Source organism: Lissotriton helveticus, chromosome 1_1 (assembly GCF_964261635.1).
Source record: "Lissotriton helveticus chromosome 1_1, aLisHel1.1, whole genome shotgun sequence".
NCBI lineage: Eukaryota > Metazoa > Chordata > Amphibia > Caudata > Salamandridae > Lissotriton > Lissotriton helveticus.
Window position 1 is genome coordinate 1,455,762,132 of NC_136057.1, and position 144,179 is coordinate 1,455,906,310.

The window sequence follows — 144,179 nt, forward strand, 5'->3', positions numbered from 1 at the left end:
TGAGTCGTATGTATGTGGCAGGTCCTGCAAGATGGGTTGTGGAAAGAGGAATGTGTGAAGACACAATAGAAAGTGTGAAGATGATTCAGGCTGAAGCTACAGAGAAAGAAGTGAGTACGTGGAGAGAGAGTACGGGTATGTTGGATTCGACAGGTTGTTGGGTTGAGTTGTCAGAACACCAGCGATGGTTATTGCCTGATACTTATATGCTCCCAGTGGTTACGATGGCTCATGGAATGGCTCATATTAGTGTAAAAGGGATATGTAAGTTGTTGGCTCCAGTATGGCAGAATGCTGGAATTCCGAAATGTGCTGAGAACGTGGTGAAGCATTGCATGATTTGTTTGAAATATAATCCTGGCAAGGGAACTCCAACTCCAGCTGGTCATTTTGCTCCTCCGACGTATCCGTTTGAAGTGATACAGTTAGATTACATTCACATGTAGAGATGCAACAATTTGAAGTATGTCCTTGTGGTTGTTTGCGCCTTTTCCAGATGGATAGAGGCCTACCCTCAAAAGATAATACTGCCTTGTCTACAGCCAAGGTTTTGCTCAAAGAGTATTTCCCTAGGTATGGTTTGCCGAGAATTGTATGGTCGGACAATGGGAGTGAATTCGTGGGTCAAATCATGAAGAAAGTGTGTACTGGAATAGGGATAAGGCAGAAGTTTCATGCTGCGAATCACCCCCAGTCAGCTGGACTTGTTGAATGTTATAATGGCACACTAAAGCTGAAACTAGCTAAGATTCAAGCGAGCACTGGTCTTACATGGCCGGATGCTTTGCCGTTGGCTCTTTTGTCAACAAGGACGACTGTGCATTCTCGTGTGGGACTTAGCCCATACGAAATAGTGTTTGGTCGTCCAGCGAATGTTTGGGGAGTGCCTCGTCCAAAAGAATACAGCAGTATTGAGTACCCTATGTTGGTGGATTACTTACATGACTTGACTGCTAAATTACGTGTTCTCCACCAACAGGTCTATGACAGTTTGCCGACAGCTACTACAGATCCAGGTCACGTGATCCAGCCTGGCGACTCAGTACTCAAGTACTCTCAGCGAGCAAAAAATTTGGAGCCGAGATGGACTGGTCCTTATTTGGTTTTGTTAGTAACTCGGACTGCTGTTAGAGTAGCTGGTAAAAAGAATTGGGTGCATGCCACCCATATGAAAAAAGTTCCTTTGCCTTTACCGTATGACAAGTGGGTGAGGGATGGAATAGCTGACTCGAAATGCGAAAGGGTTCCCAGATTCGTGCCTTTTAGTGATGCACATTTGACATGGACTCAGTCAGAGCGCGAGGATGATGATGTTCTGCAAGCTGCTGTGCCTCCGTCCTTGAGAATAGACATGACGAATCCGGAACTCCTCTTCAAGGATCAGACTGTGCCTGGCAAAGAACGCTACGATTTGAGGCCAAGAAAGCCTATTGCTATGGACAATTAAAGATTGGAATACTTTTATGTATTGAAATACACCTTGTCAGATCAAGAGACTTTTTTTTTTTTTCTTTTTCGAGTCACCATCCGGACTCAGCTACAGGGTCACGGTATAAGTTCTTAAGGGGTGAGCCGCGTATTGACACAAGGTCTGCGGTTCAGGGTCGTTCGTGCGATCTTAGCGCACACTTAAGTGAAAAAGGTAACAGCCGTGAGCAGCACGTTAGAGGATGGAGTCTTTTGAGTCCAACAAGGGTGTTAAAAGAGTTGATTTTAGAGCAAAAATGTGTACATTGATTCGTAGCAAATGTTTTTTGATAATGTGTTTTCTAATGCTTTTGAACATTACTTTGGTTTGTGTGGGTTGGATTTTCTATGTCACACAACAGACGCTTGCATCTACCTCCCAACCTACTCTTTTTCCTACTGTTTCCCCACTTGAGTTTCATACGTTGCCTGAACATGAACAGACACGAAGATTGGAATTTGTGAACAATTCGTTTATACAGATGTTGCATCAGCTAGTTGTAAATACCACAAATTGTTGGGTTTGTGGTCTTATGCCGCATACGACTGATAAGGGAATGCCATATTTGGTTTTGTCTTTTTCGCCCAATGGGTCAGTATGGGCACTCCAATCAATGTTTATCTATGCGAATGAAGCATCTCTTGTACGTTCTGTCAAAGATAATGCGAATAATAATGCTTTGATACAGGGAATAGTAGATATGGTCAGATATTGATGCATATAATGCTATCCCTAAAGATGAGGTACGAGCATATGTTGGTTGGAACAAGACGAGATATAGCATTAGTCTTACAGAGAGACAGAAAAGGTCTCCTCCTATTTGGATCGTACCCCACCGAGGTCATCTTTGTCTACAAGGTAATGGTCAGAATCCAAGAGCTCAGTTTGGTAAGAGTGTGTGCGTTCACACCTATGTCTATACGTCCCAGAAATCTCCACCGTTCGTGCCAGCTAAAGGCACAAATTTTGTTTGTTATGACAGAGCACATACATGGTTGCCTTCTGATTTTTCAGGTACATGTTATGTGGCATTTTTGCTTCCCCCTACGTACACAGCTGCTTTCAACTACCATAAGACAAGATATGGTAGAGGTGTTATCGATGTGAAAGACACTGCCGCACAAGAAGTTGGAGACTTCTTTAAGGGTTTCCTACCCTTTTGGGGTCGTATGGCTAATGGTAGGACTATTCGTCAGCTCAGGAGAGTGGCCGAGGCCACTAAAAATGAGACTGCAGGTGCCCTTAGCAATATTACAGCTGAGCTTTAAGCGGATCGCCTTAGGACATTACAGAATCGCTTTGCATCAGATATTATACTTGCAGATAGAGGTGGAGTATGTAAATTGATCGGGTCTAGTTGCTGCGTTTTCATACCAGATAATGCCCAGACAGTGTACCAAGCCATCTTGAGGTTACATAAGTCTGCTGAGTCTATACATATAGACGAAGGGAACTGGTCGTTGATATGATGGTTTTGGGAACTGCTGTGCAAATGGGGATGGAAGATTCTAATGTTCCTTGGTATGGCTTTAGCAATCCTTTTCTCGTGTTGCTTATGAATCCAGTGTGGTCCCGCCATTTGTGGCCTTTGTGCTACGATCTGTGTGAGAAGACCCGTCCCGAGAGAAGTGAAGGAAAATAAGATGATGTTACAGCAACACCTTGATGACCTTGTGGAAAAGTAAATTTTGCCATGTTGTATGTGCCTACGTGTTCCCCATATTATGCTATATGTGCATGATCGATATGCATGTATATCCCCCTATGAGCGATTAAAGACGCAATTACAGTTGTGTCCATTTCTAGTATGCCAGTTTCCAGTTCTCGTGAAAGCAACGAATATTAGGCTTATGTAAACCTACGTTGCTACATTTTACAGTGTGCACGTTAACCCATTGAATTGTCCCCGTTTCTAGGCCTCAAAAGGGCCCGGACACCAGATTCAGCTCCTGTCTCCTGAACCCTCTCCGAGGAGCGATACAGCCCCCACCTGCATCCCTGACCCTTCGCTTACTTTCTGCCTCACAGTGCCCGGCTCGGCCTGGCTCTGCCTGCCAGTCTGCCAAGAATATGTTATGTTTCTAGTTATGAGTCCAGCCCTCCTTCTCTGCATTCCTAAGCTACTGCATCGCATCAATAGTTTCCGTCATGGTCTAGCCTTTATGTCTCCATGTAAGAGAAATACTGTATTAATATTCATAGAATATTCCTCGTACACGCAATACATGTAGAATTATGCACGCACCAGTCTTAGTGTCTAGTAGCCTTTGCCCTGATAACTTTTGGATTCTATCAATATGTACTCCAAACACCAGATACCAGATATGTCTTAGGTACATGTCGCTCTGACACTCCAGACTTTAGTCTCCTCTTCTAGCGCAGAAGTCATAGCCCCCAGTTCTCCCTGGTAACACGTCATTGCCCGTTTGCGCGCACCACTAGGTTAAAGGTCCCAGCTGCTCAGGTAGCCCCCTCCATGTTTCCGCCCCGTTTTTGACACTTCTGTTACGTTTACATCACATGTCTATGTATACGCCCTGTACACGCCTTCTTGTTACATCATTTTGCCCTTATCTTTCGCGACTGCTACAAGAAACGCCTACTGCTACGCCTACTGTATTGAATGTAATGCAATTGTTTTAATATATATACTGTGAACTGTTACTGAAAGTTGTCCAAGCCCCGATTTCCATTCCCCGGCAGCTGCCTTCATTCTATTCCCGTACAGGCTGTCATGTTCCTGTCCTTTATGCCTGATTAAAGCCTGTAGACTCAAGATACCTCGAATCCTGACTCTTATTTATTGAGCTATCTGTTTCATTCACTGTATTAAAAAATAGAACCGGTAATTAATTATTTATTTACCACATAATGGCGCCCGAATAGGGACTTGCCCTTTCCCCACGCGCCGGCGAAGCCACGCAGGCCCCCTGATCCTCTGCAGCCGTGACGGAACCATACCGTGCACGTGCAGATATTTCTGCTTCAAGTATCCCTCAGGCCCACGGAGGAGACGGAGGTTGCGGTCCAGCATCCAGACGAGGCGGTGAGGAACGCGGCGAGTCCCGACCAGAGCCCAAGCCGAGAGTCCAAGGTCCAAGGTATCCGGAGGCCCACCTGTAACTGAAGTCCGAAGTTCGTAGTCCGTCGTCGTAGCAGTCCAGTCCAGTCCGAGGCCTTCCGTTCTTGCTGCCCGGTGAGTACCGTTGCTGGGGTAGTATCTAGACAGGGTCAATTAATTTGTCTCTGGTCCGTGGGTTTGGGTACACAGATCCAACACGAAGTGTCCACCTAGGTGGATGCGGGTCCTGACGTGTCTCTTTATGGGACCGGTAAGTTTCGTACTGTTTAGCAGTGCATCTAGTAATTCTAGTAAGTTCCGTTCTCGAGAAATTCATGTGTTCTGTTCTCAGTATATCAGGTAATATTCTGTCCGAACTGTTATTTTAAATGTTGTTTAATGTGTTTTCAATGTCGTGGTATGAATGATTTGTTTTTCCAGTCATTATTGTGTTTATCGTGTATTGTATTGTGTCCAGATTCCAGCCTAGACAATGCCTCTATTCTCCAAGTTACGTCAGTTAAAAACCAGAAAAGGGTTATTAGAGGAAGCAGTTCCTGTCCCGCCTAGGGACAGTCCAGGTCATTTTATGTATCATAAGCATGGCTTAAGTGCCATATTATATCTAGACTTATGGGTGGACTACACCAAGGAATTAGAAGAGAAATATAGATGGCCCGTATCAGGTACGTGGGATGCCGAGTGCATCATGAGAGTAGAAGAAGCATTATGGAAAAAGAAATCCAGACAGTCCCAGAAAGATGCCATCGAGTTATGGCGCAAAGAATCTCATAGAAGAACCGAAAAAGAAATCAGAAAAACAGAATTAAGTAGGGAATCCTCAGAAAAAGCCCAAGAAAGGGAATTAATCGAAGTAGGTGAACGAGTTAAAGCAGAACAGTCAGACAGAGAGAAATGCCCTTATTAAGGGTATGTATCCTCTTCTAGCCGAGGGCTTGCCAAAAGCAACCCCGGAAGCACCATGTAATTTTTCGCCGCCCTTGGTTCCGATTAAGCTACGTCACAAACCGACCGCAGCTGATATTTTTCTCTCGTCCTATTTGGACGACACAGTCCCAGCGTATGCAAATCCTGTTCCGCCAGCTCCCGTAAATAATGTAATTCCTGTTCCTCCAGCCACCGGGGCACCCGTTGCAGCATCTGTTACAGCACCCCCGGTCCAGCCTACAGTACATGTACCCGCAACATCAGTCACTCTACCAGCACGTACAGTACACACCGACGATTCTAGTTTAGGAGCCACGGGGGGGAAGTCCTCCTGGAACCCCGCCTCAACACAGACGTATGACGATACTTGAGCTACATGAACGAGCGTTACAGCGTTCGCCAAAAATTCAGACATTTACAGATATCAAGCGAGCACTTACTGAATGCCGTTATGATCCAGTTTCAGGCGATGGTAATATGGTCATATATTCATTGCGTGTAAGACGGGTGACCGAATATTTGGACACCCTGCCCAATATGAAAGGTTATCTAGACAGAATATATCGTTTTATCCGTACAGGAGTAGATCCAGAAAGTGTTCGCGACGCCATGATTCAAAGAAAAGTCGAGATTCAGCTCATGCTTTTAAAGTTTCTAATAAATTGTTTAATAAGAGAACAAGATTATCCGGATAAAGATCCGGAAGAAATGAAAGTTCTGACCAGGTGGAGTGACCATATAGCCGAGGGAAGACACAAGACACAGAACTGTATAGAGAGTATGTACAAGAAAATCCGTAGGGAAATAATAAAGTTACACGAGAAACGAGAAGCAGCACAAGTAACCGAGAAAGAAGACAACTCTGATAATGAAGAGGTAGACGACGAGAATCCTTCCAGAATAGCGTATGTAGGTAGAACTAGACTTCCCGACCGACATTCACGCCTAGATCACAAGAAAGTTTTCCCTCCTCCAGCACCAGAACAAGGTTCTCTTGAGCAAGTATTCCAAGCTACCGATCACATTCTGAAATCACGAATAGGTTATAGTGAGCTTAGTACCATGCATGAACAAGAATTAGCCCGATCAGCAGTCCGGTGGACTACTGATTCTACCACTTTTCCAGACGAAATAGTGGCACAAATGTTTCTGAAACTGCCCCCAGCCGAGCAGCGACTGGTGGGTATGTATATGATCCAGCACCTCATTACACTGTATGAGGGACAGCATTCTGATCCAGGTCCGTTACATGATGTATTGAACGAGTTACTCCAGTATAGATGGAGAGGTTTAGGTACTGATTTAATTAGTATCATTCTAGAACAGCGCCACAAATATCGAACGTTTTTAAATCCACATTTTGTTCATGTTTCACCTCCAGAAAGTAAATCATTTTGCATAGATAGACAGCATCCGTTACGAGAAGTACACCCAGTTAGGACAGCGGGTGGTGAACTAGAACGAGTATTTGTTTACACCCCTATCACAAAGATGGAACTCTTAGAGATGAAAAAGTTAATTCCCTGTCACGATAAAGACCCAGCAGGGTTCCACCGTGAATTAAAAGACATGCTCCGTATGGGAGAATACACGTATCCTGATATTATTAAAATGTTAAAAGTTCTGTTGCCCGCAGGGGTATATGAAAAACTCAAGGAAAAAGAATGGGAGGTGGGAGAGAAAAAGATAGATTGGGCAGCTCTAGAAGCTGAAGAAAATTCACGAGTACCAGGTACCGGTCTTGGGGGTAAAGTTAAAGAATTACCCGAGTTATTGATACAAGTTTTGCCAAGATTACTAGCCACGAAAAAGGAAGACTGGGATGCAATCTCAGCCTGTAAACAGAAACAGGATGAAGACACTAGTGATTTTTATTCTAGATTCGAAAAATGTTTTATTATTAACAGTGGTCTGAAAACAAGTAGTGAATCGTACCCTCATCTTTTTGTTACCAAACTAGTCGAGAATTCGAGTCCACAAGTTAAAAATCGAGTATTGAAAGTCGAAAGTACCTGGCAAGCTAATACTCCGTCACAGATGCTTCAAATGCTCCAGTATCACCAGAACAGAATCAGGGAAGAGCAAGAACACGAAAGAAGACGTATGAAAGACACGAAAATGAAAGTATTAGTTGCACAATCTGTTCCACAAGACAGTCAGAAGAGGGGTCCGAATCAAGCCAGTCATCCTACAGCTCCCGTTAAAGGGACCTGCAATTACTGTAAACAGCCAGGTCATTTTATAAACGAGTGTGCAGTTCTGAAACACAACATAGCTACTGGTAAGACTAAAGAGAGACCACGTCCGCCTAGACAAGAACAAGTTTCACAGACTTCTCAGTCACCACAGAATGCACAACAGACAGTTACAGCACCGCAGCCTATAGCTGCCACACAGCACGTTACACAGCAGATGTACCAGTATGCTCAGACAGAGTATCCAGATTATCAGCCGTATTCATGAAACAGCCTAGAGAGGGAGGTAGGCTTGCCTCTCATCGAGATACCTGTAGATCAAGAGGGTCCCTATGTACACAGTCAAGTATTAGGGAAAGACAGAAAGTTTTTGATTGATACAGGGGCAAGTAGGACTACTATCAGTCATGACGAGGTTCCAGGGGCTCCGCTCTCAGGCTCTAAAAAGGTTTCCCTTGGATTTTCAGGAAAGCCAATTGTTAATGAAATTTCGAAACCAGTTACTCTAGACGTTGGTCCCTTGTCCCGAACCACTGATTTGTTACTCACGAAATCATGTCCAGAAAATTTGTTAGGCATCAAGACATTAAAAGAATTAGGAGCAGTTATTTGCTGTTCCCCAGAAGGGGTCCGTTTGTTTTTGAGAGACTTTAAAGGTCATTATGTATTGCGTGATTTTGATCCAAGATTATTGAATGTACCACAGCATTTATGGACGCAAGGTCCAACTGATGTAGGTTGTATGCATATCACACCCCATCGAGTGACTCTCAAGCAAGGTATAGTTTTGCCACGAATCAGACAGTACAGATTGCCACCTGAGGCTGTAGCAGCCTTATCCAGAATTATTGATGAACTTATTGCTCAAGGAGTGGTTGTAGAAACTGACTCCAATGTATGTAATTCTCCTATCATTCCAGTCCTGAAACGTACTGATCCAAATGCACCCCCAGTATATCGATTAGTGATTGACCTTCGAGAGCTTAATAAATGTATCATACCTCAGTATCCAGTAGTCCCAGATATTTCATCCCTTTTGACAGTCATTGATTCTGAAGCTACATTTTTCACAGTTATCGATCTCAAGAATGCATTTTTCAGTGTCCCCATTCATCCAGACAGCCAGTACCTTTTCGGTTTCTGTTTAAATGGAAGAAGCTATAAATTCACACGAGCTCCTCAAGGTTTTACAGAAAGTCCTAGTATTTACAGTCAAGCACTTAAGAGACAACTAGACAATATCCGCATGCCAACTGACACTGCCCTGCTCCAGTATGTCGATGATCTACTGATCACAGCCCGTTCTGAACGTGACTGCGAGCGTGCGTCACTTACAGTTCTGTATTTCCTGGCCGAGCAGGGGCACAAGGTGTCCCCTTCCAAATTACAATTCTGTGTCCAGCAAGTGGTATACTTGGGACACTTGCTGTCCAAGTGGGGTAGGCAGTTGACACCTGACCGTATCCAGTTAATAGCGAGTCTTCCACAGCCCAAGACACAGAAGGAGGTACGAGCTTTTATCGGCCTCACTTCTTACTGCAGACAATGGATTCCTCAGTATGCATTTCTAGCCAAGCCACTGATACAGTTAACGACACAGGAGGCAGCCGTATCGACTGTCCTCCCTTGGACCCAGGAACATACACTTGTTTTCAATGAATTAAAGAAAGCCTTATTTCAAGCACCTGTTCTAGCAACACCCAACTACAGTAAGCCTTTTACACTTTTTGTTACAGAACGTGATGGTACTGCATTATCTGTTCTCACACAAGATCAAGCAGGACAATACAAGCCCTGTGCTTATTTTTCGAGCACATTAGATCCAGTGGCCCAGGCTCTGCCTGCGTGCCTCAAGTCAGTTGCAGCCACAGCTCTAGCTATCAGACAAAGTGATTCCATAGTGTTAGGACATTCCCTGACAGTACAAGTTCCACACTCCGTGGAAGTTCTTCTAAACCGAACACAGACTCAGCACTTGACAATTGCACGTTTAACAGGTTATGAACTTACACTGTTCCAGCCACACATAGAAATCAGACGCTGCAACATTCTAAATCCTGCTACACTGTTACCGTCAGTTATTTCAAATCCTGCCACACATGACTGTGTGGAAGTTGTTAACACTATGACAAAGCCAAGACAAGACTTGACAGATATTGCATTACCTGATCCTGACCTGACACTTTATGTGGATGGTTCATGTATGAGAACGAGTACAGGAGAACTAGTAGCCGCGTATGCAGTGACTACTGACACCGAAGTTATAGAAACACATCGTATTGACACCCTGTCTGCTCAAGCAGCAGAGCTGGTAGCTCTGACCCAAGCCTGCATACGTGCCAAGAACCTGAAAGTAAACATATACACAGATTCACGTTATGCATTCGGAGTCGTACACGACTTTGGAGTGCTCTGGCAAGAACGAGGTTTTATGACTTCTCATGGAACCAAGATTCAGCATGGTCTCCTCATTCAAGCTCTGTTAGATGCAATACATTTACCGACAGCTATCGCTATCATGAAGTGCAAGGCACATACGAAAGTCACTGACATCATTTCCCAAGGTAACGATCTAGCAGATCGCACAGCCAAGCTTACAGCTCAGATTCCAGACATTCCAGTTAACACGACACAGACATTCACTCAAGATCAGACTACTTGTATGACAGTTAAGGACCCTACACAAGATGTCAGACATACAGTTACATGCTACTCCTGAAGAAATCAAGAAATGGTCCGAACAAGGAGGGGTCCAGACAGATCAAGGATGGTTGACGAAGGGAAAAGCCACATGGTTTCTCCCCGACTCTATGGTTCAAGTCATTATTAATACCGCACATAGTCCAGCACATCTAGGAGAAAAAGCTATGTTAGACAGTATTCAGAACCTTTGGTTCAACAAGCACTTACGAGCTGCAGCCAAGCAGAAAGTCCGTACCTGCATGATATGTTGTCAGTTCAACCCAGGTAAAAGTGTCCCGGTGGAACAAGGTGGATTCCAACCTCCTGACCACCCTTTTGAAGTCCTCCAGATGGATTATATTCAGATGGAGCGATGTCGAGGTTTCAAGTATGTCCTCGTAGTTGTATGTGCTTTGTCCAGGTGGACAGAAGCATATCCAGTTCCAGATTATACAGCCGCGACCACTGCCAGGCAGTTGGTTCGTGAGTTCTTTCCCCGCTATGGACTCCCTAGGGTCGTGTATTCAGATAACGGCCAGCCATTCTCATCCGAGCTCATGAAACATGTTTCCCTGTTGTTAGGGTACCAGTGGAAGTTCCATTGTGTGCGCCATCCTGAAGCAGCCGGTCTCGTAGAGAGACATAATCAAACTTTGAAAATACGTATAGCAAAAGTATGTAGAGAAAAAGGTGTAGACTGGCTAGTAGCTCTGCCAGTTGCTCTGTTCTATATGAGGATGGTTGCACATTCTAGATCAGGTCTGTCCCCGTATGAGGTCGTATTCGGCCGCCCCCCAAACATGTGGGGTACACCTAGACCCCGCAGTATTACAGATGTTTCCAGTAATATGCTGACAGATTACCTAGCTTCCTTGATGTCTGCCCTACACTCTTGTCGTTCACAGGTTGCCGCCGCATTTCCAGACCACACCGAGGTGAAACCGCATGAGGTCGTTCCCGGTGATCACGTATTCGTTCGAAATGTTGATCGTTCAAGTCCGCTGGAGCCCCGCTGGAAGGAGCCTCGCATGATCTTGCTAACAACAAGGACCGCTGTTAAACTTGAAGGCAGGAAGGGGTGGGTCCACCTGAGCCATATAAAGAAGTTCCATGGATTACGAGAAAAGACTTTTGCTAAGGACTGCCTTATTCCTAAAGACTGCCTAAAAACAGACTCTGAACTCAAGCCTCCCCTGTTAGAGAAAACTCCGCAGCAGGAGTATAAAGAGAAACTCCGGTCTAGTAAAATAAGTCAGCCAGTTTAATTGTCTAAGTCCCTCTCGGGTGAAACGGTTAGACAGGTTCCTGACATGTATGAGATAGACCCCCACAGTGAGAGAGTTAGTCGAAACTCTAAAAGATGTATTATTGTTCTATGTTTTCTATTTTTTTTTAGTCTTATGGTTACCTGCACAAGTTATGCATTACATTTAGGTTTCCCAATTTCAAATGTACATATGTTTTCTAATGCTACAGTAGAGCACACATTTAGTGATTTGCCTCCTCACGAGCTATCCTATCGTCTCGCTATGCGTAATAACACATTCATCCGAATGTTACATTATTCACACCAGACCAGCAATGCCACTAATTGTTGGGTGTGTGGTCGACTTCCCCCTTTCCAGACACCGAAGGGAGTTCTGCCACTCTTTCCTTATCCGTTTTCACATAATGGTTCGTGTGGAGCATGGTCCACGTTAACGTCATCCTCCAATGATATGTCCCTTCTGAATAGAACATGTTTTCCAGACAAGCAGGGTCTTTCCCATAGAACAGGGTTAGATCTAGAATATGAAGTGTATGATTTAGGTAATTATTCTTCGAATTTCATGGTCCTGAATGTTCAGTCCGATACTACTCCAGATTTGCCTGCTATTTCAGTACTACCAGTCAAAGGCGAATTATGTGTCAGAAAGAATGGTTCCGCACATGTAGGACATAGTGATTGTACTATTATTGTCGAGTATAGTGACAGTGGGAAATCTATCTTCAAAGCCTCACGTCATTCTTATTTTGTTTGTGGTCAGACCGCATATGTTCGTCTGCCCCTCGATTGGGATGGAACATGTTATATTGCCTTCCTACTGCCACCAGTTTTTCTAGCCCCATCCGATTATCACAGAAACACACATCTAGTGCACACCAGACATAGAAGGGAGATCGAGTCCCCGATTGTCGATCAAACTGAAACTACTCTAGAACAGTATCAAGACTTCAATAAAGGTTTCTTCTTTTTTATAGGACCTATCCAGAATAGTAAGTTAATACGTAGGTTAACCAGAACCCTTGAAGCTGTAGTAAATGAGACTACTTCTGCTCTAGGTAACTTAACTGAAGAGCAATCTGCTATGAGATTTGTCGTGCTCCAAAATCGTCTCGTTCTTGACGTCATACTGGCAGATAGAGGAGGAGCATGTAGAGTCATCGGATCTAGTTGCTGCATTTTCATTCCTAATAACGCGCCGTCTGTTTATTCAGCTATAACCAGACTTCATAAAATTGCCCATCAGTTACACCAGAATCCAGGCACCTGGACATGGTCCGGTTGGCTTTGGAGTATATCTGCCTGGGGATGGAAAGTATTGTCATTCCTAGGTATTGCAGTAATGATCATATTCAGTTGCTGCCTCTGTATACAATGTGGCCCTGCGATTTGCGGCATGTGTGCTACCTCTTGTATTCCTAGTCCTAAATCCCGTTCCAAGACAAATCGAGACGAGCAAATGATGCTATATGAAATGATAGATGGTATCATGAATATTGATGTTTCCTGATGGAAACGTAGGGCACAAGGAGGGAATGTGGAAAAGTAAATTTTGCCATGTTGTATGTGCCTACGTGTTCCCCATATTATGCTATATGTGCATGATCGATATGCATGTATATCCCCCTATGAGCGATTAAAGACGCAATTACAGTTGTGTCCATTTCTAGTATGCCAGTTTCCAGTTCTCGTGAAAGCAACGAATATTAGGCTTATGTAAACCTACGTTGCTACATTTTACAGTGTGCACGTTAACCCATTGAATTGTCCCCGTTTCTAGGCCTCAAAAGGGCCCGGACACCAGATTCAGCTCCTGTCTCCTGAACCCTCTGAGGAGCGATACAGCCCCCACCTGCATCCCTGACCCTTCGCTTACTTTCTGCCTCACAGTGCCCGGCTCGGCCTGGCTCTGCCTGCCAGTCTGCCAAGAATATGTTATGTTTCTAGTTATCAGTCCAGCCCTCCTTCTCTGCATTCCTAAGCTACTGCATCGCATCAATAGTTTCCGTCATGGTCTAGCCTTTATGTCTCCATGTAAGAGAAATACTGTATTAATATTCATAGAATATTCCTCGTACACGCAATACATGTAGAATTATGCAAGCACCAGTCTTAGTGTCTAGTAGCCTTTGCCCTGATAACTTTTGGATTCTATCAATATGTACTCCAAACACCAGATACCAGATATGTCTTAGGTACATGTCGCTCTGACACTCCAGACTTTAGTCTCCTCTTCTAGCGCAGAAGTCATAGCCCCCAGTTCTCCCTGGTAACACGTCATTGCCCGTTTGCGCGCACCACTAGGTTAAAGGTCCCAGCTGCTCAGGTAGCCCCCTCCATGTTTCCGCCCCGTTTTTGACACTTCTGTTACGTTTACATCACATGTCTATGTATACGCCCTGTACACGCCTTCTTGTTACATCATTTTGCCCTTATCTTTCGCGACTGCTACAAGAAACGCCTACTGCTACGCCTACTGTATTGAATGTAATGCAATTGTTTTAATATATATACTGTGAACTGTTACTGAAAGTTGTCCAAGCCCCGATTTCCATTCCCCGGCAGCTGCCTTCATTCTATTCCCGTACAGGCTGTCATGTTCCTGTCCTTTATGCCTGATTAAAGCCTGTAGACTCAAGATAGCTCAATAAATAAGAGTCAGGATTTGAGGTATCTGTTTCATTCACTGTATTAAAAAATAGAACCGGTAATTAATTATTTATTTACCACAACCTGATGAGAATAGATATAGACCTGGATTCAGATTGACATGGGTTTAGGTCATTGCCTACGTAATGCAAAAGGAGGGTCTGAGGTTCCGTGGTTTTCGGGACCGGACTCCATTTTGTTTGTGTCTGAAGACGCCATTTTATGTTGCCCTCACGTAGGCCTAGGTAGTAAACGAACGAAGTTGCATGGGCCTCGTTGTTCATGTACGCATTTAACAGGCCCTTTTCGATTTGCGAGTGAGCTGCAAAGATGCTGACCCCGTCACCTGAAACTGACCCTTTATGAAGCCAGTTCTCTCTAGCTGATCGTTGTCAGATCCCAATCAATGCTTAGGATATCGTTAGTTTTTAGTGTTCTTGCACATATCTTATCCTACTCAACATCTGAATTGTTTCTTTCCTTTACGACTTTTCATTACATGGGTAGTGCTTTCAATTATGGGTTTGTCCGGCTTGTGGTAATCGAATTTGGGACACTCCTAATAATTAACTTGTGGGTTGGTACAATGTAAAGTGAGCTTTTTGGAATGTAATAATGTATGTAAAATGTATTCTATTGGTCAGAATTTGTCGCAGTGGGTGTGCATTTGTAAGTGGTTGCAATTGCCAATATAAGGTGATGTCTTGCTCTATGAAAATTGAGCAGTTTCCAGAGTCGTACACTGTGTTGTATTGCTTGGTTTACTGTTACTAGCTGCAGCTAATAAATTGATCTCCGACGCCAACTAGAAGTATTCCGTGTCTCTGTAGTCTAAGACAGGTGGAAAACGAAGACTTCGGGTGTGTCCCTGGCACCGCTGGGTTCTAAGAAAACCCGGTTCTTCAGGGGGAACCAAACATAATTTGGGGTATATCACTGAGAACCAAGCCTATACAAGGTCATTGGTGTTCTAGTCAATGTGGACCTAGGAAGGGACTGGACACCACTTTAATGGAATAGCTGTCTAGGAATGGGTTGAAGTTTAACTTCTGCAGATGCAGGAAGGCTACCCCTGCAGTCAGGATCTTAGTAAAGACCAAAGGCATGGTGCTGAGTGAAAATGTAAGAGTCCTGTGTTTTTCCCACCATGAAACTGAGGTACTTCCCATGTTCCGTAAAACAGGCACATAAAAGTAAACACACTGAAGGTCCACTGAGCACAAAGTCATCATTCACCACATCTGCCAGTACTTGAGTCAGATTCTGCATTTTTAAAATTCTGCAGGACGTGGGCCTGGATTAGAAAGATCAAAGATGGGGCACAACCCCATTCCCTGAATCGCCTACTCCTTGTCTGTTGCTTCCCAGTTAAGAAGAAAATTCAGATTGGGTGTTGGGTCAAAAGGATTGCCTAGCTTGAAAGACTGAAGGCCTTTGCATGCATCTGGAAAAATGGAGTTTGGTTGGTACCGCTTGTAGCAGTTTAGACTATGGCTGTTATCGTCTTGTACTGTTGGAGTTTGCATCCATCGCAGGATCAAACCAGTACCTCCCATCAACAAATGTCATGGGTGTTCAGTTTAAAACATAGAAAAAGAGCTTCTCATTGCTAGACCTGAATCTGGCAAGCCTGTTGAATAGGTTTCTCGTCATAAGCAGTTTCAGCTCCACGCCTTACTTGCCAAGCGGAACAGGAACTTTTTGCTTTTTTAGGCAGTTGTCCAGGAGACAGTGAAGCAAACTTGTGCCAGAAGTAGCGACCTATAGCTGGCCATGAAGGCATTAGCACAAGGCTCCTACAGGTATACAAAACTAGATTGGTAAGCCTTCTTCTGTGCTCATTTCCTTTCCATGTGGAAAAACACTTCGCCATTACCAACACAGGTTGATCTGGAAGGGGGGTGGATTCCCAAACAAATTCTGGGCAATCCTTGGAAAGCCCACAACTTGGTATCCAATGACTTTGAAATTGCAGGCGCGAAGAAGGGCTCATTCAAAATCTCCGACCCTGCATGAGAAATTGGGTTTCTATGCCAGACCGGTGTGGTCTTGGTGGGAGTGTTGCTGTGTCCACCAAAGCATAAATTCTTTAACTTGACAGTAACCCCATTGTCTTGGTGATAACAGTATGAAAGGATCTAATTAGATGCAGGTTAGAGTGGTCACCAATACCGGATTCTTCATTTGTGTTTGCTTTGGCGTCTGGCTCTTCAATGTGTGCAGGATGAGATCTACCGAGGAATCAATAATCTATGAAGGGCCAACAACTGCAACCAAAACCAGGGATAATGGTGCTCGCCAAGTGGGTGTTTTATTTAGAAGAGGGGGGGGGGGCATAGGCTGATCCTCTTGTCCCTGGAGCTACACCAGAGACTCCTGGAGTTAGTGGGGTAGGCTAAAACTGCATGGGGACTTGGGGCACAAGTGCTGTGATGAACTGCTAATACCAGGACATACTCTTGGGATAGCAGCTGTGCTGAGGAAAAGAATGCCTTGGTACAGTGGCCGTGCACAGTTTGAGCAACCTTCAAACATGAATGGTGAAGTTAGATAACAAGAGGACCTAGTGCTACAAAGGCCAGTGCTTACGGGTGACAGCTTTTTTCATGCCTCTTTTGTGCTGTACATTTTTCATGCCTCTTTTGTGCTGTACAATGGTCTGTATGTGTCCAAACACTAGGAGAGGCCTGCCTACTTCGTTGTTCCTGTGTTTATGTTTTTCATTCACTGACACTCTGCTTCACAATAGCTACCAAACACAACTTGGGTGCTGGTTCAAACACCAGGTGGAAGAATGAAGAGGGGAGTCTACCCTACCAGGCGGACAATCCACAAAATGAGCTGCATTAGACCTCCCCATATTAATCTCCAAAAACTGGAGCAGGTGGAGACGGACTCCAGAGTACAGAAAGGGAGCGAGATGTACTAATTCTCTCTCAGCACTCCTGACCTGCAAAACCACTCTTAATATTAAGGGACCAGTGCTGTGCTGGCTTTGAGCCTCTACATCCAGAGAAGGAGCTAGGTTTGACTTCATTGTGCTACGGAATATCCCGAAAAATACTCTGCTCCTGTTCATTTAACTCCTTTCCTTTGGACCATGAAATCAAGGTCCAACTGGTTAAAGTCATCAGGCATCACTGGCAAGATAGGCTTTGGACCACGTTCTTTCACCTTGTCAAAGTTAAGTGTCACCACTTGGGTAGGGCTTAAGAGGAAGACCGGTACACTCAATCTTTACATGTAGGTCATCAGGTTCCAGAGAGACCTCTTAATGATAGCAGCAACACTGATCGTTGGCATATAATGTATTACTAACTGCTGAAGCAAAACACATTGTGGTTAGTGGGAGGGGTTTTGCAAATGTAAATGACATAAAATGCAATGCTTATTGCCAGACTGTTGCAGCTCAAATTATCTTGTCTGAAGTATGGCAATAGACAGGAAAAACAATAGTCCCAAAGGAATAGAGCTAGAATTTACTAAACATGAAAACCAAGTTCAGCACGTCCTGATCCACATTGTGTGCAAGAAAAAAGGGAACTGGTTGCGAGTTTACATATACACAAGAATGGCAGTGTCACATAGAATGTACGCTGAGCCGCAGAGTGCAAGTCCAAAGCTCTGTTTTAAAACAATAACTTTAGAAGCAGTTTTAAGTCCCTGCCAATAGTTTGAAGGAATACCAATAGGCTGAGAGATGGACTGCCTTCCTGTAAAAGTATTAATGTTCCCAACAAGGCCTGCACCTTTATGGATCTCGATTTCCCTTTTGGGTCATGCCTGTGCAGTCTCATAGGACACTGGCAGGAGGACTACATATTTTCAAAAAATTCCAGAACCCGTCTTACACCATATGGGATATCTCTTCAGATAAGTAAACTAAAGAAAGGAGGATTGAAAAAAATAGGGATATAAAAAAGTAGTTGCAGCTTCATGCTGGATTTTAGAAATGCATTTAGTTTAGATTGTGTTTAAATACATTTTATGCATCCATCCTGAAAATCTATTTTGGATCTGGCTCTTCTGGAACTACTCTGGCCAACCTTGAACAAAAACTCCCCGATGCTACAAAAACTTTGTAAGCCTCGTTTAGTGGAGTTTTAATACTTAAAAAGGCAGCAAATCTGAACCTCTTTGGAATTGCTTTCAGGCATTGGGAGACTTCTACTAGACCTCTGGCACTTGGAAGATGTGCTGTATTTTCCCACCTAGTCTCTAGTTACTGGTATGTACTGAAGTGATTTCAAAGCCTGGAGTGCAAGTATTATGGTTATTAAGTATACATTGTAGGACTCTTGAACCCCTAAATTCTGGAGGCCTGACAGTCACTGTTTTTCATGACGTGAATTTGTCGGCAAGATGCACAGATAATGATCAGGTCTTAAGGGAGTCCCGTCCAGGGTGGAGGCCACTACCAAGCAAAGGTATGCAAGGCATATTGTCTCTATAAGCGTATACTTTCTAAACAGGCCACCAATACCCTGCACTGGATACACATGCACAGCAGATGCCCTAAGATGGGGAGGGTGGACTTCGGGTTTGGCATCATCACTGCTTTTTCTGTTAGGAGCTTCACCGCTATAACTTGTATCGTTTTAAAACCCGATACTGTAGGCAAGTATCGAAGAGTTAGCTCTCGGGAAGTCCTAAAAGAAAGTGAACATGCATTTGAGGGTGTGCCAAATTCTCTTGAAGGACTCAACCACTGGAGGGTGGGTGAGAAATGGCCTCCCTAAGAGCCACGGTGTTCAAAATCATTAATATTTGTATCAAGCAGTGATACACAAAACTGGGTGGTTTACCACTTAGGCAGTGTCTACAACACTTAATCCTACCATAGATTTCAATGTGCCGAGTATGTACACGGCCAAGCATATACAATGTAATCTATCCCTATCCGGCAGTCAAATTACGACATGTGAAAAAGCTTCACATCTTGCAAGTTAACATCCATCTTTCCTTCGTGGTTTAGAAATTAGTACAGTAGAGGGTCAAAGAGACATTTCTTCATCAGCATGAATTGTGTATCAGCACAGACCTAGGACCAGGAGACAGACTGCTGCCACAGAGACAAAAGTACAGCCCTCAATAATCAGGGTGCCTGACAACAAACCCCCATCCATGCCAACAGTGGAGACTGTCTATCCCCATGGCATACACATTTTGGAAAAACCTAGAGCAATCACGATTGTTATAATGTTTGCCTTGGTGTCTACCGACTGACTTTGTAACGAGTGACAGCCTGATGCAACTATCACATGTCAACTTAGGGTGCGCAGGTTTCTAGTGTCCGGTTAAAAACGTGTACGTATGTGTGTGTACGTGTGTGTGGTGCAGCAGGCTTGCTAACCCAAACAGTGTGTATTGTGCAGTCATGAAATGAGAGGGAACTAGACCCCATTTACTCCTTCTATTCAAGTTATTTATTCCTGAAGAACAGGTAGATATTCCTGAAGAACAGGTAGAACCAACACGCACTTTAAGTTACTTACCTTCTGAGGGAATACTTTCGACAACCCAACAGGTGACACATACTGGCGACGCAACGCCAAAGGTTAATATTGCTATGTCTTCTGCACTAGGGGCGCCGGTTAGGCTGGTTAGCTGGAATGTGGCCAGGGTTGCTAGCAATTTGAGGGATCCTGAGTGGGCTAATTTTATAGAATCCTTCGATTTTTGCTTACTTCAGGAAACATGGGCAGTCGACACTCCACACAGGGTGGGCTACAAGACCTATGGTATTGGAGCAACCCCCTCTAGAAGTGGTAGGCCGTCCGGGGGTCTCTTGATCTGGGCTAAAATCAATCTAAAGGTTAACATTGAGGTGATACACAAATTCTGTAGATATCCTAGCATTAAAAATAATAACCTCCAATGGGAATAAATTATTCCTAATAAATATCTACAATAGGCCAACCCCCTCCTCAAAGGAATCTTCAACCGTCTTTAAGCTAGATTGCTTCCTGAGTGGGTTGGATCCTAGGGAGGATTTTGTCATCTTGGCTGGGGATCTGAATTGTAACTACGAACCTGTTTCGGGACTAAGTGAGATTTTTGAGGAAGAAGATCAGGCAAATAAAATCTCCTTCCTCGGGAACATCAAATCGGTTAAATGTTCCACACTGGCTCTTCAACTGATCAAATTATGCACAGAGCACCACCTTAGGGCTTGTAACGGTCGGTTACCATCTGACATCTCAAAAAAACCAACCTTTAGTAGGAATACCTATAAGAGCAACTTGGATTTTGTAATAGTTTCTATCCCCCTCTGGTCGTATCTTATTGATCTCGAAATAATGGAGAGGGCCGAAAGTGATCATTTTCCATTAAATCTGACACTAGACGCTGTACTATTTAGTGATCCTTTTTTACCACTCTCATCTGAGGAAGGTGTTGGTGATAGTAATGAGATCCACATTAGTAACAACAGGAGATCGCTAAAATGGCCATTTATTTTGGATCGTAATGATATTCTCAGCGAAATATACTCACTTTTTGCTGAGACCTTTGCTACATACTTAAGTTTAACCCCTGAAGAGGAAGCCAAAACTCCCTTTTTGACTATACACCAGGAGTTTTTTTGTAAATTAAAATTACTGGTAACAAAAATGCCTAAAAAAACCAGCAGAAGACACAGAATTTGTCTCATAGCAAGCCTTGGTATGACAGATCCTGTAGAGTTTCCAAGAGGGAATTGTTAATTGCGATTAAATCCAAATCGCAATTGGATGTACAAAAAGCTAGAAGCAACTACAAAACCGTCCAAAGGACTTCAAAAATTGCGTGGGAGGAAGAGAAATGGGCGGAATTGTTGTTAGCTGCAAGATCACATGACACTGTAGCTTTTTGGAGGTTGATAGCAAATGGGAATAAGGTAGGAAGGGTGGTTAAGGACACTTTTTTAGACGAGCAAACTTGGGTAACCCATTTTACCAATTTGTATAGAAAATATGACGATCCTCACATAGCATCCAACGCAGCAAGTTATGAAACTCCAGCAGATCCGCTTGTTTTTACCCTGGGGGAAACAGAGTTGGCTATAAGCCAAGTAAAAACTGGGAAAGCCCCAGGTTTGGACAAAATCCCCGGGGATCTCTACAAGCACGACTTGAAAATATGGGTACCATATATTAATTATCTGTGCAATAAACTATCATACAGCTTAGAATTCCCCGAAAGCTGGAAGGGAGCTGAAATTGTTTTATTATATAAAAAAGGAGACAGGAAGGATCCCGGTAAATATCGGCCAATAAGCTTAATGGACATCCTTCAGAAAATTTACTCACGTCATATCTTAGTACGAGTGAGTAACTGGTTGGACGAAAATTCATTTTTGACTAAATTCCAAGCCGGGTTTAGAACAAAAGTCAGCACTATTGATCAGTGCTTTAGATTTTGCTGCCTTTATTGGAAGTATGTAAAGATAAAAAAAGCCCACTTATATGTTGCCTTTGTTGATTTAAGGGCAGCATTCGATCTGGTGCCACGTGATCTACTGTGGAAAACGTTGAGCGCAGTGGGTATGCCAAACAATATAGTAGCTCAGATTATAAAATTACATGAAGGGAACTTCGCGAGAATCAGATGGGGTCAAAATGGCGAATTATCACGGAAAATTCCAATTGAACGTGGAGTTCGCCAAGGATGTGTTCTGGCCCCAACCCTTTTTTCAATTTTTGTGAATGATATTCCCTCTTACTTAGAAAGATGTAAAAATGATGCACCTAAATTGAATGGCGAAAGGGTAGCATCTCTATTATTTGCTGACGATACTATTTTGATATCCCAAACAAAAAATGGCTTGCAGAATTTATTGAATACTTTTAATGATTATTGGAGTCAAAAGGGGCTTGAGATCAATGTAAAGAAAACGAAATACATGGCCCTAAATCCAACCAAACCAGATAAGGGTTGCCTAACCTTAAAAGGATTAAAGTTGGAGTCAGTGCCTCACTTTTCATATTTAGGGGTGACACTGGATTCCAACTTTACTTGGAAAGCGCAATTGGAAAAAAGCAAATTGCTATTTGCTCAGAATGCCCAACCAATACTTAGAGAGCAAAGCTTAAGCACCAGTAAAGCGGTGCTTCCAGTAATGGAACTTTTTAGATCTAAAGTTCAATCATCAGTGCTTTACGGTGCCGAATTGTGGGGGCCAGGGTCCAAGGAGACCTTTAGTATCCAAGACAATAATTTCATGCGAAGCTTGGAAAGGGTCCCGAGAGGAACTCCATTAGTTCCTCTGCAATTGGACCTTAACTTTAAAAGAACAGATCACCACGTTCTTATTAGGCCGCTTATGCTCTGGGTAAGATTGTGGCATGTTCCCGAACTTCAGGCATATAGAGAAGGGCTGATAGAGATCATGGCGCTGGACAGCCAGAAAAAAATCCCATGGCTTAGGCATGTTAGCATTTGGTTTAACAATATAGGCCTGAAACATTTCTGGGAGCACCCTGAGCTGTTACCATCTAATCCTAAATTAGTCCTGAAAAAAGCTTTTTGGTCCTATGTAGCAAATGTGACTGTAAATACCATAACCAGTGGCTCATTAGTTTCAAAAATTTTAAATTTTAAGGATGAACCCTTATATGAGGCCTTTATGGATGAAATAGAGCCCCCACTTGCCAAAACATTGTTTTTAAAGTTTAGATATGGTAATCTTTTAATAAAAATCAACTTTGGCTCGTTGGGCAAGGAACCGTGATCCATCTTCCGAGGTATTGGACGAAGTTTGCTCACTTTGTGAAAACAACCAAAAAGAGAATGAGCAGCATATTCTTTTCTTCTGTCCTATCTACAGTCAAGAAAGGAAAAGATGGATTAAACCTATATGCCTATTACTAGGCTTGAGGTCCTGCCCTCAGGCTCTGAGAATTTTAACTACAAACACTTCGCAACAGATAATATTCAGTGTTAGTAGATTCTTACTTTCTATTTGCAAACGTAGGAAAAAAATGGGCTTTCAGCTGTGAACCAAGTCTCCTTAAACTATGGTCCTGAACTCTGGACTTGAACCTGTTTGCAATAGCACTCTTTAATTGAAACTGCTTTTAGAATAATTGAGGTGTCCTCCTGTCTCAAATGATTTTATTGTTATGCTCCGAGTGTTTTTCAACATATGTTGCACAGTTATATAGAATGTGTTTTACATTTCAATGGAATGTTATTAATGTTATTAATTTTAATTGTATTGTAATGTTTAATTTGTTCTTTTATGGCGTAATGCCGAAATAAAGATTTGAATGATGAATGAAGTTATTTAGAATGTAACTATCCCCATTCACTCAAACCAGAACGAGAGGTCAACGAGACTAGACAGCATCCCTGAGTGGAAGTTTTGAGTACGCATTGACTTGCCACAAAGCTATTTCAGAATGTACCTAGAGACCCTGAGCACAAGACAAATGGGGGGCCCATTTCTCAAGAAAGGACAAATGGAGCATATGCAGGTGTTGTATTGCATATAAAAGCAGCTTCAACCTATGGAATATGAATGGATGGACATGCCAAGCGATGCTTTTAAATTAGCCAGTGGAAGTAGACTGTGGCATGGGGAGAAATAAAAAATATCAAAGTACTCAGAGCAGAGGTGGATTTGAAAAACCTCCTTGTCCAGGCTTCAAATACGCTGGAGAGATCACAAGGTTTTAAAAGAACAACACTATGCAGCTAGAGAAAGGGTAGAAAATTAAACTGCTCAAGTGGGAACAGACCACATCTCTAGACCTCATTGTAAGACCATGTCATAAACTCCGCCTGCTTACCCACCCACGCCTGAAAAAGCTTTTCAGTGCCCAACACACCCGACCACCAGTTTGAATGGTACATAGGTAAGAGTTACTGCAAAGAAACATACACTGCCCCACACCCACCTCCTTCCAGGGTATCTATACAACATGGAATCTTACTGTAAGGTCAGGAAACACCCACTCACCGATCCATGCCCAATCACAAAGTGCCTCGCCATATGCATTATTGCGAACTCACATTTTTTTCCTCAGATTCCCCTTACCTAGCCCTATGGTGGTTCAATGTACTAATGCAGTAACTATGGCACGTACAACCATGCATGTGCACACACTCACAGTGGTCCCACTAACACTGTATGGAGGACAGAAGATCAAGTCTGGATATCGGTTTTATTTTTTATTTTTTTGTACAAATTAGGTCATTAGAATCTTATATACGTTTTTAATTAAAGTCCTCTGTCTTCACAGTATGAGCATTTTATCACACAATCGCTCCTGTAAAATGAAGTGCTTATTACTCAATTAAAACTGGTTAGACCACCTTCCATCCTCCTCTGGTTAATTCTTGGCACTGTGTCTGGAGCAAAGGGTGGGAGGGAAGGGATACAGGAGAGACACCTGAAAGAGGAGATTAGTAACACTTTAGCCTTCCTGGCAGTAGCCCATGTCCCTTCAAGGTACACCTGAATGGAGCAGACAACCCAATGCTTCTTGATAGTTGGGTAGACTTGCGTGTTCTGTATGGAGGGGAGTCTGCTCTCTGCACTCCTTGGCGCAGTCTTTCTTCAATCATATGTACAGCAGAAGCCAGAACTAGAGATGAGACGCAAGAACAAATCTATTTGAACTAAGGAGAGGGGCAGGGAGAGACAAACTGATGTAATACATTAGTAAGCCTGATCACTTCACGGAAGGTGCAATGGTTAAGACGGTATGTACAAATGTGAACTGCTCTTAGCCTACTGAGGGTCACCACCTGCAGAAAGTTAAAGGAATTTAACAGCAATCCCAGTTGGTGTGGCCACTTTTAGAAGAGGGCCTGCAACTAGCGACTGCCCTGTATGCACTGGAGGTTCAGCAACTGGTGGTAAACCACAGTAGTCTTATTATATTCTTCATTGCAAAGTATTTAGGAGCCCTTGAATGCAAAAGATGCAGAGAACCATTGAGCCACTGAGAGACAAAAATGGAGTTGTCTACAAGCAGAACCAGAAGGATATGACCTTCCTTTAAAATGTTGTGAATTACCCTTGACAGGTGAACCCCAGAAAAGGGGATATATCATTAACTAGGCTAAGCTGGAGGCAGGCACTTACTTCCTCCGTGTTGCAAGTGTCCTAAAAGTGTTGAGAAATGCAGCTAGAATGCATAAAGAAACATTACAAGGGAGCAGAAAATCATTAAGCTCCACTTGACCAGGCAAAATACTCAAAGGGCCATGAAAATATCTGCTCCAGACCCCGTTTACAGTCAGATTAACTCTGCATCCTTAGTGGCCGTCCAGCTCCTCTCCACACCATACTCCAGAAATATGGTGGGGATAGTAGATGGGATTCTGGGAGAAGCTGCTGAATAGTACCTCACACCTGAGCAGACATAGCACAGGTCAGTGTATGGTTTAAGTGCTTAGTGGGCAGCCATTACTGGCTCCAAAGCAAATAAAACCATTGAATAAGGAGGCAGCATTTATGGGAAAAGCAACATCCAAAGAAAGCTGAAGCAATGTATATGAGCAAAAGCTAAGACGCAGCTTATCCCGCTCAGGGCCAAAAAATACTCCAATGTATCCAGCTACGGGGGACTGTGAAGGATATTTGTATCTGCCAGCACCTAGATGTCATGACCAACGAGAGTTGCTGCCAGAAAGCTTTATCTTTTACAGTCTCCCTTGCACGGAAACACAAAGAGCGTGGTTCCTTAAGAAGTATAAATCACCTGGAACAGTGTGTAGCCAGGGTCTCCACGAAAGAGGGGCAGCCGAGGCCTTCTGCTCCACAGGGTGAAGAGATCAAAGCCTAGACCCTTGACAGTCCAAAGTCTCCTCTTACACTGCACAGTGGACTGCCATGTTATATTTGGAGGGTCTACGGAGACGGGGAATAATATGGAGTCAAAAGGTCAGGCCAGTGTCCGCTTCATTCGTTGCACATTGTGCAGAATTAGTAATGGACCAAACAATACTGGGTGGGGACACACAGGACAGGGTTGTGGTATGCATCTTATGGCATGGCAGCGGGAGAGGACTTACTTAAACTTTTTCCTTAAAACACCACACTTGCAACTTGAAGCCAAAATCTGGAAAGCTGCTAATCAGCTGATTCTTATTGAGAGCCAAGAAAAGGCAGAAAATCAGCACAGAAGCGCAAGAACGTTTTCAATGCTTTACATCACCAGCTAACAGGGGGAGGGCCCTGCCGCTGCCGCCACCGAGGAAAGGAGAACATAACAAAATCAAGGTAAAAACAGAAAGGTCCTGTGGAGGTCTGGCACCGGGACGCTTTACTTCTTTTCCCTCTTCTTTTCCTAAAAGAGAAAAACAAAGAGCACAGAGTCAGATCATAAACAGGCCAAAGCACACTGAATGGATAAGTAAATCAAAGTGAAAATAGTAAGCAAGCAGGCCTTAAATTACAATCCCGGCCATTGAAGACAGCACTCAATCCTCCTCCAGCTCAGTGACTCCGCTTTCCTGGAGCTTACGTCACATAGGGCCGTGTATTTTGTTATGGATGCTAATACGCCGACATCACAACACTTCATGAACTCCATCACAGAAACTAACCCGACTTGCAAGAGCTCTCCGTGTACTGATTGCACAAAAATGACTGTGCAACACGTTTTATGGCTAACTGTAGGGGTCGGTTTCTGGCTTATTTAAATATACAGCGAGGCTACTGAAAGCTGCACTTTTCTATTCATCGTGCTCAAATTCCCCTTCAGATATCAATGCTTCTAAAAGTATTGGGTTTGACTGGAGAGTAATTTATACAGGCACTGTGAACCAGTTATCCTTTGCCTACAAGCGAAAGGCCCAAAACTGCCAGTAAGGCTGAGCTGGGAACTCCAATGCCAATAAGAAAATTGTTTGATCTAAGAATTGGTGTTTGCAAATGGAGTCTTTATTGGTAAGTACAAGACACAAGGTAAGTGACTGATCAGACCCTCCTACCAAAATACATTAAAAAAAAGTCTGTTAAAGATGCCAAATATTGGAATGCCTGGGATCTATGACACGTAGTATTTTTCCAACTGGGATGGTGGAACTGCGCCATCTTTTCCTCTGTTAGCAAGACTCAATGCCCTGAACATCTGAGAATGAAGGAGAGGCAGTGCTGATCGGTGAACTACATACCCTAACATTCTGAAAAAAAATACATCAAGAATGCATCCCAGTTAAGCATATAATACCAGCATTGGCAAAGCCAATAGGTATTGCCTTTTTAAGCAAGATGCTTAGTTTAAAAAAAAAAGTCAAGAAATAAAGGACGTTATAACAGTGCACATCAGCGTCATTATGTCATGTCATCCTACAAATGCCTTTACCTACTGAATGACACTAGTGCCTTCAGCAAATGGGATCTGCCGGACCCACCAACAAAACAAAAAAATGAATATGCTACTTACCAGTATGCATCTGTTCTTGGCATGTAGGGCTGCTAACATTCATATCTTAGCATTAGATCGCCGCCTAGTGTTGGGTCCGGATGATCGCACATTGTTGTCCTGGAAGAGTCTTCGAAGTATCCTGAGATAGGTGGCTCCTCCCCTGGACTACAGTGCGCATGGGCATCGGCTCCATCCCCAGATTGTTTTTCGCCATTGTGGCAGGAGATGGAGTGAAAAGTGTAAAGGATGTCCATGCTAATGAATAAATACAATAGTATATCTGCAGCTGCGACAGGCACCGGGGAGGAGGGCGGGCGATATGAATGTTAGCAGCCCTACATGCCAAGAACAGATGCATACTGGTAAGTAGCATATTCAGTTCGAGGCATGTGGGCTGCTAAATTCATATCTTAGCATAGAATACATAGCAGTCCCTCTATCAGCGGCGGTTGCCCGTGCCAGCTGCAGAAACCTGAAAAAGTGTTTTGAGAACAGCCTGTCCTACAGCAGCTTGCTGCTTGGAATGCACATCAACACAGTAGTGTTTTGTAAAGGTGTGTGGTGTAACCCACGTGGCTGCTCTGCAAATATCCTCTAAAGGAATGTTCCCTAGGAAAGCCATGGATGCCCCCAGTTTGCGTGTGGAGTGCGCCCTTGGGGGTATTGTTAAAGTGCGCTTGGCCTTTTGATAACATATCTGGATGCACTTAACAATCCATCTGGCTATCCCTGCTTTGGAAATAGGGTTGCCTTTGTGTTGTGGTGCGAAGGCAACAAAAAGTTGTTTTGTCTTTCTAAAGGGTTGTGTTCTGTCTATGTAGTACATCAACGCCCTCCGTACATCTAAGGTATGGAGCATTCTTTCTGCCACCGTTTGCGGGTTTTGAAAGAATGCTGGCAAGTCAATAGTTTGGTTTAGATGAAACTGTGACACCACCTTCGGAAGGAATTTGGGGTTAGTGCGTAGCACTACCCTATTTGGATGAATCTGAATGAATGGCTCTTGGATTGTGAGCGCTTGCAGCTCACTGACACGCCTCAGAGACGTAATAGCTACCAGGAAAGCCACTTTCCACGTAAGGAACTGGAGTTCACACGAGTGCAGTGGCTCAAATGGCGGTCCCATCAGTCTGGTGAGAACGACATTGAGGTTCCACACCGGAGCTGGCGGTGTTCTTGGGGGAATGACTCGTTTCAGACCTTCAAGGAAGGCTTTAATGGCGGGCACTCTGAAGACAGAGAGGTGCTGCCTGTTTTGAAGATAAGCCGCTATGGCGGATAGATGTATCCGAATGGAAGTGTACGCTAGATTGCACTTGTAAAGATGCAACAGATAGCAAATGATGTTGGGGATAGATGCATCTAGCGGGTTGATGTCATTGGCTGTACAGTAAATGACAAAACGCTTCCATTTCGCAGCATAGCATGCTCTGGTAGTTGGCTTCCTTGCCTCCTTGATGATGTTCATGCATTCAGGAGGTAGGTTAAGGTATCCAAACTCTAGGACTTCAGGAGCCAGATCGCCAGGTTGAGCTGTTGCGGATCTGGATGCTGAATTTCTCCATGGTTCTGCGTCAAAAGACTGGGCGTGAGGCGCAGTCTTTGATGCGGCACCACTGAGAGTTCGAGGAACGTGGTGTACCAAGCCTGGCGCGCCCACGTTGGAGCAACTAGGATGAGAGTCATCGCGTGTTGCCTTAGCTTTCTTGCGACCAGCGGTATCAGAGGGGCTGGCGGAAAAGCGTACGCAAATTTGCCTGACCAGTTCATCCATATCGCATTCCCCTGCGACTGTGGGTGAGGGAACCTGGCGGCAAAGTGTTGGCATTTTGCGTTTTCTTTTGTGGCAAACAGGTCTATCTCCGGATGACCCCACTGCTGGAAGTACGGGTGGAGGACAGATGGGTGTATCTCCCACTCGTGCATTTGATGGCTGAACCTGCTGAGCAGATCCGCCATCTGGTTGTCCTTCCCTGGGAGGTGTTCTGCCATGAGGAAAATGTTCCTCTGAATGGCCCACTTCCACATGCTCTGAGCCAGATGAGACAGCTGTGGCGAGTGGGTGCCTCCCTGCTTTCGAATGTAGTACATCGCAGTCATGTTGTCCGTCCGGACTAACACTACCTTGTTGCCCAGATGTACAATGAAGGACTTGATCGCCATGAAGATTGCCATCAGTTCTAGATAGTTGATGTGCATCTTTTGCTGCCGCGTCGTCCATAGTCCCTGCACTGTGTAAGTGAGCAGATGAGCTCCCCATCCCTGGAGAGATGCGTCCGTTGTCAGGATAATCTGCGGCACAGGCTCTTGGAACAGTCGGCCCTTGCAAAGGTTGTGTGGAGTCCACCAATGCAGAGAGTCGTATGCCCGACTGGTAACCAACACTAGGTCTGTCAATTGCCCCTGAGCCTGTGTCCACTGATTTGCTAAGCACTCCTGGAGCGGGCGCATATGTAACCGTGCGTGAGGGACTATGAAGATGCAGGAGGCCATCATGCCTATCAACTGCATGAATACTCTCGCCGGAAGCGAGTGTTGTGGTCTGAACTTTTGGATCAGAGACTGCATGCTGTCTATCCTGACCTGGTTTGGCTGAGCCATGGCCGTCAGGGTGTTGATCGTCGCACCTAGGAACTGCCGGACATGTGCTGGTTGTAGATGCGACTTTGGGTAGTTCAGCGAGAAACCCAGATCGTGAAGAAGGTGAATTGTAGTTGACATGTCCGCGGCGCACTGTCGTTCCGACTTGGCTTGCACGAGCCAGTCGTCGAGGTAGGGGTAGACATGGATGTTCTGCCTCCTGAGGTGCGCTGCTACCGTCGCCAGACACTTGGTAAACACCCTTGGGGCTGTGGTGACTCCAAAGGGTAAGACCTTGAACTGGTAATGCTTGCCTTGAATAGTGAACCTGAGGTATTTCCTGTGGGACGGGTGTAGTGGAATGTGGAAATAAGCATCCTTGAGATCTAAGGTTGCTAAGAAGTCCCCTTGGTTTAGCAAGGGAAGAATCTGCTGCAGTGTGAGCATGTGGAAATGTTCTGACAGTATGTACAGGTTGAGGGGGCGTAGATCTAGAATGGGTCTGAGAGATCCGTCCTTTTTGGAATAAGGAAGTACAGGGAGTACACCCCTGTGCCTTCCTCTCTCACCGGCACGAGCTCGATTGCTCCTTTTTGCAGCATCACTACCACTTCCTGCTGCAATAAGAGCAAGTGCTCTGCGGACATAGGCCTTTGCCTTGGCGGGATGTTGGGTGGAGTGGATTTCAACTCTAGGCAATAACCATACTGGACTAGTTGTCGCACCCACCTGTCTGTGGTGATGTTTCTCCAGACGGGCAGGAACTGCTGCAGTCTCCCCCCGACAGGTGTTAAGTGGTCGGGGGGCAGTGACGGAGAGTCACTGTTTGCTTGGGGTAGAGGAGCGGGAGCTGTTGTTTCCTCTGCCGCGACCTCTGTTGCTGTTATTTCTGTAACCTCCCTTGTTCTGCTTTTGGAACGAGGATTGTGCTCCACCTTTTGAGAACTGAGACTGTTGACCCATCTGTCTTCTGGCGACTCCACGTGCACCTGAGCGACGAAAATTGTTGCCACGAAACTGTTGCGACTGGAGGGCCCCCATGGACTTAGCAGTGTCTGTGTCTTTTTTTATTTTTTCTAGGGTGGTGTCAACATCTGGACCAAACAGACTATCAGGATTGACTGGCTGATTGAGAATGGTTGTCTGTATATCTGGTTTAAACCCCGAGATGCGGAGCCACGCCTGTCGTCTCAGCATAACGCTAGTGTTGATAGCTCTAGCAGCTGTGTCTGCGGCGTCAAGTGCACACTTGATGGCTGCGTTTGAGATTAGCTTCCCTTCCTCAATAAGCAGTTTGGTGCCTTCTTGGAACTTTGGAGGCAGGTGTTGTATAACCTGTTCTAGGGTGTCGTAATGCGCCCTATCGTAACGTGCTAAGAGTGCCTGTGTATTGGCAATGCGCCAAAAGTTTGCGGCCTGCGCAGCTACTCTTTTGCCCCCTGCCTCTAGCACTTTGGACTCCTTATCCGGGGGAGGAGCTTCACCCGTCGTCTGGGAGTTGGCACGTTTCCTGGCATTGGCGACCACAAGAGAGTCCAGTGGCAACTGTCCCCGAATGTATGCGGGGTCTGCAGGTGCAGGTCTGTACTTCTTCTCAATGCGTGGATTGACCACTCGTGCCCTGGTAGGCTCCTTAAAGATATCCCCCGCATGCTTGAGGACTCCCTTAAGCATAGGCAGCGTTTTTACTGTCCTTTCAGAGACTGAGAATGTGTCGAAAAGGAAGTCTTCTTCTATCGGGTCAGCATGCATGTCCACATCATGATTGGCCGCTGCCCTCTCAAGTAGCGCATGAAAACCTGCTGAATCCTCAGTGGGGGATGCACGTGCATTAAAAAGCTGCGGGTCCTGCCCCACATTTTGGGTGCCCTGGTCACCAGTGTCATCATATGAATCCGGTTGTGCATCTGGTTCATTGATAGGGAAATTGTATTGTTCATCCTCATCATACCCCTCACCCGCAGAGTGTTCTGGTGAGGGAGTAGGGCTCCGTCTTGGAGGAGGCAGGATTGGTTCTGTGAGGCCTGAAGCATCAAGGGGCACCCTTTTCTTTTTCAGTGGGATGACATATGAGTCCACTGACTCTGAAGTTATTTTCCTCTTATAGAGGGTCAATTTGCCGGTGTCTGCGTCGATGAACTGCTCTGAATCATCCTCTGATTCGAGAACCCGACGTGGAAGTGGGCCAGCCGTTGAAGAAACCGTCTTCTTCGGTGCCGATTTGGTGGAAAAGGCTTTCGGCGCCTCCTTTGGCGGCAAAACAAAGAGAAGTTTACCAGAAGGCTTCGCTGGATTGTCTGTTTGTGCCTTCGGCGACGAAATCGGAGCCGACGGAGCAGAGGCCTTCTCCCTAATCCGCTGTAGTGATGCGGCGACGAGGGACGCCTCACTCTCAGTTGGTTTTGGAGCCGACGAGGATGTTTTGACCTTTCCTTCGGATCCGACGTCTTTGTGGGCCTTGTGGGCTTTCGACGCGGAACCCGCTGACACCGACCCCGAGTCCTGGGACCGGTGCGCAGACGTGCCAGTCTTTGTTTGCGTAGACTCCGTGGAGCCGGCCTTTGCGGGCTTGGACGGCGGCGCCGATGCTGATCCGTGCCGACCATCTTTTTTAGAGGACCCCTCCTCAGGCGTCGATTTCGAATGAGCAGCAGCGGAATCGACGGACTTCTTCGACTTCTGCGGACCGGAGGTCGACGGAGTCGATGGAGTAGCGGGGACAGTCGTTTTCGCTGGCACGGCAGCCATCTTAGGGACGCTCGAGTCCTTAAGTTTCGGTTTCGTTTTCGGGTCGGCCATTTTAGATGGAGTCGATCCCGATGCTTTCGGTTTCGGTACAGTCTGCTCAGCAAGTAAGTCCGTGGCCGGGCCAGAAGGCGGGGCTGTGGCTTGCGGCATGGGGTCGTGGGTAAGGCCTACAGGCGATCCCGTGACCCGGTCGGTATCCTCGAAACCTTCGGGGCAGAGCTCGTCCCCTGAGCTATCCGCCGCGGCCCCATAAATCTCTTCGTCGTCTCCTACCTCGTCGACGTATTCAAGGCCTTGACCCACGACACAGTCGTCGTCTACCGGATCCGCCTCGACCTCCGTCTCGGGTGGGGAGATCTGAAGATGATGACCCTGGTCCTCTTCATCTTGGTCGCCGAAGATGTTTTCCGGATCCGGGGCCGCTTGTCTAGCTTCCATGCGCACCGCGCGCCGAAGCTTGAGAGTCTTCTTAGACCGGAACTGTGCACAGGCCTTGCACTTGTCGTGGTCAGGCGAAAGGCATTTGTTACAAACGGGGTGTAGATCGATGTGTGGGTACTTGGACCCACAAAGCGGGCAGTATTTAAACGGGCTCCGCTCCATGTCTGAAAAGTTTTGCAGTCGAGTCGCGATGAGAAGGCCTCAAAGTTCGAAAAGCGAAACAAGACTCCGCTTATTCCGGCTCCAAGAGACGGAAGACTCGAGACCGTGCGCAGACAATACCGACGCGAAAAACGAGGCCTTTTGGCCGCTAAAAGATAGTTTTACTCGGTTTCGACAGAGAGACGTCGAGACCACATCCGAACCCAATGGCGGAAAAAAACAATCTGGGGATGGAGCCGATGCCCATGCGCACTGTAGTCCAGGGGAGGAGCCACCTATCTCAGGATACTTCGAAGACTCTTCCAGGACAACAATGTGCGATCATCCGGACCCAACACTAGGCGGCGATCTAATGCTAAGATATGAATTTAGCAGCCCACATGCCTCGAACATATATATTTTAAGAAACAAGAGTGGGGGCTAAGAAGCTGGTGACAGGAAGCAATGAAAGTGGACAGAGGGAGCAACAGGCTACCTTTAGGCATGGGATAGGGATTAAACAAACAAAAGCCATTATGGGTGAGGTGGGAGGAAGCAACACAACACATGGCGTGGGCAGCTTAGGATATCAAGCGGAAAAAGCAACACTGGAGGAAAAGAACAAATAGAGTTGCAGAAGCAACACAGCAGCAGGGCCAGGTATTGGGAGGGGGGCAGCAAACCAAGTATAAAGCTACAATACTCTTATGAAGTTCTTAAAGCAAAGTAGTTCCCCAAGTATGAGCAGTGCAGTAATACAATCCAGTTAAAAGAATGGTATAGAGGCTCTGTTAGGGGGTTGGGGTCGTCATCCCATAACCAAAATGTTCGAGATAGTGCGTGTAGGATAGGGTCATGTCAGGTAGAGGCCATTTGGGTTTCTCAACTTCTGTCAAGCTAGCAATGAGGCTATATCTGCTCACTGGGCACACGTCTGTGTGGGCGTACACATGAACGCATCCTTAGAAGGAAGAGGAGAGAATAATTACGAATGCCCCCTTTCGCTTTATCCAAGGTCTCACCTTTTCATTCATGGCCAGGATAATCATAAGTTTCCTGAAGATGGTTATGAAGTCCAGGAAGAGATCCACGCAATGCCTAAGGTAGACAGACAAGAAACGTGTTACTGTCTCCGAAGTTAACCGCCATCAAGGACCAACCAGAGTCCTACTTTGATCTCCACTCACCAGATATAGTCTTTGTCACCAAGCTCTGCCTTCTCAATGATGAGCTGAGTGTCGAAGAGGACAAAGCCACACATGACAAGAAGCCCCAGGTACAGATTGGCCTAAAACAGAGAGTAAGAGACAGATTATGCAGTGAGACCATGGTGCTGGAGGGTGAGAAGTCATGACAAGCAGAGGTGTGAAGTAATTCTCATGATACACGGCCATCTTGTTTTCTCACTGCACTATCAGTAGTGCTCCATTTATGCCATCCAGCACTTCCAATGCTTTTGTTGCTCATTCAAAACGTTCATGCAATGCTACAACTCCTACTTGAGAGGTATCAAACTCACTTTACAACCTGAACTGCCACACAAAAAAACAAAACCTGACGTGAATTTTCTTTTTACTTGCTTACGTTGCCGGGCGATTCTCCTGTTCTTAACTTGATATAGCTACCGAGGAGGTCAAAGGAGTTGCAAAATAGCCAATGAATTCATTTTTATCTATGTGGGTAGAATAGGCTGCCCAGGAATCAAAAGCACCTTGCAAGGCCTATAGGTTGACCCTCGGTGTGATAACAACCCTCACCACCACTGGGAGACATGGCACAATAAATAGGAAGGGCACAACAAACAGGAAAACCAAGAAAATAAAGTGGAGGCAAGTACCCAACATTTACTTTCAATTACAAAACCTTAGAGCACAATCCCAACCCATAACCCCCCCCCCCCCCCCCCCCCTTCTCCAGCTGACCATATTTCTACCTCCCATGGGTAATAACTGCTGCAGGGCAAGTGTGTGCCACGTCTCTAGACTGAGCAAAGCACTCCTCTTCAAAAAAAGTATACTGGTCATATCCCATCACGGACTATCAAACATAACATCAAACACCCGGTCCCAGTAGCAGACTCTCCCACCCCATATTGCACAAAAAAAACACATGGCAACCCCAAACAGCCCTTATTACCTTGAACATGAAAACAGATCCAATGAAGACGTTCACCAATGAGGCTATGAGCAGAAGACTCAATCCTGACATAAGGATACCTGACAAGAAGAGTCAAGGCACAGTAAGTTAAGGATAGCAGAATAAAGAGAAGGTAGGTGTACATGCCATATAAGCAAAGCCGTCAGACGCATGTAGGAAAACAAAGTCACGCATTTTAAGAAGGCAGTGTAAAGCGTTCAATGACAGCACACAGAGAGGAGCATTCAGGCATGGGAGCTCAGAGGATAAGCATGGACATTCTGGCATGAAACAGGGTAGAACCTCTCTATGGCCTGAAAAAGGGTGGAAAGTTTGGGGATTGTGTTTACGAATGATAGATAAGCTGGGTGCGGAGGCAAATGTAAATGTGGGATACTTGTAAAGCGCACTGTTACTCTACCAGAGTGTCCTGGCGCTGTAGACCGCTGGGGAACCCGTCCTGGTTTTCCCTGTGAGATGGTCCCTTTCTGGGTATCTCCAGGGTGAAACCAGGCATCCCCAGCGTCTGTGGGGGGCCGTTGTAGAGATGAGGCAAGCTTAATGCCCAGAGTTACCGAGTGTGTTCCCTGGTTAGAGTAGGCACTGAGGCGAGAATTATCGAGTCCGTTGACCCTGGTCCAAGACCCTGCCGCGTCGGGAATTGAACCCTGGTCCCGGGCCGTTCTCTGCTTACAGGTCTACCGCCTCTAACCAGTGAGCCACACCTCTCCTGGCAACACTTGTGTATGAGGTATGGAGAGAATTTTTGGATATTGAGCAGCGAGGTAATTGTAAAGCTACGGTTAGTACATATGCAGCCCACAGTTCATGAATGGGTCACAATTTTTACAGGCGGCAGGGCATGTCGGAAAAGGACAGAAGTATGTCAAAAGTCACAGGCAAGTGTGGTGAGGGTGCAGATTATAACAACAAAGTATATCAGAGGCTCTAGTAAACTAAAGTGTACGCACAGTGTGATCTAAAAAGGAAACAAAGTAACCTACATGTGTATGTATCTAAACAGGGTCCTCTCAAAGTGGTCAAGAAAGGATGCCCATCAGTCACCACACGGAACCGCCCTTCATCATTTGGGGTTCTATCAAGACCACCACTGGGAGAGCCATTAAACTTTCATGGCAGAGGGTCGAGATGTAAATAAAGGACTCCTCTGCCAAATCAGATAGGTCTTACTGTGGTCTTGCTACTCAATCTTGAGGATCTTTATACAGATGACATGAAGAGGGGGGACTGATGTTTGCAGTGCACAAAAAGTGTACATCTCGACCCTCTGCCATGAAAGTTTAATGGCTCTCCCAGTGGTGGTCTTGATAGAACCCCAAATGATGACGGGCGGCTCCGTGTAGTGACTGATGGGCATCCTTTCGTGACCACTTTGAGAGGACCCTGTTTAGATACATACACATGTAGGTTACTTTGTTTCCTTTTTAGATCACACTGTGCGTACACTTTAGTTTACTAGACCCTCTGATATACTTTGTTGTTATAAGTCTCTAGGGAACTTATTGGAGGTTGGTCTTTAAATTCCCTCTGGTCCCAACTATCGTTTTTTTATTATTGAGGGTGCAGATTACCCAAGGCAAGTTGAGCAGCATGTGATGGCATCTGGTAGTATGGGATAGGCACATGTATGTATGTATGTATGTATGTATGTATGAGACAGCAAGAAGGGGAAAGAGGTTAGGGTTGAATCTACAAGAATATAGAGAAAAGAATATGAATTGCCTACATAGGGTGAATGTTGGTGGAATGAGCAAACTACAGGCAGGGGTAAGGTTCCATTTGGAATACTGGTGGGGAACTCAGTGAGAGGGCGATCTAGTAGCGGGCATGGAGGAGGGTGGTGTTTGCGAAAACCAAATGCAGGGCAAAGAGCTTCAGTGGACCACCGACTGTGCTAATGATTAGGAGAGCAGAGAAAATCTGCATGTCACTAGTAGAACGAGCATAGTGGGCTTTGGACTAATATCAAAAGCGTAGAGAAGGAATGTGCATGTGGGCCACTCAATAAGTGGAATGGCCACAGTCCCATTCTTAAGGCTACCCAATTAGTAGCAGGATGGCAGGAAATCTACATAGAGGACACAGAGTTACTAACATTAGCAAGAAGTGGACAGCACTCACAGCCACAAGATCTGCAGGGACCAACAGGCCCACATGAAGCATAGGATGACTAGATGTTCCTACCTCCCAGGTACAGGAAGCTGCGGCGTTGGGCATAGAGAGCGCTGAGTGAGAAACATGTGAAGATGACGGCTGTACCAAGAAAAGCAGTGGGGATGATACTGCAAGAGAGAAAGCAACATTAGATGATTCCCAGCATACGAAAGAGCCTACAAATCAGGGCTCACACCAGTGCATGACAATACTGGACAAAAGCCCTCCCCAAAGGTTGAGATGACACCCAACAAGATTATTCGCGAGATATCGCAACCAGGTGTACTTCACTTATCTTCATTAATAACAAACAGGTGGAATATGCTCTGCCTTCTCACCCATTTCACATTACTCAACAAGGTGGTTTCAAAGGGATTCGGTGCAAAAACAATGTTAAAAAATGTAATCTACCAAACACAATTGGGCAGCCTAACAAGAGATATAGTAGAAGAGGAACCAGTAACACGTTTCACAAGTTAAAAATCAAAGAAGAGAAGGATTATTTTGAAAAAATACAATACATTTTATCACCAACCTAGTCCAAGTATTTTAAGTGCATTTTCAAATAAAGACTCTCCACTGGAGCGCACATTACCAGTACTCTCTGCGAGATGCATGCAGTTAACCTATGCGGCTCCCCAGCAGATTACATCTGATAGAGCAAGATTTTGCATATTACGCCACTTGCTTGAGTCATGAACCTCGAATCTGTCATAACCCGGTAATCCAATTTGTAGGTTTTACTAATTTCCTTTTACTTTTTGGATGTGCGTGTATCTTAGAGACGCTTGCTTATGTGTTTTACTAATACAAATAATCCTTGTCTTAATATGGCTGCCGCTTTGGAATTTGCTTCTGCGCATGCGTTAGTCACACTCACGTGACGTGGTTGCAGTTCTGGTGGGAAAAGGTGCGCATGCGTAATAAGCCTCAAGATGGCTGCTTATGTATTAAACGTGGTGAAGCTTGCGCAGATGCTCTCGTGATATTATCAGTTGCACTAATTTATAATTGCGTAGTATATTTTTATAGTAAGAAATATAAAGTAGCTACTCATGATATGTAGTAAAATCATTTATTTCTATGTTTTAATCTGTTTTCGCTTACTTTTCATGTACCACGGTATGGAGGGTTGATGGGATGTACAAGAGTCCATACTGGAGTACCGTACCACGCATGTCAGAAACCCAGCCAATGGCATTGAATGACTGCCAACCAGAAGTGGCAGCCAAGACGTGCCTGGGAAGATGCACCTTCACCCAGCCGGAGAAACTGACTTGTACTGCATTTGCAACAAAATGTTATATTCCCTATTGCATTCTGTCATTTCTACCGTGAGAACCCCAAAATCACTAGGCGGTCCCAGAAACCTATCCTACATGGGGACCAATCGAAATTGAGGATTCTGACACTTTGCAACATTGGGGGGTGGTACACTGACCCGAAAACAGTATATCTAGCCTAGGTTCAGCTAGACAATTTGTCCGACTTGTCTGAATAGCTGACCTGTCACTGACCCAACGCTCTCAATAGGTGACTGATACAGAGGTGCTGCGGAGCACTCTGTCCGAATTTGACCATAGACTGCTGGCGGAGCACTTTGCTGGGGAGTTCGCTGACCCAATCGGGGTTCTGACTGATAGCTGCAGAGAGGGTGGAGCGCAGGCGTTGCTTCCGAACTGCGGGTGCTGGTCGTGCCTTGGTGGTCCTGTCCTGATCCTAATCTGGTTTTCCTGTCCTGTGGTGTCGATTCTGCATCTGCTGTCCCATTGATGACTGTCCTTCCTTGGGGTTTATCCTGTCCTTAACTGACCCGTGGCCAGGGTTGGTTTTCACACCAGTCTAGGTAATTATCAAGTGCGAAAACTCTATGCTGCACTTTTCTATTTTTCTGTCTTTGCTTTAATAAAGACATACCTTTGCATACGTAATTTTCCATGCTTTCGCAAATCTTCTAAATGAAAAGTCTATGCCATAGCATGTTTCTATGTTTCCCTACCTTTTAAAATACATTCATTTCAGCTGTCTATGAACTATAGATGTGGTTTACAATTTTCCCTTGCAAACTGAGTGAAATACCATTGTTAGATTTATAGCATGTTCCTCTTTTCACCCTTCCTATAGAATATAGGATTCATCACTTTCCTCATTCTCATAAGTACGTCCCAATAAGTGTAATTCTAGTACGAGCATAAATTTGCCCGTTCATAAACGTTCATCTTTAGATCTGCTTAGTGTATTTCTCCCTGTTCTCATCTCATATTAGAATTCATAAATGGTTGCTTTGATTTATTTCCTATATGGTTATGTTCTTTTCGTTATCTTGATTATTGACTGCCTGTTACTGTAAACTTGATGATTTCCGAATCTGATTCCTAGATAAACTTTTAAAACTTCCCAGTAGTCTGTGATTATTTTATGAATATAAAAGAAATAAACGTTGGTGTTGTATTTTTCCTGCCTTTCATTTTACAGCTAGCTCCCTGATCCATTGTGGATCATAGGTACCCGTAACAGTGGATTGGTAAGTCGGGTACAAGAGAAACAAATAGGAAGGTACCAGGGTTACTGGTAGTAGAGAGTGAAAGGTCACCTGATTAATGTATATGGGTTTGATTGGAGGAAAATACATGGGCCTAGTACGTGTCTGGCGAAATTATTGGTCGGGTGACCCGCGATCTCTATCAGTAATTTTCTGGTAGCAGAGGAGATGGTTGTTGGGGACTAGTTAAAGTTAGGTAGGACTAATTAAGCTAGATAAGTTGGATGCTGCTAAAAGTTTTTTTTTTGTGTTTATGCTGTTACAAAGGAAAACAGTTCGCATGACCTGATCACTCACGTGAAATGTTTGCTTTGAAAAATTATGAAATGTTTTAAATTATTTTTCTTATTATTGTACTGATATATGTATTAACTCACTCGTTAGTAAAAGTTGTGTGTTTGTTGGGAATCCCCGGGGAATTGAATAGCGAGTGGTGAAGAGAATCCACTTGCTTTGAGGTCACTGGCTCTAGGAAAGTTGGTGCAGGTTAGGCAGAACTGGAAGCACTAACTAGGGTTTTCTGAATGCATGTTTGAATAAATGTTAGCAACGAGATCGCTGGCAAAAATTCTATTGTGATACAACCTATTAAGGGTCACATCGGAAGGAGTAGCAGGTTCATCGGAGCTTGGGTGATAGCAAAGGGGTTCGCGGGTGAAACTTTAGACTTAGAATATATCCCAGAAAGTGGATGAGTCTAAGGAAGTAACAGGTTCTCCAATGCTTGAGTGAAGGGTAGGCGGAAGAGATCTATCCGTAGTGTGTGAAAAGTAAATGGAAGAAGTTTACTTGCAGTGAAACAAATCTTTACTGTTTAGACACTTGAGTACAGTGGCGAATGTGTATTCGTTGTTAAATAACCAAATACTAGCACTCTAGAAAGAAAGTTTCCGTTACCTTGTAAAGGAGGGAGTCAGTTGCGAAGCTGCTCTGACGTCACTCTGTGCCGCGCTGGGATTGGTAGCAGCGGGTGTGTAGCGGAGCTGAAATTGTAAAGGAGGGGTGAGTGCCGAAGCGTGAGAACTGTCTCACGGAAAAAGGCCGCGCACCTATTGGTCGAGATTATTTGAATTCGTGCATTTCATTGGTCGCACGGAAAATAAGAAACGCGTTTGGATTGGAAGTAATCTGTAAACAGTCACTAGCAGAAATTATATGTTAGAAGGTACATTTAACGGCAGGATTCTATTTAATTTGAGAACCCGAATGAATGATTTACATCCCAGACCAAGATTAACGCAGTATGAAGCACTAGAGGAATGGGAAATCGAGGCTTTTGAAAGGGATAAGCCCCGAATGGATAAAGGGTTAACAAAATTTTATCCGAACATGAAACAGGAGACCCGAGACAAAAAGATGAAACAGTGGAGACAGAATATGATTGTAGAGGGACTGTTTCCAATGATGCCAATGGGTGGTCCTCCATGGGGAGAAGAAAACAGAAAAATTTAAACATTGGGTGCCCATTGGTGAGTCGGATGATGAATTATTAGATGACATGTTTACAAGAAGTCCACCACCTTATAATGAAGGACACAGACCTACTAGTGAAGGGGGTAATTCTCAAAGACCTCCTCCCCAGGATGAGGTCAGATCTGCAAGTGTAGGAGGGGGTTGTCAAAGACCTCCATATAGCGAGGGTTTGGGATCCGTAGGTACGAGAGATATTTTTCCAAGAATACCAGTTAGTGGGGAGGCAAGATACTCGCGAGAAAGGGGCTTTTGCTCTAGACTTCCCTACGAAGGTGAGGAAAGACCATCAAGTTTAGGAATGCCGTTCTTAAACCCTCAGTATGAGGAAGAACAAAGATCCCTAGGCACAGGAACTTCGTACCCAAAACCCAATTATGGTGAAGGACCAAGTGAGACACATCCCACTGCCCCGAGTTATGCTCCAACTTTGACCCCACAGGTATTACATGACAATTCGGTCGAAAGGATATTGGAGGACAGGGAACGAGAGGCTCTAGCCAAGCAGAGAGCAGAAATAATTCATAAAATCTCCCAGTTAAATACAAACCCTGAAGCATTGACAATCCCAGTAACTATTGGACCAGTGGTTCCATTGTATGGGGACCGACAAGGGAGTCCAAAAACTCCAGTTATTACCCCAGTTATAGCACAGTCGAGACCAGAACCCTTAATCGTAGATGATCAGACAAGTGAGTGCGAGTCTGAGGTCTCGCTAATGGATCTGCCCATTAGGGACACAGGGAGAAGGATGCAGAAAAGACAATCCTTTCAATACGAGGGAGATTCAAATGGAATCGACTTCGGGTACTAAGAGTGTCACTCTAGTGACTCCTGAAGAAATTGAAAGATGGAGTCGAGAATTAGAAAAACAAGTTCCTCAGTCGAAACCTTTAGATCTCTATAAACTGAGAGTAGAAATAGAAGAACTAATGGCAGGAAATGTAGGATTAGACAGACTAAATACCTACTCGGAAGACGAACTGCTGTTTATCTGCAAGAGCCTTACTCGAAATGTTAGAGTACTCCATGAAAAACTGACTGACACTGCCGCTAGTATGGGAATAGATATTTCAAAATCAAAACCTTTGCAAAAACCGTACAGAGCAGATTTCTCGGACAAGGATCTAGAAAACCTGAATGTGTCAGGGAAGAAGGCACAGGTCAAAGAATTATTAAATGTGTTGCAGAAATGGGGAGACGTAGAAAGATGGAAAGCCAGATGGGCCAAAAAGAAAGATGAGGCTAGATCCAAACAAGCGACTCCTGAATTCGTTTTAAAAGAAGCTGACAAACCAGAGCAGTTATATCCTATGCGCGAATTGCCAGGTGGAAAATACGTGCATGTCCCATGGTCCAGACAGGATATTGTGTCCTTTACAAATGATTTCCCAAAATTACGAGAGAAACCTGTGGACTGGTACAGGCAAGTGGAAAGGTTTGTAAAGGTACAGAAATGCCTGTGGAAAGACTTGGATGGGTTCTTTGATATAGTGGTTCCTGTAGATTTATGGACCGAGTGTAAGATCGCCATAGCTTGGCCTAGTGAGGAATACCCGAGGGATGCTAACACAGGAGCACCCTCTGATGAAGTAATGAAAAAATATGGTCAGGTAATTTTGCACCTGAAGCAAAAGGTGCCTGCAAAGGAAACTGATTGGACCAAGATAGATAGAACCACGCAGGAAAGGGATGAGACTGTACACTCCTCCTATGAAAGACTGTTGCAGGTGTTCAAAACGTACAGTGGTATAGATAACATCGAGATGAAGGACATGACCCACTTCATTTACAGGTTTGTAAACGGTTTAAGACCCGAAATTTGCCAGTGGATTAAAGACAATAAGATTTGTTGGCAGTCTAAGAAAATGGATGAGGTCCTACGGTATGCAAAGTACTGGGAGGACGAGATGGCAGATAAACGAAAGGCTTTAAAGGAGAAGGTCATGTGGGCACAAGTAAAGTTAGCAGAACAGCAGGAAAAGCAATTGAGTAAAATGAATAAGAATACCCAAATTCAAGGCTCTGGGGGTGGAGGGAAGCCCAAAGTAAAAAGGAGCAGAGAAGAAGCTAAAAAGAAATTTCCCTGTCACCAGTGCGGAGAAATCGGGCACTGGAGAGACGAGTGTCCATATTTACAGCATGATAATACCCAAACCCCTGATTTAATTCCACAGACGCAGAATGAAAAACCAAGAAAGACCCAGCATTAGGTAAAAGCAAGTCAATTGCCCCGAGCGCCAAAACAAAATTATAAAGGGACATCACCGCAGGGTGACGACATAGAAATCTGGGGAGGAAATGAGAATAGAAATGCAGCAACTTCGCAGTTTCTGTTGAATGACACTTTTCTCTGTGACGACCAGTACTGACGGGGCCTGAAAGGGGAGGACGAGGAGTGCGTACTTGACGCCTCCTTGCCGGTAGACCAGTCAGGGCCATACATTGAAGGAAAGGTTGATGGAAATGATGTCACCTTTCTATTGGACACTGGTGCTACCCGTTCTACTGTGAGACCAGCGGACGTTCCAAACCTACCCCTCTCGGGAGAAGCAATCCAAGTAGTGGGTGTATCTGATCAACTGATTAGTACCCCCGTTACCGAGCCCATGGAGATCACAATAGGGAATTTTAAAGAAATACACAGATTTGTCGTTTGTGATACCAGTCCTGTAAACTTACTGGGACGTGATTTGTTGTGCAAAATGAACTGCACCATCTTTTGCACACCAAAGGGCGTCGAAATTCAAACCCCAGATGAAGATGGTATCTACAAATTAATGTTAATCAGACCTGACTCAGAAATTAAACAAATGACTATACAAGACTTACCCGAAGAACTCCGAAAGACAGTGAAACCAGAAGTATGGGACTTTACTGGAAAGGATGTAGGATTAATGGCAAATGTAGACCCAATACAAATAGCCATGAAGGAAAATGCAGTTTACCCCAATACCAAGCCGTACAAAATGAGTGCAGAAGTGAGAGCAGGAGTTGCTATTGAGATACAAAAATTGTTAGAAGCAAACATCATACAAGAAGTAATGAGTAGCCCATGTAACTCACCCATAATTGGAATCAAGAAACCTAGTGGTAAGTACAGGGTAGTGCAGGACCTGAGAAAGGTAAACAAAATTGTGGTTCCTTGCTGTCCTATTGTCCCGAACCCAGCAGTGATCCTGTATCAGATTCCCTGGGATGCTGAGTGGTTCACTGTGATAGACCTATGTCACGCATTCTTTTCAATCCCCTTGCATCCAGATAGCAAATTTCTTTTCTCATTTGCTTTCGACAGTCACGTGTATGTTTGGAATCGTGTTCCCAAGGGGTACACAGAAAGCCCCTCTATCTTTAATCAGATTCTGAAAAAGTGCCTTGAATCCTTAGTCTTACCTGGAAAGTCTGTTTTGGTGCAATATATCGACGACCTCTTGGTGGCGTCTAAAAGTCATAGAGATTGTGTGATTGACACCATTGCCTTGCTGAATCACCTAGGTGAAAAGGGACATAAAGTGGCCCCTGAAAAATTGCAGTTCTGTTCAAAGTCAGTGAAATATCTGGGGCACCAGATAGAAAAAGGCATCAGAAAAGTCACTTCAGAGAGAGTCAGAATAATTCAAAAGATGCAGTTACCCCGTACTCAGAAAGAGATCAGAATGTTCCTTGGGGTTGTAGGTTATTGCAGGCAATGGATTGTGGGATTCGCAGTCCTGGCAAAGCCTTTGATAAATATGACGAAGAAAGGAGCAAAGGACCCAGTAGAATGGGATGATGAAAGCTTAACAGCATTCACTAAATTACGAGATTGTCTGTGTACAGCCCCTGCTTTGGGAATGCCTGACTATTCTAAAGAGTTTGCCCTGTTCTGTGACACACAAGACAATTGTGCACTATCAGTCTCAGGAGCATGGTTTGACTAGACGTCCAGTGGCATATTTTTCTGCCACTTTGGATCCAGTGGCTGCTGGATTACCCGGATGTCTGAAAGCAGTAGATGCAACTTGCACGAGTTTAGAACAGAGTGAATCCATTGTAATGGGACATCCTGTAACTGTGTATGTTCCTCATGCAGTTGTGATTTTGTTGACTCGAACTAAGACTCAGTATCTCACCCCTAGTCGGCTGACTAAATACGAGAGTATTCTCGTGGGTGCTGCAAATGTAGTCATTACTCGGTGTAATATCCTGAATCCAGCCACCCTACTCCCTGACTCAATGATTGTAGAAGCTGAGGGAGAGAACGAGCATGTCTGCATTGACCTGACAGAATTCAGTACTAAACCCCGCCCAGACATTAAAGAAATGCCTTTGCCTGTTAAAGATGAAGAGCTGTTTGTGGATGGCTCATGTATGAGACACGAATTAGTAGGCCTAAGTGCCGCTTATGCTGTAGTCACTATGGACAGCATTAAAGAAGCATCTTGTTTATTTGGAGTAAAGTCTGCACAAGTAGCCGAATTGAATGCATTGATAAGAGCCTGTAAAATTGGGAAAAACAAAAGAATAACAATATATACTGATAGTCAGTACTGTTATGGGGTTGTGCATGACTTTGGCCAATTGTGGCTACAAAAAGAGTTTCTGACTTCTTCAGGTACTCCCATTCGAAATGGAAGGGTTGTACAAGATTTACTGGAGGCAATCCAATTACCAAAGGAATTGGCAGTGGTCAAATGTGCTGCTCATAAAAAGGGCCTTGACCCTATAACTTTGGGAAATAATTTTGCTGATGAGGTGGCCAGACATTGTGCCAAAAATCGCATGTCTGTAAATGTTAAACTGGGGGGGACCTGGAAACAGCTGCTAACTTATGGTGTTTGAAGAGGTGCCTACCTGGGAGGAGGTGAGAGATTGGCAGCATGCTGTGCCATCGGAAGAGAAAGAAAAGTGGAGAAAACTTGGTTGTCGACCAAGAAGTGAGGATGGTGTCATTGTGGGCCCAAATGGTATGCCTGCGTTGCCTAGACATCTGCTTGCTTCCATGGCCAGACTGATGCATGGAAATTCACACACTGGTAGGGACGCCATGGTTCTGGTTTTCCAACAAACATGGTACAATCCGAAGGTCAGGAAGGTAGCAGAATCACTCTGCCAAAGGTGCTTGACATGTCAGCAGTTCAACGCTGGCAAAAGAACAGTAGTTGAACTGGGGAAGATTGGGAAATCAGGGGGTCCCTTTGTGAGAATACAGATTGACTTTATCACCATGCCTCGTTGTGAGGGAAAAGGATATGTCCTTGTCATCGTCTGCCTGTTTTCAAAATGGGTGGAAGCCTACCCTACCAAACAGAGTGACGCCATAACAGTAGCCAAATTGTTACTACGAGAATTGATACCTAGGTTCGGGGTTCCAGTCACTATTGAATCAGATAGAGGCAAACATTTTCAGAATGAGGTAATCGATCAGCTCTGTAAAGCATTCCGGATCACACAAAAACTGCACTGTGCATATCGTCCAGAAGCTTCTGGAGTAGTAGAGCAAATAAATGGCACTATAAAATCGAGATTGGCAAAAATGTGTGATTCTACTGGCATGAATTGGATAAATGCCTTGCCTCTTGTTCTGATGGGACTCCGAAGTATTCCAGACCGTAAAACAGGCCTGAGCCCTCATGAAATCCTGATGGGAAGAGTGATGAGACAAGCATGGGTACCAGGATACAAACTGTTAAACATTTCTGATGATTTGGTACTTGAATACTGCAAGCAACTAGGTGACCAAGTGCGTTCTCTCTCTCGCCAGATTGGAGAAGACGCCGTCGCCAATCCAACAACTCCAGTCCACAAATTGGTTCCTGGCGACTGGGTTAGAATCAAGAAACATACTCGCTTGAGTTGCCTTGCACCGAGGTGGGGAGAAAAACACCAAATAATACTGGTGACCACGACAGCGGTGAAGTGTGCAGGCGTTCCCAAGTGGATCCATGCCAGCCATACACAGAAGGTGATTCCAGACGAGAAAAAAGGCGCTGAAGGTTGTCCAGCTGAGGGGTCTGCAGACGTTGGTCCTGAAGTAGCTGATGACGAACAACCGAGCACCAGTCAAGATGATTGGATACCCATAATCGACCTAACTGAAGACACAATCAGAACAAGAGAGCGAACCTACGAAGATAGAGAGTGGAGTAGAGAGGAGGAGATAGGCACAGGCGAAGAGCCTCAGATTGAGATTCACGTCAAGTCTGAGGAAGGAGAAGGTCAGACAGGGACAGAACAGGTGATTGATACACCTCCACAAACTCCTGAAACTGAAAAGGGACAGACTAGAACTAGTCCAAAAGTTCGAGCGGAAGAAAATCAAGAGATTGAAGTGCTTGAACAGGATCAGATAGAAATAGAAGAACGGGTTCAGGACTCAGAAATAGAGACATTCGAAAGCCAAAACAAAAATTCTCCTGAACCAGGCCAGCTTAGTAACCAGGCAGAAGAGATAGATACAAGACCTGGAACTAGTCAGACAGGAAGGGAAGAAACAGAGATAGAAGTGCCAAACACATGAAAATAAAAGAGCATTAGAAGAAAACCAAATCACAGTGCCAGCTAAAAGACTCAAGAAAAAGAAAAATATCGAACCAGGATATATTAAAAGACTGAGACTAAGAATAAAAACGGTAGAAGAAAAGCTTGCAGAGAGAAGGAAAAGTTCCCGTATTACAGAACAAGCTGGAGAAAGCTCCAAAAGACTGAGTGATCGAATAAAAAGACTGAATGAGAAATACCAGGATCCTGAATGGACATACCTAATTCTGGAAGAGTTTGAGGATCTTGATATAACGGACGAAAATGACGAAGAACAGATTGCTGATCTGTCTGCCGAAGAAGACTAACTCACTTGAAGTTGCCCAGTGTAAGCAATCTGTGTAAAAGTTACAAAGAGGGGTTGAGAAACTTCTTCTGAACGAAAAATGTCTGATTCAAGTGTGAATGGAAGGCCTAAACGCAATTGTTGCAAAACATGCTGCAAAGTATGTATATGTAGTATAGCTATAGTGATAATAATTTGGATAGGACTAACAGTTTTAATTCCTTATATGGTGAGCAAAAATATATTGACCCTACACGGACTGTGACTACTGACACTGAAGAGTGGACAACACGAAGTGTAGAAAGACGTGAAAAAGCACTCAGACAAACAAAACTAGACTTAGAAGCATCAGATGAGGAAGGACTACATTATCACGGAGTTAAGAACCAGACTCATTGAAATGTTTTCGCAAACCTGTTAGTGCATTATGTAGAAACTATGGAAATAGAAGACTGTTATGTCTGCATGAAGCTACCTACTTCTGTAGCTGAAGGCGTGACTTATCATCACCTGCCCCTGACTTATGGAATTTCCTGTAGTATTTTAGCAAGTTTATTTTACAAAAGAGGACCGTTAAGGTACGACTACTCTAACGCTGACGTGATATTTTCTGAACTTCCTATACGTGGAAATTTGAATCCTGTACATACCAAAAGTGACGTTACACGTTATATGGGAGAATACTTTCTGACTATAGGTACCATAGACTTAAATGAAGCACACAGAGACAACTTGACCTGTTCATTACATGAAGAAAAAATATTTTAAAACATGGCAGAGAAAAGAAGGGAGAGTTTCCAAAGAAAGGCAAATGACAAAAAGACAGAAAACTCCTAAATGGGCTGAAAACATGGAAAGCACCTCAAATGGTGGGGCTGGTCCTGCTTTGTTGCTGGATTTCGAAAGGAAAGGGAAACTCCGTCTTCACCGCGAAAGGACTAGTTATTATAATAACATTTTCATTGGTTCCAGTCAATGTGAACACAATTACAAGGTAATTGGAGGTTGGGGTTTCAAAAATGGGTCAGAACCTGTGTTTCCCGGAATTTATTATATATGTGGAAACAAGGCTTATTTCAAATTGCCGGATCACTGGTATGGAAGCTGCTACTTTGGCATTGTCTTCCCGAGAATATACCATGTGAATGAAATTGCTGGAAGCAATGAAAACACTAATGGCTTAGTGCGTAGTAAAAGAGAAAGCGTAGGTGAAATAATGGGTAGTATTTTTAGTGCACTGATACCTGGAGTGGGAGTGGTTCTGAACACACACAGAATTTGCAAATTATCCACAATAGTGGATGTGCTGGCTACTGACACAGCTCATGATTTCTGTTGGTCAATACCGAAATGGTTGCGATCAGATCAATGGTTTTGCAGAACAGACTTGCTCTTGATACCTTATTAGCAAAAGAGGGTGGAGTCTGCCGGATGCTGAAAGCGCAACATTGTTGCACTTACATACCGGACAAAAGTGTACAGATCACAAAGTATGTGAAAAACATTACTAATTTGGAAAAAGAACTCAAACCACTGGAGGTTGACAGTGCCTGGAAGAGACTCGATGGTCTCTCCAATGTAGGTCATTGGTTTGTTAATTTAGGTAAAGGTTTATTGTTTAAGGTACTGATGCCAATTGGAGTGATAGGTTTCATCATTTTCCTCATATTTATCTGCTGCAAATGTCGCAAACACACAAAGAAATACACTATGAATAGAAGGTGTGAAACGGAGTGTGGATGAGCTTGAATTGGAAGACTTGAATAAGATTTACAAAAAGGTGAAAAACTCTCACCCTGATAAAGATGTGAAAGAGAAATTGAATCGAATGTTGGAAGAGATGGAGATGTACAAAGTGTGAGAAAAGTTGGCATCTGGTTCCATTAGTTTTTGTGATGATAGTAAATATCATCAAAGAGGGGATTGATAGAGCAAGATTTCGCATATTACGCGACTTGCTTGAGTCATGAACCTCGAATCCGTCATAACCCGGTAATCCAATTTGTATGTCTTACTAATTTCCTTTTATTTTTGGATGTGCGTGTATCTTAGAGACGCTTGCTTATGTGTTTTACTAATACAAATAATCCTTGTCTTAATATGGCTGCCGCTTTGGAATTTGCTTCTGCGCATGCGTTAGTCACATTCACGTCACGTGACGTGGTTGCAGTTCTGGTGGGAAAAGGTGCGCATGCGTAATAAGCCTCAAGATGGCTGCTTATGTATTAAACGTGGTGAAGCTTGCGCAGATGCGCTCGTGATATTATCAGTTGCACTAATTTATAATTGCGTAGTATATTTTTATAGTAAGAAATATAAAGTAGCTACTCATGATATGTAGTAAAATCATTCATTTCTATGTTTTAATCTGTTTTCGCTTACTTTTCATGTACCACGGTATGGAGGGTTGATGGGATGTACAAGAGTCCATACTGGAGTACCGTACCACGCATGTCAGAAACCCGGCCAATGGCATTGAATGACTGCCAACCAGAAGTGGCGGCCAAGACGTGCCTGGGAAGATGCACCTTCACCCAGCCGGAGAAACTGACTTGCACTGCATTTGCAACAAATGTTATATTCCCTATTGCATTCTGTCATTTCTACCGTGAGAACCCCAAAATCACTAGGCGGTCCCAGAAAATGGTAATCTAGGCTTGTAGAAGTTTGTTCTGATTGGTGTGTTAACCTATCCTACATGGGGACCAATCGAAATTGAGGATTCTGACACTTTGCAACATTGGGGGGTGGTACACTGACCCGAAAACAGTATATCTAGCCTAGGTTCAGCTAGAGAATTTGTCCGACTTGTCTGAATAGCTGACCTGTCACTGACCCAACGCTCTCAATAGGTGACTGATACAGAGGTGCTGCGGAGCACTCTGTCCGAATTGGACCATAGACTCAAAGGTTTTACTAAACCTCAAGTGCTGGCGGAGCACTTTGCTGGGGAGTTCGCTGACCCAATCGGGGTTCTGACTGATAGCTGCAGAGAGGGTGGAGCGCAGGCGTTGCTTCCGAACTGCGGGTGCTGGTCGTGCCTTGGTGGTCCTGTCCTGATCCTAATCTGGTTTTCCTGTCCTGTGGTGTCGATTCTGCATCTGCTGTCCCATTGATGACTGTCCTTCCTTGGGGTTTATCCTGTCCTTAACTGACCCGTGGCCAGGGTTGGTTTTCACACCAGTCTAGGTAATTATTAAGTGCGAAAACTCTATGCTGCACTTTTCTATTTTTCTGTCTTTGCTTTAATAAAGACATACCTTTGCATACGTAATTTTCCATGCTTTCGCAAATCTTCTAAATGAAAAGTCTATGCCATAGCATGTTTCTATGTTTCACTACCTTTTAAAATACATTCATTTCAGCTGTCTATGAACTATAGATATGGTTTACAATTTTCCCTTGCAAACTGAGTGAAATACCATTGTTAGATTTATAGCATGTTCCTCTTTTCACCCTTCCTATAGAATATAGGATTCATCACTTTCCTCATTCTCATAAGCACGTCCCAATAAGTGTAATTCTAGAACGAGCATAAATTTGTCCATTCATAAACATTCATCTTTAGATCTGCTTAGTGTATTTCCCTGTTCTCATCTCATATTAGAATTCATAAATGGTTGCTTTGATTTATTTCCTATATGGTTATGTTCTTTTCGTTATCTTGATTATTGACTGCCTGTTAACTGTAAACTTGATAACTTTTAAAACTTCCCAGTAGTCTGTGATTATTTTATGAATATAAAAGAAATAAACGTTGGTGTTGTATTTTTCCTGCCTTTCATTTTACAGCTAGCTCCCTGGTCCATTGTGGATCATAGGTACCCGTAACAGTGGATTGGTAAGTCGGGTACAAGAGAAACAAATAGGAAGGTACCAGGGTTACTGGTAGTAGAGAGTAAAAGGTCACCTGATTAATGTATATGGGTTTGATAGGAGGAAAATACATGGCCTAGTACGTGTCTGGTGAAATTATTGGTCGGGTGACCCGCGATCTCTATCACATCAAAGAAGAATTGTCTTTGAAAGGCAATCCCACTCTCTTTCTGCTAGCGTGGACACACATTCGGCACGGGAAAGCAGCATCCTTATAGCATTCAGATACAAGAAGCTACGCATAGACAGATGTCTGGAGTCCTCTTTCCAAAGACTTAACCCCTGTATGTAGCAAAAATGCTAACACAAGTTTGTATGGTATTTTGCCTATCACGGTAATCATTGAAACAGTATAACGTCCAGTTAGCCTTGAGAATAGGTTTACGGGATTCATGTGAATCATTGAGTAGGAAAGAAGGATATGTCGTTTACCTTGGATACTGTGCCCTTGCATAAAGAACATGTACATTTGGGAACCATAGCCGACTGACTATGTGAAGAGACAAAATAGGCAGTTGTCATATGTCACTGGTGAGAAAGACCTCAAATTCTTATGTCACAAAAGAACCGACAAGGAAGCTAATGAACTGCAGTGCCAACAAGAAGAGCTAGATTCCCAAACTGACATGTGACCACCTCGTTGTGCAGGGAAAGTGGCCAAGATTTTTGTAGGACTGCTGTAGCAAGAGAACGTTCAAAATTCTACTTGATTGCTCAAACTAGTCAGGTGGGAAAGCATATTTCAAATATTTTGAAAGGATATTCTAAGCAACAGCATAAACATAACCCCTTTCTCTCCAACTGAGCTGTTACGGGCAAACTAAGATTTCTTTTAATGATATCCAGACTGCCTTTGTCAAGTGGCCACATATTAAGGGTGCAGAAATCAGAAAGCAATGCTGAGACAGTGGGCTGGAGCAAATAACTTAACATCTCTCCCTGCAAGGATAACAGGAAGCTCCAAGCTGATCTATGGAAAAGTAAGTGTCACAACTGATAAAGGGTGCTACGAGGGTCATGGAGCACTCCAAGGGCGTCTTCAGATTTCATGCGACTTTGGGAGGAGGATGGAAGGCACAAAGGAGGAGTGATAGAGGTCACATCACGTGAAGCTCATTGTAACAGGCAGAGGAGTTAAACACTGAAGGCAGCAGCTAGTCCGAGGAAGGACCAAAGTAAATGAAGCCTAGAGGGCCAAGAGCTGGGAGATTATCCCTTAGGGTAGGCATAGCAATGTGGTGCAGATACCAAGAAGTGGCCATACTCTAATAGTTACCATTCAACACTGCAGCCCTGGGCTGTTCAAGAGACTGCACTACCATACTTATGGTCAAAACATCCCACACACTTGGTGTAAGGCGGATTTTTAAAAAAAAGGGAAAAAACAGTGCTTGTACAATCTTGTGTTTATCCTGCCTGACCACAGGACTGCTTTGGATACGAGACAGCAAAGTTAAGCAATATTGGTCATGGAGGGACGACTATATACTCCGACAAAATCAGTCTTTTTTGATGTAGCAATGTCTAATCGGAGGGGTTTGAGGAGCACAATCTGTAGGATGAACTTGAATACACCTGAATTATAGAATACTCTTAGTGTCTCTGAACTTAGTTCATCAATTTGACAATTAAGAAAAATAGGTAAGTAAAACAAAAGGTATATCTCATAGGTTAATAATGATCGTCTCCTAGGGATTTTTAAAACATTGCCCTATTAGTGAGTACAAATATTGCATTTCACAAATAAGGGACTGGAAAGTCCTTGAAATTCCCATTCTGTAAAAACTGAGACTCAGCGATCACCCCATTAATAAAAATAAAAGAAACTGGTTTCCTTAACTGGTAGATAAGGTATAGGACAGCAACCCATATGTCAGTCCCAGAGTCGCACCTGAAAACATCATAGCGAATTTGGTGACATATATTCATTTTGTTATGATGCAATAAGTAGGTTTTAGGCAATATGTTTATTTGAAAATATGTTTCCACTGCTATTATTTGCAATATCGAATTCAGGCGGTCGCCATGACTGGAAAAATCAGCTCCACTACCTCGCTAGGTTGTGGGGTATATTTTATTCAATGGAGTGTGCCTATGTTTCTGTTCTGAACAGCAGTTAAGCGTGTGGTGCAAAAAGTACTGCTTGTACAGATCCAGAGGCAGCATACAGGAGAGGTACTAGTATTACGTGCTAACTGATTATACACACTGTTTTCTGTTTACACTACAACTCACTTGTCCTCCAATGAAGAAAGGACTTTACATCAGAAAGTTATGCAACCTCCTGAATGCAGACTAAAATTCATGAAAGGAAAAGGGCACATATTCGGAGTGAAAAAGGAAGTTCAACAAGCAAGACGGCTCATGGCTCATCTTATTGCATAAGGAGGGAACCACCTTAATGCAGAAGGAAACGAATACTAAGGTGAGCTTGACCTACAAAACTGTGGTGTTGGGAAGTACACTAGAAGGAGAAGAATCGCCTCGGGTGTCCCAAACCTCATTCAGAGAAAGGTTTCCCCCTTATTGCCCTGTTCAGAAAGAGCCCAATAAGGAAAGAAAGGCTTTGGGACTGAACTAATAAACAAGGTAGCTGCTGGTCACTAACAAAATAAAAAGACTAAAGTTACCTGGTCCATAAATCTTGTAAAATCCTGTGGTGAGGGGCTCTGAACAAGCAGTCACTGATTCATGGGCATATCTAGAAATCTCAAATATGCACTCTATAACGCTTTGACTGTGGTTAGTAGATATACATCTGCATTAAGGCTCAGTTTCACTGTACTGCACTGACAGCAGCACACTCCTGACACAAACCACATGTTACTGTATAGCTGGAAGAGGAGAATATTAAATTGCGCAGTCAATTCAACAACAGTCCAACTTGCATATGCTGTGCAGAAATAATTAGTCCCCATCCTAAAAGATAGCTTTGGAAGGAAGAATCAAGCTCTTATGGAAGTGTGAAGCCCGTCAGGTTAATATTCCCAGTTTCATTTCCACTAAAAGTACCTGCTCAATGGAGCCAATTCCCATGCACTTTCAGACAAGAACAAAAGCTCCAGAGGGACTGACTGGAAGCTAGGTAAAAGGTGGAGTGGTATTATGGACGAGGAGGTGGAACACCACCAACTTACAGAACACACGTTTCCGCCCCACCCCTCCCTGAGATGAGTCTACCTATTGCCTTCACTGAAGAGTTATAAGATGGCTTTGGTAAAATGATAGCAATGTTAACACCATTGACAGTGTCCTACAGAGCCATAGGACATTGGCCCATAATGAACAAGGCAAACACAAGGAGATGATGGATGGAGCACTGAAACTTTTCAGACACTCACCCCCAGTCACAGATCTGGGTTGAATCAATCATCGTTCTTAAGCTCACTTCGTCACCTCAGTTGAGACCGAGCTATATGCAATCAGTCTTGACTTTGTGCCTCATGGTAACAGTCCAGCCGAACTGCCAACACTGAACCGGAAACAAGCATCCTTGGACCGGTTTCGGGGTAACACTCCTCTCAGCCAAGCTAGCTTGAATCCAGTGGCAAAGTGAGCAAGGGACCCACGTCTGGGAATACCCTGTCAACTTAGGGCAAACAAAGCAAACACAAGGAGATGATGGAAGGAGCACTGAAACTTTTCAGACACTCACCCCCAGTCACAGATCTGGGTTAAATCAATCATCGTTCATTAGCTCACTTCGCCAACTCAGTTCATAATGAGTAAGAACAAAGGTTTGCAAGAAATTGAAACATTCCACCCCGTTCCATACTTCTGCATGAAACAAGACTGACAACTACCTCCACAAGGCGAACGAACCCCCAGGATCCGACTCTCACAGAATTGACTATATGAGTTTGTGCTGCAGACACAAAGAAGGCGTCTGTCTTGTTCACCATCACCCACTCACAGGAAATCTCATATTTCTTAGGTGGGGTCTTCTTTTGCAGCAGTGATGCATCCAACGGAGCATGGATTACGTTTTTACCCTGGATTCCAGCATACTAAAAAAACAAAAAAAAATGCTTCCTTGGCTGGCAGCTTTTCAAAGGTTACGAAAGTCAACCTAAGCCCCATGCCCGGAGGTGCTTAGATGGGAACCAAAGCTTTAATTGTAGTCATCTGACTTATTTGCTAAAAAAACAAAAATTAAACCAAAAAAACCCCACACATGGGATGTTCACGTCTAATGAACAGCTGGGAGCTGTGATCTATCAGACAAGCAAAAGCACACAGCCATGTGTGGCAAAGAAGGGATCCATGGAATGATAACAAAAATGGGAAAGCGTCCTGGCCGCATAAATTACAACAGTGCCGAAGGAAATTAATGTCCCTGAACAATCCCCTGTGCTCCGACATTAGACCTACTGCATACAAAAGAGAAAAGGAATGGATTCTGGAGAAGCCAGGTGGTGTTGAGACAAAGCCAGGACCAAGCATTCACAAAGGCTTACTTTTATGCGGATGAGAAAGGGCTCTAGTCCAAACCCTCTTTTCTATGAGTAAGACTGTCTGAGACTATAGCAAACATTTCATAAAAGACCGCCACAAACCTCTCGTACACACCCTCGTGTGTATAGTTACGACATTGACACAGTGTTATATTTATAAGATCACAAAGAGATATATATTTTTTATGAATCTTTTATTATTATTTTATCACAGTAGTTGTCTGATTATTTTTGGTGTCCTATGTAGGCTCTTTAAATAGAAAATTATATTTATAAAGATTAATAATTCATTTGATAAAGATATATACAATTACAAAGGAAGCTTTTGAAAAACACATATCACAAAAACCAACAAAGACAAATCGGTCAGTAGTCTTATTGTAGTGGGCAAAAGCGGTGAATATTGACACTACGCGCGTTTCGGCATTCTGCCTTCATCAGGTGACCGTCTTTCACGTATAAACTGTACAGGACAACAAAAACTATGAAAAAATACAAAAACATACATATAATTATATTAGATAATTTAAAAAGTCGTAACATGCTAATATTTACATTTTGTAGATCGAGAGGTTATAGGTCACTATTTACACATACATATATACAATATTTACATACAGTAGCTCATGACATGATTGGAATTCACTCTTCTATATGTTCTAATACAAAACATTGTTGTGATCAATTTGAACATCTTATTCCAGTTGGGTCTGGTATATGTATATATCCCGTCAATTCTAAGGGGCCATATTCACATGGTAGGTATAACAAGATTTTATAGCGTAAATGGAAACCATCAGACTATTATTGTCCATTGATGAATTCAAATGTCCCTCCTATTTTTATTTCTCATGTTGTAAGCATAAATATATCCTATTTCATTTTTGAGGACGGTCACATAATGTCATAATCATCTCAATTTTGCATGCAGCTCAGATAGTATAATTATAAGGTACACATATGGGCAAGTTGTCATTAGCACATGAACATATTAATCTAAACCAAAAGAAATATCCCAGTATGTCTTGTGACTTAAACTATCTCTATTTTGGTTTCTAGCCACATTTCATATCCGACCATTGTGTAGGACAGAGCTGACAGACATATTTCCCTAAAGATGGCTGGATAGGATATCAATATGGTGGAAGATCCAAGATTCTCATATTAGATATATCTACTACTATACTAATAGTGTAGATAGAATCCTACAAGCAATGGCACAAATTTATATAGTATGATCACCAACCTTATTTTGGATAATACGATATCACTATGTAGATAGTAGTATGGTTCATATACCGATCCTCATGGGTTATTATGTCTAAATAGGGAGTAAATATGGCTATTAGTTATTGTTTCGGTACGAAGTGAAAATAACGTAGAATCTAGGTATATATTTACCGGTTTCAACGAATTTTGTTGTATTGAATAATGTATCATTTATCGAACAAAATTTGTGCTCGAGGTACTTGTTCCGATGTATTTTTCTCCTTTTTTTCTCTCTCTATTTTATTTCTCAAAGACCCAAACTCAAAGATCCCCGAGTTGGAACATTATCTGTATCAGTAAAGAATAGAGAAGCACAGATGTGATATTTATGTGGCATAAGACGATATAGGACTCTAGGTATTAAACATGTAACCCAAAACGCGGTACCTAATCATAGATGTGCTGAAAATCTTGAATCGTCATAATTGGGAGTCCGGCAAGTGTAGTTTATTCTCTCTCCTCTTGCTATAAAAATATAAGAAAAACGATATGTCTATGTATCTCATTGGGGCATCATGTAGATCGCTCGATACAAATGATAGAACGAGATGGCTAGAAGAGGATATCATGCTAAGGTATTACCTCATAAACGATGATAGTAGGATAATCTCGCCATGGGTTGAACTGAAGAGGACACAACTCATAGAAAAATGTGATGAGTTCCCCGTGCTAAAGAGAAAGGGAGTAAAGTAGCAAATTAGATACTAGCTCTACATGGGCCAAAGCGAGTCTGTCAAGCCTAATACTAATGCTAGTGGGGGCGGTAGCTGTAACTCACTAACCTTCGTGTTGCCTGGTGGTGTCTTCTGAGCCAGATCTCCCCTCGACGTGCCGGTGGTTCAAGAACGCCGGAGTATCTATGCCAGCAGTATTTATACATAAACGGCCCGCCAAAAAGACGGCGAAAATGATTACACCTGACATTGGTAATTGTCTGGCGCATATAGAATGACGCAGTAATGCTGCGTCTCGATGTAATAGACATAAACAACAGACTATCGTTCCCCTAACTAATAGCGAGTTTGAGATTCTTTACATATGGCAACTGCCTGTATGTTTAGTTTATTTTCAATGGCACATATTTAGAGCCATAGCTATCAGATGTTTGATATATAGAGAAAATAATATAAAAATTTAAAGAAAAAAATTTTTTTTAAAAGAAAAAACCAGACTTTCATCAGCCTATGAGCCTGCCTGATTTTATTATGGACAGCTATAAAAATGAACACAAACTCGAATATTAATAAAGAGATAGGTTGAGACAACCAAACATAAAGTGGCCTTCTCTGTTGGTATAGAGAGGTGTGACATGATGCAGATATATTGATTTTAGCCAGTATACTCAAGTCTATGTATCCTTTGCAATACTAGGTGTTTTTGGTTTTACAGAATTGCTTGTTCCCATGGAATATCCTGATTTAAACCTCGTGTAGATGTACTCAAAGAAAAAATCCAGTATACCTCTCGTTTTTTTCGGACTTTTTCCGGACATAAACCTTCACGTGTCTCAATGTGTTCAAGGATAATCCAACGTACATCCTCTGGTTTATGGTTCTGTTCAATGTAGTGGCTGACCATCGGTGCATTTAATTTATGAGTCCTAATAGCAGACTTATGTTCTGTAAGCCTCGTACATAGAGACCTGGAGGACTCACCGACATAGCCCAGCCCACAGGGGCATAGTAGCAGATACACAATATTCTTAGTTTTGCAATTCACCATAGTTGTGAATTGAATTTTTACTCCATTAAACTCCATTTCCTTAGTTTCAATCGCCTGGGGGCATACTTTACATGTTCCACATTTATAGTTTCCGATAACCGGATCCCAGTTTGTTAAACTTCTTTGGGTAGATTTTGCCAAATGTGGCATGCGTGACCTAACCACTATATCTTTCAGATTTTTATTTTTGCGATATGCAAAAAGTGGTTTTGGCAAATTTTCGTTGGAGTTGTTATTTGTATTTAGAATGTGCCAATTAGAGTAGATTATTTGGCGTACTTGGTTGTTAAGACAAGAGTGTCTTGAGACAAATACTAAGTTCGAAGTTTGTTTGGGTTTCGAACCTTGCAGAAGATGTTGCCGATCGTAAAATCGTGCCCTTTTGTACGATTCACGTACTAATCGGTGGGGATATCCTCGTTCCTCAAACTTTTTTCTCATACTGACTGCTCGTTCATCGAAATCTTTGAGTCTGGAACAGTTCCGTCTTAGCCTGAGGAATTGGCTAAATGGGATACTGTTTTTTTGGGTGGAGGGGTGGAAACTGTCATAATGGAGAATTGTGTTACGGGCAGTCGGTTTTACATAAAGGTCAGTATATAATTGACCTTGATCATGTTTTATAGTGACATCCAAAAATTCTATTTCTTGGTTGTTAATTTGTGCAGTAAACTTCAAATTTGAGTCACATGCATTTAACCAAAGAACAAATTCAGCTAGGGTGTCTTCATTGTCATCCCAAATAAAAATGATGTCGTCAATATATCGCGACCAATAAAACAAAGATTCGAAAAACGGAGCCATTTCGTTAAAAATATTCGTATTTTCAAAAAAGGCGACATAGATATTGGCAATTGTCGGTGCGCAGGCCGCGCCCATACTTACCCCCTTGGTCTGTTTATAGAGGGTGCCTCTGAATTCGAATACATTATCATTTAAGATAATGTTTAAACAGTCTAGGATGAATTCGGTATTACAAGTGATGTTGTATGTTTCAATGAACCATTTCGTAGCCTCAATGGCTCCTGTGCAGGGGATGTTGGAGTATAGACTCTCAACATCAAGAGTTACCATCCATTGTCTATGGGCGTTAAAAGCTGTTCCTTCTAATTGATTAATGATCTGTCGGGTATCTTGTATATATCCAGGTATTTTGGAAATGTGAGGACGCAGGATGGCATCAAGATATTTTGATAACGGTTCTGTTATGCTACCAATGGTGGTAACAATGGGTCTAAAGGGGGGGTCTAGTTCGTTTTTATGAACTTTGGGAGTACCGTACAGACTAGCCATTCTAGGATTGTCTATGTTTAGATATTCGTACTCCTTTCTGCAAATATCTCCATTTTGTAGAGCTTTGGTGGTCAATTTGTGGATTTTGTTTTTAATTTTTGGTGTAGGATCTCTCTGTATTTTACAGTAGAAATTGTTGTCGCTGAGCATCTCTTCGATTTTGTCTGTGTATTTTTGAGTATCAAGAATTGCAATACCGCCACCCTTATCGCAGCTCTTTATAGTGATTTCCGATGTATTTTTTAACTGTTGCAGCGCACTATATTCTTCTCTATTTATGTTGTAAGGAGTATTAGGTATGTATTTGGTTGCTATCTGTAATTTATGCATGACAACCTGTTCAAAAATTCGTATTTCAGGGGACACTTGGTCTAGTGTGGGTGTAAAAACTGACTTAGGGGCTAGACCTGACTTATTCTCTTCTGTTGTTATGTGTTCTATGCCTGAAAAATAGTTTTTTAGACGGATTTTACGAAAAAAACACATGACATCGTTAAAGAGCTCAAATTTATTGAGTCCAGAGTGAGGGACAAACGATAACCCTTTTGATAGAATCGCAATAGTCGCTGCATCTGCCTCAAATTTACTTAGATTGAATATTGGGATTGTTTTTATTCTCTCCAATATTTGGAGCTCCGTGTCTCCAGATATCGGTTGGGATTCTGAGGTTGATGGTCCTGATATTGTGGTTGGAATCCCAGTCCCGACCCTATCGACAATACCAACCCAATTTTCAACAGAGAGGGCACTTCCAACCACAATATCAGGACCATCAACCTCAGAATCCCAACCGATATCTGGAGACACGGAGCTCCAAATATTGGAGAGAATAAAAACAATCCCAATATTCAATCTAAGTAAATTTGAGGCAGATGCAGCGACTATTGCGATTCTATCAAAAGGGTTATCGTTTGTCCCTCACTCTGGACTCAATAAATTTGAGCTCTTTAACGATGTCATGTGTTTTTTTCGTAAAATCCGTCTAAAAAACTATTTTTCAGGCATAGAACACATAACAACAGAAGAGAATAAGTCAGGTCTAGCCCCTAAGTCAGTTTTTACACCCACACTAGACCAAGTGTCCCCTGAAATACGAATTTTTGAACAGGTTGTCATGCATAAATTACAGATAGCAACCAAATACATACCTAATACTCCTTACAACATAAATAGAGAAGAATATAGTGCGCTGCAACAGTTAAAAAATACATCGGAAATCACTATAAAGAGCTGCGATAAGGGTGGCGGTATTGCAATTCTTGATACTCAAAAATACACAGACAAAATCGAAGAGATGCTCAGCGACAACAATTTCTACTGTAAAATACAGAGAGATCCTACACCAAAAATTAAAAACAAAATCCACAAATTGACCACCAAAGCTCTACAAAATGGAGATATTTGCAGAAAGGAGTACGAATATCTAAACATAGACAATCCTAGAATGGCTAGTCTGTACGGTACTCCCAAAGTTCATAAAAACGAACTAGACCCCCCCTTTAGACCCATTGTTACCACCATTGGTAGCATAACAGAACCGTTATCAAAATATCTTGATGCCATCCTGCGTCCTCACATTTCCAAAATACCTGGATATATACAAGATACCCGACAGATCATTAATCAATTAGAAGGAACAGCTTTTAACGCCCACAGACAATGGATGGTAACTCTTGATGTTGAGAGTCTATACTCCAACATCCCCTGCACAGGAGCCATTGAGGCTACGAAATGGTTCATTGAAACATACAACATCACTTGTAATACCGAATTCATCCTAGACTGTTTAAACATTATCTTAAATGATAATGTATTCGAATTCAGAGGCACCCTCTATAAACAGACCAAGGGGGTAAGTATGGGCGCGGCCTGCGCACCGACAATTGCCAATATCTATGTCGCCTTTTTTGAAAATACGAATATTTTTAACGAAATGGCTCCGTTTTTCGAATCTTTGTTTTATTGGTCGCGATATATTGACGACATCATTTTTATTTGGGATGACAATGAAGACACCCTAGCTGAATTTGTTCTTTGGTTAAATGCATGTGACTCAAATTTGAAGTTTACTGCACAAATTAACAACCAAGAAATAGAATTTTTGGATGTCACTATAAAACATGATCAAGGTCAATTATATACTGACCTTTATGTAAAACCGACTGCCCGTAACACAATTCTCCATTATGACAGTTTCCACCCCTCCACCCAAAAAAACAGTATCCCATTTAGCCAATTCCTCAGGCTAAGACGGAACTGTTCCAGACTCAAAGATTTCGATGAACGAGCAGTCAGTATGAGAAAAAAGTTTGAGGAACGAGGATATCCCCACCGATTAGTACGTGAATCGTACAAAAGGGCACGATTTTACGATCGGCAACATCTTCTGCAAGGTTCGAAACCCAAACAAACTTCGAACTTAGTATTTGTCTCAAGACACTCTTGTCTTAACAACCAAGTACGCCAAATAATCTACTCTAATTGGCACATTCTAAATACAAATAACAACTCCAACGAAAATTTGCCAAAACCACTTTTTGCATATCGCAAAAATAAAAATCTGAAAGATATAGTGGTTAGGTCACGCATGCCACATTTGGCAAAATCTACCCAAAGAAGTTTAACAAACTGGGATCCGGTTATCGGAAACTATAAATGTGGAACATGTAAAGTATGCCCCCAGGCGATTGAAACTAAGGAAATGGAGTTTAATGGAGTAAAAATTCAATTCACAACTATGGTGAATTGCAAAACTAAGAATATTGTGTATCTGCTACTATGCCCCTGTGGGCTGGGCTATGTCGGTGAGTCCTCCAGGTCTCTATGTACGAGGCTTACAGAACATAAGTCTGCTATTAGGACTCATAAATTAAATGCACCGATGGTCAGCCACTACATTGAACAGAACCATAAACCAGAGGATGTACGTTGGATTATCCTTGAACACATTGAGACACGTGAAGGTTTATGTCCGGAAAAAGTCCGAAAAAAACGAGAGGTATACTGGATTTTTTCTTTGAGTACATCTACACGAGGTTTAAATCAGGATATTCCATGGGAACAAGCAATTCTGTAAAACCAAAAACACCTAGTATTGCAAAGGATACATAGACTTGAGTATACTGGCTAAAATCAATATATCTGCATCATGTCACACCTCTCTATACCAACAGAGAAGGCCACTTTATGTTTGGTTGTCTCAACCTATCTCTTTATTAATATTCGAGTTTGTGTTCATTTTTATAGCTGTCCATAATAAAATCAGGCAGGCTCATAGGCTGATGAAAGTCTGGTTTTTTCTTTTAAAAAAAATTTTTTTCTTTAAATTTTTATATTATTTTCTCTATATATCAAACATCTGATAGCTATGGCTCTAAATATGTGCCATTGAAAATAAACTAAACATACAGGCAGTTGCCATATGTAAAGAATCTCAAACTCGCTATTAGTTAGGGGAACGATAGTCTGTTGTTTATGTCTATTACATCGAGACGCAGCATTACTGCGTCATTCTATATGCGCCAGACAATTACCAATGTCAGGTGTAATCATTTTCGCCGTCTTTTTGGCGGGCCGTTTATGTATAAATACTGCTGGCATAGATACTCCGGCGTTCTTGAACCACCGGCACGTCGAGGGGAGATCTGGCTCAGAAGACACCACCAGGCAACACGAAGGTTAGTGAGTTACAGCTACCGCCCCCACTAGCATTAGTATTAGGCTTGACAGACTCGCTTTGGCCCATGTAGAGCTAGTATCTAATTTGCTACTTTACTCCCTTTCTCTTTAGCACGGGGAACTCATCACATTTTTCTATGAGTTGTGTCCTCTTCAGTTCAACCCATGGCGAGATTATCCTACTATCATCGTTTATGAGGTAATACCTTAGCATGATATCCTCTTCTAGCCATCTCGTTCTATCATTTGTATCGAGCGATCTACATGATGCCCCAATGAGATACATAGACATATCGTTTTTCTTATATTTTTATAGCAAGAGGAGAGAGAATAAACTACACTTGCCGGACTCCCAATTATGACGATTCAAGATTTTCAGCACATCTATGATTAGGTACCGCGTTTTGGGTTACATGTTTAATACCTAGAGTCCTATATCGTCTTATGCCACATAAATATCACATCTGTGCTTCTCTATTCTTTACTGATACAGATAATGTTCCAACTCGGGGATCTTTGAGTTTGGGTCTTTGAGAAATAAAATAGAGAGAGAAAAAAAGGAGAAAAATACATCGGAACAAGTACCTCGAGCACAAATTTTGTTCGATAAATGATACATTATTCAATACAACAAAATTCGTTGAAACCGGTAAATATATACCTAGATTCTACGTTATTTTCACTTCGTACCGAAACAATAACTAATAGCCATATTTACTCCCTATTTAGACATAATAACCCATGAGGATCGGTATATGAACCATACTACTATCTACATAGTGATATCGTATTATCCAAAATAAGGTTGGTGATCATACTATATAAATTTGTGCCATTGCTTGTAGGATTCTATCTACACTATTAGTATAGTAGTAGATATATCTAATATGAGAATCTTGGATCTTCCACCATATTGATATCCTATCCAGCCATCTTTAGGGAAATATGTCTGTCAGCTCTGTCCTACACAATGGTCGGATATGAAATGTGGCTAGAAACCAAAATAGAGATAGTTTAAGTCACAAGACATACTGGGATATTTCTTTTGGTTTAGATTAATATGTTCATGTGCTAATGACAACTTGCCCATATGTGTACCTTATAATTATACTATCTGAGCTGCATGCAAAATTGAGATGATTATGACATTATGTGACCGTCCTCAAAAATGAAATAGGATATATTTATGCTTACAACATGAGAAATAAAAATAGGAGGGACATTTGAATTCATCAATGGACAATAATAGTCTGATGGTTTCCATTTACGCTATAAAATCTTGTTATACCTACCATGTGAATATGGCCCCTTAGAATTGACGGGATATATACATATACCAGACCCAACTGGAATAAGATGTTCAAATTGATCACAACAATGTTTTGTATTAGAACATATAGAAGAGTGAATTCCAATCATGTCATGAGCTACTGTATGTAAATATTGTATATATGTATGTGTAAATAGTGACCTATAACCTCTCGATCTACAAAATGTAAATATTAGCATGTTACGACTTTTTAAATTATCCAATATAATTATATGTATGTTTTTGTATTTTTTCATAGTTTTTGTTGTCCTGTACAGTTTATACGTGAAAGACGGTCACCTGATGAAGGCAGAATGCCGAAACGCGCGTAGTGTCAATATTCACCGCTTTTGCCCACTACAATAAGACTACTGACCGATTTGTCTTTGTTGGTTTTTGTGATATGTGTTTTTCAAAAGCTTCCTTTGTAATTGTATATATCTTTATCAAATGAATTATTAATCTTTATAAATATAATTTTCTATTTAAAGAGCCTACATAGGACACCAAAAATAATCAGACAACTACTGTGATAAAATAATAATAAAAGATTCATAAAAAATATATATCTCTTTGTGATCTTATAAATATAACACTGTGTCAATGTCGTAACTATACACACGAGGGTGTGTACGAGAGGTTTGTGGCGGTCTTTTATGAAATGTTTGCTATATTTTCTTTTCAAAACTGCTTTTGCCCTACCTATAGCAAATATATTTTGGTGTAGGGGTCCCCTGTTTTTCAAACTGTAAGACTGTCTGAGACACAGGAATAAACAAGCATTTGCAATAGGTCTCGCATTTACGAGACTTGAGCTTTTGGCACTGTAAATGTCAATAGCTTAAATTATTGCAAATAAGACCTATTTTATTGCAAATGTTGTTTGTTTGCAAGTGCCCCATGCAGAGTTTGCACTTAGAGGCCACGCCCCTTTTAGACGAGCCGCGTGCAAGCTATTACTATTAAGTACAAGCGTGTCATGTGGTACTTGGAAACAACCCATTATATATTTGTAAAGCAATAGGTGTCACATTTGCGCGAGTTTAAGCTATTGTCAGTTACAATGTGAATAGGTGAAACTCTTAAATGAGACCTATGGCATTCCAAAAAAGCGGCCGCCATTGTCCCGGCTGCTTGGAAAGTGAAAGCGCGCATGGTGAGCTGAATATTGATGCAAAGCACGTTGCTTCTTCAGTAAGACAAAACTCACTGAAGAAATAGTGCTTACAGACTGAATAACATACAGTGAATCAGAAGTAAAAGGACCAGTCCTCATGGGAGTTACACAAGGCAATCAAAAATATGGGCACAGTGTGGGCGGAGCTTCAAGTGCATAATCTCATACAGCATGCTGCGCAGAGCAGCGATCACGCCACCCAGGCTCGACCTAAAAAAAGTGACTGCTCCTAAGCATACACCCACAGACATCCCACGGTAAGCAGCGACTTAGGAAAAAGGGGAGTTGATCAAATTATAGTGGCAAATGTGAAGAGAGAACATCTGTCCAAAGTGCAAGTGTTGGCCGCCTTGAAGGCCAGAAGTCAATGCACCAAAGGGGAACAAAGGGCAAAAACTCAAAGTTAGTGATACATACCTGGGGTTAACAGATATAACAAAATCCAATACTGGTCCTAATCCGATACCTACAGAACAAAGAAACAGTTACTGTTAAGCCAGAGACCAACCTCAACCCTGCAACATAAGCAATAAAGTGTTCTTAGGCCATGTCAAACATACCTGTGAAAAAGGCAAATCCAGCCAGAATGGACAGCCTCTTCTTCTCCACCTCCGGGCTGTGTGGTGTAAACATCAGCCATAGCATCAGCCCCAGTGAGCCAAACAGGGACAGAAAGCCAGCCTGCAGGAGAAAAGAGAGCACACCTGTACTTAGAAAGACTTGCTAATACCAACGTGCACAAACTGGACAGAAAAAAACAACAAGACTGGGTGCGACAACATTAGTCACTGTGAACAGCCTGGCAAAAGCACAAAGTCCACCTTTGTAGTAGCTAAGAGTTGGTAGCCAAAAGCGCAGGAAACAAGGAATAGCAACAGACAATGTGAACATTAGTCACAGCATGATACCCAGCAGGAATATTATTGTAGACTGCAGAAGCAGACAGAAACCACATCTGTATTTCAACAGGCTTCTCGGACTAACAATGTGTAAAAGGAAGGTGAAAACAGAACCACAGGCGGAAGGGTGAGCGCAACCTCACCATTATCCCCAGGGAGCCACCAGGGAAGAGGATAGTCTGCAGCAGCAAAGAGCAATGTCAAACACTATAGACACATTGATCCATCAACATCACGACAGAGCTAGGAAAAGCACCAGGGTAGTGAGGACTCAGCATCAGGATGATCTGAACTACAGAAAATAAGTCAGGAAGAAACCAATTAGTGGACTGCACTAAGAACAGCGGAATGCCATGTGGTGGTGTGGATAATACACTGGTTCTGCACAAAGAGATACAGGTGGTAGTGTTCCCAAAAGGGAAACGTCCGCACAACACTCTATACAGCAAAAATAATGTCTCCAAATTCAGTACAAATCCAACAATGTATGTTATATAGAAACAGTAATCACAAAAGGGTGCTAAAGAATCTCAAGGCACCTACCACCTCGAGGTGCCGTTAGTGAACACAAAAGTGATACACATACAATCAAGCAAAGTTTTGAGAAACTATTGACAGCACTCCTGTAAACAAGTAATCATAACCGTTAGGGCATAAATAATAGGCCCTGATTTCCAATGTTACAAGCTCTATTGGTTTTAGAGTTATACAAAAGTTATTTAAATTAATGACACAATAAAAATAAATCTTAGTCAACACAGGGGGTTCAAAAATATAGTCCACTTATTTCTCTTTCTTCAATCTTTATTCTTTCATTTTTCATAAAACAGGTATTCCCAGCAATAAGTAAAGATCACCAACACGTGTTTCGTCCTACACAAGGACTTTTTCAAGGCATAAGTAGGATAACCTGAGATGAATTAGTGGCATCAGAGTGTAGCAGAACCAATCATCGTAAGTTAATGAAGCTTAATATCTAAAATTGAAATAAGTGTGGCACGGTGAAAAATGCAGCACGTAGTGGGCATGGAGGGGTTCTCCCGGTATGAAGAAGGGTAATAGCTACAAACGAGTTCCAAATACGAACACTCGATAAAGTGGTCCACAAAGTCAAGTAACAACCATGGTAAGTTTAGAAGCGTGAGAACTAACGTCACATTTCTTTATCCAAAACGTCTCAAAGTCGCGACTTTGGAACTCGTTTGTAGCTATTACCCTTCTTATTTGAACTACATATTTTGCAACTAGCGTATTTTTCTGAGACGTCCTTTCACCTCAGGGAAGGGTGCCACATACCGGGAGAACCCCTCCATGCCCACTACGTGCTGCATTTTTCACCGTGCCACACTTATTTCAATTTTAGATATTAAGCTTCATTAACTTACGATGATTGGTTCTGCTACACTCTGATGCCACTAATTCATCTCAGGTTATCCTACTTATGCCTTGAAAAAGTCCTTGTGTAGGACGAAACACGTGTTGGTGATCTTTACTTATTGCTGGGAATACCTGTTTTATGAAAAATGAAAGAATAAAGATTGAAGAAAGAGAAATAAGTGGACTATATTTTTGAACCCCCTGTGTTGACTAAGATTTATTTTTATTGTGTCATTAATTTAAATAACTTTTGTATAACTCTAAAACCAATAGAGCTTGTAACATTGGAAATCAGGGCCTATTATTTATGCCCTAACGGTTATGATTACTTGTTTACAGGAGTGCTGTCAATAGTTTCTCAAAACTTTGCTTGAATACACTGGTTCTAGTGAGGCCACCCAGGGCATTCAAATGCAGCATTACAGGGTCTGATGTGAAATTCTCTTCCTGGGTCATCGAAGCCTCTGACGAATCGTCACCAGGACCACCTAGTGTATTTGAGCTAAGCCCTGCAAGATGGAGTTCATGGTTTGCAAACTCTTCTCACTTCTGAAATTTTACATTTCTACCTTCTGAACTCGTTCGAGCAAGTAGCTTTGAGGGATGTCGAGGATGATGGGACACACTGATCTCTTACCTGGATAACTCTTGTCACCACATGGATATAGGCACCTGCAGCAGCTACAAACATGCAGAGGGCGAAGCTGGCATAAACTTTCTTCAGGTGCTGCTGGGTAGAATACGAGCTGAAACAAAGTGAGAAAACACAGCTGACATCAGTACCTCAGAATACAGACCTCCATCCACAAACAATCCATACTCCACTAATAAGTTGGGTATATTTTCAAGACTAATTTGTTTGTTTATATAGCCAAAAGGGTGTGCGAAGGAAAAACCTTAATTTGAGCCAAGGCACGGACAATCCAACTGCACAGAAAAGTCATTGTCTGACTGAAGCTGAAAGCGGTAAAAACAAATTAACATTTACTAAACACAGGAAACATCCATTGGTGTAGCCAGTAACTCCCATAAGGGTTATCATCAAATCAGGCCATTAGGTTAACATCTACTTTCCTAAGCAATAAAGAACTTTCCTCGTGGGAACTTTCCTGGAAGTCCAGGATTTCAGCTTCAATCTGCATCTGCAATTCCTTCGCCAGACACGGACCATCAACCCATCCAGTACGATCTAAGTCATGGGTACTCGTAAGCATTGGCCAAGGGGCCACAACGTATGGTCTGTGGTGTGACAGAGTGCCGCACTGTGGTGGTAAGGGGTCCTGGGTGGGTCAGGGATTGTGCAAGGAGGTCTAAAAATGTTGAACTGGCAAGCATTTATTTGCAGGTTAACTAAAGTTAAGTGGTGCAGGACACCACAGTAGTTACTTCATTTAACCTACAAATAAATGCTTGCCCGTTTAACATTTTTTCAGAATAGTGTTCAGCAAGTAAACAGCTTGTGCTACTGTTCACCAGGGAGGAGCGCATGTAAAGGCCTAGAGGGCTGCAAGCGGCCCCTGGGCTGTACTTTGGGTATCACTGGTCTAAGCAGTATGACAACACTCCGCCAGTTGCAGACATTGCAGCAGCCACTCCATTAGCTGCCACTCTGTTGTCAAAGACCCAGGAAGCTTGAAATATAAAAAAAAGCCCCAATATCGGTTTGGTTTCGAGATGTCATTGGGAGGTCTGTCCCACAATAGATGGGGAACACGAACACACACACACACACACACACACACGGGTCAATAGCAATAGAAATACTCACATGTGAGAGAACTTAAAGAGAGCATCAAAGTTAATGCTGCGATCAAAGACGTTCATCGTGGCGTGGGATGGTGTGACTGGAGTCACTTCAGAAGATGTGGAGCCTGGCAAAAAACAAAAGGAGAAAAATTGGAAACTGATAGAAATGACCCCCCCCCCCCCAATTTTCTTGGAAACCGTGGATGTTCTGCTATACATTAAATCTTGACTATCAAACACTGAATCAGTTTGCTTATACAGTACACAGAACACAGGCCAGGTCATTTGTCAACGGCGGAAGAAACCAGAGGCCTAGAACCAATGAGGAACATTATTTAGTTTGACAAGAAAGTTTGGCACAAAGCAAATGGCTGACCAAGAAGGAGAACTACCATTGCCACCTAGAAAAGACACTTATGATGAACAAAGGATCCACAGGCAGTTTTTTTCCTCTACACTTGTGACATTGTTCCTACTTGCCACAAGAAAGTCAGTCTTAAAATGTAATACTGTAAATTAGTAGCAAGGAAGAGAAAAAGAAATAAAAGTTGACTTTTGCAGAAGGCACAAACCACGGACACTGTTAATGCAGACGCCTGCCTGGCAATACAAGGTATATGCAACATACGCAATTTCTAAACGCAAACATTTCAATTAAGACGACAAAGCTCTTCAGGGGACAGAAGCATGCGGGGCATGAAATCCAGCCCCCTCCCAACCAATCAAACCTGTTTGAGACTGTGCGTACATCAATCCTCAAGAGATTGAAGGTTCCTCGCCCTCTAAAAAACACAAAAGGTCCCAGCTGCTCCCTGCCACAAACACCAAAATCCTGCTCTGCCCGTTATCAAACGTGTCAGACTTTGGGTGTGTAATGCCTATACCAAAGCCACTCTGCTTCCTGAACCCCAAACACACATGCCTTAACAATCCTAGTCAATAGTCATTCAAAAAAAAAAAAAAATAATAATAATACGGAGTCCCCTCAAAAGATGGTCTTATAGTCACCCCCAACTTCGTTAACCCTGCACAGGCGGGTTGGTACAGCGCTTCCACCCATGCCTGCAAGAAACAAACAAAGCCTGTCCTCCAACATTCCCTAGAAACAAGCCCTGTGGCTTCCCCGGCGCAAAACGAGTTCAAGAACCAGATACATTAGCAGACTTCTCCGTTTCATACACCTGCTGCCAGGCAGTGAGAAATGAGAAACTTCGTAAAGGTCTGCAAACGTCGACTGAAAAGATGCCGCAGTGGGTGACCGACATCTTGTAGGCAGCCAGGGCCCCACCACACACACAGGACAATCCGCAAGTACCGGGACTTGAAACCGTACGCTTCTCAGTCTACAATCTCTCAATTTCTGAGAAGCACACATTTGTTTGATGGCAGAGTTCTCCATATCTATAGCCAACAACACCCACCCCCACTGCAGAGGCAATATTCCGGCATAGGTAAAGCAAAAGCCATGGTCGCCCTATGAAATACGGGATGTGATCTCTTCAGAGGACTGTTAAAGATTCCTACATAAAACTACTTTCCAATGGCTATCGCAGCCTGGGCTCCAGGCGGAACCTCTCCTCTCCACATCACATCTTTAAGCACTCTCCAAGAGCTCTCACCACATCTCCAGGACTAGAACGCCCCAATAGCTCCCTCACTCAGAACATCCATCGGTCAATCAGTGCTTCACACAGGGCTCCAGCGGGCATATTTACAGGAAACCCTTCAGACCAGTGCTTCACTGAACTACAGCACCACGCATTTTCTCTGATCAAAGTAAGTGCCAAATCCTAGTCAGTGAACTGTATAAAAGTCAAGACTATCTCCTCCTTCAGCAAAAGTGTAATGGAAAAATTCACTAAAAATGATAGTAAAGATTGGTCAGCTACACTGCTTGTGCTAATAAAATCCAAGCAGAAGGTGCCGTAATAGCTCACACTAGCAATAAAAAAATACAAAAAAATACAACTTTGAGAACCGAGTGCTACCAGACACCGTTGAAAAACAAGGCAAGTCTTAGTTACCTGCTCCCAGGTTACTAAAACAGAGTAAGCACCACTCACCTCACTTGAAAAGGACAAAGTGAAAAGCAGTCTCTTCGCCTCCCTTGTTCACTGCACACTGAAAAAAACTACCTGGTGAAGCTCAGCTCTTTAGAAATCATCCCCAGTGACAGGGTCCTTTGGGACTCTGACATACAGGTAAGGCTGCAGTTGCGATTGGTCTAGATGGTGCAATTATTGCAGACTGTTGCAAGGGGAACCTTGCGTATGTGTCAGGAGAGCCCCTGGAGAAACAGAAGCACCAAATGCCCAAGCCCTTCCTGGCTAACAGCTCAGTCTACGTCTTTAATGATGTCCACTATCGGAAGAACACACCCAAGCCCCACCTACTTGAGCACACACGCAACACCGGGAAATACAAGACTATTTGATCGATGAGGGCAGCAAAAGAAAAAAACCTATACAGAGCACAACCACACCTATATCCAAAACATATGCCTTCTAGACTACTAAAGCACTGACAAAACATACTGCGTACTGACAAAGGCACCTCTAATTAAAATTATACTGTTCTCTACTTACCAAGAAAACACTACTTCGACCACAACATGCGGCTCACTCCATATAAGTGTCTAATGATGGTCCCAAGTGGTGGATCCATGCCAACCAAGACTATATAAAAATTCTTATATACATAAATCAGTGTAAATGTACAACTTCAATATCTTAATCTATGCATCCCTTAAGGACCAACAACAGATGCCATTACTCTGCACAACACTCAGCGCCCTGGACACCATTCTATTCACCATCTTTAACTTTCAATTTCGAGATATGGTTTGCAAACCTACATATTATGACAACACAATCCTTTTCTCCGCATCACCTGCAGAAAGCCATCTGGCGAATAAATGATTACTTAATGTGGAAAGTGCATACTACTTTACGGACATGGCTGGGTCTGGTCCAAGAGCACACCATTGGTGAATTAAAGACAATTTTATATTCAGACAGCAAACTCATACAATTATTAAGGACATTAGGGTTCAAATGAGAAATATGATACTAATGCAGTTTAGATGAAAGCATTTGGTTTTGAAATAGGGATCCAAGTAAAATTAAAGTGAACTTTACATAAGAAATGGAAAATCAAACATTCGGATTGTTTCACAAGACCTAACCACAAGTACAGCAAGATAAACCACATTAGGTGCCTAATAATGAGTTGGCTGTCGAACAGATGGAAATTTCACATACTACACAAACCCCTATCATACAGTGAAGACGTCTCAGATTCCCTACACTAAGCCTTTACGTTGCTTAATTAAACCTAAGGGAGAACAGATGAATGTAGAATGTGCTAAATGCGATATTGACCATATCCCACAGATACTAAAATAGGTGCGGTGAAATAACTTGCTTAATGAAAAAAAAAAATCTTTAGAACACAGATCCCATTCAATAATAGCCAAAAGTACTAACTACGACATTTGAAGATGTCACAATGTGCTAGGTTTGATCTTAGGTTAAGATGGTTACCCTTCCTTAAGGAAAAGACTGAGGCTGGTAGCAACTTTCTGAAGATGCATATGGACAAACTACTACTAAAGATCTGAACATCATGGCTGGAGGGCCCACATTCAAAACACAGTCATCAATGAGTGGTTCATCTTCTGAATCACACTGCGAATTATAGAAATGGAAAATGCCCACAGCTGTCCCGCCCTAGTTTTAGTTTTTTTTTGTAAAGAGTTTTATATAGCGCGAAGTAGACCCAACACATCGGGTATCAGAGCGCTTTACATGAGCACCAGTTGCGTTACATGAGGACACATTCAATTTTGTTAGACACGGGGAGATTAAGTGATTTGCCCAGAACAACAAGATGTTGAGCGTCGTTGACAAGACTCGAACCTGGTTCACCAGCTTGGAGGTCGACCGCTCTCGCCGTAAGGCTACATCCTCCCCCCTAGTACTTACTGAAAAGCATTCGCTAGACATGAGGCTGGAAGTACGTATTCACCAAACTCCAACTAATAGAACTGGCTGAGGGAGGGACGCCAGGCATTCACAAGCTGATTTTGCGTTCCTGCAAGGTACTCCAACTGTAATCAACACTAAATTCTGAATGGACTAGAAGTGTGGCTCTGTCAGCCTTCTAAAACGGGACCAAACCAGTGTGAACTAACACTGCCAGACTCATAATGGATAGAATGATAAAAGAGCTATTACAGCAGAGATCCGACCGCGGCAAAACCACGTTCTCCATTCCTCTCGGAACTCCTCTCTGTGACCACATCACACAAACATGGATATGCCACAAATTTCATTGAACAGCTTTGTGAATTCAAACACTGATTAGTTTAAATCCGAGTAGGTCAAAATCACCAAACTGGAAGCCTCAGAGTTTGGGTTCAAATGTCATTTAGACATACATGCAATAAACTAACCCAGGTTAATGAACATATCTAGAAATAGATGAAGCTGCTCATGACAGACTCTTGTACTCTGTATTAAAGAATGCGAAATCCATATGCAAATGATGAAATTAATGAACTGCTGTTTGCTTAGCACGACTCCAGCTCTTGGGCAAAGCTCTGTACATCGAGGGGTTAAGTATACTTTTTAAGACGATGTAGAAATATTGGGGAAAGATCTTCTGGGAGGACTCTTGGTGGATGGCGGGAGCCCTTCATCCGTGACAGATTAGATATGTCTTGAAGAGAATCCTCTTCTGTTTCTTTCTGAAATGCAGGCGTGATTGGGTAAATCAGCAATGCAGAGGGTGGTCCCTCATGCTGGGTGCAGAGTTGAAGCCTGGCCTCTAGGTTCTCTTTATTAACTTGTTTGCTTTTAATCTGCTTCCAGTTTACCTCTGGGATGCTCGGTTTTCCTACAAGGTTGATTGCCCAGGAGGGCACTATCCATCACTGGCTTGAATATCAAGCAGCAGCTCTTAAAGATGAGGCATGCTGGAGTCTGGGTGAAGTCAATGCTGACCACAGGTTGGAGCTGTCTATGTGGGAGAAGTGCACATTCCAAGTGGGAGATGGGTACATACATTCCAAACGGAAGAGGACAAGGATTGATCAGAGGCTCTCAAGACCCATCTCTGGAGAGAAAGCTCGACTTTGCTTAGGAGCGAAAATTGATATCAAGTGGCATACCTTTTCTTCGAGACACGGGATTAGAGGAAGAGGGTAAATTTGATAGGAAGTTAAGCATTTAGTGAAACAAAAAGTGATGGGAGGAATGCTTGCAAATAGCCTAACCACTGACATTCACTCAGGGTAGCACTTATTTATTTGTGAGTTTTATATAGCATGAACCTGAACCGAAGGTATCAGAGTGCTTTAAAGGGTATGCACAATAACATGCAATACATAGAGAGTAGATAGTGCGGCATTGTCACAAGAAGAATCCAAAAGACAATAGGGTAAATGAAAGCAGCAAGTTCTGAGGTAGTTATAGTAGGGAGTCGCCAGGGTGGGGAAAGTAAAGCCACAGAATCTCCACGAGGTAGTGGACAGGTCATTTTGACTCTGAAAATTACAACCCATAGTCAGTACAGATTTGCATAAAAGGCGGGCCTTTGTCTAGGGTGGCACTGATGGGTTGGAATGCTACACTGAGCGATTGCCAGTGGTTAGATTATTTGTAAGAATTCCACCCATCACCCTTGCGTGAAGCAGAGTGGTCACACATTTCTAGCAAGTGGTGGTGTGAATTCACCGACTTTCAAGTGAGAAAGGCCGATATCTAATATTACAGTTAGTACATTCTAAACTATATAAACTAAGTGATCCAGGACTGTTCAGCCAAAACGTACTAGGCTCTGGCTTGTTTGTCCAGCAAGCTTTTTCAATGTGGGTAGGGATTGAAGTATTGTGTAAAAGAAAGAAATCAAACAAACAAGAGAAAATATAGCAACAAGATTTGAAGTCCCCCCCAGCGCAGGTTTGAATTGTAGACACGATTACCCAACTTACAGGACTTACAACTTCAATGAGAACACTGAATTTTAAATCTGTTGTCTTGCTATACCTTCACTCCATTATTTGTAATAGTTTACACTTTTCTTCTCTCACAAAGATACTTTTGGAGGCTACTCTCTGTTCTGCGAGTACAATTAATGATGGAAAGTGCAGGATGGTCTGTAACAAACCTACAAACTATTTTTTCCTTTGTTCACATGCAGGTTTTTTTTTAGTGTGATCACCACTGACTCAGAAAAACTTTACCAATATTTAAAAAAAAAAAAATCCCAATGTTTGAATCTTGACATCATTCAACAAATTCCTTGGTGAATTAATCTCCTACAGCTGCCAGCTATGCTTTACAGGGATTTTCTACAATGCCCAATTATTCCAGAAAAATATAAGTTGAGAAGATAGTGCCAACTTAAATCAAATGGCAGATGCTCATTTGCGAAAAGCAGAATCTAATCCAGTGACGTTATTTATTTATTTATTTAGAAGCTTATAAAGCGCACGGCTACCTCCAACGGAGGTGTCCTGGCGCTAGGATTACAGGATTACCACCAAAAACGGTTGCCTAGTACAGATCCATCAGAGAAAAGAGAACGAGGGATATAGAGGCTATAATTAGCATTTAGTGAATAGCCAAGTTTTTAGTTTGCGTCGGAAGACTGGCTCAGTTTCGATGAACCTAAGGTCAAGAGGTAGGCTGTTCCAGAGCTTGGCAGCCGTAACTGAAAAAGTTCTACCGCCACATCGGGTAAGTCTGAATCTGGGGATGTTCAGTAGACGAAGACTGTTAGATCTCAGATGTCTTACAGAAGATGATATCTTGAGTCGTTTACTCAGATAGGTCGGGCCAATTCCAATTCCGTGAATAGCCCTAAAAGCAAGGATCAGTGTTTTAAAATCAATGCGTCGGGCTATGGGAAGCCAGTGAAGCTCATCCAGATATGCTCTGACCGAATTGCGAGCAGGGATATTTCCAATGAGCCTTGCTGCAGCGTTTTGAATAATTTGTAAACGGTCAATAAGGTATTGGGGGGCACCAGCATATAAACTATTGGCATAATCCAGATGTGCCGTGACAAGTGCCTGGACAACCATAATCCAGATGTGCCGTGACAAGTGCCTGGACAACCGTTTTGCGGGATGTTAGGGGGAGGAAAGGAAAAATCTTCCTAATCATACGCAGTTTATTAAAACAGGCACCTGCCACTTTATTGACCTGGGTTTTACAGGACAAAGTGTTGTCAAATATAAAGCCAAGGTTGCGGGCGGACTGCACTGGTATGGGAGGCGGGTTAAGGACAGTAGGCCACCATAAAGTTGCAGGGGGTGTCGATTTCTGGCTAAAGAAAAGAACCTCAGTTTTGTCAGTGTTTAGGGCAAGGTGATTGGCAGACATCCAAGCGCATATATTGCCGAGGCAGTTTCTGAAGTTGGTAAAGAGGGAGTCAGAATGGTCTCTAAATGAAAAAACAAGCTGAGTGTCATCAGCATATGAGACCACCCTGACCCCCCAAGACTCTACTACCTTGGCTAGCGGGGCCAAGTAAGCGTTAAACAATAATGGGCTTAAGGCGGAGCCCTGAGGCACACCGCACAAAAGGGGTTTATCCTCTGATTCAAAAGGATGCATCAGAACCCTCTGAGACCGTCTGGACAGAAAAGATTTAATCCAAGCCAGGACTGTACCACCTATCCCCAGCTGTTGTAGACGGGCTGTGAGAATGTTATGGGATACAGTGTCAAATGCAGCGGATAGGTCGAGGAGAACCAACATGGCCTCCTCGCCCCTATCCACCGATTCCCTGATAATCTCGGTCACCTCCAACAGCGCCGTCTCGGTGCTGTAGCCGGTTCTAAAACCGGACTGAGAATCATGCAGCAGATGATTTGTTTCAAGATACTGAGCCAGTTGTTTCTGGACCACTTTCTCCAGTACCTTGGCAGGTTTGGGCAGGAGCGATACAGGTCGATAATTACAAAATTGTAAAGGGTCAGCATCGGGTTTTTTCAGAATGGGAAGTAGCCTAGCCTGTTTCCATACTGAGGGAAATTGACCGCAGGTCAAGGAGGAGTTCCAGATAGAGAGGAGAGGTTTGATTAAGACAGGGGCAAGATTGCCCATTACTTTAGCAGGGACAGGGTCCAAAGGTGAACCAGACTTAACTTTATACAACAGTGACAGCGCTAGATCAAAGGTTAACTCACTAAAAGAATTGAAAGTGCAGTGAGAGGAGTATGGAACATCAAAATGATGGTTCGGCGAGGCGCTGTCAAAGGAAGAAGAAAGTTTAATGATTTTATTCTGAAAAAAATCAGAAAGTCCGTTGCATAAGTCTTGAGTAGGAACGCATTGGGTTTTCGTGGCGGGAGGATTCACAAAATCCTTCACAATGGAGAAAAGAGTTTTGGCGGAATTCTGCGCCTGTTGAATTAGATTTGAGAAATAAGCTCTCATCGAAGAACGTTTAAGTTTTTGGAATGTATTTAGGGCAGATTTATAAGCCAGTTTGGCCAAAGGATCATAATTTTGTCTCCATTTGCGCTCCATTTGTTTGCACGTACTCTTTTCCTCACGTTTATGCTGGTTTTCCAGTTACATGGAAATCGCCCTGTGAATAATCTCCAGATTTTCTCTTTAAAAACAAGATCTCCATAAATTAAAGACAGATGCTACTAAATGTTTTAATTCAGTTGCTGCAGCCAGCAATAACACCGCCCCATCTCTTGTGTAACTAACTCATCGGATTAATTGCACCTGTGGCTAACATTTATTGCCATTGAAAAACAATGTGCTTTTAAAAAACAAAGGCCTATTGGATACTGCAGTGCCACCGAGTAAAACTGGCTGAATAGCATATAATGTGCTACAAGCATGAACTGCCGCAGGATAACAATGCTTCTGACTAATAGTGATCCCCAAAGGGTATAATATTACACATTTGCCTAATACTGACCCAACAGGATATTATACCACCGACTAACACTAAGTTTTAGAGGCTAACATTGTACCCAGGCCTTCGAGAATACTGGTCTTTTGGAAATGGGTAAGTTTGCATGCAAGTGTGTTTGTGGCCATAGTAATTGAAAAATTCTGGAGTAGAAATGGTGAAGTTCTGAACCCTGTGCCCTCTATTGCGTTCCTATGATGTTCCAACGTAGGCACAGGCCTGATCTGCCAAGACAACTGCTGAATCACTGGAGCACCCACGACACCAGCATGTAAACGGGACACTCGACATTGGCTTATGTCATGTGTCCTGGTTTATCTATCCTCCCAGAATTTCACATACTGTAGGAAAATGAGCGAACAGCAGTCGTAGCTCCCACTCCTATCATTTTGCATCTCTGACATCTACTTATTAACTTATCAATTAGTGAGAGTGGCAAGGAAGAGCCGCTTGTGCATGCAGGTAAAAGTATTGGTTAACGTCAAGCCCGCCTGTCACATTTGGGTCCACATGGGGAGAGTTCAGAGGACATACTAGCATAAGAGCACAGAATAAACTGCGGTCCATCCAGAGAAACCTGCATCAGGCCAAATGTTCACTTAAAACAGACTTCAGAGATACTATTTGCTCAGTGAAGACAGCAAGCTAATTTGCACCGGTCACACAAGGGAGATCCATCTTCACGAGCCATATCCTCAGCTATCTTCCACTCACCACACAGTATGGAGCTGCCCCTCACCTAGTGCAAAGCAATCTTTTGCCCAACTAACCTTTAAGTGCAGACAGTAGTGGTATCACTTGCTTGCCACAGCCAGTAGCGCTAACCCTCAAGCGTTACAGACAGCAGAACTATCCTTAGGAGCGTATCCGTCTACCACATGGTTGCCATCAGCAAACCCCTGCCTGACAACACTGCTACAGTTAACATAGGTTAGGTGGAAGGCCAAATACGCTGTACCACCCAAAGACCTCTCATGCAGAGCCACCACAGAGATAATTTACTCAAATATTCTACTGCAAAGATTGGAGAAAGCGGGCATCGTGGAAAAAACCTGGCAGTGGATACACTTTTTTAACAAATAGCCAACAAGCAGTATTCTTACCACATTACACTTCTTGTTTTAGAAAAATCAAATGTGTGTCCAACAGGGATTGGCTCTCAGTCCTACCTTGTTTAATGTATAAATGTCTCCAATGGCCCTATAAGTTCTGCCCTGGGATTTCAATATAGTACTTATGCAGATGACACTCCGTTGTTGCTTGCTTTTCAACAACTGGATGACACTAGAATTGCAAACTTTCAGGGAGGTCTCAGGTGTAGAAAACCGGATGCCTAGCAGCTGAATTCAGACAAATCTGAAATGTTTGTTTTTGGGAATTAATCTCCACTGGACATGAAGATATTATGGCCAGCTGTGTTGGTGGACTCGCCGGTTCCAAAGTCAGTAGTCAGGAATTTGGGGTGCAACTAGACTACCATTTCAATAACAGCTACAGTGCACTTCAGCCGCTTGTTTTGCTCTATTACAATCCTTACGAAAGACATGAACATTCTTCCAGTTTCTACTCAGGAAGATATTATGCATGCCATAATTACATAAAGTTTGGATTATGCAAATGTACTTTACCTGGGGGCACGAACAAATCTGCTGATAGGCTGCAAAGAGTGCAGAATATGGCGGTGGCAAGATTGATCCCAAATATTCCCAAGAGGCCAAAAGGTCTGGTGCTAACGTACTTTTTTACTAGCCAAGCAAGGAATTGTGTTTAAGGCACTAATAATTACCCATAAGACTATACACAAAAAGGTCCGCTTTATATCCAGAAGAAAGAAAAAAATATATCTCATAGGGCACTTTGCTCAGCGGACCGAGGTCTTCTTTGTACTCCTAGGATACATAAGGCTAGGGCATGCAGGAGGTCTTGTTTTTCAGACTCGCTGCCACTCTTGGGTTCCCTGCCTGACTTTCTTTGAGGCAAAGTTTGAGTCTGTTTTCATAGCTAAACTATAAACACTGGTTTAGAGAATGCTAGAGAATTTGGGTAGAACAGTGTAAATGCTGCCGTTTTCATGTCTGTTTGCTCTCCAGGACAGACTTTGGAAACTATGCTATACAGCCTAAAGACCGCCAAGAACGGAGGCAGACTGCCTCAGCTGACATGGGTTAGGTAGAGGGTCAAATTACCGGCACCCCAAGTATGATACATCCCACAGAAACAATCCTAAATACACTCAATGACCCACTCCTCACAGAAGGAAGAAACTGGAAAAACACAACAGCACTCAATATATTTGGAAGGTGTGTCCAAAGATCCTACAGGTCAAATAATTGTCTCACAATGGAAAACCAGCAGCCATTGGGGGCGATAACTATTGAACCCATGGTCACCTGTACGATGCCTGAAAATGAGACCATGTTCAGCTAAAGGGGAACATTAGAATCACTATACTAGGGATGTTCCTTCGAAGTATATTTACCACCTTACTTATCAGCAGAACAGGTGGAAAGCTGTGAAACACTGACAGAGGCAGGACACATTTATTACAGTTAGTTAAAAACCATTACATACAATATAAGCAGCAAATATGAAAATTACTGGAATACAAATACTGACTCATTAGTAGCATCCTATATAATATAATGTCATACAAAATTTCAGACAGAGCAGACAGACATTCGGTATTAAAAATGCATTAAGGGATCGTTTAAAAAAAATAAAAAACCTGTATTATTAGTATCCAAGTATCCAGTCAGGCAAGAGTTTATTATCAGAACACAAAGGTCAATGTACAAATACCACATGAGTTACCAGAATGAGTTATTGCAACAGACCATAGTACTAAAGTGACCTTGTACATAAGCCAACCATTCATGCCAGTAAATAAAACTGCAATTGCAAATTTGGCTAAAGGAATTTCACCAAGCTGCGCGACCCATACGGCCTACTGATGGAAACAGTGACTTTACAGCGGTGCAAAAAATGGCTCCTACAAATTTAATTGGGGGTGGGGGGTGGAAGGAGGAAGGATCGGTGCAAGGCACAGGTTCGCAAAGGTGGAAAAGGAGGACGGTCCAGGCAAATTACATAGAGATAATAACGAAACAAAGTGCCAAGAAAATGAAGAGCTCCCATACGCTCATAGAAAGATTATAAAAAACAATTTAAAAATAGAAAGTCAAAAAAATAAAAATTTGGTTTTTGCAAAACCGACCACTTAGGTCTTTACAGCACGTTATTTGAAACACTGTAGGACAAAATTGGCTACTGCTCGTTTGGTTTAGCTTAGAAATCATGAATTGAATAAATCTGGGTCACCACTTGTGGGCTTTCACCTGAATATATGTCTTTACCACGAATACAAATACTCCGAATGGCATTACCACGCGAATTTTACTTCGCAAGTGGCTTTACCACGCAGCTTTTTAGTACGCAGGTTCTAACATCGCATTTAAAAAACGTTACGTTCAGCAGCTCTTACTTCCATCCACCATCGAAATATGCGTGAAAACACGTCTACCAAAACTAACAAGCATTTGCAATGCAAGAATAGGTCTCGCATTAGGAAAGTTTGAGCTATTGGTATTGTAAATGGCAAAGTTTTTATTTATGTTTTTTTTTTTTAAATAGCTAAATTAATAGCTGTCATTTACAATGCCAATAGTTATAACTTTCGCAAATGTGATACCTATAGCATTTGTAATGCAATATGTTTTGTATTTACATGACTTAGATGTATTGATATTACAAATAACAATGGCAATTAGTTGTCTCTATGTAGAAGAGACACTGAGTAAGTCGTCTACTGGTTTGTGGTCAATGCTCTTAGCTCACGAAATAGACTCTGTAGAGCAGTCTTTGGGCTTTTATTTGTTCGCTGATGTTTACTGTAAGTATATGATTAAATCTATAAAAAAAAAAAATCTATAAAAAAAAAAAAACGACCACCAGCCAAGACAAAGTATTGTTCCAAAATAGGGAGCGGTAGCTAGCATTTGCCATGTGTGAACATGTGCCTGCAAAAACGGCAATGAGGATTAAGTGTGACAGGCGCAGAATGTAGTTAAAAGTCTCTCACAACTCTCTGGTTTCGCGTACAACAGGCCGTCTTAAATGAGGACTGAGTGTGTCGGGTGCTGAATGTCATGAAAAGTCGCTCTCTGCTCTATTGATTTCGCGTAGCACGGATAATTTAAGATTATGGCAGCCTGTATGCATGCATTCTTGTCGGCTACCCACCCATGCCCAGCCGCCATCAGCTCTCACCAGTATTGAAAACGCAGCAAGGGCCCCGTGTAGAGAGGCACGGCAGGCTGCCTCCGTAGCTCACGCGGTTCCTCTCTTTCTGGCGTGACCACATTTTCTTTGGCCATATACATGTCGCGTAGGGTCAAGGCGCTGAACAGAAGCACAGACAGCAGGGCTTTAAGTGGTCAGATAAAAAGTCAAAACGAAACCTAAGAGCCGCGCGCGTGAGCTTCTACCGTAGACAGCTCACGTCGCGCGGCTCTTAGGTTTCGTTTTCCAAAGCGCATGGCAGAGTCGCGCTCACGAGGTCAAATCCGAGACGGAAAGCGTGTGCACCTCCCCTGTCCCATTTACAAAGTATACTAGAGGTCCCTTTGCTACGCTCTGCATAATCCTCACCTCCCTGTCCTTAATAAAATTAAAAGTTTTGTTCACTACAGCTAGGAACATTCTCATTACACGCATAGAGGGAAGACAAGCCAGCTGTTTTTTTATTGCAACCCACGGAAAACAGCAGGCACAGACATCTTCACTGAACTTAGAACCGTGTTCAGCTCAAACATACCATAACATTCCAACAAACGAGGTCGATTCGAGACAAATCCATGAGACTTTTACAATATAGACAACTTTTCGAACAAAACACAGTTTGGACAATACTAACATCACAGCAATATATGTGCCGACAATGTTAGCACCTGGAAACTGTACTATGGCATAACTAATCACTATCACGCCCGGTTTATTATGAATGTATCGCTGTCGAGGGTTCCTGTGTTATTAGTGACACTAACCTTAACTCAAACGTTCTAATGTGTAGTATTATACAGTCATCTTTAGAGGGTAGAACATAGTTGTCATGAAATAAGCGAATAACTCAAGTGCTTCTTTCGGTTTCCCAGTTGACATGCAAGGACCGCCCTTTGTTTTGAGGTTTCCAGCAGTTAACCTGGAGTCTTACGCCTGCAACTAGTCTTCCCAAGAGCATCACCCCACCAAAGACCCCTTTTCCCTCCGACGTCTTCTTTCCAACCTTTCCATGCAGTCATTAGTACTGTCCACCACCATCATTCGCTTTTCTTACTACTGTTCTATTATTTGTGACCCCAAAAAATGTCTCTCACCTCGGGAATACCTCTTCTTCCGCTTTTCTTCCCGGAAACAGAAACAAGATGGTGGTGCAAGTTGAGCGTGTTAGCCCCACCCATCCACTCCTTTCTTATTGGCCAAATACAACAGGGAAGCCGATCCTGTGGGACTATTTTCAATTACACTCGATGATTGGAGCCTACATTGGACCTCACGCTCTCCGATTGGCGAAGAAAAAAAAAGGCCTGGAAACGAATCCAACTCTTCCATTGGTTAGAGTTGCGTGGGCGGGTGCTCTGTTTTTTGCTTCCGGTGAGATTACTGGGCTAGAGAATGGTGCTAGTGATAGATATGTGCACTCTGATTGGGTGAATCATTCATCCCACACAAGCATAGTAAACGAAGCGCCCAGTCCTGATTGGTAGGCGATCTCCGGGACTTCGTTTTGGTTGGCTTCGAGCCGGTTACCTTACATCGGCACGTGTGAGGTTTCTGAAGCGGGAAAATGGCGGCGGTGACAGCAGCTGGTGGGGCGCCCGGTACCAGCGGGAGTCGTGTATCCAGTGGTAGAGATTTGAATTGTGTCCCCGAGGTGGCTGATAGCCTGGGAGCTGTGGCCAAGCAGGGGTAAGTGATGCGCGCAGGAGTAACACAAGGTTTTCAATCCCGGGCGGAAGTCAGGCAGGCCGGGGGCGGGACGTGAAGACACACCGGAAGCCCGGGCGGGCTCCCGTGAGGTGAGAGAGCCTCGCACGCACAGAAGGAAGAGACCGCCGCCGCCTGCAACGAGCCCTCGCCTGAAGACAAGTACCGGTGAGTGGGGGCCTTTACTGAGCTGCGAGGGCGGGGGGCATGTGTGTGTGCGTGGGGCGGCGGGGGGCCCTGTATGTGTGTGAGCGTGCGTGTGTGTATGTGTCTTGGAGTCTGTGTGTATGCGTGCGTGTGTGTATGCGTGTGTGATGACTGCGGGGGGGGAGGGAGAGAGTGTGTGCGAGCGAGTGTCTCTGTGTGTGTATGCGCATGCATGCATGTGTGTATGTGTGGGGATGTGCACGGCGCGGGAATTGCTGTGAATGTGGACGGAGCCGACGTGCGCGTGCAAGCAGCTGAATCCAGCCGGGGAGAAGCGCGTGCACCTTCTCGTCCGTCCTTCCCTCCAGACAGGTGACTATACGTCTCCGTCCCTGGAATGCATCCTTTGGATGCTTATTCCAGGGCGAGACCTAAAAAAGGACTACAATTTTGACGTACACTGCCACGTCTTTGGTGCGGCTCTTTTCTTTTACTTTTTAATGACACTGTAGTGCGTTTTTTAAATTTATGTAGCCTGCTCGTTTTTTGTTTTTTTCTAAAGGGGGGGGGGGGGGGGGAAGAGACCCCCCCCCCCAACGTCACGCAGAACTTATAAGCAGGACGACCAAAAGGAATACCACTTGCGTGGTAAAGACGGTCGTGGAAGGCACCCGCGTTGAAGAGACGTTTGCGGGGTAAGTGGATCGTTGATAACGTCATGCGTGGAAAAGACTTCGTTGTAAATGATGTTTCCCCTTTCACCTTTCAAACGGGCGAATAATAGAGTAACGACAATGCTGCATGTTAAAGTTGTTGAAAGGAGTAACTAGCCACCTTTTGCATCCAGTGATAAACAAGCATTTACAATGCAACGGTTTCGCCTTTGTAAAAGTTAGAGCTATTGGCATTGTAAATGACAAATTTTTTATTTATGTGTTGGTTTTGAAAACAGATAAATAAATGGCATTGCCATTTACAATGCCAATAGCTGTTCTAGAACACATACAAGTAATTAGTATATGAGCGCTTGATACCTCACAACACCCAGTCCTGACAAAAGGAGTAGATGAGTTGGGAATGAAACAATGGCTATACCACCTCCGTGACATGCACAGCGATTGCAGCAGAATACGCTGAAGTTGTTAGGAAAGGCCAGAGAAATTAAAAGATGAGACCCATCTCTATGCCGTTTCTGTAATAAAAACAGTCAGCAGTTCTGTGTGATGTTCAAGGGGAGATTAAACATTTATGAGATAGCAGGATAGTGAGTCAGTGGGGACAGTAGCAGGCACAGTGGTAAAGTGTTGTTTACAGCAAATACAGGCAAAGTGACTTTCTGGTAGTGAAGAAATACGTTTTAAATAACAACAAACATTTGGTTTTAACAAACGAAGCGACTCCGAAGAACAATAGATGTACTTTATGAAGTGAATTCCAGGGGTCCTGGCAGTTGGTACGGTCGGCGCAGAGAGAGGAATTCCTTCTGGACACCCACTGTGCAGACATACTGGAGGGTCTGCACAATATTGCTATTGTAAAAAGCAATATTAAAGAATAATGTGAAATGGTGCCCCAGAAGATTTTTACACCATGTCTCCTCCTCTTGTACCAAAACATGCTTTTGCCACTTCCTAAAAGGTGCCTTGCTCCCCGTTCCCATCGTCAGCAACACCTTCAGCAAAGTTTTACACTCGTCCGTACCACTGTTATCAAGCCAAACTGTGTGGGAGCAGATACGGGAGGTGTGCAAAATACACAAGCATTGGCAAACACGAGTCGATCTGTTAGCTTTGACAGTATTTATCTGTAAATCATTATTTAAAATAAGTAAAAGATGTAGCTTTTGCATATATTAATCCAACGTTTCAAATTACCTATCCTGGCTGTTTATCCAATGGTAAATTCAAACTGGAGCACAGGGGATTAAAAAAAAAAAAAAAAAAAAAAAAAAGCACAAAAAGCTGAATATCTAGGTTTTCAGACTCCCATAGCTTCCCAAAGCACTTTCTCGGTACCCTGCTTTCAAAACTTGAGTTCCTGTTTTCTACACCCCTAACCATGTACGGCAAGAGGTCTGCTTCTGCTCCAGGTTTTCCTAACATGCCCCGCAATGTATTCCATTATGACCTTTTGTTGTTAATGTCAGATTTTTTAAGTTTTATATAGCGCGAACTCTACCCAAAGGTACTGGGGCGCTTTACATGATGAGCACCAGTTACATTACACGAGGGTACATTAAATTGTTTGTAGGCACGGGGAGATTTATAATGGATTTGCCAAGAATCAACAGGATATTGAACCGCCGACGGAACTCGAACCTGGTTCCAGTTCCAAAGTCGGCAGCTCTGGTCCTTACGCGACACTCTCCCCATTTTGTCCCCAAGAGCATGTGCCGTGCACCAATCCAATAACGCTCCCACTTACCAAAAACTGAAGCATTTTTCCTTCGAAAGCGTCCTAAGATAAGAAAACATTTCATCCAAAAAGTCTCACTTCCGGGGACACAGGAGGTACCTTCTTCCCTCGCCAGGACCTACCTCCTTTACTTAGGAATAGAAGGTCGGTACGCCCCTGTCCAAGGATGGGTAAGGCAGCGGCCATGTTGGGAAGGTGAAGTGTTTTAGTATATTAACCGGGATATTTTGCTCAAATGTTTGTAGTGAACACCGATATGAAGAAAAGAGGATCACCAGACCTATTTCTAAGTTAAATGTTATACTCTTGTTATTGTGAAAAACACATCGTTTTCTTCCGTTTCCTTGTAGCCACGTAACTAAAATACATGGCTATGAAAAGAGAACTAAGCGAGGCAGCAATAGCCATTTTGCAGTCTGTTACGGTGGTGAAAACACATGATATACTTTCCTTACAAGACGTTATCGGTCCACACACGATACACATCGCTTACAAGCTTCGTATCGTAAAATAATTAAACAAGTCAGGTCCCGGGCCGGCAGCCAATCACAGCGCGGCCCGGGAATGACGTCAGGGGGGTGTCCCAGGCCGGCAGCCAATCACAGCGCGGCCCGGGGAATGACGTCACGGGGTGTCCCGGACCGGCAGCCAATGACAGCGCGGCCCAGGACAAAGGGGCGGGACTTAAAAAAACAGCGAGAAACGCCCCCGAATCGCGTTTTCACGAGAAAGCGTGATTGACAGCCTCTGTCTCCCAATGGCTAGCCTCCATTTATGGAGCTAGCCAATGGGAGACAGAGGCGGAACCAAAGCCAAATGTAGGAACATGAGATTTCGCCGTGGGCGTAGCAACTGCTACGCAGTTGCAACGCCAGGCGAAACCTAAAAAAAATTTAAAAGGGCACGTGCATACAATGTGGACCAACGATTCTGTTTTAGGTTTACACAGCCTACATTCCTAAAGCGTGTCTACTGTACCTGCTTAGGGATAAAGTTCAAAGTAGAGAACTGACTAAAATGTAGCTGCACTGATATTAGTTTGCAGTAAGCTGCCTACGGTCAACTAGAGATTTTTGATGGTAAAGAAGTTTGTTAACTGTTAATTACAGCTATGAGTGCCATCTTGTTTTTAACATTGACTTGTCTTCAGAAAGTGAAATTTGCTTTTTTTAAATGTTATTTATAGCATTTTTGAATGAAGAAACAGGATTTCAGATGTCTACATCCTGCGAGCCTTTAAAAGGTGTTAAGGCAGAACTATCATAAATGCACCAGGACTTTTTCAATGGGTATGGCAGGGGTTAATTTCTTCCCAGATGTAATAATGGAGGGAATTTTTTTTAGTAATTTTTCAGTTTAAGGCAATATTTCAGGAAAGGAGATTCCAGGGGGCATTGTTGATTTAACAGCAGGTGGTCAACAATTCTATTCAGTCTTTATCTTCCTGGTTCTTTCTTGCCTCCCATGTGGCGTTTAATGTAGGCTTTCCAAAGTGATCTAACTTCTGAAGCAGTGGCATCATCTGTACTTGTGTAGTATCTCATCTCTTTATTTATTATAACATTCTTCTAACACAGAGATTTAGTGTACTATTGTTTGATGTTTGACCGTTGCATACCTGAGGTAGGGTACCCTAACCTGGGCACAGGCTATTTGATAAGTGGTTCTGAAATTGCTGCCAAGCAATTATATCTGACTCAGAGCTACTAAGCATCACAAATTGCCTCTTCCATACGTTATTGCAAGTTTTATCTTTGAAACCCTATCTTATTCTCCTCAAGCTGCCCAGCCCTTCATAGGATCCTACTGCTTGCAGCTTTTCCCTTGGACGCTTCAAGTTAGTGATACCTATTGTCAAGGGGAAATAGTTGCGTTCGCACCTTTTCAGTACGCAGTTCACTGCAGATTACTCCCAACTGAGGATGGACCCCAAAGGCACACAAGAGGAATTATTCGGCCACTGGAATTATGCAGCACTGTTAGATCAAATTTGGTGGCGCAGAAAAGTTATGTGACAATCCGTTTTTGTGCCATTATCCGGCAATTTTAGCAAAAATATAGACAAAAGAAATCCCAATGCGATAGCACAAGCCTGTACAACAAAGAGGTCCAAGAGGATTGGGTGCACACCAAGTGGTAAGTATACCAACATAAGCAAAGAATATGTAAATAATATAAATGGACCTCAATTGGTTGTTATTCTGAACATCTGGTCTGGCTCTAAGGATCTACACTGGACATCCTTGCTTCAGAATACTCAAATTTCTCAAGAAAGAAAACCATACCCCTTTAGCCGGTATAATTTAAAAGCACTGCACAACGTCAATTAATAAGTTTGTCTTCCACGCACCTCTATCAAAGCTACTTTGTTGGTATAGTGCTTACTAGTACATTAGTACAGTATAGTGTAGCACATACATAGTGCTACACTCGGCAAAAACCAACCTACATGTACCTGCTCATTGCACTAAAAGGCTCGCCCTCTTCTCTGCAGATGGGAACTCTAAAATTCGTATTCAGAAGCAATGTTGGGTTTAATTTACGGTACACCAGAGGGCCTGTGAGGCATGGCAGCACTCATTTCCAACACAAAACAACCTTGGAGTACGGTTTTCCACATTACCTATTTATGCGAGACACCAGAAGGCATCCAGTGTCAAGACAGCAAGAATTACAAAAATGCGGCACGCTTAGCGTTCTCCTAACCTTTGAACCCGCCAAAAACAACTGGCGCGTTCAGAATTCTGCATGAAACATTGTCATCATATTAAACCCCAGCTGAACTGTTTTTAAAGATGCAAAAGAAAAATAACTGGTCTGTTGACGTCGGAAGCGTGACACCACTGAACTGCATTTCACGTGCAGCAGTTAGAAACTTCAGATGCTTTGGAGCTAGCAATCATCTTTTAATCAGAAACTAGGCAGCAGATGGCGGATCGCGTGACGACGCAGCAAACAATTATTTGGGCAGCAAGGTATTATTCCAATGACTATGCAAAGAAAAACTAGTTGTCTCCAGGCTGCAAATAAGTCTATGTGGGTAACTAGATACTTGAAAAACTCTGGAGCTGCTAGGTACAGAGTCCACTTGCGAGGGAAGGAGAATAAATCTGCTGAGTAAGTCTGTCCGAACTATGGCGCGTTTGTCTGCCATGCGAGTTGCAGTTAATCAGATTTCCTTCTAAAGAGTCTAAATTTATAGTTAACAGCTGGCAGGGTCTATGCACATTGAGGGGTGGCTGCTGTTTCGCTTCACAGGAGAGAATCGAGAATTAAACTCTTTACCTCTCTCCTGTTAAGGAACAAGTTCTATTCTCCAGTCAACATACGAATTTTCAGGACTTCCCATTTCATGACTTTCGAAGGTGTACAATAGAGGACTGAAGGGAGAGACAAGCGGAAATCCTCTCTCGGTTAAGAGGTAACCAAAATACTTGATTAATGTAAATTCAGGCTCCAAAGTATTTGATTGACGAGGGCTTGCTGTGATTGAAGCAGGCTGACAATAGTTTTTTACAGTCATCTAGAGCAGGTCTGGTAGTTTTGAGACTCGTTATGAAAGACATAAGTGAATGAATGTGGGCGATTGTTTCATGGATATTAAAGAGAGCGACTATACCAGCAGCAGGTGCTTGGTGTGGATTTAACAGATGGGACCAGCATGGCTTCTGCAGCTTAAACTCTTAAGCGTGCTCCAACACCTGCTCTCCCACACAATTTCACTCCCGTAGCACTAAATGAATGGGTGGGGGGAGGGGGGGGGGGGGGTTGTACAGGGATACAGCTTTTAAACATCCTTAAATTTCCTGGCTGTTGGTCCGCTCCCATCATTGGTTCTGCAAAAACTGTACACACCTGTGATTTGGAAACCAGGAAGGAATCTCTGACCTCTAGAGCTATTCTGCTAAACACGCTAGACAAATGTATTCATTCAAGTCACCAGTTCCTGAAATTTGAAGGCACTCATTTACAAAATACCGGTAAACTAGTGTTCTTTGCGCTACAAGTTGTGCTACGGTGGAACTGTATTTTAATTCTACAGAACCATTGTGGATGAGCGCGCCCTATGTGGAAAAAAAACAACAAAAACTCTAGCTTGTCGAAATGGTAATGGTACAAAATGATACTAAAGAAAAAATGAGTGATACGTAAAAGTCACCAACAAAGCATAAAAACAGACAGAATTACCTGTAGTTTACATGATTGCCTGCTACATCTATGAATCGGATTAAAAACTAGCAGGACTAAATTCATACTAAGAGGGAAAACATAAATGGACCTTAAAACAAGGATATCGCAGACCCTGGCGCCTACAGCAGAATATTAAAGATGAAGCATTTCTGCTCACTTCCATGCTGCGGCTGAGTCCACTGTTCAGGACAGATGAATTGCTGTGGAGTCTCTAGTTCTTGCTTCGGTGGAGTCTAAATGGGCGAGGGGCCTAGAAAGGGTCATTCGCTGCAGGGACTGTTTGCTCTTTGCTCTTCGGAAGCACCACAACGTGAAAGCAACGCAGAGACTTGTAAACATGGTGAACACGTTGCGGCTACCACTGGCAGATATAAGTGAGGAAAGTCAAACACCTATTTCGAGCATTCATATGCTCAGATATCATCCAGTGAAGATAAAAGCACCGACAGTATGAATACTTCGTATTATCATATAAATGCTGACGGATTAAAATCAATGCGCCGGCCCCAAGGGAGTGCGAGGCAGACCTTTGCACTGACGTTTCTTTAGCACCCATGTGAGGCAGGGTTCGCTGATTATCTTTGTGCAGCTGCCACTATTGCCGAATATGGCGTCACGCACCCTCTTACATAAGCTGAAGCTACGAACCGGATCTATGTTTGCGATCGCAGGAGCAGTCGTTCGAACATTTATTGAAATCGAAAACACCACCTCCAGGTGGCAGACAGCGATTGCAATTCACATTTGGGCTACACCCTTTAAACTGAGCCCTTATGTTTGTATCGTGCCGAGAAAGTTTAAGGGGAGCAGAGTGTCTCTTTCAAAGGGCGTTAGTAGTTGTGTTGACCAGGGGTCCCGGAGTTGCCAGGAAAGCCCCGACAGATTTCGAAACACTTGGCTCATGTCGCGATTTTCAGAGAGAGTCCACTGAAAATAAAGGGAGGCATGTTTCTCTGTGTGCCAAAGCAGGACTCCATAGCAGCTGTTACCAGAAAGCTGTTTAATTAACGGGTATGAAACTGGGTTTAAAAATTAACTTCTGTTTATTTCCCCAGTGTCTCGTCTGTGATTCTATGTTGATGATCACGGTTACTCTATATCCCTCCGTTGATAAAAACATTATAGACTTTTATTTTTAAAATCTGGTCACTCCAGAGTTAGTGACTTTCAACCTTTCAAACAACAAAAGGTTCGATCTCTCCACCTTACATACAAAGGAAAAACCCAAGAATGTGACAATACAAATTTGATAAAATGCCACACCTGACCAACATTTTTTTGATAGCATGACTAAATCTAATGAATGAGTGGCCCAACTGTCTCCAAATCCTGAATACTAACAATAAGACGTCGATTCCTACGAAGACTCTCCTATTTTTTTAGTCATGTATGAGTTTGCTACAAGTAATATGGCAACAGTGTATTCGGTCCAAAGTGTCAGCCAAACCTAAAAAAAGACACCAATGTCTACATTGGAAAGAACTTGTACACCCCCCCCCATCGACTGTACTATTCTCCAGGAGCTTTAATCTAGACTATGCACAATCAATACCTGTATATATACGTAACGTGCTTCCAAGTCAAAACAGGACAATCAAGTATTCTGCTACTAATAAAAGGCTAACATCGAGTCAATCTTCCACGCAGCATCAGAGGTAAAACAAAAGCCTCAATGACTACCTTAAAAGGGGAAAAATAGGACTGCTCTATGAGAATCAATAATTCAGACATGGGCGAACGACCTCACTGTAAGTGGCATCTTAATTCCAACGGGGCCAGCCGTGGCATTTAGTTACCCCCATATGAATTTTTTTAAATCCCCTGGAATACCATAAATCTTTTTAGTTCCAGAGATTTTCGTTTTCAGCAGCCAGAATATCTGAGGTGAACACCAAAACAAGAAATTACCAGACAAAAATGGGACCTGGAATTATTGTGTCACAAATAATGCCTCATTACTCAGGGGAACCTTACCACAGGGTTACACCTTTAACTCTGTCCGTCCGCCCCCCCCCCCACTTACCCCAAGCTACCAATACCCAGAGCTTGAAATCGAAATCTCGGAAGCATCGGAACTCACTAACCCAGAGTACCTTGCTGCTACAGAGGTGTGACGGTACTCTGCCATTATACGCATTGCAAAGCTGCAGAGAAGTGAATTTACTCATTACCTCCTCGTCCTGTCTTCCTCGCCACAGTAATATACATATGAGCCTCCGGCTCCACACAGAACTCCAAGTAAATTAAAAGAGCAGCGCTCTAGTCTCCCCTCCCTCCTCCAATATGGCCCCAGAGGCTTCCTCCAATCACATAAAAGGACACATAACAAGCAGCCCAGCCTAAATGTATAATTTATTTTCTTGCCCCCTTCTTTTGCCTTTTATTGCCTCTCGTCCTGCTTTAGCGGACTTCTGGGCTTGTTCTTTCGGCTTTTTAGGCGGGACGCATGGGTTCCTGGAAGCCGTTTTTATTTTGTTTCCGACCGCGCGTCCTGCTGAGCGGACGTTGCGCGGTCGGGTGTCTTTGCTCTGGGGGCCGGTGGCTCCCGGTCGCATTTCCCTACCTGCTGCCGAGGCCGGGTGTACTTGATGTGGGGGCCGGAGGCTCCCAGTCACATTCCCTACCTGCTGCCGGGGCCGGGTGCGCTTACTGTGGGGGCCGGAGGCTCCCGGTCGCATTTCCCTCCCTGCTGCCGAGGCCGGGTGTACTTGATGTGGGGGCCGGAGGCTCCCGGTCACATTCCCTACCTGCGGCCGGAGCCGGGTGCGCTTGTTGTGAGGGCCGGAGGCTCCCAGCCGCATTCCTTGCCAGCTGCAGTTCTAGGCATATTCTTAGGCTGAGTTCAGCTTTCGGTTTTCTCCGACCACGCAAGGCGGTCTATGGCTGTTTTTTTGCGCATGCGCGCAGCTCTTCTTCAATGCATTTGGGTTGTTGGAGTCATGCGTGCGTTGCTTTATGTGGTTGCCTAGCAACCTCGGGGCCCTTTTCGACCTGGCATGTTGTCCTGTTCATTGCTTGTGTTGACTCCACTCGTGAGTGGATGTGATGGGACGTGGTTCTCTAGATTTTCCTGCTCCTGGGTCCTTGCATGGGACTTCTGGGTCAGTGGTGGCAATTCATTCTTTTGTATTGTTGCTGCTTTGTTTACTTCTGCTATGGCTACGGCGTTGCAGGGTCAGGTACCTGTTCCTCCTGATGATGTGGCGACGGTGGATGACGCTACTGCTGCTGATTCTGTCGATGTTGTGGACGTTGATGTCCAAGGTCGCTTTGTGCTGGGTGCTGCCTCATGGTGGTGCTGGGTTACATTCGTGTGGACTTGGTGTTTCCTGCAATTTTGGTGGATCTGGTGGGCGATCCTGTTTTTCGCGGTATCAGCGCCCTGAGACTGTTGCTTTGCCTATACCTTCTTCTGTTTTAATATGGATACATGTAGGGTAGTATGTGGTCAGGGGTTCGTTTTCACGTTTTGTGTACTCGATACCCGCTGCGGGTTTTTTGCTGTGAGTAATGGTTGGTGCGATGAAGCGCACTTTTTGCAGCTGCATTGTTTTTTCTATCAGTGCCTATTCGTCTTACGCGATCCGGTCTTTGCTTTCAGTATTTTTGGTCGGTGCCTGCTTGTTGGTTCGAAGGGTAGTTATTCTTCTACTCTGGCGATATTGGAGCAGCGGGTGCGCCTGCTTTCTGATGTTTTTCATTGGTTCTTCGCTCCTGGATAGTTGGTGCTGCGCTGTATGTTCTCCGGATGATCCCTTTTTCGGGTGTTTGGTTGTTTGATCCTCCTTTGGATGTCATGGTGGAGTTGACTGCGGAGGACCGTATGTTCCTTGCTCCTGGGCGTCCTGATCGCTTCCATGCCTTTGGTTCCCTGAGTGCTTTTGGTCATTCTTGGATGGCCGGGGTTCTCCTTCCTTTGACTAGTCCCGGTTCTCTGGTGCTTCTACCTCGTCCACTCCCACTTCCTCATCATGTGGGGCTCGCTCCTGGTGTCGGCCCGGTTGGGGGTCGTCTACCTTGATTCATGGATTATTGACGCGAGACTGTGTCGGACATGCGGGTTCTTCGAGTGGTTTCGGAGGGTGTTCGTCTTGGGTTTTCCCTGACTCCCCCTGACTGTTTCAGGGCCACGCCTTGTCCCAGAGACCCTGTATGGTGTTTGGCGCTGTTGGGACGGCATCGATTCCCTGGTGGTCGTTAGGGCGGTGATTCCTGTTCCCCGCGACCGATTGGGGTTGGGTGTGTATTCCATCCTGTTCCTGATGTCCAAGCGCCCTGGGGTTCTTCGGCCAGTGTTGGACCTGCAGTGGTTGTATGCTTACATCCCTCACATGCAGTTCTGTCTGGTTTCGCTTCGGTTGCTCCTTCCTCTGATGTCTCAGGACGTCTTCCTTGCTTCATTGGCCTTGTGAGATGCTTCTCTGCATATCCCTGTTCCTCCAGCCTCTCAGTGATTTCTCCTGTTTTGCGTGCTGGGTCGTCATTTCCATTTCCAGGTACTGCCCCTTGGGCTCTGCTCTGCTCCTGGGATCTTTACTGAGGTTCTGGCTCCTCTTATTGGACATTTGCATGGGGAGGGCGTCTGTGTTTTTCCTTCTCTGGACGACATTTGATTTCTGCTTCTTCTCTTCCTGAGGCGGAGTTGCATGTCCTGTGGGTGTGCATTGTCCTGGAGCATCATGGGTTCCTCGTGCTTGTGCCATTGTCCTGCCTGGTTCCTGCACAGGATTTGATTTTCATTGGGGCTCTGTTTAGGACTCTGTTGGGGATGGTGTTCCTGCCCCCTCCACGGATTCTGTCCCTGATGTCTGCAGTTCGTGTCCTATTGTTGGGGCGTTCTCGTCCTGTGAGCCTCTGTTTGAAGGTTCGGGGTCTGCTGTCGGCGTCGTTTTTGATGGTGCCATGGGCTCGCCTCCACATGTACCCGGTGGGGTCCCGCGTTTTTGTCGCATTGGGTCCCCTGTTCCCTCGATATGGGTATTTTGGTTCCTTTGTCGGAGGACTCAGGGGATTTGGCCTCAGTCTGTCTTGTCGTGTTCCTCCGACTACAAGGTACTGAAGCCGTCCTTCTGGGTCTGTTGGACTTCTCGGATCTTGTTCTGGGTCTCCACGTGCAGATCCGGACGGACCATCTGGTTGTGTGGTCTTATCTGTACCATCTAGGGGGGTGCTGGGTTCGCTCCCTCAGTTGCCTGGCCCTTCGGATTGGTTCTTGGGCGGAGGTGCTTCTGGGGTCCCTGTCTGCCATCTACCTGCCTGGTACGGAGAACACTGTGGCGGATTGTCTGAGACGGGTGTTTTCCTTCCATGGGGTCCTTGTCTCTCACGAGGTGGATGTTCAGGAGGTTGCGGGGGATGTTTGGTTGTCCGATTGTGGACCTGTTTGCCTCCCAGGACAATGCCCAGACCCGTTGTTTTTGCACGATTATGCCTTGCCAGGATGCCTGGAGGGTGGACGCCCTTTCGTTCCCTTGGCCGGAGGGTCTGCTGTATGCATTTCCCCCTGTTCCCCTGCTTCCTGCTGTGTTACGGAGGATCAAGAGGGAGGGGTCGTTGGTGCTTCTGATTGCTCCTTGTTGGCGGCGTCGCCCTTGGTTTCCCCTTCTGAGGGAATTGGCTGTGTCTCCGGGGTGGCCCTTGCCGTTCGTGCCGTACCCTCTGATGGGTCCTCTTCTTCCTCTGCCTGTGTTCCGTTCCCTGGGTCTGCGGGCCTGGCTCTTGAGAGGGAGTCTCTGATGCGTGAGGGTTGTTCGGTGGCTGTGGCTGATGTCATTCAGCAGTCCCGGAGGCCTTCTACGCTTAAGTCTTACGCCAAGCATTGGGATCATTTTGCTTCTTGGTGTGTTGTTCATGGGCTGACGTTGGATTCTTTGGATCCGGCTCGCATTCTGGACTTTCTGAACAATGGGTTTGTGTTGGGATTGGCCATTTCGACCCTTCGGGCTCAGTGGGCCGCCATTCGGGCATTTCATGTCCTGCCTTTGGTTTCCATTTATCCGTTGGTTGCTCGACTTTTCCAGTCTCTTTCTTTCCAGCGACCACGTCCTGTCATGTGTCCTCCTCCTTGGGACCTTCCTTTGGTCTTGCGTTCCTTGCAGTTGGCTCCTTTCGAGCCTTTGGAGTCTGTGGACTTGAAGTTTTTGACTCTCAAGGTGGTGTTTCTGGTGGCGATTGCCTCTGCCAGGCGTGTAGGGGAGTTGGGTGCTTTCCTTCGTTCTGCCCCGTTTTTGTTGGTTTTGGCGGACCGTGTGGTCTTGTGCCCTCATCCCACTTTTGTTCCTAAAGTTGATTCTTTTTTTCACCGGTCTGCCGAGGTGGTTCTTCCGGTTCTGTGTCCTGATCCCTCCTCGGCTGTGGAGTCCCTTTTGCACCTCTTAGATGTTCGGCGTGCCTTGCTGATTTACATATCTCGCACTTCTCCCTTTTGTAAGGTTGTCTGCTTGTTTGTAAATTATGGTTTGTCGCGTCGGGGTATGAAGCCCTCCCTGTCCACGATCAGTCGGTGGATTAAGGAAGCCATTCTTTTGGCTTATGCTTCGGTCTCTGTGGTTCCTTCTCTTCCTGTTCAGGGTCGTTCCACCAGGTCGGTTGCTGTATCCTGGGCTTCTTTCAAAGGGGTGTCTATGGAGGATGTTTGCAGGGCTGCTACGTGGTCTTCTCCGCATACCTTCAGGTCCCATTACCGCCTCCAGATTGGGGGTGGGGGTTCTGTTTCGTTTGCCTCTTCTGTTTTGACTGCTGGGGTGCCTTAAGAGGTTGTCCATTTTTTGGGTTGTGCCGCCTCTGTATATTAAAAATATGTTTCGCTGCACTGATGGTGTGGTCTGTTTTCCTTACATGAAGCTGATTGCTTTGGTATCGGCTCATATGTATATTACTGTGGCGAGGAAGACAGGACGAGGAGGTAATGCCCCGGTTACTTACCGGTAATCTTCATTACTCCGAGTCCATGTCTTCCTCGCCACAGTATAGTTTCCCTTCCCTCCCGGCCCTGGTGGTGGCTTCATGTCTGCGGCTTGGTTTTTTCAGGCTGGGCTGCTTGTTATGTGTCCTTTTATGTGATTGGAGGAAGCCTCTGGGGCCATATTGGAGGAGGGAGGGGAGACTAGAGCGCTGCTCTTTTAATTTACTTGGAGTTCTGTGTGGAGCCGGAGGCTCATATGTATATTACTGTGGCGAGGAAGACATGGACTCGGAGTAATGAAGATTACCGGTAAGTAACCGGGGCAATACCTTCTCATTAAAAGCTCGGTTAATGCCCTTGGTACAGGCACCTCTAGGGGTGGACTTAACGGCGAGTAATCAGGACGGTTCTTAATGAGGGTCTTAGACAAGTGTGTCAGTAGCATATACACATCTCTTACAGCAAGTACTGTCAATAATAGTGGAAAAACCTCTGTGCGAATAAGAACAATTTCTTAATATGAACACAGAATTTGGTTTCTTACTATTATCAATACCTGCAGAAAGCTAATAGTATGTACTATGACTGAATTGTTTTAGGTGCCTTATAAAATAGTGTTCTAAATAAATACTGGGGAGCCATTGTGCCGTTCCTCAGTGTCACATTAGCGATGAAGAGTTAATGTACCCAAGTGAAGCAATTGTGTGTTGATAAAACATTTTTAAAAGGTTTATGTTCCACATAAAACCTCCTGCATTTATTTACACCGACGAGGCAAAGACACTACACAACACTGGAATCAGCAGTGTTTCTATAAGTCATGGAAGAATAATATCTCATCTAAATACTAGCTTTTCTTACTTTTAGGCCAATTCTTCTCATCTACAATGATTAATCCATCTCCATTTTCAGGTTTCGCGTGTGCTGTACTTGAAATTGCTGCCACGGTTAATATAAACTTAAAAAGGCTTCCTCTCCTTCATGGCTTCTCATTGGTTCATGTGCATGCCACTTACCTTTCTTCCATTTCTATTGGCTATTGCAGATTTTCCTGCATTTATCAATGCTTGTTCCTCATCTGCTTCTCTTATAAGTTTCCTGCCGAAAAACTGTTAACATACGCATTGGTGGAACTATATTTTCATAATGTTTTACCTTTTACTCTTGCAGCATATTTATATAACAATTTATCACCCGAAGAGATCAAGTGATTTGCATAGAATCTCAGAGTGTTGCATGGCGCAGCACACTTGAACTGGGACCCCCAGCTCTCGAGTCAGCAGCCCTGGCCACTGCACCACATCCTCTCCAGTCTTATTTGTCAGAAAGCTTTTTCCTTTTTTAAAACAGCTCTTTATTCATTACTTTGGCAAAAATGAAGCATTATTGCTTAAACTGCCAGGCCTCTGCTATTACCGCCTTCCTGTCCAGGACAGCAGAAGTCCAAGGTCACCAGTGTCAACATTTTGGGGTAGCCCATTATGTCCACAAAGCTTCTCCCACGTTCCCTCTCCAATGATACATATTGTCCAACTCTTTCCTTTCCAACTTACCCCAATGTCCTACCTCTGCTTTGAAGCAGCCACATAAAACAGTAGAAGTGCCCCACAAGCACCCAACATAAATGAGATACTCCGAAAACTGAAGCAAAGGACTTTAAAATCAATACAAAGTGCTTGATGAATGCCGGGCCTGAGTACCGATACAAAATCGCATGCTAGTTTTGTGAATATCTGCTAGGATAGGGGAAAAAAACATGCAGATATCTGCTGGCTGTGAACTGGCAGCTGTACCGGGGCTTGCAGGGTACAAGGTATCACTGCATAAAGTTCGCCGAAAGGCAGCACACAAGTGAAATCAAGTACTGTCCTCCAATCCCAATCTCCCAAGCTAGCCACCTCCCCCACGTGACAGCCACTCAACAAGTGAACAAAGAGCCCAGAGGTCCACAGTGCGACAGAGATCAGACGTGGGCAAAGGTGAACCATAAAAAGTCACTCATTTCCCCCGAACGGTATGTTACTGTTGGGTCAGAACAAAGAAATTACCAACCTCAGACAGTCTACTAGATATTTCAACATACCTACAGAAAACTAAAGGTCACACACTTTCCACATAAGCTCAGACAGTGAACACTACAGCTGGATCTATTCGTGGTGTAGCTTTGAGGGCCTTGGTGATCTCTCCAATTACTCCTATCGAACGCTAGTAATTCATGACACTCCAAACGGTATCATTTATAGATCACAGCCATAACGGAAGAGAAGTAACCGGTCAGGTCAAGTGCCTGCCTCATGCTTCTCAGCACAGACTGAAGAGGTTTATGGCTGTTGTAGATTCACCTGTACAGGCAACCGCACCACAGTAATGGGGCGTAGGGGTCTTGGTGACTTCTGTAGGTAAGGGCTTTGCGACAATTAATTGCGTCTCTGTACCGGGAAATGAACCATGCCTTCATGGTTTAGTATCCGGCTACTTTCTAGACTAGCCCAGAGGAAGTGCAACTTCAAATAAGCCGGGAGGGAGGAATCACATCGGGAGATTCACAGGCAAGGGAAGTTGGTTATCTCTTAGGGATGGTCAAACTACTTTTTCATCGGAGGACATGGAGAGATTACGAAGTGACGCTAACATACACTTTGTATTATCCAAAAACAAAACACTCTTTTTTACATCTGTGTTGACTTTCGAGTTATTAACTGTGTACAAACTAAATAAAAAAATGTAAATAATTTTCACAGGGGGTAACTGGGATGTGGGGAGCCTGTCCTGAACAAGCACAAAACTGAAATTTTGCAGCCAAGAATAGGATAGCCAGTCTGTTGCAGAGGTATGGTCTGCCGCAAGAGACAGGCTGTGTCTAACAGAGGCATGGGCGTAGCCAGTCGCTATAGTCACCAGGAACGTCACAAGAGCCAGAATGCCTGCAACAGCCTCATGACTGTCACAAGAGCCAACTTAACTGTAACAACGCCAGCCATGACTGGTCACAAGAACGAGCCTCGTCACGTAGGAGTCCGTATGCCTGTATCTGCTTCGTCTCTCACAATTAAACAGCTCCTAAACACATAAATTCATGGCTCACGAAACAGGCCTGAAGGGTACACAGTCTGTCTAAAGAAAATCCACCCCAGAGAAACAGCCTGCCTATTGGAGACAATATTGTTCTACAATTTCTGTTATTTTGGAAATTCCTATGAACCAAAAGAAGTGAACCTGAAAATATCCCCGAGGCTCTTTTCACTCAATATGAAACTTCGGCTGAACTGAAAGGGAAAGGCAGCTCGTCCGAATACGGCTAACTTACAATACAAGTATTGCAATACAGGGGATGTAGACCGTCAAAACGAAGATTCCAGGCTGTTCCACCTTGAAACAGTCTGGCAGGGGAGATGATCGCCAATACTCATAGCCCCCAGAACTTCTACACCGGTCTGCCACAAAAAAGAATGAGGACGGGTGTACATTTTATTATAGTGAAGAGCGCCATCCAATTAAGTTCAGAAGAAAGCTCGTGACTTTAAATGGAAGACGCTCTTTCCCACAAAAAAATAATATAAGAAACACACCACAACAACACGTGCAGCCACTCAAAAAATGGAATCCGACCAAAAAATGTTTAGTCAAAACAAAACGCCTGAAAGACGCAACAGCACACAACTTACCTAGTAAACGCATCATACAGCAACAAACATACAGCTAATACTACCACGAAACGCAAACCCTAAACTTTCTCAACAGATTTAATGCTAATCATATAACATCCAAGATAAAATCCACCATAAAAATACATCACAGGAAGTATATTAGGTGCGGTTAGAAAAGACAGAAGGGCGAAAAGGAGAAGCAACCTACGAAGCATCATTACAACCGCTTTTTAAAAAAGTGCGAAGCAACCACTGATTCTAAAAATAACCCTTAAAAAACACGTCATTTGCCAATATAACAATCAGCACTGCTCAAAAAGCAACAAGCGCCGATAAAACAGTCCTGCATTATAATACTTTCACTCTCGAAATACAAGCTGCGAAAACTAAGCTAAACTAAATCAACAACCCGAAAAACATAAGGCTCAAACCACGACCCGTAAAAAGCCCGACACTCGCAGAAAGATACCACCAACAACGTTCAACCCAGATGAACCACCTTGGTGGGCAAAAGGGTAGAGGGGCAAAAAGGGGAAAGGTGAGGAACTAGAAGCAACAAGGGTGAGTAGGTAACACCAAGATGGGACAAAGGGTGTAAGAGATCAACAAGGGGGCGGGGCACATACAGCGAGAGTTCGGGCTGTGGGGGGGAGGCACGAGCTCAGGGTGAAAAGAGAACACTGGGGGTATTCATTGATGTGTAACGTCACACTACCCCCCCACTAGCCCCTCGAGTGCGCCCGAGAACACCAACTCGACCCACCCTTACCTGCTCCTCCTCTCTTCTCTTTCGTTCTGAGTTCTACGTGTCTGTGCGCAGCTCCGATGGCGTCCTGTGACCTCACAGTAGCTTGCCCCACCTACAATGCCCTGCTTTGCGCGATGATTGGCTCAGCGGCCTTACTTACCAGCCATCGTTCGAGTATTTGCGCAGGTCGCCGATTCTGCAAGCCTCCATTGCCTCTGCTCCCTGTCGATCACAGCCACGGAAACCCGCCCATTGGCCCTGTCAGGCCTACACGTAACAAAAGGCCATCCTACAACCCAACCCTCAGCTTGGCGACGTCACTGTTAGGACGCGGAAACAGCCTACCACCAGCTCACCAATGAGAGAACCAACAAGCTTGAAGAAAGACTACACACATAAAAACAAGCGCTAATAGAAACAGGAAGAAAAACGGGAAGAAAAATGCCACCACATTCCTGTGATAGAATATTGGCATGTTTGTTAACCTTAACCATACTTGTTATCGACCCAGACGCACATCATGAGGATGCACAGCTGCCAAGTTTTAGGCTTGCATACATGCCAATAAACCCGATTAATGTGGGAGACTCCCAGTCTTCGGAGGAAAAATTGCTTGCTTTTGGTTGTTTCCCGCTTGAAATTGCCTCCTTCAATTGAAGTCAATGGAAAAATGCATTCTCTTGTTTATTTTAGGACTTACCCTTTTTTGTGCAATGTAAAGCCTAGAAAGAGCCATGAACTCTTGCAATACAACTGATGTACCTAGGTAGGTTTCTAATCTTCCTCCTTCACTTCACTTACCCTCAGAACAACCTTGGGGCAACATAAAACAAGCATTTGCAATGCAATAGGTCTCGCATTAATTAAGTTTGAGCTATTGGCATTGCTAAATATTGCAACACCAATTGCAACAAAAGTCTATACATTTTATGCCAAAAAAATGTGTATTTATTTTTGTAGCAATGGTGGCATGCTGGGCTTTAGATGAATATGTTTAAAAGTAAAGTGCGCCATACTGAGATTGCTACAATACTTAATTGTGGATGCGTTAACAATTGATGTGTGCACTGATGGCTGTTGGTGTGTGTGCCTGTAAAAATTGTGCACTGATGGCTGGTGGTGGGTGTGCCTAGTGGAAGTGTGCACTGCTGGCTGGTGGTGTGTGTGCCTGGTGAAAGCGTGCACTGACGGCTGGTGGTGTGTGCCTGGTGAATGCGTGCACTGACAGCTTTGTGGTGTGTGTGTGCCTGGTGAAAATGTGCACTGAAGGCTGGTGGTGTGTGTGCCTGTTGAAAGCGTGCACTGATGGCTGGTGGTGTGTGTGCCTGGTGGCAAAGCGTGCACTGACGGCTGGTGGTGTGTGTGTCTGCAAGCGTGCACTGAATGCTGGTGGTGTGTGTGCCTGGTGGAAGCGTGCACTGACGGTTGGTGGTGTGTGTGTGCCTGGTGAAAGCGTGCACTGATGACTGGTGGTGTATGCCTGGTGAAAGCGTGCACTGACGGCTGGTGGTGTGTGTGTGCCTGGTGAAAGCGTGCACTGATGACTGATGGTGTCTGTGCCTGGTGAAAGTGTGCACTGACGGCCGGTGGTGTGTATGCCTGGTGAAAGCGTGCACTGACGGCTGGTGGTGTGTGTGTGCCTGTTGAAAGCGCGCACTGATGGCTAGTGGTGTGTGTGCCTGGTGGCAAAGCGTGCACTGACGGCTGGTGGTGTGTGTGTCTGGAAGCGTGCACTGAAGGCTGGTGGTGTGTGGGCCTGGTGGAAGCTTGTACTGACGGCTGGTGGTGTGTGTGCCTGGTGAAAGCGTGCACTGACGGCTGGTGGTGTGTGTGTGCCTGGTGAAAGTGTGCACTGACGTCTGGTGGTGTGTTTCTGGAGGAAGCTTGCACTGATGGCTGGTAGTGTTTGTGCCCGGGGAAAGCATGCACTGACGGCTGGTGGTGTTTGTGCCCGGTGAAAGCGTGCACTGACGACTGATAGTTTCTGTGCCTGGTGAAAGTGTGCACTGACGGCCGGTGGTGTGTGTGCCTGTTGAAAGCGTGCACTGACAGCTGGTGCTGTGTGTGTGCTTGGTGGCAAAGCGTGCACTGACGGCTGGTGGTGTGTGTGTCTGGAAGCGCGCACTGAAGGCTGGTGATGTGTGTGCCTGGTGGAAAAGCGTGCACTGACATCTGTTGGTAGGCGGATATGTAGACACAAACGATGGCCAACTGAGTCTCGAGGTAGGTGCATTTTAGGAAGGAAACCAAGCCGAGGCTCCAATTAACGTCAGTTGCGATGGTGCTTTCAGTGATGTGAACTTTGGTGTGCTGGTAACTGAGCTGAGACCAGTAGCTTATTCAGCACAGGACAGTTCACAGCGGTCTGCTTGGGAATGGCTTTACTTATTACTTAAGACAGGGGTCCCTAGTACATGAAGAATCAGGGTGAGAATAAAGATACGCTAAATAGCCAATATGTCCTTTGTCCAGCCGGACAGAATTTTTTTTTTTTCAAAATGTACACAATAACAATTAATCAAAAGTAATGTCAAGGGGGCACAGCCTGTGACCCACAGAGAACAAGACAAAACAACAATTTTCAGGCAAGTGCGAACGAGGCGGTCTGTGTACTAGTATTCAGTGTACAGACTTGATTACTTTAAGGTACCATTGTGCAATACATTGTAAGTATTTTGAAAACATATGGTACTAGGGTGTCGACGTTTCGATTCCAGACCTCAGATACGTGGCATCATCTTCAGGACAATGTTATAGACCATGTTTGTCTTGAATAATATATACATTTGCCGGAGCAAGGTATGGGTAGACCGGGGATGCAGTCAAGTACCGTGCGGGATGTGGGCCCAAGGGATAACGGGTGTGCACTTCTCCCGCTCGTAAATGGTTTGCCGTCGCTGATGGCAAATGCGGCACTTTGAATAATACCGAAAGCAGGATCGCGCAGAACCAGCCAGAAGTACTTGACTGCATCCCCGGTCTACCCATACCTTGCTCCGGCAAATATATATATTTCTCAAGACAAACATGGTCTATAACATTGTCCTGAAGATGATGACATGTATCTGAGGTCTGGCATCGAAACGTCGACACCCTAGTACCATATGTTCTCAAAATACTTACAATGTATTGCACAATGGTACCTTAAAGTAATCAAGTCTGTACACTGAATACTAGTACACAGACCGCCTTGTTCGCACTTGGCTGAAAATTGTTGTTTTGTCTTGTTCTCTGTGGGTTACAGGCTGTGCCCCCTTGACATTACTTTTGATTCATTGTTATTGTGTACATTTTGAAAAAAAAATTCCAGTCCGGCTGGACAAAGGACATATTGACTATTTAGCGTATGTTTATTCTCGCCCGGATTCTTCATATACTAAGGACCCCTGTCTTTAGTAATAATCTAACGCCCAAGGTCCCTAGTGTATTACCTTCGGGTTCCCTTGTCTCTCTAAAACAGTGGGAATGGCTTCACTGCACACCTATCGTGGCTGTAAACGTGGACAGAAGGCTGGTTCCTTATTTTCGTGGGGCACATGAAATCCTCGCTTCGCCACTGGCGCACCAGCACACCTGTGCTCTCTTCTAACCTCTCAACCATCTCCCTCCCACTGACGTTGGACCCTACTGCACACAAGGAACAGGGGTCTCCTTGAACCCCGGTTTGGTGAGTGGTATATAAGGGAAGCATAACATGTGTGCCATGGGCTCTTCACATTCATGTGCCCGGTTTTCACTCTCTCTGCTTCGTTAATTACAGATATGCCCCCTTTCTTCTCTGTAAGTGCTCTGAAGTGGCGGGCGGCGGCATAAACACGTTGTAAAATGCCACACATATCTGGAGAATGCACATACATGCGTGCTATAGCCATGGATGCACAGGCACGCGCGCCGTACCTACTGGACACATCATTAAGGCTCCTTTGAGGGGAAGAGCAAAGTGGGAGATAATGTGGCGCCCGATACATCTGGGTCAGGCTTATAAAACTGAAAAGAAGTGCTGTTGTGGGTGCAGAGAGGGCAGGGGCTGGTGGGCACCGCACAAATCACAATTCATCCCGAGGCAGACGAAAGCCACAGGAAGCACGGGGGTTCGTTGTATCACATTTGCACATTGTTGGTGTTTTGGAGGTCGGAGCCTACAGCAGGTAGTGTTTGGAGGGTGAGTGGCTGATTACACATGTAGGGCCTTAGCATGGGTACAGGCGTAGAAGGCTGGAGCACCTGAGGGACAACAGGTGCAGGCTTGTCGAAAAGGCTCACAGGTGCCGTGTCCCTGGAGTGAGGAGGTATAAGGGACTGGCCCATCTGAAGGTTTGTGACAAATATGAGGACTGTGACAGAAGTGAGACTGCGTCATGCGTAGATCTACCACCTCATGCGTTACAGGTACCAAGCCGAATACCCTCAGAGAACGCAGTAGGAGGGAGGTCTCCAGCCCGACACTCCTAAGTTTCTTTCAGTTAACAACCCCCTCCACCATGTTCCTGGATGACACCAGCTCCCCGAGGAGTTATTATGAACTTTTTCAAGTGAAGGTAGAAACACACGGCTGACTGTATAGCTTCTTCTAAGTTATAACCCATGAATACTCCGATATTGGCCCGCCAACTAATAACTTAAATGTACCTATTCGAAACCGAGCATTATGCTTTGGGGGTCAAACTGACATTAAAATCTAGTTCAGAAATGTATATCGCATAGGTTGAAAGCAGGCGGTCGCCGATGGAAAGTGGGGGCGCATTGCGCTCAATTTGACAGATTAACAGGAAAACATTTGTGTATGGCTTTCGTCACGGAAGTTAAGTGCTTGCCTGGATCATGTACACGCAGGGAACCTTTGAACGAGAACATCAAAGACATCAAAGGGGCACTGCGAAAGTGATCGCGGGCGAAAGTGAAAGCGATCGCGGGAGCTTAATGAGCATGACGAGGTTTGCCATATGCCTCGGCTCCTAAGCGTGCACCCGCGCACATGCACTGTAGCTCTAGGTTGGCCATGGTAGCATTTTTTGAGCCCTCACTAAAAGTCTCGTCAGACCAGCGCATGCGCTGGGACAGGCGAGACCTAATAAAAAAGTAAATAATCTATGCACAGGATGCTACGCAACAAGAGACAAGAGAGTGGCTGAAAAACTAGGACTGAGGAGATGGGGATATAATGGGGGTAGTTGGCAGGATGCAAATGCTCGAAGGTGGCACAGAAGAAGGCTTGGGTCTTGTCACTGTCTAGCCTAGATCACTCTAATTTATTAAACAAGAAAAAAAAAATGGCCAGACAGGCTGTTTTTAAATACACTCAACCACACTTAGCCGAATAATCCTAAGCGGGACGACTTTTTCTCATTTCATCATTTATACTTTATAAATATTTTATCAAACATCTTTCAGTATATCCAAGACAAACCAATATTGTCACACAATTACATCATTAATACATAAAAACATTCAAGAACAAAACAAAAATACACAAAATCAATGTAATACATTCATATAAACACCATATGAAGAAATATGCAATGCCTCAAATTAGTTCATTCGGGGGCACCAGTCCTTATGTAATACATATATACAAACTACCGGGTCAAACCCTGAGCTGGAGCAAGAAGAAAGGGGTGTTTAAGGGAATTAAGCATAGAATTTAAACTTTCCCTATAAATTCTACCCTGGTCCAATAATAGTCTCCAGCCCAGTAATCAAGCAGGCTTTTGCAATTCAATGTCCGCTTGTTGTGTGGCCTATTGCGTGTTCTGTTAAAAAACAGCACGCACGCAAAGCCCAATCAAAATGGACCTTGGAAATAACACGCACAAGCTGTGTGGAATTTCCAGGTCCATTTTTGAAACCCCCTTTAAAAGGGCTCTTCGCGAGCCCTAAAAATACTTGTCATTTGTTGACAGTACTTTAGTTTGGTAAAGCTGTACGCCCTGAGCAATACTAATTGTAAATAAATACACATTGACTGTTAGCTGAAACCTATGTCCATCAGTTGTAACATATGATGACAATTGCGTAGTGCTGAATACAACATGCTTCAGTTAAGCATTAATGGTTCGCAAAATGTGATCTTACTATTACGGTGAGGGGTCTATTTTTGTCACTGTGCAGTGGTAGCATGTACTGGGTAAACATCTGTTTTATTTCAGTGCCACAGATTATTAATTAACTTGGGCAGGAAAGAAGAAGTTATGATCACAAGATGTATTTAGGTTTTACTTTTTTTTTTGCAGATTTGTAGCGCACGTTCTCGACCTACCAGTGGCTGGCTCGCCTCGAACCTCTCCCCATAAGTACGTTGAATTCCACCAACACCCCGCTTAACCACCTACCAGGGAGAAGGTACCCAGCCCCAACACGGTGACCTGCGCCATGGGCAGAAACAGGGCCAAAACCCTGGAGGGCCAACAGGGAACGGGCCCTCCCTCCACCGCGATGGGCCACTCCGGTCAGCCATCCTCACCCGGGGCTGTATCTTCGGAGGTTCTGGAGGGCGCTCCAGATAAATTGGACCTAATTCTAAAAGAAATTCGAGATTCCAGGGCAGCACTTGAACTGCAAATTGGCTAGCTCACCACTGGCCTTACCCTGCTCAGAGCGCACCACGGGAAATTGGCCGACACAGTCAAGGACCACGGACAGTCCCTTACGGACCTGGATCCTCGAGTCTCTCCGAACTCGGTGACGATACGTCAACTGCAGCAACAGGTGACTGGCCTCCTTGACAGAGTGGAAGATGCGGAGGGCAAAATAGACGCAACAACATCCGCGAGCATGTTTCAGAGGCAAAGATCGTCCTACCAAGCTGTCAAGAAGAAACTCCAGAAGGCGCAACTCAAATATGTGCTCCTGTTTCCAGCCAGGCTGAAGGTTATTTATGACAAGAAAACTCACTTCTTCGAGAGCCCCGCAGACGCCGAGGAATGGCTTGAAGTTATGTGCCTCAGAACCAGCCAGCGCAGCCACTCGGACCTCTCCTCGTAGGGCTCCGACAGGCCCTCGAAGCCTGGATCCCACCGATCCCAGACTTCTTCTCGGGGAAAAGGAGGCACAGGACCATCACGTGAACAACAACGCCGGGACCAAGAGGGAGCTCTTGCCGTTGCGGGGGCCTTTCGTGAAGACTCTAACAAAATCCCCACGGATTCGGAGGACAGCACCTTGAACTCAGATTCTGAACATAGTATAACGCTTTTCCCAAAGATTACTCCCAGGGCGGCAGACAACCTACTCGATAATTGAAAGGCAGCAGGACCACCCGGCGAGCTTGGCACACTTCCAGAACTGAGTTTAGAGAAGTGCTAATGCGGCTGACATGGACTGCAGTCTCCTGCATTCCTCATATCTTTTTACTCTGTATTTCTTCATTTGAGCACTGTCATCCTGTTTCTAACCATTGTTGGGATGTGGTGAGTCGAGGGCATAGTTCAGATAGTATACCTGGACTGCCTTTCTCTGCAGACATGTAGACTTTGCGTTGCAGGGGCTCTGAGACTAGAGTATATAGGGTCAATAACAAACAGGAAAGCTGTCTCTGATATGTCTAATTAACACCCCCCTTGGCTGGGCCCCGTAGAGCCACCAGGCAGCCGACCTTAATGTGTATGGACCATGAGCAATGGCGATGCCCCCCTAACAGCGTATGCACCGTTATTAGTTCTATGATTCTTGTGACTTGTTGTTGGGCCCAGTGTAGTTCAGGCGCTGAGCCATGTATTGTTTATGTTAATGGGGAATGGGACTCCTGGTCGGTATCGATATTTCAGCTCCATACACCTGGGAGCTGCTTTCTATATGCAGAACCATGCCAAGTACTAATCTCACCTTAGGGTCTTACAACCTAATCACATGGAATGTTCGTGGGTTGGGTGCAGTCCAGAAGCGTCATCGCGTACATGCATTCCTTCTTAGGCGTAGGGCACACATAGTATTCTTGCAGGAATCCTACCTAACTGAGTCAGAGACACAAAAAACTCACAAAAAATGGAGGGGTCATATATACTCCACTAACTACTCGGCATTCGCCAGGGGAGCAACTATTTGGATACGTCACGGGGTCCCCTTTGTTTAACTGGAACGCCGGGTTGATGATCAGGGGAGGTACATACTGTTAAAAGGCACACTGGATGGATCCCTGGTGATCCTGGGCAGTGTTTATGCCCCTAACTTTGAACAGGACCGTTTCTTGCAACGGTTGGGTGAGGCGCTGGTGGACTGGGACAGTATCCCCTGAGTGTTGGGAGGAGACTGGAACGCTGTACTGGACATCGCCCTAGACAGATCTCATCCCCCCTTCACGGCACGACTGCCAGTAAACTGGCTGAAATATTTGCTACCTGGGCTGATGGTTGGCCACGCTCTGATGCGTGGCGTTGTCTCCACCCTACTCACAAAGAATACTTCTTCTACTCCCCAGTACATGGTCTTCATACAAGAATTGACAGATTCTTTTGCTCTAGATCCTGTATCCCACAGGCCTGCCAATCCACATACCTAGCTAAAACTTGCTCCGACCACGGCCCCTTAGAGATCACACTTAATTTGGGGAAGGTACCTACTCCGGTGCCCACTTGGAAGTTGCACCCGCAATTATGGGAAGATACCCCATTTCGGACGGCCCCCTCCAATACTATCACTACTTATATAGCCGAAAATTGGAACACGGCCTCTTCTAACCTGATCGAATTGGATGCACTGAAGGTGGTGGTGAGGGGAGCATCTATAGGTCAATTAGTGCGGGCACGGCAGGAAACACACCATAAATTACTCAGAGTCGAACAGCGGCTGACCACACTAGAACAGGAAGTAGTGGCGAACCCAGACAAAAAAGAAGAGCTGCAGACCGCCCATATTGAACACGACGAAACGCTGGAAACACTGAGAACAATTGATTATAGGGCATTCCGGCAACGGAAACACACTGAGGCAGACAAGTCCGGCACGCTGCTAGCCCGCCTCGTCTGGGATAGGCCCGATCCAGTGGTCATCACTAGCATACGTACACCTAACGGACGTATAGTCCATACTCATCAAGAAATAAACTTGGCCTTCCACGATTACCTTAATGCACTCTATGCTGCGCCCACACCGGTGGAACACTCCTCCATTACGGAATTCTTGCAGGATTTACCCATTCCGGTACTTCCTGATGAGATACAAACAGGATTGGACGGTCCTATAACTCAATCAGAAATCCGAGCTGCGATAAAAGGGCTAAATCGTAATAAAGCACCTGGGATAGATGGGCTACCCATTGAGTTCTACCACACATACTCGGAGACCCTGGTACCCACGCTAGAATTTGCATATAAAGCTGCTTTTGAGGTTGGACATCTACCACACACCACAATGCAAGCACTGGTCACATCCATACCTAAGCTGGGCAATGACAGCCAGGACATGCCTAATTACAGACCCCTCTCCCTACTGGCTACAGAATACAACATTTTAAGTAAGGCTCTCGCCAATCGCATACAGCCCTAACTCACTACACTCATACACACTGACAGGTGCGGATTTCTGTCGAATCAAAGCACATCTCTCAACACCAGGCGATTACATTATGTAATGAAGGCCACACGAGGGCTTATCAGTCCGCGGGTTGCACAGCACTTCACCTCCGACGGGCCTTTGACTCCCTCTCGTGGGACTATATGTTCACAGCTCTCCAACGTTTTGGGTTTCCAGGAACATTTCTCAAATGGGTACGCCTGTTATATACGTTCCCCACAGCCCAAGCCCGCACAGGAGGGTACATCTCTAACCAATACACAATCCATAGGGGCACGCGACAGGGATGCCCGCTATTCCCACTTTTGTTCGTTCTTGCACTGGAACCCCTGGCAATAGCGCTCAGAGAGTCGGCAGAACGGCTGGACATACCTATCGATGGTGTGACTCACTTAACGTTCATATATGCTGACGACATTCTATTGTATTTACGGGACCTGACGGCCGAGAATGCTCCTCTTCCCGATATTTTCACCACCTTTGGCCGCCTCGCTGGTCTGGCCATAAACCCAGGGAAATCTGTGGCATTCTTTTTCCAGGACGCACACTACCCAAATAATTTACAGTTTGGCGAAAGTGCCTTGCCAGTGGCTCCTACCACCTTCAAATACTTGGGGATTCAAATCTACAGAACACAAGGGGATCAAATCGACGGTAACATAGTGCGAGCCATAACTGCCCTCCGTGCTAGTGTGGCTTTCTGGTCCTCCCTGTCATTGTCAGTGATGGGCCGTATCGCCATCTCAAAGATGGTGATGCTCCCTCGCCTACTATACTACTTTGTGAACCTACCGGTCCTGATCCCACAGTCTATCTTTAAAACATTGGATACAGTGCTGGTGGATCTTATCTGGGGAAAGGGCCACAGACGAATAAGTCTACAAAAGCTTCAACTGGGGATGGGCAGCGGTGGACTGGGAGTACCTGACTTCTGAGCCTATTACTATGCTAGTCAACTCCAATGGCTGTCTTTCTAGACTGCGGGGAGAAACTTACAAGAGGTCGGGCTCACACCTAGGGATCTGGACCAGGGCGCACTGCACTCCTTGCTCTTACCCAAGGCCAAAATTCCCAGGGACAGCCCCCCTTATTACAGACAGCCCTGCAAAGCTGGAAGAAGGCACTGTGTTATACCACCTAGGTAGTCCCCTACTCGTCGAATATCCCCCTTCTAGGTATACTCTCGAAGACCCAGATACTTGACTGGTTGAAGGCCGGGTGGAGGACGTGGGGGCGTTCTTTGGTGACGGTCGCCTGGTAGACCGCGACTCCTTCCTGCAGAGTACGGGCGCACCAGCATGACTATACTTACTGCACGCTACCGTATCCCACTACATAAAAACACATGGGCCCCACAGCGCAGTGAACCCCCACAGCACGACGTGGTACATCTCTTATACGACATGGGTGGGGGGGACACCTGGGACATTGGTTATACACGGGTATAAGGACCCAGGCCGCGATGACACTTACCTCACTTAGAGGACAGTGGTCTGAGGACTCAGCTACGAAATCACAGACAGAATATGGCAGAGCATGCTCGATCACCCTAAAAGAGTTTCCTGTAATGCCAAACTAAAATACATCCAGACTATGGTTCTTCACAGATCGTATCTCACCCCCAAGCGGATTCACCGCATGTTCCCCGACGCCTCACACCGTTGTCCCCGATGTCAAGGAGAGGAGGCTGACTTCCTCCACATGCTGTGGTTCTGTCCTCGCCTCCGGAGTTACTGGGAAGGGGTTTGTCAATCCCTGTCTGAAGTCACACAAACTCCTATATAGGATGATGCCCTGTCCTGCCTCGTGGGCCTCCGCAGATGTTCGAAGGTCCAGAAGGTACTACTGAAGTTCACAGACTTGGCCCTCATATTAGCAATTAGAGCCCTCACCATGAGGTGGAAATCGCCTGGATGCCCAGCATTATCCAGCTGGCAAGATGACATGATACAATGGGGAAAGGCCGAAGGTGCAAACCTCCGGAGAGAAGAAGTGAGGGGCCTTCGAAAACAACCCATTTCCATGGACTGGGAGATCATGTTAAATGAGTTCGAATTGCTTGATTTCTCTGCCCCCAGGGGATGCCCCGACCCCATAACACACAGAGTCAGAAAACGACTCTTTCAGGATAGGTTTCGGGACCCTGCCCTACAAGTCATGTTCCATGTTCACTGCGGACTCCCTTAGCACCACGTTGATGGCATCCCCTTTCAGATCCTAACGACTACTGTAGACATTGACCGACCAGGAGCAGGGATGGGGTGGGTTAGGGAGGGCGGGGACAGGGTTGAATCTGTTGTTCATGTTGACTGGAAATATAACTACTTTATGCTGTGCATTTATTCGTCATATCTGCAATGGCTGGCTAATTACATTGCCTATTGATACCATTTTCCTCTGTTTCCTGTTAAACATTACGGAAGGAATAGGGCAGATTCATGATAAGTATATGCTGCAATTACTGTAAGTACAAAACGTCAGTCTCTTCATGATGTTCCTTGCACTGACTTTGATATTGCGGTCATGAACAAAGTATGTTAAAAAAAAATAAGCCTCTATAGTCATCTGTTTGCTGGAAGCAGGCTGAAACAGCCTTACTCCCTAAGGACTTCAGTCTGTCCAGTGCATCCTTTGTCTTGGGATGGCCTTTGTGACACGCTTACATTGCAAGCAAAAATGTAAATAGAGCGAAATGCTGAGTCTGGTACAGAACCATTATTGGTGCAGCTGGTGCAGTGCCTCTGGAGCTTAAGATCATTTCACCCAATTATGGCTGGTTTGCAGTGCCAAATCAGAGGGGCTCATCATATAAGTTATCTCTTTGAAAGTACACAGCACCCTTGCAATATCTTTAGATGTGGTCCAATACTGTAAAACAGGTGGAGAAACGGCTTAGACGCATGCACATATAAAAAGAAAAATCTATTTTCATGAAGAGTTCAAAACGTAAAGTGTGCAGTGATCCCTCAAAAGTAATGCTTGGGGGGGCGTGGCCACCGGCCGGGCAAGATGGCCGCTTAGTCTAGGACGACATTGCCCTTTTCATTAATCCGTTCACATATCCGTGCCTTTTCGATGCTCTGAAGGCTGTAGCCTACGTTGGAACCCAAGCGGCATCGTCCGGAGGAACTCCGGTGAAAATCGGGCGCTGCCTTCCGCTTGAATTGCCGACTGAGAGATAGCGGCCTGCGAGGAGCGAACAGAACGGGGACTATAGTGGCTGGTCCCGTCCGGGAAGGACGCGACCGCATTGTGGAGCTGTTCACCGCTACAATCTGGGGGTGAGACGGTGCCGCCCTCCCCTCTTTCCTACACCGTCGGAAGGACCGTGCACGCTCCTCCTCTAAACTGGCTCAGCTGTGTGTGCTTTTTACAGCGTGTGGAGGCTGCTTCCCTGCAATGTGGCTGACTGTTTATGTCGACCTGGAGGTCTTGTTTCCACTGCCGACCATGAGAGAGGGTACAACACACCAGCGGCTGATGCTGCGGTGGCGCATCCAAGGCCTTATCTACCTGCCATTACAGGTCTGACGATTGCTGCTGGCGGCAAGATCATAGCGCCCACACTGCCCCACGCTGCGGCATAGCCCCTCGGAGGGACACCCTGAGCCCGACTCGGAAATCCTGACGCTTGATGAGACTTTGCGCGGCGCCCAAATTGGAACGGCTGTGGCGCGGTGGCCTGGGGGTGCACCCTGGTGAGAAGTTGGCATCATAGGCTACAGCATAACTCACGCTGCATCCCATTGGCGAAGGTGAGGACCGCTGTTGCCCCGCAGATTTAAGGAGGGATTCGCTATTTGACCCACTCCTGAAGAAATAAGAACTGTGCACTCCCCCCCCCTTTTTGTGCCCCTTGGTCGCCGCGGAACCCGCCTTACCAGCAGTGAATCCCGGAGTGCTGCCGCAGCGGGATAGAGTCAATTAAGCGCACCTGTTGGACTGCTGCCACCTGAGAACGTGAGTTCTGTCTGGTGTTAAACATCGTGTGCTTAACAAGTTGCGAGGACATGGCGGGCAGAGGGCCGAAACACCACAATACGCAGGCAAAACTGGATACGTTTGCATATGGTAAGGGATAATCTCCGGTGCCCTCTCAAGGTAAAACACAAGACAGCGAAGGAACAAATAAGGTCACTCTCGAAGACATCATGAAGGCTCTGGTGAGTGTACAGACCACGGTAGGCACAATCTCCACAGATGTTTCTTTGTTGCGGGCTGACCTCCACATGATGGCGGACAGAGTGAAGGAAGTGGAGATAGTTGCTAAATCTTTAGTTACGGACACTTCGGAACTGCAGACTTCCGTCGCCCAGCTTGAAAAGGAGAACAAGTTACTTGCAGAGAAGCTTGATGACCAGGAAGGGCGCGCAAGACGTAACAACGTAAGATTTATTGGTATTCCAGAGACTGAAGGAGCCCGAGCAATGGACTTGTACATGGAAGAATTGATTAAAACTAAGCTGCAACCTAAGGGGTTCTCCCATTTCTTTTCAGTGGAACGTGCCCACAGGGTACCTGGTGGTAAACCTAAGCCGGGAGCGCCCCCGCGACCAGTGCTCACCAGACTGTTCAACTTCAGGGACAGGGACGCAATTTTACAAGCAGCAAGGGTCTCCCCCCCATCCGTATTTTAAATTCCACTATAACCTTCTTCCCGGATTACACGGCAGCTGTATCTCGACGGCGGCGAAGCTTCTTTGAGGTTTAAAAGTTACTCCGGGCACAGGAACTACCATACTCTATGCTCTTCCCCACAAAACTCCGAGTAGTGGCAGACGGCCGGACTTGGTTCTTCGATATGCCTGAGGCGGCACATGACTGGGCACTGTGGACCGCTCAGATCGTAGACTCAGACCTCACCGTCACCGAGATGGGGAAGATGCTTCAGGTACTTTGAGCCCCAGAAGCCTAGAGGCGAACCAAGACCTACTTCAAGAAGAGGAATGAGCACCGCCAGGACAATATTGATTCCTGATGCCCAGAATGGTCCTGTTGACGACTGCGCTTTCGCCGTTCTGCGGTTCTGGACTGGGGCAGGCCTGGGGGGCTCTAAAGGGCTGGAGCCTCGCTGAACTTTTTACCCTGACAAGCAAGTATCGTAGTTATGGGAGGGGAAAAGCGCTCTGCTGAGTTGGGGTGGCGGGTAGTTGAAGGTTCACCGAGCAGGGAGGCAGGGAGGGTGGGTGGGACCCAGGGTGGGGGGGTAACTGGGTTGTGTCATTTAGTTGATTTTGTTGTTTGTATGATTGTCAGGGCGATAAACTGTTTTAGTAAAGGCGCATTGCAGGTCAAGTTTATCTTTGATTGCACGACACTACTCTTCACCACAGATGGCTACACACACAACACGTGAACTCGAGACTCCTCAAGCACCACCACCCCACCAGTCAGTCTTAACCGTCTTGACATGGAACGTCCGGGGATTGGGAGACAAGGTGAAGCGAGGCCTGGTCCTGCAATATTTAAAACGATGTCGTCCTGCGGTAGTACTATTGCAGGAAACACATTTAGTGGGCTCTTCTACAAAAGCAATGGATAGGTGGGGGTATACTATGGTGGCGCATGCGGAGTTCTCCTCGGGCTCTAGGGGTACAGGGATCCTTATCAGGAGAAATTTCCCACTGGTGCCCCAGCAGACACGAGTTGATGATCAAGGCCGCTTTGCGGCAATTACGTGCCAATGGGACGGTCGATTGTTTAATTTTGTTTCTGTGTACATCCCCCCTGCCTTGCACGCCACGGCGCACTCTGCATTCTCGGCATTCCTTCTGACTCAGCCTGTCGCGACGTTGGTGATAGCAGGTGACTTTAATGATATCCTTGATGATGAGATAGACAGATACCCTGCCAGACCTGTGGTGCGTGGGGGGGGGCGGCTGCTTGGACTTTTGGATGCCCTGGGGCTCACAGACTGCTGGAGGTATAAGCACCCCAGCGAAAGACAATATACTTTCTTTTCGGCAGTCCATAATTCTCTCACACGGATTGATTACATTCTGATGTCGGCAGATGGCCTACAGGGAATAGAAGAGGCAGATATTCGTCCTAGGGGTATTTGCGATCACTCCCCACTGTTATTAAAGTATACGCACCACCGAACTCACAGACGGCGCATGTTCCCTGTTCATGCTGGCTACTTACAAGTTGCCCCCCTTATGACAGACCTTGCCAGAACCTCCAAGCACTTTTTTCAAGAAAATACTGGCTCGGTGGACTCCCCTAGTACTCTTTGGGAGGCCTACAAAGTAGTCCTGCGCGGGCAGGCGATGGCCTCAATTACCATAAGCGAGCACAGCGAGCGGACCTGGACGGCCTTGAGGCAGACCTAGCCGCAGCAATAACGGAGCAAGAAATTCACCCTTCGCCGGGGACCGCCCAGGATGTTCGCCTTAAGCAAACTACATATGTAACATACCAGAGGGAAATGGCACAAATCACACTCCAAACGACCCGACATAGAGTTTATGAGATGGGGGACAAAGCAGGGAAGATGTTAGCTTGGCTGGACAAAAGGCAGAAAGCGAATAGAGCCATTGCACAGCTGTCGTCCCCTGCGGGCTCTACGACCTCAGATCCTGACGCTATAGTTGGCCTCCTGGCCGATCATTTTGAAAAAACTTATGCTCCCCAAGCGTCATACACGGTGGAGGAGGCATACGATTACATTAAAGATCTGACGATCCCTCACCTTTCCCCAGAAGCGGTACTCCTACTAGAGGTGGACATCACCCCTGAAGAAATTCAAGAGGCGACTTACTCACTCGCGTCTGGCAAGGCATTGGGTCCTAACGGGCTTCCGGTGGAATTCTATAAGAAAATGGTGCAAACGACGGCCCCCTTCTTATTGAATATGTTCTGTGATAGTCTTGAAGCTGGGGAACTGCCTAGAGATCAACGCCTTGCCACGATTGTTGCTATCCATAAACCAGGCAGGCCTGCGGCGCATTGCGCCTCCTATCGCCCAATATCCTTAATAAACGCAGAACCCAAGATCCTCGCCAAATTACTGGCATTGCGCTTGACCCCCCACCTTGCCACCTTGGTACATCCAGATCAGTCTGGCCTTATGCCGCATCGTAGTACGGCACTCAACCTACGCCGATTACAGGCGGTCATGGCACGCAGGTCATGCATACAGGAACCTGCTGTCCTCCTCTCCCTGGACACCACTATGGCGTTCGATACGGTAGAATGGCCATATTTGTTCGCAGTGCTTCAACATATGGGCTTCGGCCCTAAATTCTGTGCCTGGGTCCGTCTGCTCTATACCAAACCCCTGGCTCACGTGGCTGCCAATGGGCACATCTCATGGGATTTCCCGCTCGGCCGTGGGGCGAGGCAGGGATGTCCGTTGTCCCCTGTACTATTTGCGTTGATTTTAGAGCCGTTAGCGATCTGGATTAGATGGGAACCCTCCATCAAAAGACTCCGTTGGTCTAACGTGTGGGAGGATCGCATATACCTATATGCGGATTATATACTTCTTTATCTCACTTCCCCCAAAAAATCCATTCTGGAATTTCTAAATGTATGTGAAAAATTTGGAAGAGTGTCAGGTTACATGATTAATTGGTCCAAATCTGTCCTCTTTGTTCTCGCTGGCCTCCCGCCTGTGCTTCCCGCGAGCTGCCCCTTACGACCTACTACTACGGCGTTCAAATACTTGGGTATATATGTCACGTCGGACCCAGATGAATTCTATACTTTGAATCTGAGGCCACCACTGGACCGTTTCAAACGCGACGTGAAGGTGTGGCGGGCTCTCCCCCTCATGCTCCTGGGTAAGGCGGACCTATATAAAATGATGTCACTCCCACGCTTTCTGTACCTCCTAGAAAATACACCATTTGTGGTTCAGGCATCTTATTTTAAAGCGATAGCTGCGACGGTCTCCGGCCTATTGTGGGATGGAAAACCAGCTCGCATTGCACAAGACAAATTGGTAAAAGACTGGTATGACGGAGGCATAGCACTCCCAAATATCGAACTGTACTATTGGGCGGCCCAACTTAAGCAAATAAATCACTGGCTTCATACCCCTCAGACTGAGCCGGCATATTTTGCAGACAGACAGTGCTTGGAGTTTAGAGGACTGATGGGCAATCTCTACAGCGGCAGGACGCCGTCGGACTTAATGGGCCCTACACGTCATAGGGTGCATCTTTGGTACAAAGCACACAAACGCCTTCAATGTTCTGGTGTCATCACCAAAATGACACCATTGTGGGACTCGTGCAGGTTGGGCTCCCTTCGCAACAGTAAGGGGTTCCAGGTTTGGGACAACATAGGCATTTCAGTGGTGGGAGACCTTTGGGAGAAAGGTAAGGTGGTAGACTTCTCCTTCTTACAAACGCAATATGATATGGCACAGATGGAACGGTTCAGATACATTCAAATCCAGCATGCGCTGCAAACAGCCATACCAGTGGGTACTGAACTGCAGGAATCCACCCCTCTTGAAGATAGGCTACTGACGGAACATATGACGACTAAAGCAACATCCTTCACATCCCGAAAGTTGATTAATAACCTTCCTGACATGACGTCCAAACTGAAGTTGAACTGGTCTCGAGACATTGGCACATTTGACGATTCCGAGTGGCAGGAGCCCCTTTCCTCCCCTCGGGAAACGGCTGTACCCTCCAGGCTCAAACTAGTCCAACTTAAAGTACTACACCGCACGTACTACACCAGAACGACGTTATACAAGATAGGGAAGGTGTCTCATGTGTATTGTTTGCGTGGGTGTGGGGAAGAGGGGACATTCTACCATACTATATGGAACTGTGGTCGTGTGGCAATGTACTGGACGGCGGTAATGCGTACCATTTCTCAGACTCTGGCTGTTTCCCTTTTGCCTGATCCCCGGCGCTGTTTACTGAATGTAGGGGAGCCTAATGACTTAACACACAGCCAACAGGATTGGGCCATGTTGGGTATGATGGTGGTGAAACGCAATATCGCCAAGCTGTGGGGCTCAGATGTGCTGCCTACTCTCAGGAACTGGTGAAGGGACATGGATGATGCAATGGTAGCGGAAAAAGCGTTGTTTGTCCACCGTGGATGCCCTGGGAAATGGGAGAAAATATGGGGTGCCTGGAACAAGCTCAGAGGTTATATATGCGAGCCACCACGACTAGTTGAGGAGGAGATCACCTCGGAATGAGGGTTGATACTGTTCTTGTATGAGATACTGTACTGTTGTGTCCGCTTCAGATTGTGTCCTAATATTAGGTGACTGGAATGCTAGATTAGCTTGATTATACCTGCAATGTATATGTTTCATGATGTCGCAAATGTATGCTTTTTCGCCCTACCTGTTCATTTAATAAAAACAACTTAAAAAAAAAAAGTAATGCTTGGAGCAGCGCAATATTGTCCGAAGAGAACTGATAATTTTTCAGTCCAGAAACGTAATGTAACACAAGTATAGTGTTTCCGACTTTCGGCAAATTGATCTCTAAAACACAAAGCAATATAGGTTTAAAAGAAACAACAAATACATTATAACGATAATGAAATGTGATTTTTTGTTGTTGCAGTTTTACATAGGAGAAACTTGACGCAAAGGTATTGGAGCACTTTACATTAGCACTAGTTTACATTACACAAGGCCACATTCATCTTTTAGGCACGGGGAGATTAAGTGATTCTCCTTCAGGGGAGCTCTACTTACTTGAAAACTTTGCCTGCCACCGGATCCTGCATTTTGTTCTGTCTGCCACTGCCAACTGAGTCATTTGGGGATAATTTTGGTCCCGGTCCCGGCCACGAGTGAGAAGCTGGTCACGGCTCCACAAGCCCCAGCAGTCTCAGTGACACGCACGCCGCCTATGCTGAACCCAAGTGCCGGGAGGTGCTTAAGAAGGACACAGGGATCCCGCAGCGCAGGACGCGCGCGGGCTTGCCCGGGCCAAGGGCAGGCCAGTCTGTGCCCATCCGCGGCAGGACGTGGCAGGGCAGGGCCACCCCCTCTGGATGTGTAAAGACCGCCAGATCCCGGTAAGAGTCTTCTGCATTTTATTTGCCTGTGTAAAGGTGCAATTTATTGAGTGAACTATGGGCAAAAGGAAACTACCATCACAAGGGGGAAAACTGCCCAAGAAGTCTGTACCTATTACTAATTACCCTAAAAATGCGGTGGGACTCATCAATAATGAAATTGTGCATGTGGAGGAACAACTGGCTGCAACAAAAACTGCTCTAGATGCAGCACTAAAAGAGTCCGCTCTAGAAGGCGAAATTGACTCGCTAGTATCCATGAGTAATATGAGAGATAACGATAACGAGGTAGAGTCAATTACAGCAAATTCAACAAATAAGGACACCGTTTCTAAATTGTCTAATTCATGCGTCCCTACAACATCTCTGGAGATTTCCATATTGTCAAACAATACATCCCCGCTATCCCCTCCGGCAAAAAAAAACCCAACTCTCTTGAAAACTTAACAGCCCTGTGGAGAAACAGCCAATCAAAGCTAAAACTTAATCCAAACAAAAAAAGAGGGTTAATAACCCAGGAACTGGGGATAGTAATTACCCTCACTATGCTCAAAAATCGCAAGAACTTGAAATTTTATTTAAGAAATTACATGGAAAATTGGACAGTATTGAAAGACATTTAATGTCAGAAATCAAATTGGTGCAAATAGATATGGCATTTCTGACAGATATGGTTTCTGAAGGTATAGAGTCAAAATATCGAGTCCATAATATCGACTAGACACAATATCGAGTTAAAAATATAGTATGGACATAATATCGACTAGACATAATATAGACAACAAAAATATCGACTAGAAAAAATTAATATCGAATAGAATGGACATAATATCGAATCAAAAATATAGAATGGACATAATATCGACTAGACATAATATAGACAACAAAAATATCGAATTTAAGGTAAGTTAATATTATTTTTAATTGTTTGTGTAATATAATTCTGTAGCGGGTTGTGGGTTTATAGGGGAATAGGGTGGGAAGTAATTTAATTATAATTAATTAAACATGTTAATTTATTTATGATAATTATTTAGAATTAATTGTTAATTAATTATTAACTGGGAAATAATTATTAATTGGGAATTAATTAAAATATAATTGGTAATTAATTATAATTGATTAATTGATAAATATTTTAATTTTAGTAAGTTATTTTCTGTAGCGGGTTGTGGGTTTATAGGGGATCAGGGTGGGAAGTAATTTAATTATAATTAATTAAATTTGTTAATTTATTTATTGACATTTATTTAGAAATAATTGTTAATTATTAATTGGTAATTAATTAAAATATAATTGGTAATTAATTATAATTGATTAATTGATAAATATTTTAATTTTAGTAATTTATTTTCTGTAGCGGGTTGTGGGTTTATAGGGGAATAGGGTGGGAAGTAATTTAATTATAATTAATTAAATTTGTTAATTTATTTATTGATATTTATTTAGAAATAATTGTTAATTATTATTAATTGGTAATTAATTAAAATATAATTGGTAAATAATTATAATTGATTAATTGATAAATATTTTAATTTTAGTAATTTATTTTCTGTAGCGGGTTGTGGGTTTATAGGGGAATAGGGTGGGAAGTAATTTAATTATAATTAATTAAATTTGTTAATTTATTTATTGATATTTATTTAGAAATAATTGTTAATTAATTATTAATTGGTAATTAATTAAAATATAATTGGTAAATAATTATAATTGATTAATTGATAAATATTTTAATTTTAGTAATTTATTTTCTGTAGCGGGTTGTGGGTTTATAGGGGAATAGGGTGGGAAGTAATTTAATTATAAATAATGAAATATGTTAATTTATTTATTGATATTTATTTAGAATTAATTGTTAATTAATTATTAATTGGTAATTAATTAAAATATAATTGGTAAGTACAATTAATAGATACATTTTTAAATTGTAAATTAATTTATTGTTAATAGGTAATTAATTAGTATTAGTAGGTAATTTTCATAATTAAATAATTTTAATTTGTATTTATAAATAATTATTTAATATATTTTATACAATTGTTAAATATTTTAATTAATTTGTAAATTGGTATTACTATTTATGTTATGTATATTTATATATAAAGTATTTACTTTCCCTACTATTGCACTCTCTGAAGTTGGAATAGTAATTTTAGCCCCTACGCTATCCAACTCTTTCCCTACTGTTGAACTCTCTGGAGTTGGAATAGTAATTTTAACCCCTACGCTATCCAACTCTTTCCCTACTGTTGAACTCTCTGGAGTTGGAATAGTAATTTTAACCCCTACGCTATCCAACGCTTTCCCTACTGTTGCACTCTCTGGAGTGGGAATAGTATTTTTTACCCCTACGCTATCCAACGCTTTCCCTACTGTTGCACTCTCTGGAGTTGGAATAGTAATTTTTACCCCTACGCTATCCAAGCTTTCCCTACTGTTGCAATCTCTGGAGTTGGAATAGTAATTTTTACCCCTACGCTATCCAATGCTTTCCCTACTGTTGCACTTGCATGAGTGGGAATAGTAATTTTTACCCCTACGCTATCCAACGCTTTCCCTACTGTTGCACTCTCTGGAGTTGGAATAGTAATTTTAACCCCAACGCTATCCAACGCTTTCCCTACTGTTGCACTCTCTGGAGTGGGAATAGTAATTTTTACCCCTACGCTATCCAACACTTTCCCTTCTGTTGCACTCACTGGAGTCGTTACAGTTCATTTAAACCTCTTGCTATCCTACGGTAAAAATATTGTATATGTTTTGTTAATAATATGTATATATATATATATATATATATGTATTCAAAATAAATTACTATTTTTAAAGTTAAATATTTATTTTTTAATGTTATGTTTATTTAAGTATTTTAAATAAGTTAAAATTAATTTTATTTATTATTATATTACTTTTAAATTACTTTTAAGACATTTAAAAAAAAAGATATTTTGACAGTCTATATTTTTTACACTCGATATTTTGGAGCCGATATTTTTGTACTTACCTGTTTGAAGATAGAAGTCGATATTTTGTCAGTCGATATTTTTACCTCGATATTTTGACATCTCGATATTGTGACTGTCGATATTATCTCAGTGATCCCTTTCTGAAATGTTATATTCTAAAATAACAAGTAAGGCGTCTAGCCTCCATAAACTAGCCTATAATTCATTGGAATGCGCTAAAGAGAGACCAATTCCCGTTACTATTACAGATGAAAAGAACCAAAGAGAGACTACCCTGGCATCAACTTCAGGGGGTATCTTGACAGTTCGACCAAGACAAGACTCAAGGCCCCACAAAGTACATATATTCCATCCTTTAAGAGCAACACAAAAACTCTCGACAGATAGAACTAACAGTATTATGTATGATAATAATAACACCAAGGGGTCTTTAAATCTTCTCCCCAAGCAACTCCATGTGTCATTGTTCTAAATAGTGTGCCGAAATTAATTGAAAACCGGAGGGAAACTTATGAGTCCTTGAAAACCCAAGTGGCACACTGGTTATCCACAAATTCGAATGTTAGGGCTAATGTGTTTCATCAGGATATTATTCTTCTTCTAAGGAGAGTGAACTGGGTGGGCCAATCCAGAAAATCATGCCAGGGAGACTGTGTTGTGGTTAACTTCCGTGGCAGGGTGTTGGTGGGGATTTTGTTAGAAATGTTTTTGAATGTTGTTAATGGGACCCGCTTTGATAGTGGTGATTATATAACGGCCATCCCATTGAGTTATTTCTATAGGCCTAGTCTCAATAACTCCCATATAAACTTGAGGCAAAATGTTCTTCCTAATGTGCTGTTGTTTAATAGGTTCGACCCATTAAGAAGATGTAGCGAAATAGACTGACTGTGAAAGAATATGGCAAAGTCACCAGCTAGGAACCCGGATTCCGCTGTTTTTTGTAGTATGATTGATATGATCTATCCACACAAAACAAAATTGATATGGAAGTACCATTGTCTAGTACTAAGGATTGTGCGCCTAACAGCAACTTATGTATTAATCCGGAAAATGCTGATCTAACTGTACAAATCCAGAAATCTGCTATGGGAAAGTCTCCAAATAGCAACATAGAGGATTCTTCCCCTGGCAAAGCGATAGAAGCCGGTTGCTGTATATGTACAAAAGAGTTTTTAAACATTATGACGTGGAACATTGCAGGGATCAAAAAATAAGATCAATAATGAGGACTGGCTAAAATCTATATATGGGTTTACACTTGTACTAATTCAAGAAACGTGACACACTGAACCCTTTTTTAGGTCTTGCTGAGCCAGCGTATGCGCTGTCTGCGAGAAATTTAGTGAGCGGCTTTTGGAAGTGCTACCACAGGCTTTTCCTGGCATCAAGCTTGAGTGCACGGGCGCAGCCGCCATGTGGGTTTCTGTCAAGGCTCATTAAGCCTTGGGTGCCTCTCTCCGCCTTGCTTCCACTCCCCCCCCCACCTCTCTATACTGCAGCCGGCCGACGCGATCACTTTCATCAGTTTCATCTTTACTTTTGCTATAATCGCGGCACCGGCGCTTTACCTTTAACCATGTTCAAAGTAAAGCGCAGGTGCCGCGGTTGTAGCAAAAGTAAAGAAATAGATGTTTTTTTCTATTTCTTTACTTTTGCTCAATCGCGGCATCCGCTCTTTACTTTAACATGGTTAAAGGTAAAGCGCTGGTGCCGCGATTGCTGCAAAACTAAACAAAAAGAAAAAAACATCTATTTCTTTACTTTTGCTATAATCGCGGCACCAGCGTTTTACCTTTAACCATGTTAAAAGTAAAGCGCCGGTGCCGCGATTGCTGCAGAAGTAAAGAAATAGATGTTTTTTTCTATTTCTTTACTTTTGCAGCAATCGCGCCACTGGCGCTTTACCTTTAACCATGTTAAAGTAAAGCGCGGATGCCGCGATTGAGCATGGTTGGAGGGTCACGTTTTAATATCTAAATTCCCAAACTAGCATTTCTGCTCGACCAATGTAGAATGAAGGTCCCTGTGAGCTAAAACCTGGAAATATGCTATTTTGGCCATTTTCGCCATACACAGTCAGTAAGTGAGAGCCCACACATCCCTTGAACCCCTTGCACACAGGCCTAAGCCAAAGCCCACTGCCTCAGGTTACCATCTTTGATAATAAAATCTACTAGGCCTCAATGTTCTTGAACATGCATTTCTTTTGTGCTGAACACGACGAGGCAGCTTGGGCAACCACAGAATAGAAACTTTCCATAATTGCAAGGCCCACACACACAAGACCAGTTGGTACATCTTTGACCGTTGCGTCATTTTTTATTTTGAAATGTTTCAAGCTCGCTCAAATGAAACCAGGAAGCATCTTGCGATGGTAACACCTGTTTTTTTAAGTTCCGCTCTCATATATATTTTTAGTGGTACCTACACTATAAATATTCTTTGTTTATATTTTGCGGTCAAGCATTGCCAACCACCCGCCCAAGTACATGACCCAATGGATCACCAGTTCTGTGTCCTAGGGCGTGCGGTCAACCACCTGGACCAGATCATACGGCAATGCGGTCTAATAGTTTTGCATTGAGCAGGTATAATAGGTCCAACACCCCACTCAGAAGGCAGAGCTCTCCTGCTGTGTCTAACACAAGCGTGGGTTCTCCGGCCGGCCGTTTATCTGATTTGGAACTTCAAAGCCTATTCTCAGGTGGTACCTCCCAATCTAGGTAACCTTTTTGCCTTTTTTAATCTCTCTAATTATTCTCTGTGTTTTTCATCCACACCCAAATCAGTGCATTTAAGGTCTCTTAAAATGATAAATCTTGCATGGCTAGTTCTCTCTAGTAAGGTTTGCCTCTAAGCACTAAAATTCTATAGAATGTGTTCTGTATTTTTAATTCTCCAACTGATTTCAATTGTGCCTTTTAAAAGATCTTTGCTCCAGCCTGCCTTCTAGGCCCTTGCGCATTATAAAAGTGTACTTATGTTTTAGTGCTGATGGATTAAAGTTTGCTGTTTAAATGATTCTTGTTCCAGTTAATGGCTTAATAAATGCGCTTTCTGGTGTGATTATGACGTAACGAATAAAGTGCGACTTCAACGTTATTTACGTCGTCTCTCATAACTGTCTTCCTTATTTCTCAGTGAAGAGGTGCTTCGGTGGCTTGTGACCACGGTGACCACACCAGAAGGGCATTTTAGTCCCCTCTATCAGCTGGCGACCACGCCGGTCATGCCAGACTGTTCTCGCCTGCGGTGGATCTGGAATACTTCAACAGATTGCCCCCAAGGGTCCTGTCTCCCCACTGCTGACCACGGGTAAGCCAAGGATATTTTTGTTTTTTCTCCTTGAATTGCCTTGGCATGTGGTTGTGAGGCGGGATCTCTGAGGTCTCTCTCTGGCTTTTTCCCGACCCGCTGTAGCAGTCTCTCTGGTCACGATTAGCACCCTCTCTCTCTATCTCTTTTTGTGGTCAAGATTTTCGCCTTTCTGTCACATACAAAGTGTCGCTTTCTCTTGTACACGTCCTGTGGGTACAGGTCTTGATATGGGTTTGTGGGTTTGATGTTTTTGGTTTCATGCCTCAGGTTCAAGTCCTGGGGGGGGGGGGGGGAGTTCAAAATGTGTTTTCTTGTATAATCAGGGTTGAGTCCTCTATTACGGTATTTTGCATTGACATTGCGTTCTCTTGTACATTGGGATGTAGGGGTTTGAGTCCTCTATGGTGCTTATGGGGTTGCATTGCATTGACCTTGCGTCTTTTTGTGCATAGGGGTTTCAGTCCTCTATTGTGGTTTTACATTTGGTTCGCGTTGTGATTCGGGGTGGTTTTACATTGCATTGTGCTGCGGGGTTCGAGTCCTCTACTTTGAATATATTCCTACACCTGTATTGATTATGTGCCTCCTCACTGTATTAATATAGCATTTTGCTCTTGCTTGACTGTTTTTCCACTTCGCTTCATGATATCTGTATATTTTCTTTTTCCACTGAGGTTCTTTTCTTCACCTTGTGGTCTCCGTCTCCTGCCTGTGTTTAAGACTCAGACCCCCCCACCTTCTTCCATGCGGGCTTCCTTCCTGTGCCCGTTCTGTCCCTTCGGAACTCATTATGTCACGGGCATTCCACCTGTGTTTATCTCTTCCTTTAATGACATCCTGCTCCATGGATTGGGTGTAACTATTTTCTCCTTTATTACAATGCTTTTGCTCTATAAACGTAGTCTTTTTTAACTGCATACTTCGCAGTCACCAAAAGAGGAAGTCGTTTGTGGTCACTGCAGACTTCACCCACCCTTTTCCCCCTCCGTGACTCTTCAGCACGGTTGGCACAGCTGCACTGTCACACAATTCTTCCTTTCTCTGTTACTGTTCTACATTTTTCTTTTTTGTCGCTAAGTCCCCTCTCCCCTCACTTTTTCTGAAAAACACTCAACCCTATCCTCTCCCCCTTTTTTTCTGTACCAACTTTCTTCCCCTTGGCTTCGCATTTCTGATCACACCTCCCTCTCCCGGTTTTTGCTCTCAAGTTCTTTTGTGGTGCTTCGCCGGTTCTAGTGAGATTTAACATCTAGGTCTGTTTACAGTACTTCTCTTTATTTTTCACGATGCATCATCTATATTTCATCATTCTTTATTTTCAATTAAATTGTCATATTTAATGTTTGTTTTTTCATACCTCATGTTTTCTTGGCCTTTGCCTTGTTATTTGCCAACTGTACTTCTTATTTGCCTATTGTGCTTCTAATAACATAGCTCCTACTTGCCCTTGTCCGACGCCAGTACCCCCCACTCCTTGGTCCGGATACCATCCCACAATAGCGGAGTGTCTTTACCACCATTCCATTTAGCTGGTATCTGGGTTGCACTCATACGCCTTTCCCCTTCTCTATTGCACCCTTGCTAGGTAGCTACATCATCTCCCCTACACCACCTATCTCTAGCGATACCTTTTGCATCCATACATTACTCCAAATCATTCTTTGTCTATCAATTGCCTCTGCAACTGCTAGACAAAAGGGGGGAGAAGTATTCCTCCCTCGCCCCTTGCCACCCTCATCAAACCTTCTATACCCGTGATGTCCAACCCTCCCACGTCCATGATGTCCAACGCCCCCCCACGTATTATCAATTGCACTATCCATTTCGTGCACGGCACTCCTTCCGCTGTCCATAATACCACTATTAGCAAATTAACTCCCCTTGATGACGAACTCCGAGATATCCTATCCAACGCTTGGGACATTCTAGGGGTCACCTTCACCCCAAACACCCAAGTTCGCATCTCTGCACTTACCTTGACCGACCTATTTGACGCTCTCCCACATATATCTCTCACCCCGCCGTCTCGAGACATGACTTGCCCCCACTTGCTTTTGCCTGACCAATCATCTAACTGTTCCACCCTATCTATTCCCCAATCTGCTTCTACTGAACACCTCAGTTCCTCTGACCATTCTGCCACCTCTCCCATCGTGCTTATCTCGGACGGGGAATCCTCATTAGACTCCACACAGTCAGTGGTGGTAATCACGGACAGGGAATCCTCATTAGACTCCATACAGTCAGTGGCTTCATCTGAGGCAGTCTCTTTCCCACATCTTGAAGCGGATGTATGACGTTACAACGCATACTTTTACAACGCATACCATTACAACGAAACTTTTACAACGCAAAAACTTTTACAATGCATACCTTTACAACGCAAGATTTTACAACGCATATACCTTTACAACGCATACCATTACAACGTAAGTATTGGTAAGTATATAATATTTTTTTTTATTTAAATTAATAAAAAATATTGTAATATAATTTAATTTTATTCAATTTTATTTAATTAATTTAATTTATATGTAATTTTATTTTATTTATAAAAAATACCCCTGTACCCCAAAAACCCAAAACTGACCCTGAACCCTAAAAATACCCCTTTACCCAAAAACTAAAAACTGACCCTGAACCCTAAAAATACCCCTTTACCCAAAAACTAAAAACTGACCCTGAACCCTAAAAATACCCCTTTACCCAAAAAGCCAAAACTGACCCTGAACCCTAAAAATACCCCTTTACCCAAAAACTGAAAACTGACCCTGAACCCTAAAAATACCCCTTTACCCAAAAACTGAAAACTGACCCTGAACCCTAAAAATACCCCTTTACCCAAAAACTGAAAACTGACCCTGAACCCTAAAAATACCCCTTTACCCAAAAACTGAAAACTGACCCTGAACCCTAAAAATACCCCTTTACCCAAAAACTGAAAACTGACCCTGAACCCTAAAAATACCCCTTTACCCAAAAACTGAAAACTGACCCTGAACTCTAAAAATACCCCTTTACCCAAAAACTGAAAACTGACCCTGAACCCTAAAAATACCCCTTTACCCAAAAACCCAAACATATAACATTTTAAAAATAATTATATACTTACCAATACTTACGTTGGTATGCGTTGTAAAGGTATCTGCGTTGTAAAAACATGCGTTGTAAAGGTATGCGTTGTAAAAGTTTTTGCGTTGTAAAAGTTTCGTTGTAATGGTAGTGCGTTGTAAAAATTGCGTGGTAAACGTTGCATACCTCTTGAAGCACCTGACTCCCCCACACTCTCTGCCTCAGACTCCAGTTCTTTCCGCCCACATTCTCAAGACGACCTGTCACCTTTCTTAAGGGCAGTTTGGCACGAGGATTCACAAGATTCTACATCACTGTTTACTCTTGCGAGCCCACCCCATTGCCCCAACACAGTATAAGGGAATGACCGATAACTCCCACAACACCCCACCACATCTAACGGTATACCTGATCAACAATCACGTCGTGGGTCTCTCTAATGGTCACCCCTGTTGCTTTCTCCACATAACACCCTTAACTAGCACTGTCCTTCTCACCATATTTCAAGCACTCGGCATTGACTACAGTCATACCAGACAAATCACGCTCTCAATCGCACCAGCATTTTCATACCCCCTTACATCCAAAATGAGTGCATCAAAGCACAATAAAAAATAGCATCTCCTGCTACACTTCTGCACCACCTACCCTGCACCACCACAAGCCCCATGGAGGCACTTCAGGCAGTATATGAGAAGAGAATATTTTGCACTTCGATGAACAAAACACCAGATTGGATCTACGTACGTATTCACCTACTATCCCCAGGCTTAGAACTACTCTCTACATTCACCTCTCCCTGGCCACAAAACCCATTACAAAGTCAAATTATTACTGCCCTTGCCCGCCACAATCTTGAATTCCCTGATTTCTCCCCTGAAGGAATATACAGGGGACCTGAGGAATTGGATTTGAGACTAATACTTACCCTTATTATTCTTGATGCCATAAGAGACGAACTTATAAAAGATCTATATCCCAACATTCCCAGCAACTAGGTGGGGTAAACATAGGCAGGGTGCACCCACCCTTCCTTGCAGTAACCACATTTCTCCTCAAAGGCTTACATTGTACCAGATACATACTAGTGTCCCTATGAATAGGATACTGAGTACCACTGTATATAAAACAACTAATGGTTTCCACATATATTTTATCTTACGACTTGAAGGTTGGGGGGGTCTTACCATACTTAAAAAGTTTTTGGCCAACACACCCACTTCAGTCTAAGATTGCTGAAGCCTGTTTTGGCAGCCAACTACACTTCCCTGGTTGCACCCCTGCACAGGATCAAGAATTACTGGATGGGTGTAGGAGGTGACCTTATACCAGATTTCTACTACAGCCACTGAGAAAGAAGAGCATAGGCAGAGCGTGTTTCACAACAAACACCCCATTAAAAAGATTATCTTGCATTTATACATTAAACTGCCTCATTAGGGCCACGCCCCTATAGCGAGTCTTGAAAAATGCCATCAGGAGTTAGGGGACAAATGGAACGCAGCAGGAGGGAATAGCAGGCTTTTCTATCACATTGTCAAGAGAGGGCTGCCAGAGGACATATAGGAAAAGTTGGATGGAGTAGTAGCCATGGAAGCAAAACCATGGCCTGAGAATCAGGTTCACATTATACATTTCTGCAAAAAGAGACAAGAACAGGAAACAAAAATAGACAGATAGCCATGGGGAATGCAACTGTAAAATTGGTGCAACAGAAAGTTAATAAGAAAAATGAGACCCCAGGCACAGTCATGTTAGCTGCACCTGCCAGTCAGATGACGGCAGTCACCACATTTTCCCAGAATGCCCTGAATGCACTAACAACTAAAGACCAGCCTGCCCCCCAGCAGATGCAAACACAGCCTGCCATACAATATGTACAGCCCCAGCCCCAACCAGCCATACAATATATACAGGCCCAATCACAGCCTCCCGTGCAGTACATGCAGCCACAGCCCCCGTACAATACATAGCAGCACAACCTGCCTACAGTAATGACCAACAACATTATTACAACAATAACAGAAACAATGCCAATGGAAAGCCAGGTATGCAGGGAAGAGGGAATGGAATGGGACAGCTGAGGTTCCAACTACAGCCAGGACAACGCACTTGTATTTATTGCCCCAAAATTGGCCACATGCAGGGGCGTGGCTAAGGCAGCCAACATGGCGGATGCGGCTAAACAGAGCTCCGTCCCGTCGATTCATCATCCGCTAATTTATCCTGCTTCCCCCTCACCCGCAAGTGTCCCGACGTTGTGTGGTGCAGCGGAGGGTACCCGGCAGGCACAGAGTGACTCTGGGCCGAATTGGAGGTACAGAACGGGAGAAATTACGCCCGGCGGCGGAGCGGCCTACATCGGGAAGTGGCGCAGGGGACCTCGCGTTTGGTGACGCCCGGAGTAGGAGGAGGTCCGGCGGCAGCCTGCCAGGCGCTGGTTCGGACGCTGTCCGCCTAGTGCAGCGGTGCAGCGTCGGAGAGTGTGATTTGGTGGCACAGGTCGGTGGCTCCAGGACTGTGGCAGGGGAACCAGATGGCCGCAGCATAGCCGATACCAGAGCACTAATCATTGGCTGGCCGGAGGCGGCGGCAACGGCCCGGAGGTACGACTGGGGCCTGGAGGCGCTACCCCCGCGGTGAGCAGACCTGGGGGTGCGCGGAGGCGGCCACGTGCGGTGGCGGGAGCGGAGGGGCAGGTGCCAGGACCCCGGCGGTCGTGTCGGACCGTGGAGGACGGAACCCCACGCGAGTGAGTGGGCCTCTGTTGGAGGTGGAGTACAGCGGTGGGACCTGTGATGCTGGCTCCGGTGTCCCGGAGGGCCTCCACTCGGTGGCCATTCACTGTTACTAACTGGCGGTACTTTTTGGTGTTGGTAGGCAGGGCATTCCCGGGGACCATCTCCCTATCTCCCAGGGATACTAGGGTCATGGCAGTAGGTTCCCATCCCTCGGTGTCCTCAAATTCCTCCCCTAGGGCTACATTCGCTATCTGCCTAGCCGGGGGAGTTGTGGTCGGGATACGTGGTGTCATGGGGCACTGGGGATCACTGGCGTAGTGCCCGGGCTTTTGACATCTCCAACATGTGATGGTCACTCGGTGCTGTCTCCCTGGGGGGCCGGCAGCAGCTGGTGGAGGTGTGGGGAAACTTGGCGGTGAGTTTCTCGAGGGGCTACGCTGGGGACCGGACGGGGCGTCCCTGGGTCCTCCCGGGTTCCCCCACCTCTCTAGCGGGGTGGTCCTTGATTGTTGCGGGGGTAGTCACCTACGGGGCCCCGGGCGACCCGGGTTTTCACCCAGCGATCCGCCTCGACGTCCAGCTTCCACGGATCTGCGAGCTTGCTGTCGAGCAGATGCTGGCGTAGCTCCACAAAACAGTTCGTGGACAAATGTTCCCACAGCATAAGGTCAGTTAGTTCTTCCAGGGTGGTCACTTTGCTGCCCTTGACCCAACCTTCGAATGCTCTGCTAAAAATTTTTATGTACTCCACCCAGGTGGTGCCAGGAATCTTTTTGCAGTCCCGGAACCGCTGGCGGTACATTTCTGGGGTGAGGCCTTATCTCGTCATGAGGGCCTCCTTCATGTGGCTGTAGGAAGTCTGCACGGAGGACGGAAGATCGAGCAGGGTGTCTCTCCCTTCGCTCAGGAATCGACCCCACAATCCGGCCCCCCAATATTTCTGCGGGACTCGGTGGGAGGTCATGGCAACTTCGTAGGCCTTGAACCATTGTTGGATGTCGTCATTTTTATAGTGTTCCTTGACCACATCTTTGGGGATGTGGACCTTTGGCTCTGCCGGGGGTTCGGTCTTTCGGTTCCCCGGGGGCCGGTTCTCTTCGTTCCTCACCTTGAGCTCGAGCTCCTTCAAGCTTGCTCGTGCTCCAGTTGAAGTCTCTTCCCTTCATGCTCCCGCTGGAGTTTCTTCTCTTCCAATTCTCCTTGTACTTTCATTTGCTCGATCGCAAGTTTCTTTTCTGCAAATTTTATTTCGCCTTCGATCTTTAGTTTGGCCATCTCAAGCTCGTGGTGGCGACTTCTTTCTCGATCCGCGAGCGCTTCCGGGGATAGGCCCCGTCTGGCACGATGGTTCGTACCTGGCTGCTGATTTCTGCCTGGGGGAGTCCCGGTTCGTCTGGCTGCGCCGCCGCTCCTTCTGTGCGGGGGACTCCGGACTCCACCCAAGCGTTCAACGCTTTCTGCATGTCTTCCTTTGTTTTGAGGCCAGTGGTAGTGATTCCCAGCTCTTTGCAAAATTCCTTTACTTCTTTGTGCGAGTTCTCCTCCAGTTGTTCTACACGGAATGCTGTACTTGCGTCGACTTCAATGGTACTCATGATGGTTTCTTCTGCCGTCTTTGCTCGGTAGTGCATTAGTCGTGTACTGTACGATCTCTAGATTGTGGCTCGTATCCCGTCGCTTGCCACCAATGTTGGACAGCGACCTCAGGGGCGAACCGGAAGTGTACCGGACCACCCTGGGGCCCACCTTCCTAAGTACAAAGACGAGCACTGGCGGGAGACTTCTCAGGAGGAGAGTCTCGAATCTAGGATCGTGCACACTATACCAGCACCACACGACAAAGAGACACCACACCGTAGCTTCTTAAGAACGTTTCTTTATCTCGTGATTCAAAAGGATCTTTATGATCGGCAAAGGCAGGTATTTACAAATAGGGCAAGGGCCCCGAGAGTCTCGGTCAGGGTGGGGGTAGCGGGACAGTCTTATGGTCCAGTGTCAATATCGGTGCGTATCCGGCGCACAGCTCTCAATCCTCGAGCCGGGGGATACGATGTGATCTATGGGGTCCAGCCGGACCAGGAGAGTCAGGGAGCCGCGAGTCACTCAGCCGGGCTCAAGCAGGATGTCGGAGGCCTTACGATTTTTAGGGGAGCCGCGAGTCACTCAGCAGGCTCAGGTGTTCCAAGGCTTGCAAGGGAGCCGCGAGTCACTAAGCTGGGCTCAGGTGTTCCAAAGGCGCAAGGGGAGCCGCGAGTCACTCAGCAGGGCTCAGATGTTCCAAAGTTGCAAGGGAGCCGCGAGTCACTCAGCAGGGCTCAGGTGTTCCAGAGTTACAGGGGAGCCGCGAGTCACTCAGCAGGGCTCAGGTGGTTCCAGCAGAAGTCCTTATCTGCCAGGCGAGCCGCGACCACATCAGCAGGGCTCTCGTCGTTCTAGAGGCGAATCTGTCGATAGTCCCGGAGCATCCCCAGTTATAGGACTGCTCCTCTTTGATCTCCCGACTTCTGGTATGCCGGGGTCTTGGCACCTGGGGGCCGCTTGTTGGGGTTTCCTGCCACGCGGCCCTTTGATCCCTTCGTGTCAAGTTCGGGAGGAGTCCCAGACACACAGCAGGCGTGGAGCCAGCCCTCAGGGTGGCCGGAGGGGCGATCGAAACCCATCTCTCGAAGGGAGGTCGGAGGTGTGAGAGAAACTGCTCCTCCCTCTCCCCCTCAAGGGGAGCGCGCTGTCCTCCAGCCAGGGGGGCGCCTCTCGGCCGAGGCTGTGCTGGATCGGGCGGCCATCTTATATGCCGGAAAGTGGGCACACAGGGCCTACGGGCTGGGAAGATGGAGGCACGGACGGGGCAGTCTGGGGACGGGTGTGTGTAACATGGAGGGAATGGTTGGCTAGGCCGGGGGACCCAGGGGTCTGTTGTGGGGTACAGCTCGGACGGGGGTGCCTAAGGGTCAGGGGGGACCACGCCATGAGGCCGGGTCTAACAACGGCCATCTTAGGTCGGTGATGCCTCTGACTCGGCGGTTGTGTCGGACCGTGACAAGCTCCTGGAGGGACCCCCTGACTGCGGGGCACTGGCCGCGTGGGCCCTGGAGGCGCAGCGATAGCCGCAATATGTAAGGCAGGATCTGTTGGACCGCCCCATCAGCCATCAAAGGACTAGTCCGGGCGACCTGAAGTGACCCAGAGGCCCAGTGACTGGGTGTACAAGGAGACGTGGTGAGTCCGCGGGGCAAGCTCAGGGGGCAACTATCTGGATTGGTGGATTGCTGGGTGTGGCCCGAGTTATCGGCTGCTTGGCTGTCTGGGCCTGGTGCTCCGCCGGGAGGGTGGCTGGCGGGCCCCAAAGGACGACATCTTGACAGAGGAGGCCCCCCCGGTGGCGAGGTACCGGAATCGCGAGATACATACGGTGAGACACAGAAGACCGTCCCCATCTGCCGTAGAGCATGATCAGAGGCGGGAGTGGCGGTGGAGCCTCGAAACAGGGAACTATCGATAAATTCACCGGCCAAAGTGGGAACGCCGGGGCTTCGGGGAGTCACTAGGTCCAGGGGCCGGACAATGCAGCTCTCCTGGCGGCGATCACCCAGTCTAGGGACACGTTGGATGCCAAGATAGGGGCCGTTGGGGCTGATGTTACCCTATTGCGCCAAGACCTGCGGAATGCAGTAGCCCGTATTACGGAAACTGAAACTAGGATCACTGGCGTAGAGGACGATGTGGCGATCCTAAAGAAAAAAGTGGCCAGCATGGAAGGGATACAGAAGGGCCTGGCGCTTCGGGCAGAGGATGCCGAAGGACAGGCTCGGCGCAACAACTTGAGGTTCGTTGGATTTCCGGAAGACTGCGAAAAGGGCAACATGGAGGACTTTATCACCAGGTGGCTGGAGGGCTGGCTCCCACCGGAGTCCCTCTCTCATTGCTTTGTAATTGAACGAGCACATAGAGCGCTTACCCAGAAGCCGCAAGTTGGCGAGCGCCCATGGCCGGTGATAGCCAAGCTACTCAATTACCATGATCGGGACACTATCCTAAGACAAGCCCGATTGAAAGAGCCCCTCATGTGCAACAATCAGCGGATTCTGATATTCCCAGATTATACAAGGCTGGTGCAGCGGCAGCGGTAGTCCTTCACAGCAGCCAAAGCTCGCCTGAGAACCCTCAAAATCCAATTCGCCTTACTTTATCCGGCTCGTCTACGAGTGGTTTATCAATCGCGTACTCTGTTTTTTAACTCTCCTGAAGAAGTATTTACCTGGACTGATGAGACAGTACGAGTTAGGCCGCATACCCCGCCGGCTCGAGACTCTGATTCGTCCTCCTCGGCGGTGCCGCTGCGGATGCCCAGACGCTCACGAAGTAGGAGTAACTGGAGATCCCGCTCATCAAAACGATCCCCCACTAAGGGGGGAGGTACGGAGGAGACCGAACCTCCAGACACTCAGACGGTGGATCCGTAAGGAGGGGCGGAACACAGGTTACCTTGTTGAGCTGTACCACAGCGCAGACAACGTGCGCAGACACGAGGCCTAGCTGGTGATAGCGAACACTATTTTAGAAGCACCATAATATTGTGTAACAGATTTAGACTTACAGATATGGGATGCGGGTTGGGTGGGGAGGGGCGGACTGCAAGGCGGACACGTGCCTCAGGTTAAAAGCAGTTCGGTTTTCTGGGGGATGGGTTGGGGGCTGTTGGTGGGGCTCCGTTGGGATAGACGGTCTCCGGTCTCCCGTTGGGGACTAGGGATGTTCTATACCGCGACAGATACTTCAATGTTGCTGAGGTATGCGGGGGGGGCTGGGGAGTTGAGGAGGAGTTGAGTGAGTGGCTGCTAAGTTGGGTGTTTTGGGGGGGAAAAGGGGGGAAGGGAGGTTGAGGGATGGGGGAGGGGGGAGTTTTACTGCACATGGCAGTCTCGATTGATGCTGATTGTGTGTTCATGCCCACTATGCCCATTGCTGTCTCTGATGTTGTGCTTACGCCTAGATGGGGGCTGAAGACTCCGAGCGGAGGCCCACTGGTGCCTCAATGAAAGTGATGAGTTGGAATGTACGGGGCATGCTTGATAAGATTAAGAGAGGCGCAGTGCTAAGGCTGGGGAAAAGGGAGAAGGTGGACGTCCTAATGCTGCAAGAAACGCACCTGCTGGGCAATAAAGCGCTCCGCTTGCAGAGGTATGGTTATGACCAGGTCTATCATGCAGGGTTTGTGAGGGGGTCTCGGGGGGTGGCGGTTTTGGTGCACCGCAGATTGTCTTATATCCACACAAAGCAATGGCTTGACCCACAGGGTAGATATGTCTTCATACAGGGGATGATAGGCACGGAGCCGCTAATAATTGGGAGTGTACGCCCCGCCCCCACTACAGTGGGCTTTGATTGAGAAGCTGTTCAAAGTATGGGCTGAGATTCCTGAGGGACTGGCTGTGATCGGGGGCGATTGGAACGATGTTATGCAGTGCCGACTTGACCGTGGGGGTGACCCCATTGCGGATACACCAACCAAACTGCGTGGCATGGTGCAGGGTATGGGCTGGGTGGACACATGGCGATACCTCCACACACATGAACGAGAGTATTCATATGTCTCAGCGGTGCACCACTCGTTCTCGAAACTTGATTATATTTTTGTCCCTACTGCCGTTGTGGGGAGGGTTACCTCGGCGTCCATCCTATCGCGTGGACTGTCGGATCACTCCCCGGTCACAGTAGATGTCACCCTAGCCAAAGAGAGGCAGACATTTCGATGGCGCCTCTCCGTTTGGAACTTACAACAAGAAGCCTACCAGCATCATATGGGGGAGGCTATTGCTCGCTACTGGGAAGAGAATTTAGTCACCGTGTCCGACGTGAGGACGGTTTGGGAGGCCCTGAAGCCCACGCTTTGTGGGGTGGATATTGCCTGGTGTGCAACGGCGCGCCGGAAACGGAAAGAGGAGCTAATGAAAGCCTGTGGAACTGCTGGAGGCTCAATGCGGGGATGCGAGACACCGAAAGGAGGTGGGACAGCTACTTCTGGCGCAACAATCGTATACGTCCCTGTTGCTGGATGAGGCTCGACAAGCCTGGCTGGCAACGAGGAGCAGAATCTATCAGTGGGCGACAAGTCCAGCACGATGCTTCATAGGCTCTGCCAAAACGCGGTTAAGACGCAGGTATTGCCGGGCCTCAGGGATAGCACTGGGGCCTCAATTTCAGTCCCGAGGGAACTGGCGGATAGCATTGCTCACTACTTCGCGGCCCAATATGCTCCGCAGGACTATCTCCCTGCACCAGACGTTGATAAATTCATAGCTGACCTCCCACCCCGCGCGCTCCCAGATGACGTACGAGAACGTCTTGAAGCTCCGTTATCAGCTGAGGAATTGGGCACAGCCTTAGGGGAGCTCAATGCCGGTAAAGCCCCAGGGCCTAATGGGTTTCCGAGCGAGTTCTTTAAAAGATACCACCTCCAACTAGGGTCACACTACAAGGCTGCCCTGGAGGTGGCGAGAGAGGATGGCCTTCTGCCGGCAGACTGGAGGCATGCAGAAATTGTGGTGTTCTGCAAACCTGGACGGCCCTCGGACCGACACAAGTCTTATCGACCGATCTCCCTCTTAAACATCGAGGCCAAAATATTGGCTAAGGCGCTTGCAAATCGACTCCTGCCATATGTCACGGACCTCATCCACCCGGACCAGGCCGGATTCATGCCTCGTAGAGCGACGAGACACAACATCAGGCGTGCACATGTGGCGGTAGAGGCGATGGGTAGGACCGGGGACCAGGCGGCGCTGCTACTAGCTGATATTGACAAGGCCTTCGACTCCTTGAGTTGGACCTATCTGTTCGCGCTCCTCCCGCGTCTGAATCTAGGGCCACGTTTTCTGTTATATATACGGCTGCTGTACACTGATTTGACGGCCTCGGTGAGGGTGGCGGGAGCGGCTTCGGAGGCCTTCCCTACAGGACGGGGCACCCGACAGGGGTGCCCCCTCTCACCATACCTATTTGCTCTTGCTATGGAGCCATTGACCGCCTGGGTTCGGATGGATGCGCAGCTGCGGGGCTTCGAATGTGAGGCAGGCCCTTCGAACAGAATCGCATTGTATGCGGACGATGTTCTGTTCTTCCTTACAAAGGTGAATCGGACCGGGCCTCGAGTTCTAGAGATAATGCGAATTTTTGGGGAAGTGTACGAATTGTATCTAAACCCACGGAAATCCACGCTTTGGGTGCTGGGTGACCGTGCGGGAATTGGAAGGTGGGCATCAACGCTGCAGACCGCAGCTGGAGGCCTCAAATATCTGGGGGTATTTTTGACGGTGTCGCCGGCGATTGCTTGGGAACGTAATATTCTCCCGGTGTGGGATAAGGTACAGCAAGAAATGAAGTGCTGGTCCCGTATGCCCCTCAACATCTATGGCAGATCAGCTATTTTTAAGATGGTCGACCTTCCCCGCATGTTATAGCAACTACAGAATCACCTTTACCCAATTCCGTCGCAGTGGTTCCGGCAGGTCAACTCAGCGCTAGGCCACTTTTTGTGGGCTGGGGGTGCGGCGCGAGTGGCCCTGCGCACCTGTTTTTTGTCCACGTACTGTGGAGGGTTGGCGACGTCAGACATGTTACCTATTACCAAGCATCCCACCTCGTAGTCTTGAATGAATGGTGGTACAGCGACAGGGGGGACCCAGCGTACGCCCTTGAGAGGTACCTGATGGACCCGGATTCCTTACACACTATTCTATACTCTGCAAAGCTGAGGAAGAGGCTGCCTAGAGCAACCCAGGTAGTCTTCCAGCTCTGGCGACAGTCGCTGCGTGGCATTGGGATGGTGGGGGAGACTGAGGGAGGAGACCCCCCTATGGCATAATGGGCGGCTGCCGGCACTGGCATCGTTACAGGGCTTCCAAGGTTGGGACTCAATAGGAATTTCCACATTAGGTCGTGTCCTAAAGGGCACAACACTTAAATCCTTTCAAGAGCTTAGCGAAGAATTTTGTATGCCCCGCTCGCAGTTCTTTAGATACCTACAGTTTCGACATGCCCTTACATCCGCTCTGGAGGGGTTAAACACCTTGCCCGAATTCAGCCCGATAGAGGCGAATGTGTTCATGGGGGACCTGGGGAAAAAAAAAATAT

The 144,179-nt window shown here is 44.9% G+C and overlaps 1 protein-coding gene across 2 annotated transcripts; it reads right to left on the minus strand.

The window, feature by feature from the left end:
• Nucleotides 1–24,400: 24,400 nt before the first annotated feature.
• TMBIM6 (transmembrane BAX inhibitor motif containing 6) lies at nt 24,401–104,666 on the minus strand. Of its 2 annotated transcripts, none has more exons than XM_078685951.1 (10): nt 104,601–104,666; nt 71,489–71,591; nt 70,358–70,466; nt 68,005–68,125; nt 67,862–67,910; nt 37,880–37,977; nt 35,675–35,754; nt 34,726–34,826; nt 34,561–34,636; nt 24,401–26,545 (listed from the first exon to the last, which is right to left on the minus strand). In XM_078685951.1, exons 1-10 carry the CDS (start codon nt 104,605–104,607, stop codon nt 26,522–26,524), a joined length of 768 nt encoding a protein of 255 aa, XP_078542077.1. In that variant the 5' UTR covers nt 104,608–104,666; the 3' UTR covers nt 24,401–26,521. The 2 variants fall into 2 exon arrangements, with proteins under 2 accessions (XP_078542077.1, XP_078542081.1); XM_078685955.1 differs by lacking the exon at nt 104,601–104,666 and adding an exon at nt 104,462–104,600.
• Between the last annotated feature and the right edge of the window lie 39,513 nt (nt 104,667–144,179).

Excerpts from the sequence above, each read along its gene's own strand:
- TMBIM6 (XM_078685951.1), bottom strand. Across the intron at positions 35,755-37,879 it reads CAGCTTCCTGTACCTGGGAG|GTATCCTTATGTCAGGATTG; the intron begins GTAGGAACATCT and ends TCTTCTTGTCAG. Across the intron at positions 34,637-34,725 it reads GGTGACAAAGACTATATCTG|GCATTGCGTGGATCTCTTCC; the intron begins GTGAGTGGAGAT and ends TGTCTACCTTAG.